Source organism: Oncorhynchus mykiss, chromosome 5, assembly GCF_057628025.1.
Source record: "Oncorhynchus mykiss isolate SJ-2025 chromosome 5, ASM5762802v1, whole genome shotgun sequence".
NCBI classification, from domain to species: Eukaryota; Metazoa; Chordata; class Actinopteri; order Salmoniformes; family Salmonidae; genus Oncorhynchus; species Oncorhynchus mykiss.
The window spans coordinates 34,499,232-34,643,410 of record NC_143026.1 but is presented as its reverse complement, the minus strand read 5'-3'; the positions used below and the strand labels follow the sequence as shown (position 1 = coordinate 34,643,410).

The window sequence follows — 144,179 nt, the reverse complement described above, 5'->3', positions numbered from 1 at the left end:
GGTCCTTAGCTTCTCAAGGACCAGGTTGAGGTAGAACTGTCTGGAACATCTATAACGAGTTTGCAGCAAGCATGTAAAGTTCAAACTCTCTAATCACAGATAACTTTACTCAAGTGTAACCCATGTCCACCCTATTACAGTAAGCACCTCTTACTAGCCCAATAGCTGTAGTGAACACTTTCTGCAGTGTCTATTCTATTTCTCACAATGAAGATGTGTTCTGTAGATTGTTTTCCTTGGAGCAAGAGAGAGAGGGCGGAGTAGAGTGTAGGTCAGGGTGTGGGGTCAGGTCAACCTGTTCTGTTTGTGTTGCATTGTGCTCTGTGCTATCAACGTGATTACAGTACCTTACTTGTCGACACAGATTCCCTTCAACAGCAGCAAGGTCAGGCTCCAACCAGCCAATCAAGGGCTGAGAAATCAATGCCGGCATCCCGTTGCATCGTGTTTCTTGCTGTGTGTCTGACTCTGAATCACCCTGGGATGTGTGCTATGCTTCTCTCCTCAGATAGGCAGGATGTCAGCGCTACCAGGAGGAGACTTCCCCAGGGAGTCGTGTAGCCACTGCAACACCCAAAAAATCTCCCAGATGTGGGTCAGACTGATCTCAAGGGCCAGGGGCTCCACTGACATTCCCAGTCAGTCTGTAGATTGAGACTTGGCTGTCAGGCACAAACACATGCAGAGGACCACATAAAGGCAGTAGGGAAAAACAGGGATTAGAGCATTGGTCACAAGGACTGTTGGTATGTAGAGTGCAGGAACTGGGTCAGGACAGAGCCTACGGGTGCTAATCAAAGCATGTGAGCGGAGTTGAGCAGTTGGAAATCCCTCTCATCGCTCACAGGAAGAAAAAAAAACTCCCGCTCTAAATTCACTCCATTCATTAAAATCACAATTCAACCAACACCCATCTATTTTTGTGACTACCTGAACCTACCAATTGGTTTTTAAGTATTGAAACTGAAGCATATGGACTTGAATGAAAACTATTTGAATAAACATGAAAAGGTGAATGTAAGAAGCGAACATAATTTCAAATAGGCTACACGTCATATTAAACTGCATATAAACACTCTAAATAGGTCAGGAGCCAGACAGCGAGCCTAAAATGAATTATTCAGGCTATATTATTTCAATTGTTTCAAAGCTATAGCCTACAAAGATATACATTGTGAAGCATTTGCAAGTGCGAGACAATAGGCTGGTAGGAACATAAAGCGCTCGTGCTCACCATTTAAACAACATTTTGTTGTATTAAATCATTAGTCTGTAAATTGCGCATATAGGCTGTGACTCACTTAGAATTAAATACATTAAATGAAAAATGACGTATTAGTGCCTTCGAATTCATTTTTAGAAACACACATTTGTAAAAAATAAAAAAAATAATTCTAGAGGTTTTTAGATAAAATAACCCAATCAAAACAGAAAGCTCCTTGAATGTGGGAATATAACAGGCCTATTGGGCCAAAATCAATTATGGTCTATTGTATAGATAATAGAACGAAGATGAACAAAATGTTTTCATAGACCAGATATTTTGTTTATAAACACTTTGCTACAATGACACAGTTATCTTCTCAGCTCGTTCCTTTCTTTTAGCATGTGCATGTAGTAAGTACACCATCATGCTTTTGGGATACGTGTCTTTTCAGATTCCACAATGGTTATTTAGTTGTGAACACTACATCACCTCTCTTGGTTCTCATCTTTGTAAGTCACCTGGATTTAGCACCTGTGTGTTTTATCAGTTTCTTAATGAGAATATTTAACGAACTCCATGACCGTCGCTAGAGCAAGTGACTATAGCAGCACACAAGTAGACTACAAATGCATCCTGGGGCGGGCATGCCCTGAGCTCGTGAAGTGAGCACTACAGAAGGCTGATGCTCCAGCCTTTGGGAATCTCGCTCCATCGCTCAAATTGGGCACTCTCCTGGCTCCAGCTCCACTCACATACCCTGGTGCTGATATTATGACAGCCATTATTATTGTTATTATTATTTTGAAATGATTTATTTGTCATTTAGCAGACACTTATCCAGAGCAACTAGGGTCTAAGTGCCTTGACAGATTTTTCACATAGCCAGCTAGGGGATTCAAACTAGCGACCTTTTGGTTCCTGGCCCAACGTGCTTAACTGCTAGGCTACCTGCCTCCCCCATCAACCAACAACTGCCATGTCTCCACGCAAGGCTCCTTCACCAGCAATCAGTGCTACATAAAACTAAAACTAATGTGAATGCTTTGTTTTATTCACACTGCCATTGGAAAACCAAGGCGTAAGCAAACTGCACACAGAGTAATGCACAGAGTAAGACACATTTCCACAAATGAGCCAGGCAGTAAGAGATATATGACCTTAGGTCATCAATGTTTACTCTGATTGGCTCATGACAGCAATGTACAGTCAAAGCCATTTACTGAACAGTATACAGTGGGGAGAACAAGTATTTGATACACTGACGATTTTGCAGGTTTTCCTACTTACAAAGCATGTAGAGGTCTGTAATTTTTATCATAGGTAGTTTTTATTTAAGAAGCCCACCTGTTCTCCATCCATTACCTGTATTAACTGCACCTGTTTGTACTCGTTACCTGTATAAAAGACACCTGTCCACACACTCATATGTCACAGACTCCAACCTCTCCACAATGGCCAAGACCAGAGAGCTTATCCCTGACATCAGGGATACATTTGTAGACCTGCACAAGGCTGGGATGGGCTACATGACAATAGGTAAGCAGCTTGGTGAGAAGGCAACAACTGTTGGCACAATTATAAGAAAATGGAAGAAGTTCAAGATGACGTTTGCCAATGTCCATCTGGATGATCCAGAGGAGGATTGGGAGAAGGTCATGTGGTCTGATGAGACAAAAATAGAGCTTTTTGGTCTAAACTCCACTCGCCGTGTTTGGAGGAAGAAGAAGGATGAGTACAACCCCAAGAACACCATCCCAACCATGAAGCATGGAGGTGGAAACATCATTCTTTGGGGATGCTTTTTTGCAAATGGGACAGGACGACTGCACCGCATTGAGGGGAGGATCTTGGCCAACAATCTCCTTCCCTCAGGAAGAGCATTGAAGATGGGTTGTGGCTGGGTCTTCCAGCATGACAACGACCCTAAACACACAGCCAGGGCAACTAAGGAGTAAGAAGCATCTCAAGGTCCTGGAGTGGCCTAGCCAGTCTCCAGACCTGAACCCAATAGAAAATCTTTGGAGAGCTTAAAGGCCGTATTCCCCAGCGACAGCCCCGAAACCTGAAGGATCTGGAGAAGGTCTGTATGGAGGAGGTGGCCAAAATCCCTGCTGCAGTGTGTGCAAACCTGGTCAAGAACTACAGGAAATGTATGATCTCTGTAATTGCAAACAAAGGTTTCTGTACCAAATATTAAGTTCTGGTTTTCTGATGTATCAAATACTTATGTCATGCAATACAATGCAAATTAATTACTTAAAAATCATACAATGTGATTTTCTGGATTTTTGTTTTAGATTCCGTCTCACAGTTGAAGTGTCCCTATGATAAAAAATTACAGACCTCTACATGCTTTGTAAGTAGGAATACCTGCAAAATCGGTCAAATACTTGTTCTCCCCACTGTAGTTAAAAGTGCTCTCCAACCAACACTATCTGATGATTGTCCCAACACAAAGATTGAAACCTCTGACCATGGCTTGACCAAGAGGGTTTATTACATTTTTTTTTTCAATTGCTAACATGCATTGGTCAAAACTGAAGTCACACTGTCAAAACTCTTCACACAGTCAGCGAAACAGAAGTGAATGTGAACCAAACTGTGAATAATTTTTCATTGTTTTCACACAAAATTCATTCAATGACCACATTCTCGGAAATCCATCAACTCTTTTCTCATTCATACTTCACCATCTGCAAACTATATATTTGCAGCACATTTTCAAATGCTAACACACTGTTTCCAAAACTGTTAAAAACACATTCAAAACAGAATGATGGCAAATGTCGTGCATTTCTGCAGTAACCAGATTGAAACATATAGAAAATCTCAACTGAATATTTTATAATTCCAAACACAGCTGATTGCAATTTCAGTTGAAAGCCTACCCACGTGTCCTGTTTTTAATCTCGTTACCAAACAGACAAAAGAGGACGGCTTTGGAATGATTTCGTTTGGAAACATGGATCAAGGAAGACAGGTTGGTGGGGAAAGAAGAGTGACAGAGAGAGGGAGAATGCATGGAGGACAAAGGAGAGGAAGACCATGACGAGATAAGGGCCACAATTATTGACCATGTTGTAAACCATGGTCTCTCTGAGAGAGGCTGGTTTAAGGTGCAACCAAATCTGCAGCATTTAACAGTTGCATCAATTGTACAATTTTTCCGTCAAAACAACAGGTGAGATGTGCATCCTTCAATGATAATTTAACTACATATTACAGTACAATACAGTTTGTTCACATTTTTACATGTACTGACATTTTGAAAAATATTGATTGTTTTGTGTTTTTCAGTAGGATCCAAATGTTGCCTCCCACAGGAGGGAGAGGCAGAATATTATCAGATGCGCAGGATATTGCCATTGTTGACATTGTAATTGGCAACAATGCAATAAAACTGCGAGAAATTTGGGACAGAGTGCTGGCAGACAATATCACTTTTGGGAATGTGAATACGGTCAGCACAACGATTTCCAGAGTCCTAGAGAAACATAAAATAAGGATGAAGCAGTTGTACACTGCACCCTTTGCGAGAAACGAAAGAACTCCGAAAGAACTCCGGTATCAATATGTCCAGGTAAGATGTCTGTTCAACCAAACAGGGTACATACACCGCTATGCATAATGCAACCAACTGCACTGTTGGTTAAGGGCTTGTAAGTAAGCATTTCATGGTAAAGTCTACACTTGTTGTATTCGGCGCATGTGACAAATAAAGTTTGCTTTGATTTGTAAAGTACTGTAAAACTGTGGATTTACTGTAATTTAGAGAGTAATGGAGATGGAAACCAGGCAAACTGCACATACATTCATCTTGTGGATGGAACTGGATTCAACATGGCAAAAACAATCCCCAGGGGAAGAAATGTGATTGGACAGAGAGCAACCGTGGAGGTCCCGGTCCAGAGAGGAGCTAACATCACAATGTGTGCAGCACTGTCCAATGATGGTGTGCTGTTACACAAACCACTCATTGGCCCCTACAATACAGAGAGGCAAATTTATTTTCTGGATGACCTGCACAATCGACTTGTGCCAGCAGAGAAGAGAGGGGCAAGAAACTCTCCTACCTTCGTTGTTGTGTGGGATAATGTGATATTCCACCACTCTGCTGCTGGTTTGCTGCACATCCCAGGATGTCAGTACTATTCCTGTCTCCATACTCCCCCTTCCTAAACCCCATAGAGGAGTTTTTCTCAGCATGGAGGTGGAAGGTTTATGACCACCATCCACATGACCAGATGTCCTTACTGGATGCCATGAATGTTGGGGTGTGGAGACACTTCTTCTGAAGACTGCCAGGGTGTGGAGACACTTCTCCTGAAGACTGCCAGGGTTGGATTAGACATTCCAGAAGACAATTTCCAAGCTGCATCGCCAGAAAAGACGCAATATGTGATGTTGATGAGAACTTGTGGCCAAATGCAGGAGAGAGGGAGAACTAGAACCTTCACAGTACTGTACAGTATGAGTGATTATATTATACAATTTGATGAGAACTAGAACCCTCACAGTACTGTACAGTATGAGCGTCATACTATACATGTTGATGAGAACTAGAATCCTCAAAGTACTGTACAGTATGAGTGATTATACTATACATGTTGATGAGAACTAGAACCCTCACAGTACTGTACAGTATGAGTGATTATATTACACATGTTGTTGATGTTTTTGTTGTAAATATTATTGCAGCCCTGGAATTTCAGGAATTTTTGTTTCAATTTTTATTTTTCACAAGTAAATTACTATATGCAAAGATATAGTAAATTGCTGCATTTCTGATTAATTCTTGTTACATATACAGTGAGGGAAAAAAGTATTTGATCCCCTGCTGATTTTGTACATTTGCCCACTGACAAAGAAATTATCATTTAATATAATTAATTTTAGAATTTTTATTTTAAAAAATCCAGGAAAACGCATGTCAAAAATGTTATAAATTGATTAGCATTTTATTGAGGGAAATAAGTATTTGACCACCTCTCAATCAAAAATATTTCTGTCTCCCAGGTGTCTTTTATACAGGTAAAACGAGCTGAGATCTGGAGCACACTCTTAAAGGGAGTGCTCCTAATCTCAGTTTGTTACCTGTATAAAAGACACCTGTCCACAGAAGCAATCCATCAATCAGATTCCAAACTCTCCACTATGGCCAAGACCAAAGAGATCTCCAGGGACGTCAGGGACAAGATTGTAGACCTACACAAGGCTGGAATGGGCTACAAGACCATCGCCAGGCAGCTTGGAGAGAAGGTGACAACAGTTCAGAAAATGGGTCGTGGAAGGGTATTCCAGCATGACAATGACCCAAAACACATGGCCAAGGCAACAAAGGAGTGGCTCAAGAAGAAGCACATTAAGGTACTAGCCAGTCTCCAGACCTTAATCCCATAGAAAATCTGTGGAGGGAGCTGAAGGTCCGAGTTGCCAAACGTCAGCCTCGAAACCTTAATGACTTCAAATCAAATCAAATCAAATTTATTTATATAGCCCTTCATACATCAGCTGATATCTCAAAGTGCTGTACAGAAACCCAGCCTAAAATCCCAAACAGCAAGCAATGCAGGTGTAGAAGCACGGTGGCTAGGAAAAACTCCCTAGAAAGGCCAAAACCTAGGAAGAAACCTAGAGAGGAACCAGGCTATGTGGGGTGGCCAGTCCTCTTCTGGCTGTGCAGGGTGGAGATTATAACAGAACATGGCCAAGATGTTCAAATGTTCATAAATGACCAGCATGGTCGAATAATATAATAAGGCAGAACAGTTGAAACTGGAGCAGCAGCACGGTCAGGTGGACTGGGGACAGCAAGGAGTCATCATGTCAGGTATTCCTGGGGCATGGTCCTAGGGCTCAGGTCCTCCGAGAGAGAGAAAGAAAGAGAGAATTAGAGAGAGCATATGTGGGATGGCCAGTCCTCTTCTGGCTGTGCCGGGTGGAGATTATAACAGAACATGGCCAAGATGTTCAAATGTTCATAAATGACCAGCATGGTCGAATAATAATAAGGCAGAACAGTTTAAACTGGAGCAGCAGCACGGTCAGGTGGACTGGGGACAGCAAGGAGTCATCATGTCAGGTATTCCTGGGGCATGGTCCTATGGCTCAGGTCCTCCGAGAGAGAGAAAGAAAGAGAGAATTAGAGAGAGCATATGTGGGATGGCCAGTCCTCTTTTGGCTGTGCCGGGAGGAGATTATAACAGAACATGGCCAAGATGTTCAAATGTTCATAAATGACCAGCATGGTCGAATAATAATAAGGCAGAACAGTTGAAACTGGAGCAGCAGCACGGCCAGGTGGACTGGGGACAGCAAGTAGTCATCGTGTCAGGTAGTCCTGGGGCATGGTCCTAGGGCTCAGGTCCTCCGAGAGAGAGAAAGAAAGAGAGAAGGAGAGAATTAGAGGGATATCTTCAACCACCAACTTAACATCCTGAGACAAGGCTGAGTATAGCCCACAAAGACCTCCGCCACGGCACAACCCAAGGGGGGGGGGGGGGGGGGGGGGCGCCAACCCAGACAGGATGACCACATCAGTGAATCAACCCATTCAGGTGACGCACCCCCTCCAGGGACGGCATGAGAGAGCCCCAGTAAGCCAGTGACTCAGCCCCTGTAATAGGGTTAGAGGCAGAGAATCCCAGTGGAAAGAGGGGAACCGGCCAGGCAGAGACAGCAAGGGCGGTTCGTTGCTCCAGAGCCATTCCGTTCACCTTCCCACTCCTGGGCCAGACTACACTCAATCATATGACCCACTGAAGAGATCAGTAGAGACTTAAAGGTTGAGACCGAGTTTGCGTCTCTGACATGGGTAGGCAGACCGTTCCATAAAAATGGATCTCTATAGGAGAAAGCCCTGCCTCCAGCTGTTTGCTTAGAAATTCTAGGGACAATTAGGAAGCCTGCGTCTTGTGACCGTAGCGTACGTGTAGGTATGTACGGCAGGACCAAATCAGAGAGATAGGTAGGAGCAAGCCCATGTAATGCTTTGTAGGTTAGCCGTAAAACTTTTAAATCAGCCCTTGCTTTGACAGGAAGCCAGTGTAGAGAGGCTAGCACTGGAGTAATATGATCAAATTTGTTGGTTCTAGTCAGGATTCTTGCAGCCGTATTTAGCACTAACTGAAGTTTATTTAGTGCTTTATCCGGGTAGCCAGAAAGTAGAGCATTGCAGTAGTCTAACCTAGAAGTGACAAAAGCATGGATACATTTTTCTGCATCATTTTTGGACAGTTTTTAGTTTTTAGGGGTGCAACTGCATCTAGGGTATTGTGCAAGTTTAAATTGAATTCCTCAGTTAGGTGGTTAACTGATTTTTGTCCTCTGGCGTCCTTGGGTAGACAGAGGGAATCTGGAAGGACATCAAGGAATCTTTGTGTTGTCTGTGAATTTATAGCATGACTTTTGATGATCCTTGGTTGGGGTCTGAGCAGATTATTTGTTGCAATTGTAAACGTAATAAAATGGTGGTCCGATAGTCCAGGATTATGAGGAAAAACATTAACATCCACAACATTTATTCCATGGGACAAAACTAGGTCCAGCGTATGACTGTGACAGTGAGTGGGTCCAGAGACATGTTGGACAAAACCCACTGAGTCGATGATGGCTCCGAAAGCCTTTTGGAGTGGGTCTGTGGACTTTTCCATGTGAATTTTAAAGTCACCAAAGATTAGAATATTATCTGCTATGACTACAAGGTCCGATAGGAATTCAGGGAACTCAGTGAGGAACGCTGTATATGGCCCAGGAGACCTGTAAACAGTAGCTATAAAAAGTGATTGAGTAGGCTGCATAGATTTCATGACTAGAAGCTCAAAAGACGAAAACGTCATTTTTTTTTTGTAAATTGAAATTTGCTATCGTAAATGTTAGCAACACCTCCGCCTTTGCGGTATGCACGGGGGATATGGTCACTAGTGTAGCCAGGAGGTGAGGCCTCATTTAACACAGTAAATTCATCAGGCTTAAGCCATGTTTCAGTCAGGCCAATCACATCAAGATTATGATCAGTGATTAGTTAATTGACTATAATTGCCTTTGAAGTAAGGGATCTAACATTAAGTAGCCCTATTTTGAGATGTGAGGTATCATGATCTCTTTCAATAATGACAGGAATGGAGGTGGTCTTTATCCTAGTGAGATTGCTAAGGTGAACACCGCCATGTTTAGTTTTGCCCAACCTAGGTTGAGGCACAGACACGGTCTCAATGGTGATAGCTGAGCTGACTACACTGACTGTGCTAGTGGCAGACTCCACTATGCTGGCAGGCTGGCTAACAGCCTGCTGCCTGGCCTGCACCCTATTTCATTGTGGAGCTAGAGGAGTTAGAGCCCTGTCTATGTTGGTAGATAAAATGAGAGCACCCCTCCAGCTAGGATGGAGTCCGTCACTCCTCAGCAGGTCAGGCTTGGTCCTGTTTGTGGGTGAGTCCCAGAAAGAGGGCCAATTATCTACAAATTCTATATTTTGGGAGGGGCAGAAAACAGTTTTCAACCAGCGATTGAGTTGTGAGACTCTGCTGTAGAGCTCATCACTCCCCCTAACTGGGAGAAGATCTGCAAAGAGGAGTGGGACAAAATCCCTCCTGAGATGTGTGCAAACCTGGTGGCCAACTACAAGAAACGTCTGACCTCTGTGATTGCCAACAAGGGTTTTGCCACCAAGTACTAAGTCATGTTTTGCAGAGGGGTCAAATACTTATTTCCCTCATTAAAATGCAAATCAATTTATAACATTTTTGACATGTGTTTTTCTGGATTTTTTTGTTGTTATTCTGTCTCTCACTGTTCAAATAAACCTACCATTAAAATTATAGACTGATCATTTCTTTGTCAGTGGGCAAACGTACAAAATCAGCAGGGGATCAAAAACGTTTTTCCTTCACTGTACATTAGTACAGTTCAAATGAAAAGGTTTTATTCTTATTCTATAATAAAATACTGATTTACGTGAAGAATCATTCAAACGTCAAAGATAAAATGTTCATAATTTATGTAATGCTACCTGTTAGTGTTTTTTAGGTCAGTGTGTTATGAGTGACAACGTATGCTTTCTGAGTGAGAATTGTTGCCAGTGTTATGGTCAAACAAGCTTATTTTGAGACATGCACAAATAGTTTTGGTGGTTTGAGTTTTGTAGGTGAGATTAACTGTTTGGCCAAGATTCATGTTGGTAATGCAGACTGTGTGAAGAGTTTTGAAAAAGTGGCATCAGTATTGATCAATGCTTGTTAGCAATTGAAAAATAACTAATGCCAAGAAGGCCAATAGATTCCATTTCATCCTGTGTCATTATTCTCGTTTTGTATGCATCTCCTCTCCCTCGAGTATTCCTGGCGACATTGTGTCGTACATTAAGAGCACAGCAGCAGTTAGGTCTGCTTTGTTTTGCTTCTCGATGATCAGAGAGAACCATGTTCTCAAGGAGACAAGAGAGATGTGTTGAATGGAATTACAGCGCATTCGCCTCCTTCATTCTTCACTAATTCATGCTTGCTCTCTTAATGTACTGACATGTCATGGGGAGAGGTGCATTATGTTTACATGGCCTTGTATAAACTCAGCAAAAAAAAGAAACGTCCCTTTTTCAGGATGCTGTCTTTCAAAGATAATTCATAAAAATCCAAATAACTTCACACATCTTCATTGTAAAGGGCTTAAACACCGTTTCCCATGCTTGTTCAATGAACCATAAACAATTAATGAATATGCACCTGTGGAACGGTCATTAAGACACTAACAGCTTACAGACGGTAGGCAATTTAGGTCACAGTTATGAGAACTTAGGAAACTAAAGAGGCCTTTCGACTGACTGTGAACAACACCAAAATAACGATGCACAGGGTTCCTGCTCATCTGCGTGAACGTGTCTTAGGTATGCTGCAAGGAGGCATGAGGACTGCAGATATGGCCAGGGCAATAAATTGCAATGTCATTACTGTGAGACGCCTAAGACAGCGCTACAGGGAGACAGGACGGACAGCTGATCATCCTTGCAGTGACAGGCCACGTGTAACAACACCTGCACAGGATTAGTACATCCGAACATCACACCTGCGGGACAGGTACAGGATGGCAACAACAACTGCCCGAGTTACACCGGGAACGCACAATCCCTCCATCAGTGCTCAGACGGTCCACAATAGGCTGAGAGAGGCTGGACTGAGAGCTTGTAGGCTTGTTGTAAGGCAGGTCCACACTAAACATCACTGGCAACAACGTTGCCTATGGGCACAAATCCACCGTCGCTGGACCAGACAGGACTGGCCAAAAGTGCTCTTCAATGACGAGTCACGATTATGTCTCACCAGGGGTGATGGCCGGATTTGTGTTTATCGTCGAAGGAATGAGCGTTACACCGAGCCCTGTATTCTGGAGTGGGATCGATTTGGAGGTGCAGGGTCCGTCATTGTCTGGGGCGGTGTGTCACAGCATCATCGGACTGAGCTTGTTGTCATTGCAGGCAATCTCAACGCTGTGCGTTACAGGGAAGACATCCTCCTCCCTCATGTGGTACACTTCCTGCAGGCTCATCCTGACATGACCCTCCAGCATGACAATGCCACCAGCCATACTGCTCGTTCTGTGCATGATTTCCTGCAAAACAGGAATGTCAGTGTTCTGCCATGGCCAGCGAAGAGCTCGGATCTCAATCCCATTGAGCATGTCTGGGACCTGTTGGATCGGAGGGTGAGGGCTAGGGCCATTCCCCCAAGAAATGTCCAGGAACTTGCAGGAGCCTTGGTGGACGAGTGGGGTAACATCTCACAGCAAAAACTGGCAAATCTGGTGCAGTACTTAATGCAGCTGGTGGGTACACCAGATACTGACTGTTACTTTTGATTTTAACCCCCCTTTGTTCAGGGACACATTATTAAATTTCTGTTAGTCACATGTCTGTGGAACTTGTTCAGTTTGTCTCAGTTGTTGAATCTTGTTATGTTGATACAAATATTTACACATGGTAAGTTTGCTGAAAATAAATGCAGTTGACAATGAGATTACTTTTTTTTTTTACTGAGTTTAGTAGAGAGGAGAGAGAATCAGGGCCGTACACAACAGAAGACATTGTTAAAGGCCCAAAGCAGCCATTTAAAAAAAATATCAAATCATTTCTGGGTAAGAATTAAGTACCTTACTACAGTGGCTTGCGAAAGTATTCACCCCCTTGGCATTTCTTCTATTTTGTTGCTTTACAACCTGGATTTTAAAATTATTTTATTGGGGGGTTGTATCATTTGATTTACACAACATGCACAACATGAAAACTTGAGCATGCTTAACTATTCATCCCCCCCCCCCCCCCCCCCCCCCTCCGAAGCCAATACTTTGTAGAGCCACCTTTTGCAGCAATTACAGCTGCAAGTCTATTGGGGTATATCTCTATAAGCTTGGCACATCTAGCCACTGGGATGTTTGCCCATTCTTCAAGGCAAAACAGCTCCAGCTCCTTCAATCTTTATGTCATACCACAGATTCTCAATTGGATTGAGGTCTGGGCTTTGACTAGGCCATTCCAACACATTTAAACGATTCCCCTTAAACCACTCAAGTGTTGCTTTATCAGTATGCTTAGGGTCATTGTCCTACTGGAAGGTGAACCTCTGTCCCAGTCTGAAATCTCTGGAAGACTGAAACAGGTTTCCCTCAAGAATTTCCCCGTGTTTAGCACCATCCATCATTCCTTCAATTCTGACCAGTTTCTCAGTCCTTGCCGTTGAAAAACATCACCACAGCATGATGCTGCCATCACTGTGGGGATGGTGTTCTCGGGGTGATGAGGTGTTGGGTTTGCACGAGACATAACGTTTTCCTTGATGGCCAAAAAGCTACATTTTAGTTTCATCTGACCAGAGTACCTTCTTCCATATGTTTGGGGAGTCTCCCACATGCTTTTTGGCAAACACCAAACGTATTTGCTTATTTGAATCTTTAAGCAATTACTTTTATCTGACCAATCTTCCATAAAGCCCAGCTCTGTGAAGGGTTGGCTTAAAGTGGTCCTATGGACAGATACTCCAATCTGCACTGTGGAGCTTTGCAGCTCCTTCAGCGTGATCTTTGGTCTCTTTGTTGCCTCTCTGATTAATGCCCTCCTTGCCTGGTCATTGTGTTTTGGTGGGCGGCCCACTCTTGGCAGGTTTGTTGTAGTGTCATATTCTTTCCATTTTTAAATAATGGATTTAATGGTGCTCTGTGGGATGTTCAAAGTGTCAGATATTTTTTTATAACGCAACCCTGATCTGTACTTCTCCACAACTTTGTCCCTGACCTGTTTGGAGAGCTCCTTGATCTTCATGGTGTCGCTTGCTTGGTGGTGCCCCTTGCTTAGTGGTGTTGTGGACTCTGGGGCCTTTTTTTTTAAACAAGTATTTTTTTCATTTCACTTAATCGATTTTGGACTATTTTGTGTATGTCTACTACATGAAATGCAAATAAAATCTATTTAAATTACAGGTTCTAATGCAACAAAAACAGGAAAAATGCCAAGGGGGATGAATACTTTTGCATTAAAACTCTCATTTAATATACCATTGTATTCACTGTAGTGTTTTTGTGGACTTTGCTGTAGTATTCACTGTGTCCGCAAAAACACTACAGTAAATACTGTACTAGTAGTTAGTTAACTATAGTTTAAATACTATAGTAAAATAACTGTACTATACACCGTTTATATATAGTAATTCATGTAGTGTTTTTGCAGACTGCCATATGCAGGTATATAATCTAGTGTTTTTGTTTTATTATCTTTGACATAGAAGTGGCTTTCTCCTTGATCAAACAAACTGCAGTGAGGTTTGGAACTCTTTGTTATTGGTATATTAACCAATTTACAGTCTTGTGATGCCACCATGCAAACAAGCTGATTAGAAGGTTAGCAGGCTCTGTTGGCAAGTGTCTTCACTGACATTTTCAACCTCGCAAATGTAACCTGTCTAAATGACTATCACGCACAGTTGTAGACATGGAATGCTTTGAAAGGCTGGTCATGGATCACAACAACACCTTCATCCCAGACACAATGCACCCACAGCTGACGCAATCTCTAACGGGATCTCTATTGCACTCCACACTGCCCTCTCCCACCTGGACAAGAGGAACATCTATGTGAGAATGCTGTTCATTGATTACAACTCAGCGTTTAACACCATAGTGCCCTCAAAGCTCATCACTAAGCTAAGGACCATGGGACTAAACACCACCCTTGGCAACTGGATCCTGGACATCCTGACGGTCCGCCTCAGGTGTTGATGTTAGGCAACAACACATCAACCATGTTGACCCTCAACACTGGGGCTCCTCAAGGGTTCGTTCTTAGTCCCCTCCTGTACTCCCTGTTCACCCACGTCTGCATGGCCGTGCACATCTCCAACACCATCATTAAGTTTGCTGACGACACACCAATGGTAGGCCTGTTCACCGACAACAATGAGACAGCCTATATGGAGGAGGTCAGAGATCTGGCAGTGTGGTGCTAGGACAACAACCTATCCGTCAATGTCAGTAAGACAAAGGAACTGATCGTGGACAAAAAAAAACAGATGGCCGAGCATGCCCCATTCACATCGGTAGCCTTTAGTGGAACGGGTTGAGGCTTCAAATTCCTCGTGTCCACATCACTAAGGATAATGGGGCCACACACTCCAACACAGTCGTGAATAGGGCACGACAACACCTCTTCCTCCTCAGGAGGCTGAAAAGATTTGGCATGGGCCCTCAGATCCTAAAAAGTTATACAGCTGCACCATTGAGTGCATCTTGACTGGCTACATCACCGCTTGGTATGCCAACTGCTTGGCTTCTGATCGTAAGGCGCTACAGAGGGTAGTGCATACCGCCCAGTACATCACTGGAGCTGAGCTCCTCCCTGAAATCCAGGACTTCTATACCAGGCAGTGTCAGAGGAAGGCCTTAAAAACTCCAACCACGCAAGTCATGGACTGTTCCCTCAGCGACCGCACGGCAGGCGTTACAGATGCACTGCTAAATAGTTACTTGAATAGTTAACCAAATAGCTACCTGCATTGATCCTTTTTGAACTTACTTTTTTGACTCATCACATACGCTGCTGCTGCTGTTTATTATCTAACCTGTTGTCTCGTCACTTTATTCCTAGTTATATGTACTTATCTACTTCAATTACCTCGTACCCCTGCACATCGACTCGGTAGTGGTTACCCATGTATATGCCACGTTATCGTTTATTGTGTATTTATTATTACTTCTATCATTACGCGTTTTACTCTTCTATTTGTTCTCTATTCTTTCTCTCTGCATTGTTGGGAAGGGCCAGTAAGTAAGCACTTCACTGTTAGTCTACACCTGTTGTTTACGAAGCATGTGATGTATAACATTTGATTTGATTTGAACTCCATCTTAGATCATGTGCTACTCTGCGTTGGTGACCACTGTGGGGAACAATAAAGAGGTAGGCTGGCTGACTGCATATGAATATTTATGTTGCAAAAAGTAAAGTAATTTCCTGTGTTTTATATATATTTCCACACTGTGGTTGGAATAATAGTGTGAAATTGTGAATATTATGATAATGCACTTTTAGTGTAAGAGCTGTTTGAAAAGACCACCTGAAATTTTGGCCTGTTTTGGTGGGATGGAGTTTTGGCCTGCCTCCTGACAACACCAGGTGGTTAATTAAAAGACCAATAAGAAAGAGTTCCAAACACAGAAGGTTAGTGGCACCTTAATTGGGGAGAACAGGCTCATGGTAATGACTGGAGCGGAATTGGTGGAATGGTATCAAATACATCAAACGTGGTTTCCAGGTGTTTGATGCCATTCCATTTGCTCTGTTCAGGCCATGAGCCGTTCTCCACCCAGCAGCCTCCACTGGTTCCAAACATCTCTGCCAATAACAGCTAGTTTCAGTTATCCCCTCCCCACTTAGACCACTCACAGACAGCCCTAGCAAAATTCATGTTTGAGAAATTGCTCTTTGCTAAGAAGCAATTTGTTTCTTTTTGAGCATTTTAATTGAAAACAATCACAGTAAGGTGCTTCTTTGTTACCCAGAAGTGATTTGATATTAAGATTTTTAAAAAGGCCGCATTGGACCTTTAATCGACCAACAAGAAAGAGACTTCCAAACCTCTCTGCCAATAACAGCTACTTTTCAGTTTTCCCCTCACCACTCAGACCACTCCCAGACAGTCCTAGAAAAAATTATTGCTTGACAAATTGGTCTTTGGTAAGATGGGGGGGGGGGGCAATTTTAATTGAAAACAATCACAGTAAGGTTCTCAATTGTTACCCAGAAATTATTTGACATTGAGATAAAATGGCTGCATTGGGCATTTAAGTTTCTAAATGTAATAAAAAATCAATTACAGGTTTATGGGTAGTGTGAACTCTTATCTATCATTGATTTAACTGCAGCGTTCATAATTTCTAAATCCCAAAATCTACAGCACAGAGAAGTGGGCTAATGGAAGAGTTCATAAAGTCAAGACATCCAAATTCCATTTCCTTAGATTCTAGTGAGACAGACATGCACACACAAACAACTCCAGCACCACCTCAGACATGTTCCGCCCAAGTCCTCCCGCTGGAATCGCCCATATCCGAACCTATAGGCCACACATACAGTATATGACGGTCATACACCACACACTCATTCATAAGCGCAGGGATACAAGCAGGTACACACATGCACATTTTCTAACCTTCCATGTCAGTTGTTTCTAGCTGTGAATGGTGAACGTCTATGCTTTGATGTGCGTTATGCATTGCATCTCTTTCTCTTTCATGCTGAAATATGACACTAAGATGAAGAGTGGCAGTGAGCTGCCTGTTTCAGCAAACCTGCTTAAAACAAAGCCTTGAGCTAAAAATGCTCAATAAATGATAGAATATGCTCATAATGAGAAACAACCCCAATGGGTATAGATGTCGTCTAGTTTTGATTTACATTTGGTTGTTGTCAACTAATGTGAAATCAAGAAAAAAAAAATCACCATGTCATTGGATTTAGCTTAAAAGTTGAGTGAAAAAAAGAGACAATTTCCTTACGTTGATGAAATAAAAAATCAAAAAGTGTTACATTGCCTGCATTCCAAACATGTAAAAGACACACCCTCTGCCCTCAAGTTAAGAGGACACTTCGGATGACGTATCATGACGTATGATGAGTTGACACTTGCAGGGCATGGGAACGAATTCATTCTAAATGGACCGCCCTTGCCTGGAAATGTGTCACTTGTTCATCCCACGGTTGTGTTTTCAGTCATCATAGAACCACCAGTAGCTGTTGTGTGTTCTTTTTCTTTTTTTCTTGACTAAAAGACAACGCATCCGCAGACATCCGACTATATCTGGTAAATCTAAAATTACAATGTATAAGTGTATTGTCAGGGAAAGTTGTATGTGCTAGCTAATGTTTCCAAAAGCTAACTAAACAAAAACATAATTACTTTTAGGATATGTGTTTGTGCCGTCATGTGCATTAGTAGCACAATTTCTAACTTATTTACATTAGTTTTTACTTACAAGTATGTTGACTCATCCATATTGATGTTGGTTTTACGTTTTGGCTGACTTTTCTTAGCGGATGTACAATTATCGCAAATTGAATTATGGGGCGTTTCATGCCCCGGAGAGAACAGAATTGTACACTCGCAACCTCGATCACAAAAGAGGGTTGAGGGGCTTACGTTGCCAACTTCCCTTGCTTGGCTAATTGTTTGGACCGACGGCAAAGATGGCCGCGGGGATTCCCCTAGGGCATATGGCAGGGTAAGTAGAGGACCGTGTGTACTTCTATGTGTTTGAAACGCAGCCATTGATTCAACGTCACATTATTATGCATTTTTTAATACATGGAAACAACGTTGATTCAAACTATTTTTTGCCCGGTGGGGAAGGCCATTGTATTAGACTTCAGTTCCGATGGCTATGGCCACTCTGAAGGAAATGGTTGGTGATGATAACAATTGCTAATTATGGTAATATGACCTTTTTATGCTTGAATGATCCTTGCTCATGTTAAGAGTGTCAGAGACGTGCCCATAGATTTTCTTATGTCATATGTGTTGACACTTTACATTTAACCTCACAAGTCAACCCTCGGGCATTGAAAAAAAGAAACCAACAGTAAAAATTCTGATAGAGCTCCCTATTTGCAGTCGGACTTGTATGTGATGTATGATGTAACCATGGCCTTGAGATGATTTAGAGATACTTCAATCAAGGTGGTGGTGTCTGTTAATGTCACCTGTTCATGTGCATGATTGGTTGAATGAGATGGTGGTGGCTAATTAACTAGGAAACTAACACCTAGGGGGTTATTGTACATTAATAAATGTCTAATGTAAAAGCTCAGTCATATATAGAACTCTGTGTTCCGCAAATGAGTTCTCCTCCTAACTTTTTCAACTTGAGTTTATAAAATCTATGACATGCCCACAGATCACAGGAACAGCTTGAAAATAAGCCAATTGTCTGACCAGCAGATGAATTCGAATGATTTGTCCCTTAATACTTGTCAAACAGCGTGTTTTTTCCTGTTCAGATCTGACTCGCAGGTCTACCCTTTTCCTCCCCTGTAATTGCCCAATATGAGTTATAGGGATGACCCATCATAAAATGATCACCTTCATGTGAATAATATTGATGACTCATATACACACACAAATAATAACCCTTTCTCAAGCCTCTATAGAGCGCTTTCAGTTGCGTCACAAATCACCATGTTGGAAGACCAAACTCTGTTGAGTCTGTTGAGTCTGTTGAAAGTCCTCCAATCGTCCACATGACTGGCTGCATTTTGTTACCACCAGAAACTTCGGGAAGAAGTTTAGTTTTTCCAAGGACCCAGAAAATGGAGCCAGTGGGTGAACCTATTCAAGTGAGTAAATATGTTGAAAGTGATTAAACAATGTATTATTAACTAGCTTGACACAGAAACTTAGTGTGAAGGCTAACCTAAATTTGAGCTGCTAATGTAATGTTAGCTAACTTTACATTCTGTATAGCTAGCTAGCTACATTAATTAAATAGCTTCATGTTAGCTATCTTGATTCATTTGTAGCTAGGTAGGTATCTTGCTAACAGCCATGGAAGAGGATGAAAGGATTAGCTAGCGCTGACAGAGGGAGAGTAGGCTACTCTGAATAGGGCAGGTAACTTTGTGGGAGGACATTATGAAACTATTCTCCAGTTTCAGTCCCTGGTGAGAAACTGAGGACAGAGAGAGATTTAGCAACATACTAGTCAGGGCTGTCTAACTTGATTAGAATGCAGCCGGTTTCTTGGTGATGTTTTCTGTCCTCATATACAGAGAGCTGCTAAACCCTGTCTGCAGATGAAGAGGTCCCAATGAATGTCTCAAGAGAATAGGGTCATCCTTATATACAATGGATTACTGTATATGTTAGCAAATTTTGTGAACAAAAATACAGTTCAAGGTCACACATTGTATAAACAGATTACAACGGTAGCAGGCCAACCCTGCTGCAGTAGAGGCTGCTGAGGGGAGAACGGCTCATAATAATGTCCGGAGAGAGCAAATGGAATGGCATCAAACACCTGGAAACCATGAATGATACCAGTCCACCACTCCAGTCATTACCACGAGCCCGTTCTCCCCAATTAAGGTGACACCAACCTCTTGTGGTGTGCACGCTTCTGTTCCAGCCCAGTACTAACACACCTGATTCAATGTATCAAACCTAATTAGTTTATAATCAAGTGTGTTATCGCTGGGCTGCAACAGAAGTCTGCTCACCTAGTAGATCAGGGATCAGTGGAGTGACGTTGGCCACCTCTGGTATTTCATTTTATTTTTAGCTGAAATTGTGTTTTAGTAATAATAGCCTACTTGTTACTGAACTGTTGAACCTTTACATACGAGTTCACTTACTTGTACACTTTAAAATTATATGGAAGTGTTGATTGAAGGTAAGTGTTTTAATGTGTTAACTTAACTATTATTCAAGATGAACTAGTGTTGATGTTGATTAATCACAGATCACAATCCAGCAACAAAATGAGGGAAGGGAATCTGTCTCTGATTTCTCTGTTGTATTCTCAAATGAACATGACCTTTTTGTTCAGTCATAAGCTCTCCAATTAGTTTTTTGATTGTCACAATTTTGTTTATCTGCCATGTGAACCCATTTCACAACTGATAATGGCATGCAATGCCAATGCAGCCATAGGCCTACAGCAGTGGTTCCCAACTCCAGCCCTTGAGTACCCCGAACACACTTGTTGTAGCCCCGGAAAAACATACTTGATTCAATAAATTGAGGGCCTGATGATTAGTTGCCAAGTTTAATCAGGTGTGTTTGTCTGTGGCTACAATAAAACTGCATTGTTCTGGGTCCATGAGGACTGGAGTTGAGAACCACTGACCTACAGTATTATGACAGAGCCAATTCATGCTTGACCCGAAAACGTGGTAGGAGGCGCCGTATGGGTGGTGTGACACAATTGCAGAGGCCAAATTGAGCTTTGTTCCGCAACGCCGTGTGCCTCTCAAATTTTGTAACAATGGGAAGGCCTCCATGTAGCTCTGCATTGACATGATTGGTTGACAGTAGTTGGGGGCGAGAGTTCCTTTATAAAACAAACTCACTTCCGTCACAACAGCTCTGTGCTTCTCCTGTGACGCGCAAGAATTAGGAGTGCCCTGGCTTCTGCAGAGGCCGTATCATGTAAATGCTGCATGGCCAATGCAGACGCAGGATTAACCATGCAGCGCCTTTAAGCCTTATGTGCATTTGCAATGCATCCCTTGACATTGTGCATCTGAAGCAGAGAACAGCTTAACTCACACACTGCTCAGCTATATGTTCTCAAATTAAAAACGATACCAGTAGATAATGGATATGAGGCTAATCATTATGCTAGATTTTGTGCATGCCTTGTTCTAATGTTACATTTGTTGGCGTAAATCCAACCCTTGTAATCTAGGTGGTGAAATGTATGGAAGCAGGAGATGGGATCGTTAGTGTCACACCCTGACCATAGTTTGCTTTGTATGTTCTATGTTTTGTTTGTTCAGGGTGTGATCTGAGTGGGCATTCTATGTTGGATGTCTTGTTTGTCTGTTTCTGTGTTTGGGCCTGATATGGATCTCAATCAGAGGCAGGTGTTACCATATTTAGGTAGCCTGTTTTGTGTTGGGTTTTGTGGGTGATTGTTCCTGTCTTTGTGTTTGTTGCACCAGATAGGGCTGTTTCGGTTTTTCACGTTTCTTATTTTGTATTATACATTGTTCAAGTTATCACCTTTATTAAAGATGTATAAAAATAACCACGCTGCGTTTTGGTCCGCCTCTCCTTCCCAGGAAGAACCGCGTTACAGTTAGCTTAAAACACACACAACTGCTACCACCAAGTTCACTGCCAGATACTTTTTGCCAAAAAGGTCTGAGTGACACTTGTAGGTGCCACTGTGGTAATGGAGATGGTTTGCCAAAGACTACCACAGTTACATTGTCTGTTAAATGTATTTAAAATTGTAAATAAAATAAATTGTTGGACGATAACAACGATGTTTCATTCAATGGGGCTAGGCAAAGCAGAGATGACAAAATACTTTTAATTTCACCCATACAACAATATAACCCATTAGAAAAGTACAACATGTTTACAATATCATAAACAATAGTATTGTATACGTTCCAAATTACATTTTATATATTCATACTGTGTAATGCTCCGGGTGTCGTGGGTGTGGAGTCAGACGCAGGAGACAGAGAGTGCAATGCTGTGCTCTTTAAAGCACCAACGCACCACAGGGTGCTCACAATAATAACGGCCCCAAACGCGGGGAATGAAAATGTACAACTGAAATACACGACCAGGAACAAACACGTTCCTCTACTACAGAGCCGAAGGTTACACTAATTAATCCCGCACAACAAACATGCGGGCCGGCTGTCTAATAAAGACAAACTAATCATTCACAAACAGGTGCTACCAATAAACATACAAGGAGGGGAAGGAAAGACAATCAGTGGCAGCTAATAGGCCGGTGACGACGACCGCCGAGCGCCACCCGACCGGGAAGGGAAGCCACCCTCGGTCGGACTCGTGACAGTAACCGCGCGCCGAAACCGGCCTCGAGGTCACCCCGGAGGACGAGGTGCAGGGCGATCCGGATGGAGGCGATGGAAATCCCTCAACATGGATGGATCCAAGATGTCCCCCACCGGTACCCAGCACCTCTCCTCCGGACTGTACCCCTCCCAGTCCACGAGGTACTGCAAGCCCCTCACCCGGCGTCTTGAGTCCAGAATGGCCCGGATCGTATACGCCGGGGACCCCTCGATGTCCAGAGGGGGGAGGGACCTCCGGCACCTCACTGTCCTGCAGGGGACCAGCTACCACCGGCCTGAGGAGAGACACATGAAAGTCTCCTCAGGACTTTAAAGGGCCCTACACACTGCGGACCCAGCTTCCGGCAGGGCAAGCGAAGGGGTAGGTTTGGGTCGAGAGCCAGACCCTGTCCCCCGGTACAAACACGGGGGCCTCACTGCGGTGGCGGTCAGCACTCCTCTTCTGCCGTCCACTCGCTTGTTGTAGAGATTCCTGGGCGGCCCTCCAGGTCTCCTTGGAGCGCTGTACCCATTTCTCCACCGCAGGAGCTTCGGTCTGGCTCGGATGCCATGGTGCCAGGACCGGCTGGTACCCCAACACACACTGAAAAGCGGACACGTTAGTAGATGAGTGGCGTAGTGAGTTCTGGGCCATTTCAGCCCGGGGAATGTATCGTGCCCACTCCTGGCAATACGACCGCAGAAACCTACCCACCTCCTGGTTCACTCTCTCCACCTGCCCATTACTCTCGGGGTGATAACCGGAGGTCAGGCTGACAGAGACCCCCAAACGTTCCATGAAGGCCCTCCATACCCGGGACGTGAATTGGGGGCCCCGATCAGAAACGATGTCCTCTGGCACCCCGTAGTGCCGAAAGACATGGGTGAATAATGCCTCCGCAGTCTGTAGGGCTGTAGGGATACCGGGCAACGGGAGGAGACGGCAGGACTTAGAGAACCGATCCACAATCACTAGAACCGTGGTGTTCCCCTGAGACGGCGGAAGATCGGTCAGGAAATCTACGGATAGATGTGACCATGGCCGTTGTGGAACGGGGAGGGGTTGTAACTTCCCTCTAGGAAGGTGCCTAGGAGCCTTACTCTGGGTGCACACCGAACAAGAGGAGACATAACCCTTAACGTCCTTAGCCAAAGTAGGCCACCAATACCTCCCCCGAAGGCTCCCCACTGTCCTCGTCACCCCAGGGTGACCCGAGGAGGGTAGGACGTGAGCCCACCGAATCAGTTTGTCCCGAACACCAAACGGCACGTACTTACGCCCCGCCGGACACTGAGGAGGCGCGGGTTCAGCCCGTAACGCCTGCTCGATGTCCGAGTCCAACTCCCATACCACTGGTGCTACCAGCTTTGAGGCGAGAAGGATGGGAGTAGGTTCGGTGAACCCATCCTCCATGTCGTAAAGGCGGAACAGTGCGTCAGCCTTTATGTTCTGGGAGCCCGGTCTATACGACACTGTAAACCGGAACCGGGTGAAGAATATGGCCCACCTTGCCTGACGTAGGTTAAGTCTCCTAGCTGCCCGAATATACTCCAGATTCTGGTGGTTGGTCCAGATGAGAAAGGGGTGCCTAGCCCCCTCAAGCCAGTGTCTCCACACCTTCAGAGCTCTAACCACCACTAGCAACTCCCGGTCCCCCACATCATAGTTACGCTCCGCTGGGCTGAGCTTCCTTGAGAAAAAAGTGCAGGGGCGGAGTTTTGCGCTGTGATAGCACGGCACCCACCTCAGCCTCGGAAGCGTCCACCTCCACTATGAATGCTAGAGAGGGGTCCGGATGCGCCAACACGGGCGCATCAGTGAACAGCGCCTTCAACTTGTTGAAAGCTCCGTCCGCCTCTGCTGACCACTGCAACCGCACCGGGCCCCCCTTCGGCAGTGAGGTATTGGGAGCCGCTATCTGGCCAAAACCCCAGATAAACCTCCGGTAATAGTTGGCAAAACCCAAAAACCGCTGCAGCTCCTTTACCGTGGTCGGAGTCGGCCAATTACGCACGGCTCTAATGCGGTCGCCCTCCATCACCACCCCCGAGGTGGAAATGCGAAAACCCAGAAAGGAGACGGCTCGTTTAGAGAACACGCATTTCTCAGCCTTTACGTATAGGTCATGCTCCAGCAGTCTACCAAGCACCTTGCGTACCAGAGACACATGTGCGGTGTCAGTGGCCGAGTAGATCAGAATGTCATCGATATAAACAACCACTCCCTGCCTGCACAGGTCCCTGAGAATCTCATCTACAAAGGATTGGAAGACGGCTGGAGCATTCTTTAACCCATACGGCATGACAAGGTACTCATAGTGGCCTGATGTGGTACTAAATGCGGTTTTCCACTCGTCTCCCTTCCGAATACGCACCAGACTATACGCTCTCCCTATGATTCCCCTGCGTCACCATGTCCAGTGGAACCGTGGTCTCCCTGACCATCCCTGACCCTAATGGCCGGCTATCTAGGGAGTGCACAGGAAAAGGAGAATCTATCGGTATCAGCGGAACCCCTAACTTAAGGGCGAGTCCGCGATCCATAAAGTTCCCAGCTGCGCCTGAATCGACTAGCGCCCTATGCTGGGAAGAGGGAAAAAAGTGAATGAAAAAGGTTAAGACAAACAAGTGGCCAACAAGGGGTTCTGGGTGAGTTTGATGCTGACTCACCTGGGGTGATTGAGAAGCGTTCCGCCTGCCATCTCTACTCCCAGACGGACCCCCCAGCACTGATCGGCCATGTGTCCTCTCCGACCACAGTTGGTGCAGGGAAGGCCTCCTCCTCGGGTACCCCTCGGCACAGCCCCTCCCAACTCCATCGGAATGGGAGCGGAGGGGCTGGGTGGTGGAACGCACAGGACCCTCTCCGAACGCCCGTGGGCAGCCAGCAGATTGTCCAGTCGAATGGACATGTCAATCATGTATCTTTAGTCAAAGTTTATGATGAGTATTTCTGTTATCTGGCGTAGCTTTCTATAATTTCTCCGGACATTTTGGAAAATTTTCTGAACATGGTGTCAATGTAAACCGAGATTTATGGATATAAAATGCATATTATCGAACAAAACATAAATGTACTGTGTAACATGTCATATTACTGTCATCTGATGAAGATTTTCAAAAGGTTAGTGAATGATTTTTCTTTTAATCCTGCTTTTGTGATTGTATCTTTTGTTCTACAAAATGGCTGCATATTGTCTGTGTTTTTGTGGTGGACTAACATAAATATGTGCTATGTTTTGTGTTTCCAGATCCATAATTTGTTGGGAAGGGAGGGGGCGATGACGTCAAAGTTGCCCCAACTTTCAGGATCCCAAAACTAGTTTGGAAGATTGCCTGCCCTGTGAGTTCTGTTATACTCACAGACATAATTCAAACGGCTTTAGAAGCTTCAGAGTGTTTTCTATCCAATAACAATAATAATAATATGCATATATTAGCAATTTAGGTCAGATTTTTATGCAGTTCACTATGGGCACGCAATTCATCCAAAGGGGAAATACCGCCCCCTATCCTTAACAAGTTAATGGTTTGGTTGTATTTAATTCAGGTGTTTTATTGTCATAAAAAGATTACATCTATTTTTGGGCTTGAATAACCAATAGTCAACACAGCAGGTTGTCCTATGCCATTGAGGCCTTTGTCCTATGCTGTATTGTCCATACATTTCCCCCCCCCCCCCCCGCTTATGAATAAAGTTCGTAACAAATTATCATTGGGTTGTCATATGATCATCAAATCAAATTTATTTATATAGCCCTTCGTACATCAGCTGATATCTCAAAGTGCTGTACAGAAACCCAGCCTTAATCCCAAAACAGCAAGCAATGCAGGTGTAGGAGCACGGTGGCTAGGAATAACTCCCTAGAAAGGCCAAAACCTAGGAAGAAACCTAGAGAGGAACCAGGCTATGTGGGGTGGCCAGTCCTCTTCTGGCTGTGCCAGGTGGAGATTATAACAGAACATGGCCAAGATGTTCAAATGTTCATAAATGACCAGCATGGTCAAATAATAATAATCACAGTAGTTGTCGAGTGTGCAGCAAGTCAGCACCTCAGGAGTAAATGTCAGTTGGCTTTTCACAGCTGATGATTAAGAGTATCTCTACCACCCCTGCTGTCTCTAGAGAGTTGAAAACAGCAGGTCTGGGACAGGTAGCACTTCAGGTGAACAGGTCAGGATTCCATAGCCGCAGGCAGAACAGTTGAAACTGGAGCAGCAGCACGGCCAGGTGGACTGGAGTTATCATGCCAGGTAGTCCTGAGGCATGGTCCTAGGGCTCAGGTCCTCCGAGAGAAAGAGAGAATTAGAGAGAGCATACTTCAATTCACACAGGACACCGGATAAGACAGAAGTACTCCAGATATAACAAACTGACCCTAGCCCCCCGACACATAAACTACTGCAGCATAAATACTGGAGGCTGAGACAGGAGGGGTCAGGAGACACTGTTGCCTCATCCGATGATACCCCCAGACAGGGCCAAACAGGAAGGATATAACCCCATCCACTTTGCCAAAGCAAAGCCCCCACACCACTAGGGGGATATCTTCAACCACCAACTTACCATCCTGAGACAAGGCCGAGTATAGCCCACAAAGATCTCCGCCACGGCACAACCCAAGGGGGTGCGCCAACCCAGACAGGAAGATCACGTCAGTGACTCAACCCACTCAAGTGACGCACCCCTCCTAGGGATGGCATGAAAGAGCACCAGTAAGCCAGTGACTCAACCCCCGTAATAGGGTTAGAGGCAGAGAATCCCAGTGGAGAGAGGGGAACCGGCCAGACAGAGACAGCAAGGGTGGTTCGTTGCTCTAGAGCCTTTACGTTCACCTTCACACTCCTGGGCCAGACTACACTCAATCATATGACCCACTGAAGAGATGAGTCTTCAGTAAAGACTTAAAGGTTGAGACCGAGTCTGCGTCTCTCACATGGGTAGACAGACCATTCCATAAAAATAGAGCTCTATAGGAGAAAGCCCTGCCTCCAGCTGTTTGCTTAGAAATTCTAGGGACAATTATGAGGAATGCGTCTTGTGAAAGATAGGTAGGAGCAAGCCCATGTAATGCTTTGTAGGTTAGCAGTAAAACCTTGAAATCAGCCCTTGCCTTAACAGGAAGCCAGTGTAGGGAGGCTTGCACTGGAGTAATATGATCAATTTTTTTGGTTCTAGTCAGGATTCTAGCAGCCGTATTTAGCACTAACTGAAGTTTATTTAGTGCTTTATCCGGGTAGCTGGAAAGTAGAGCATTGGAGTAGTCTAATCTAGAAGTAACAAAAGCATGGATTAATTTTTCTGCATCATTTTTGGACAGAAAGTTTTTGATTTTGGCAATGTTACATAGATGGAAAAAAGCTGTCCTTGAAACAGTCATGATATGTTCATCAAAAGAGAGATCAGGGTCCAGAGTAACACCGAGGTCCTTCACAGTTTTATTTGAGACGACTGTACAACCATCAAGATTAATTGTCAGGTTCAACAGAAGATCTCTTTGTTTCTTGGGACATAGAACAAACATCTCTGTTTTGTCCGAGTTTAAAAGTAGAAAGTTTGCAGCCATCCACTTCCTTATGTCTGAAACACGGGCTTCTAGCGAGGGCAATTTTGGGGCTTCACCATGTTTCATTGAAATGTACTGTTGTGTGACAACCACTGGAGTTTCTTTGCACAATAATGTCCTCCTGGCTATATGTCACGCCCTGGCCATAGAGAGTATTTTTATTCTCTATTTTGTTTAGTGCAGGGTGTGGCTAGGGTGGGCATTCTATGTCCTTTTTTCTATGTTTTGTATTTCTATGTCTTGGCCTGGTATGGTTCTCAATCAGGGACAGCTGTCTATCATTGTCTCTGATTGAGAACCATGCGAACTTCCCACTACCAATGGACCAAGCAGTATGGTAAGGTGGACTCCTGGACATGGGAGGACGTTCTGGACGGCAAGGGAATCTACACATAGGAGGAGATCCTGGCGGGAAGGGATCGCCTTCCATGGGAACAGGTGGAGGCAGCTAGGAGAGCAGAGGCAGCCGGAGAAAGGAACCAGCGATATGTGGGAACACGGCTGGAAAGGAAGCCCGGGGAGTGTGGCAGAGTCAGGAAGCAGACCTGAGCCAACTCCCCGTGCTTACCGTGGAGAGCATGGGACTGGTCAGGCCCCGTGCTATGGGGTGATGCTTACGGTGTCAAGGCAGACCATTCACGGGTCGGTGTGCTCGGTCCCGCATTTGCCGGGTGGAAGCTGGCATCCAGCCAGAACGGGTGGGGCCAGCTCTGCGCTGGAGACCACCAGTGCGCCTCCACGGCCCAGTGTATCCGATGCCTCGGCCAAGGAAGAGGCCTCCTGGATGTCTCCCCAGCCCGGTGATTCCTGTGCGTGCTCCCAGAGCCAGGTCTCCTGTGTGTCTCCCCAGCCCGGTGAGTCCTGAGCCTCCCTCCTGTCCGGAGCTGCCAGAGCCTCCCTCCTGTCCGGAGCTGCCATAGCCCGCCTCCTGTCCGGAGCTGCCAGAGCCGCCCTCCTGTCCGGAGCTGCCACAGCCACCCTCCTGTCCGGAGCTGCCAGAGCCGCCCTCCTGTCCGGAGCTGCCAGAGCCACAGCTGGGGCGGGGCAGGGTAGCCTAGTGGTTAGAGTGGTGGACTAGTACCCGGAAGTTGAAACCCCTGTGCTGACAAGGTACTATTCTGTCATTCTGCCCCTGAACAGGCAGTTCAGGGGCACTGTTCCTAGGCCGTCATTGAAAATAAGAATTGGTTCTTAACTAACTTGCCTAGTTAAATAAAGGTAAATGGCCATGAAAAGGGGACAATTTGTACAATTTGACAGCCATATAGTGTCACGGCTGGCTGAAGGACTGGATTTTCTTTTTATTAAAAATGACTCAAACAAAGAACAAAACCAAACCGTGAAGCTTTGGGCTATGTGCCCTGAACGAAGCCAAAGTTAACTTCCCACAAAACAGGTGGGGGAAAAGGGTACCTAAGTATGGTTCTCAATCAGAGACAATGATAGACATCTGTCCCTGATTGAGAACCATTCTAGCCATGGCTAGAATGGATTCAGCTTTTATCAAATCAACGTCAAATTTGACATTAGGTAGCAAATTAGGAGAATTTAGGCAAAATGTTAGGAGAATTAGGTTAGGGTTAGCTAAGATGCAAAAAATATACAGTTGAAGTCGGAAGTTTACATTAACCTTAGCCAAATACATTTAAACTCACAATTCCTGACATTTAATCGAAGTAAAAATTCCCTGTCTTAGGTCAGTTAGGATCACCACTTTATTTTAAGAATATGAAATGTCAGAATAATCGTGGTGAGTTATTTATTTCAGCTTTGTCATTATGAAGTATTGTGTGTAAAATGATGAGGAAAACAATTATTGAATAGATTTTTGAATAAGGGGTCTGACTACTTTCCGAATGCACTGTACATGATGACTAATGGAAATACACACAGGACGATTTAATTCCACTAAATTATGCAAATTAACCCATAGACGGATAAGCATGAAGGTCAAATGTATTTACTATTTACATTGAATGGTATTTCCATCGATGAATAAAAAGCATTATTTTGCAATTAGATTTTTTTTCTCAGTCATTTTTTCTGCTTTTCGTTTTTATTCGTGGTTGGGGGTAAGCCAGCAATTTCCAGCTAACTTAAACCTTGATCTGTGCATGCGGACTAGGCTTAGTGATGTCCTTGTCAGTTTGAGAAGAAGAGCGGGAAAATGAGGAGGACTGGAGGTAAGCTTGCTACTGCTATAATTGATTTTAATAAAAACAATATGTTTTGTTGCCCATAATGAAGCTATTTATCAGAGTTATTTACCTTACAATATGCCATATTTTAGTAATTTACATAACTTATATTACTATGAATTGGCACCCGCAGAGCTGGACAGCGCATGGGTGCTGAAAGTAGGCTAATTTGAGGAGCCATAATTAATTTAAACAGTTTTCATTTAAATTTGATTTTAGGCTACTAACAACAAGAGTGCTTTGTGTTGGAGCCTATGTCTTCCTATTCAGTAAATAAGAGGTAGACCTATCTGTTTGACAGATAACATTTTGTCTACTATCCATAGATTCTGTCAGACAATTCCTTCAGTCATCATGCACTCCTTAAATAGCTCAGTGTCAGTGAAGAGCTTGGTGTGTTAAGTTAAACCAGGGCTCAAATTGAGTGGGTATGTGAGGGTATTGTGTCTTTTGTTAAAGACAATGGCTAAAAGCACAGGCCTACCCCTTGCAAGCTTAAAATGAAATATTATATATAAAATATATATATATATGTGGACCTGGTTATATAAATGACCTATAACAACGCTTTAGTCCGCAGTGCATTTTATGCTAGAACCAAGCTGTAAAAGACCTGACCGATGCATATGTGATATCTTTGGTTTGTCTTTGACAATTAGCCCAGGACACAAAACATTTACTTTGCTAGGGAAGTAATGTGTGATTTTGTCACGATCAATTGACGTTTCAGATTTCAACAGGCTATTAACCACATACTAACTCTAAATCAGTCAGGAGCAAGCCAGGTAACCCAAGAAGGAACAAAAACCAGCATGCCTATTCCCGCTCTCCCTATCCGGCGCTCAATGGCATGGGGTCTACTAACCACCGGTTCTGGCAACCCACATTACGCACACCTGGCAACCATTTATTATGGACACTTGCTCCCCATCGTTATGCACACTTGGACTTCATTAATACCTTCATTACTTCCCCTTTATTTAGTCCTCAGTAGCCTCAATCTTCGGGCAGTATTGGTTTTGTTTACGTTCAGTACGTTACTCCTGTTTTGATTATCTTCATGTTTCTTGTTATTAAACTCACCTTCTGCAACATACAAATCTGACCATAATTATATCCTCCTGATTCCTGCTTACAAGCAAAAACTAAAGCAGGAAGTACCAGTGACTCGCTCAATACGGAAGTGGTCAGATTGAATCGCATCGTACTACACCGGCTCTGACGCTCGTCGGATGTCGCAGGGCCTGCAAACTATTATGGACTACAAAGGGAAATCCAGCCACAAGCTGCCCAGTGACGTGAGCCTACCAGATAAGCTAAATGCCTTTTACGCTCGCTTTGAGGCAAGCAACACTGATGCATGCGTGAGAGTGCCAGCTGTACAGTCGTGCTCTCCGTAGCCGATGTGAGCAAGAACTTGAAACAGGTCTACATTCACACGGGCCAGACAGAGTACCAGGACGTGTACTCAGAGCATGCGTGAACCAACTGGCAAGTGTCTTCACTGACATTTTCAACCTCTCCCTGACAGAGTCTGTAATACCTACATGTTTCAAGCAAACCACCATAGTCCTGTGCCCAAGAAAGCGAAGGTAACCTGCCTAAATGACTGCTGCCCCGTAACACTCATGCGGGTAGCCAGGACAATAACCTCTCCCTCAATGTCAGCAAGACAAAGGAGCTGATCATGGACTACAGGAAAAGGAGGGCTTCACATCATCAACAAACTATCATAGTCCAAACACACCAAGACAGTTGTGAAGAGGGCATGACAACACCTTTCCCCCTCAGGAGACTGAAAAGATTTGGCATGGGTCCCCATATTCTCAAAGAATTCTACATCTGCACCATCGAGAGCATCCTGACCGGTTGCATCACCACCTGGTATGGCAACTGCTCAACATCCGACAGTAAGGTGCTATAGACTGTAGTGCGTATGGCCCAGTACATCACTGGGGCCACGTTTTCTGGCATCCAGGTCCTATATACTAGAAGGTGTCAGAGGAAGGCCCCAAAAACTGTCAAAGACTTCCGTCACCCAATTCTAAACTGTTCTCTCTGCTACCGCTCGACAAGCGGTACCGGAGCGCCAAGTCTAGATTCTACTCTCAAGCCATGAGATTGCAATTCATGAAACCCCCCCCCCCCCCCTTTACACTGCTGTTACTCGCTGATTATTATCTATGCATCGTCACTTTACACCCACCTACAGTACATGTACACATTTTCTCAACAAACCTGTACCCCCGCACATTGACTCGGTACCAATATCTGCATATGGCCTCGTCATTGTTATTTTATTGTGCTACTTTTTAATAAAAAAAATTTACTTTACTTTATTTTGTATTATTTATTTTCTTAACTCTATTTCTTGAACATAATTGTTGGTTAAGGACTCGTAAGTAAGCATTTCACAGTTGTATTTGGCAAAGGTGACAAATACAATTTGATTCGATATCTCACAGATGGTCGACAAACTGGACACGGACTCCGTCAACATCATGACCAGCTGGCTCAACTGGGTACGGTAATGGATTAGATGTGGGGGCCACAGAAATTGTATGTGGTATACTACTCAACAAAACAGTCTCCTGCAGAGAAGAACTGTGTAGTTGGCATTAGAGGAGCGGGGCAACAGTTGGGTGCCAAGGACACATTTTTCATTCTCACCAACCAAACGGAACCTGGAGTACATACAGACTGCGAGGCGGCTGAACCCACGCCAAGCAAATTCTTCATTAGATTCAACTTCACCTTGTCATATCGCCCAGGTTCAAAGAACATCAAAGCCTGTCATCAAAACATCCTGTCTCTACAATTTGGGAGGGGTTATTTTCCTGAGTGCACCCATCATTCCTCCCTCCCAAGTCGTTGGTGTGTAGATGTGGGCATTCGCCAGGCTCTGGAGAGGGAACCCGTGCCTACTACCTGTCCTTCAGAGAGCCCCTACGTTCCCACTGGTATAAGTGATCGGCTGTTGACCTGGGCCCACACATCTCTTGTCGCTGGACACCAAGGTATCATCCGCACTATTCAATCTATCTCCGGAATGTACTGGTGGCCAACCTTGGAGCAGGACATTGCTCACTATGTCAACTCCTGCTCAGTATATGCCCAGACTAAATATAATAATATAATATAATAATGTATCCCTCTCTCTCTGGTCCCCCTACCGTTCTCCAGGGCATTGAGGCACTGTTCCAGCAGGTCTTTCGGCACTATGGCCTTCCGGAGGAAATCGTCTCCCACCGTGGCCCCCAATTCACGTCATGGTTATGGAGAGCCTTCATGGAGAAGCTGGGTTTCACGGTCAGCCTCACAACCAGGTACCGCCCTCAGTCCAACGGGCAGGTGGAAAGGATGAAGCAGGAGCTGGGGAGGTTCCTTAGGAGTCACTGCCAGGATCTTCATGTTTCTTATTATTAAACTCACCTTCTGCACCTGATTTAATTATTTAGGCTAAATTATTATTATTTCAATGCTATAGCCTGCCATTTTAAGAAATCAATTATGAAGGGTTTGTGACATACTACAGGCTGTCACGAGTGCTCAGCATTTCAACAACACATCAACAACAGCACATACATTTCGCATTTAGCTTGTTTAAAATTAAAATGTTTTTATTTTATTTTTTGTTAAAAAATATTGACATGAAAAATGCCTTATTTGGCTATTCAGTAATTCTACAGTGTCTTTGAATTCACATTTAGAAACAAGTTTGGCCAGTCTTTAGTTTGAGGATCATGCAGTGATCTAAACATGCCTACACTTTAGTTTGTCAATTTAGCCCAGCAGATGCTTTTATATTCCCATGCCCTAATCACAGTCAACACAAATCTATGTTCTAACAAAAATATCATGGAATAAAACAGAATAAATTCAAAATGATAGTTTCCCAAAATAAAAAAGTTACCAGTGCATATAGGCCTACCTGATGATAGGCGGCTGCTGTGTTAAACAACAACGGGCTTTTTCTTGAATTCATATATGATCAGTGTCATGTCTTTGGCATCATTAAACTGAAGATTAATCTTTATCAAATAACTCTCTGTAATTATTATTAAGCGATTAAACTGATTTATCATGTAACTGTAATTAACTAGGAATCGGAGCACCAAGGAAAATATTCAGATTATAAAGTTATAATTTTCCCAATATAACTTTCAGATATTTTCATATCTGATTAATAGTCTTCTGATTAAGGAATTCTTCTTTACCTCATGTTCGTCTCATTCTGCACGAACCCAGTCTCCCCTATGAGTCATCCATACATCAATTGTCTTAAATCATTTATTTACTAACTAAGTAACTCACAGAAATGCATAAACAAACAGTAGATAGTTACAAGGAAATGATAACGGAGTTTCCCTAGTGGGATACACCGGCATCGCGGCTTGGTGTACAAAAGGGAAGTGGGGGTCGACGCAGGGTAGCCAAGTGGTTAGAGCGTTGGACTAGTAACTGGAAGGTTGCAAGTTCAAACCCCTGAGCTGACAAGGTACAAATCTGTCATTCTGCCCTTGAACAGGCAGTTAACCCACTGTTCCTAGGCCATCATTGAAAATAAGAATTTGTTCTTAACTGACTTGCCTAGTTAAAGATAAAATCAAAAGGTAAGACAACACACAGTTGATAATTATAACAATTGAAATGCTAATCCTTTGCACATGAACGCTCACTCATTCGGGAACAATTGCAATCAATGTATATATTTATGCTCAGTGTGTCGTCGGGATCTCTGTTGAAAAGTTTGTTTCTGTTGGAGAGTTTGTCCGCCCTCTCTGTCGTGGTTAGAATGGATAGTTCAGAGTGACATTAATTAATGTCGTTATAGAATAAATGTTTTGGCGGTTGTCGGTCTTCGCGTTCAATGACACCGAATTCCTAGCTGCAGACTAGTAATTAATATCAAAGACTTGTTCTTATTCTGTCGGTATCGATAGTCTAAGAGTTTAACCACGTGGGATGGTTAAAAGATTCAGCAGTCTGGTCTCAAACCTTGGCCCTCTCATTATCGAGGTAAGCTGGTCTGCAACCTTTGTCCTCTCGTAATTGAGAGCAACATGGTCTGTTGAGAAATTCTCAAGGTGGGGGTTTTATTCAGGAGAGCAGAAAAAGGCTGTCTCATGATGCCAGGTGCTAACTGTGCCCATGGGTGGTCCTCTGATTTAGTTCAACTCAAAAGAGAATTGGAGTTAACCTTCATTAAACAGTCCAAAATCACATTACACAATTTTACAAACAGTATCATCCTCGCTCATTCATATTATACAACAATTAGATGTAAACCTCATATCTGAGGCTATTATATAAACAGTGTTATGGTAATGTGGCAGTATTGTCTCCCATGAGTTTCACAAAATTGCACCAAACGGACCAGTTCGTAGCTGGATTATTTACCGATCTTTTATACCTTCTCCAGAACATAAATGTTGTTCGGACCTCAAGTTCTGTGAGGTAGAAGAAATTCCTTTGTTCTCTTCTATGAAAACTCTACTCTCTCTCTATACTGTGGCCATGAGGAGATAATCTCCTCCAGGAATTTATGACCGCTCTCTGACCACAGCAGCCTGGGTGTAGGAGACAGGGGGATGGGGCTTGCTGTACCCAAAGAGGGCAACGTCATGACATCAGATACTTCAGTTGTAACTGGTTCTGTTGCGCTACATTTTTACAGTTGATAGAGAACTTTAGCATTGTTCCAAACTTAGACTACCGATGTCCTCTTTTTTTAACAATAGCCTGTATAGAAATCAAAAAGTCTAGAGTGCTGAATGCTTTGTTGTGGTATTAAAAAATGTTCTGCTTGTCTTCAGTCATGTAACTTGACATAAAATTGCATGAAATTAGTTAATAAAAGGCTATTTTTTCCTGGACCGAAAATAAGGTGATAGATTCATGCAGAACTTTTATTATATTGGATATCTTTTCACCCCTACCCTTGTCCACGGTGGTCTGTGAATCCACAACCTTCTGGCTACTTTCGCAATGTAATGCATACAAAAACAAGAACAGTTTCTAAAATGGCATATCTAAGGCTCTCAAATGGGTTTCCCAAAAGTATTGTAGCACTAAGATAATCTTCTGTCCATTTAGTGTCAATAGAATTAAGATGATCTTAGTGCTAAGATGCTTTTGGTAAACCCAGTAGTGGTAGCTGGGGATTTTAACAAGGCTAATCTGAAAACAAGACAATTTTATCAGCATATCGATTGCGCAACCAGGGGTGGAAAGACCTTGGATCATTGTTACTCTAACTTCCGCGACGCATATAAGGCCCTGCCCCGCCCCCCTTTCGGAAAAGCTTCCATGGATCCATTTTGTTGATCCCTGCCTACAGACAGAAACTAAAACAAGAGGCTCCCACGCTGAGGTCTGTCCAACGCTGGTCCGACCAAGCTGACTCCACACTCCAAGACTGCTTCCATCACGTGGACTGGGACATGTTTCGTATTGCGTCAGACAACAACATTGACGAATACGCTGATTCGGTGTGCGAGTTCATTAGAACGTAACGTGCGTTGAAGATGTCGTTCCCATAGCAACGATTAAAACATTCCCTAACCAGAAACCGTGGATTGATGGCAGCATTCGCATGAAACTGAAAGCGCGAACCACTGCTTTTAATCAGGGCAAGGTGTCTGGTAACATGACCGAATACAAACAGTGCAGCTATTCCCTCCGCAAGGCTATCAAACAAGCTAAGCGTCAGTACAGAGACAAAGTAGAATCTCAATTCAACGGCTCAGACACAAGAGGCATGTGGCAGGGTCTACAGTCAATCACGGACTACAGGAAGAAATCCAGCCCAGTCACGGACCAGGATGTCCTGCTCCCAGGCAGACTAAATAACTTTATTGCCCGCTTTGAGGACAATACAGTGCCACTGACACGGCCAGCAACGAAAACTTGCGGTCTCTCCTTCACTGCAGCCGAGGTGAGTAAGACATTTAAACGTGTTAACCCTCGCAAGGCTGCAGGCCCAGACGGCATCCCCAGCCGCGCCCTCAGAGCATGCGCAGACCAGCTGGCCGGTGTGTTTACGGACATATTCAATCAATCCCTATACCAGTCTGCTGTTCCCACATGCTTCAAGAGGGCCACCATTGTTCCTGTTCCCAAGAAAGCTAAGGTAACTGAGCTAAACGACTACCGCCCCGTAGCACTCACTTCCGTCATCATGAAGTGCTTTGAGAGACTAGTCAAGGACCATATCACCTCCACCCTACCTGACACCCTAGACCCACTCCAATTTGCTTACCGCCCAAATAGGTCCACAGACGATGCAATCTCAACCACACTGCACACTGCCCTAACCCATCTGGACAAGAGGAATACCTATGTGAGAATGCTGTTAATTGACTACAGCTCGGCATTCAACACCATAGTACCCTCCAAGCTCGTCATCAAGCTCGAGACCCTGGGTCTCGACCCCGCCCTGTGCAACTGGGTACTGGACTTCCTGACGGGCCGCCCCCAGGTGGTGAGGGTAGGCAACAACATCTCCTCCCCGCTGATCCTCAACACTGGGGCCCCACAAGGGTGCGTTCTGAGCCCTCTCCTGTACTCCCTGTTCACCCACGACTGCGTGGCCACGCACGCCTCCAACTCAATCATCAAGTTTGCGGACGACACAACAGCTTGATTACCAACAACGACGAGACGGCCTACAGGGAGGAGGTGCGGGTCCTCGGAGTGTGGTGTCAGGAAAATAACCTCACACTCAACGTCAACAAAACTAAGGAGATGATTGTGGACTTCAGGAAACAGCAGAGGGAACACCCCCCTATCCACATCGATGGAACAGTAGTGGAGAGGGTAGTAAGTTTTAAGTTCCTCGGCATACACATCACAGACAAACTGAATTGGTCCAGTCACACAGACAGCATTGTGAAGAAGGCGCAGCAGCGCCTCTTCAACCTCAGGAGGCTGAAGAAATTCGGCTTGTCACCAAAAGCACTCACAAACTTCTACAGATGCACAATCGAGAGCATCCTGGCGGGCTGTATCACCGCCTGGTACGGCAACTGCTCCGCCCTCAACCGTAAGGCTCTCCAGAGGGTAGTGAGGTCTGCACAACGCATCACCGGGGGCAAACTACCTGCCCTCCAGGACACCTACACCACCCGATGTCACAGGAAGGCCATAAAGATCATCAAGGACATCAACCACCCGAGCCACTGCCTGTTCACCCCGCTATCATCCAGAAGGCGAGGTCAGTACAGGTGCATCAAAGCTGGGACCGAGAGACTGAAAAACAGCTTCTATCTCAAGGCCATCAGACTGTTAAACAGCCACCACTAACATTGAGTGGCTGCTGCCAACACACTGACACTGACTCAACTCCAGCCACTTTAATAATGGGAATTGATGGGAAATGATGTAAATATATCACTAGCCACTTTAAACAATGCTACCTTATATAATGTTACTTACCCTACATTATTCATCTCATATGCATATGTATATACTGTACTCTATACCATCGACTGTATCCTTATGTAATACATGTATCACTAGCCACTTTAACTATGCCACTTTGTTTACATACTCATCTCATATGTATATACTGTACTCGATACCATCTACTGTATCTTGCCTATGCTGCTCTGTACCATCACTCATTCATATATCCTTATGTACATATTCTTTATCCCCTTACACTGTGTACAAGACAGTAGTTTTGGAATTGTTAGTTAGATTACTTGTTGGTTATTACTGCATTGTCGGAACTAGAAGCACAAGCATTTCGCTACACTCGCATTAACATCTGCTAACCATGTGTATGTGACAAATAAAATTTCATTTGATTTGATTTGATTTGATTTGGTCTGTCCTATGAGTGAGGGTACTCAGTGTTGGAAAAAATACTCAATTTTCATACTTGAGAAAATGAATCAAGTAAAAGTGAAAGTCACCTAGTAAAATACTACTTGAGTAAAAGTATAAAAGTATTTGGTTTTAAATATACTTAAGTATCAAAAGTAAAAGTTGAAATCCTTTCAAAGCAAACCAGAGGGCAAAATGTGCTGTTTTATTGCTAGATAGCCAGGCACACTCCAACACTCAGACATAATTTACAAACAAAGCATTTGTGTTTAGTGAGTCTGCCAGATCAGAGGCAGTAGGGATGACCAGGGATGTTCTTGTGATAAGTGTGTGAATTGGACCATTTTCTGTCAAAATGTAACAAGTACTTTTGGGTAAAGTAAATATACCCCCAAAAACGAATTAAGTAGTACTTTAAAGTATTTTTACTGGAGTACTTTACACCACTGGGTAACCTGTAGGCATGTTATCTGCTATCCACTTTATGTTTTAATTATTATTTTGAGTATAGGGGAGGTTCACTTGTTGTTGTTTTTTAAGTGTTCAGGGAGGGTCAGGTAAAAATATATTTTAATGAAGAGAGGGCCACCATTTTAATTTCAGAGAGGTCCGATTTTCTCCCGGTATCCCTCATTATAAAGCCAGTTCCTTCCTGTGTACAGTAGCCCTCAGTATTCCTCAATGTTAGCACAACATTTGTGAATTTACCTTCTGAATCGAGTGCGTAGGCGATACAGGGTTAGCATAATAGTGTTGTGGGAAGACGATCGAGGTAGAAAGAAAATGGGTGTATTAAACATCCATCTGAGCCCATAAACCAGTAGGGCAGTCATTTTACAGAGCCACCTGCAGACTAAACTGTTGTTTCCATTGCTGCAGCTCTGCCTGACACACACAAGCACACGCACTTACACACGCACGCTCAGGCGCGCGCGCATGACGGGCGCACGCTCGCATCAGACTGCACACTGTAATGACAGCCCGGATTCCTCTGGTCTCCCTCAGAATACGACGCTTCCTCTTGATGTTTGTGGCAAGACAGCTATGAGGGCATCTTGAAAGGCGGTCTTTCTTTTTGTAGCAACATGTAGAGTTTATTTAACTTTTCATCCTGCCTTTAGCGTTTTCGTTATTTGGTGTATTGCTGTTGTGGATAAAACCATAGCACAAAAATATGAGTTTTGTGCGTGGGGTATTTTTTCCTTACGACAAAAATAGCCTACATTCATCCGTAACTTAAACGCAATTCTGAATATAACTACAAAAGTTAACTAATCGTGGATGTAGTCATGGGGGTAAACTTGAATTTGCGATATCTAAACCATTAACGTTTGGATGAATTGTTTAGCATGAGAGCAGGTGAGTCAGTCTTCGTGTTTGTCTAGTGAGGCGACGCGCGCATTGCCCACGGATAGAACGAAGCCAAGTGTTGGAGAACGGTGGAGAACGGCGCAGTGATCAGCGGTGATCTGTGCTGGGGATTACGCCTCCGAACACTGGGGAAAAGCCAGGCACGCCGATATGGGTGAGTAGAGACTACTTTTCATTTTGATAAATGAATAGACAACTACACACAAAAAATGGTCGGTTGTTTGGTTGACCCAACTACTGGGTTGCAGGCGTTGGGTCACTTAGTTGGGTTGCTTTCTTTAAAAAGAGCACGGTTGGGTTGTTGATGTTGGGTTATAGTGATATGACACATCAGGTCAGATCAGAAAGCTGGCAGTGTAGTTTAGTAGGGGCGTGGCTTTCACATAGTTATTTTTAGCCACCCGTGAGAGTAAATGTAATTCCTGTTCATCAGTTTGTTGTATAGTTATCACACGTTAAGGTTGAATGTTGACATTGTTGTATCTTCAATGAGGCTTACAGAAGTTTGAGTTCTCTTAAACCTCATTGTTGGGATACAACCTTATTATGCATTAAAGGTAGCATACCTTATTATAATATGTCATAAATAATCATAATTTTCTCAAGGAATATGGCAAATGCAACAACAAAAGTGAACAATTTACATGTGCAGTATCCAAACATATGATGATGAACAGGAATTACATTTACTCTCATGGGTGTCCAATAAGATCGAACTGAAAGCCACGCCCCTAATAAGCCATGCATCCTGGAAATAACCTAATGAGATCATAAAAAAAGACCCAGCTGTTAGATCCATCCAGCATGAATGTAAAAAATATTGTTCTCTTTGGCACATGGCAAAATGTGTAGAATTGCAGGAAGTTAGGAGGGGGGCATGTTTGGACCTTGTGGGGGGCACCTCACCAAACTGCGCTATGCCACTGGGTAACAGCACACTGAGTGGTGTGAGATTACTATATCATTATCAACATTTGTAGCATAATGGACAAAATATTATGCACCTTATATACCACTGCTTTTAAGATATGAATGTGTTTCTCCTGGTTTTAATTGGAAGGCTATATGTGTGATGCACTTGTTTACAGATCATTGGCTGTTGCTAGTAGATGAACTTAAATGATGTACTTACTTATGCATGGGTTATGCACTAGTGCATTATGAACAGTTGTTGAGAAATTCTCATTTTAGAAAACTGTAGGTTTTTCTAATCGCACCAATGTGCTGCTCTGCTCTGCCCTGCTCTGCATGAGGATTCCACTGGTGAGATGCTGGTATGGTCTCATTAAATTAAACTGAAAATTGAATAGTTTTTTTGCCCTCTGCCCCCTATAGTCTTCCAATGTTGACCTAATCTGATGAGCTGTTCCTGCCAGTCTGCAGTGAGGCAGGACCCCGGCAGGTTAAACCCAATTACTGCTTCAAATATCGACTCCTTTAATCAGTGACTAGATATAGATTTCTCAACTGCTGCAGGCCACATCACTGACCACTCAGTTGAGTATAGCTCCTCAGTATGGATAACAATGGAGACGGAGTCAGACAGTGGCTTCAAGGCCCTGAATTCATACCAATACTATGGCTAGCTTCTCTGATAGGATATTTCATTCCTACTGATACCTGTTCGTCAAAATGTAAGCTCCGGTCATCTGACATTAAGGGCAGAACAATATCTGTCACCTCTGTCACTTTTGGAGATTCAGAGTGTGTCCTTTTCACCCAGTCCCATGACACTTGTTCCCGTTATCTAAATGTTATGCACGTGCTACACAAAAAAAACTTTGTCACTGATATTCACACGTGAAACCTTTACTCTTCAGTTAACACACACACACACTCTCTCTGTCGCCATCATAAATACCACTCTCTCTCTCCGACAAACATACACACTGCTTCCAACTGTAATATGTTAGGCACCAAACAGAATGTAAGAAGCACCAGAAAGAGAGGATTTTGATATAGTTAGGCCTATGTGAATCCTACCTTTGAAACACATCTCATGAGTAGCAGACCCTTTTCCTTTCTTCCTGCGCCAATCAAATATGCCTAAAACCTATTGTCAAGTTACCAGGTTGTGAGCTAGCTAGGTAACATGACTGAACAACATTGTTTGTTATCAAAACAATAACAAACGGCGGGGGTTAGTTCAAAACGGCCCTCTACATGTTTTGTGAAATTACATCAAATGCGCACGAAGTCGCGCAGTAAGAAAAAAAGGTAGCTCTGGTAATATGAGTCATGCTCTTTTTACCGTTTGATCTACAGACAAGCTGTTTTCTTTGATGTAAAGCTGCAAGCATGACTGTCATGAAGTGGTTTTTCCTCTCTGGCACTACTGGGTGAACGTAAACTGGCAAAGCCTATCTGACTGGCTGGTGCTCTTGGTTAATATACCAGGGAAATTATATGCACTCAGTGGTGTAAAGTACTTTAAGTAAAACGTTCTTTGGAATATCTGTACTTTACTATTTATATTTTGGCAACATTTACTTCACTGTATTCCTAAAGAAAATATTGTAATTTTTACTCCATACATTTTCCATGACACCCAAAAGTACTTGTTACATTTTGACTGGTCCAATTCACATCAAGAGTACATCCCTGGTCATCCCTACTGCCTCTGATCTGGCGGACTCACCAAACACAAATGATTTGTTTGTTAATTATGTCTGAGTGTTGGAGTGTGCCCGTGGCTATCCATCAATAAAAAAAAACAATCAAATCATCTGGTTTGCTTAATATAAGGAATTTGAAATTGTTTCAACTTTTACTTTTGATACTTAAGTACATTTTTGCAATTCCATTTACTTTTGATACTTAAGTATATTTTAAACCAAATACTTTTAGACTTTTACTCAAGGATTATGTTACTGGATGACTTTCACTTTTACTTGAGTCATTTTCTATTAAGTTATCTTTACTTTTACTCAAGTATGAAAATGTAGTACTTTTTCCACCACTGTATACACTGTATCAACTTTGCTCGCTCTGCATGCTGCTCCAATGTATTGAATGTACAGTACAAATGTAACAACAGAAGACTCATCATGGTCTGCATCCCCTCTTGCCATCACGCCTAAATTATATTTTAAAAACTGATGAAGGAATAGATGTTTAGGAAGAGTGGACGGAGAGAAGCAGGTGAGTGATGGCTGGAAGGAAATGCGGCTGGCATATTACACCTGCCACACGTTTGAAAGTGAAGTGGATATTGGACCGGCGCGTACAAGTGACTAGTTAGTGGCTGTTGCTTAAATTTGTAAATGAAACTGACTTTATAAACATTTTATAACAGGCGCCAGCGGCTTCTTTAGATCGGTAGGGCACCAAAAATGTGGTAGTATCATATGAAATGGTACTAGGTATCCTAAAATGTTTTATTATGAGGTTTTGGTACCATAATAGCACCGTGGTACTGGTATACTGTGAAAAACGACATGGGAGTACTGTAGGTTAGTGGGTATCCTAGAAATAAGGAGTTAATACTCTTTAACAATGGTGGCATTTGATTCGCCTCATGTGTCAGAGCTTTTTGGTAGAAAGGACAGTTGGACTAAAATCCAACAAATAATCCAACTAATTGATTTTATATACAGTTGAAGTTGGAAGTTTACATACACCTTAGCCAAATACATTTAAACTCAGTTTTTCACAATTCCTTAATTTAATCCAAGTAAAAATTCCCTGTCTTAAGTCAGTTAGGATCACCACTTTATATTAAAAATGTGAAATGTCAGAATAATAGTAGAGAGAATGATTTATTTCAGCTTTTCTTTCATCACATTCCCAGTGGGTCAGGGGTTACCATGCACTCAATTAGTATTTGGTAGTATTGCCTTTAAATTGATTAACTTGGGTCAAACGTTTTGGGTAGCCTTCCAAAAGCTTCCCACAATAAGTTGGGTGAATTTTGGCCCATTCCTCTTGACAGAGCTGGTGTAACTGAGTCAGGTTTGTAGGCCTCCTTGCTCGCACACACTTTTTCAGTTCTGCCCACACATTTTATGTAGGATTGAGGTCAGGGTTTTGTGATGGCCACTCCAATACCTTGACTTTTTTGTCCTTAAGCCATTTTGCCACAACTTTGGAAGTATGCTTGGGGTCATTGTCCATTTGGAAGACCCATTTGCGACCAAGCTTTAAATTCTTGACTGATGTCTTGAGATGTTGCTGCAGTATATCCACATATTTTCCCTTGCTCATGATGCCGTCTATTTTGTGAAGTGCACCAGTCCCTCCTGCAGCAAAGCACCCCCACAACATTATGCTGCCACCTACGTGCTTCACGGTTGGGATGGTGTTCTTCAGCTTGCAAGCATCCCCATTTTTACTCCAAACATAACAATGGTCATTATGGCCAAACAGTTCTATTGTTGTTTCATCAGACCAGAGGACAAAAGCACGATCTTTGTCCCAATGTGCAGTTGCAAACCGTAGTTTGACTTTTCTTTATGGCGGTTTTGGAGCAGTGGCTTCTTCCTTGCTGAGCGGCCTTTCAGGTTATGTCAATATGGGACCTGTTTTACTGTGGATATAGATACTATTGTACCTGTTTCCTCCAGCTTCTTCACAAGAAGAGGGATTGATTTGCACTTTTCACACCAAAGTATGTTAATGACTAGGAGATAGAACGCATCTCCTTCCTGAGGGGTATGACGGCTGCGTGGTCCCATGGTGTTTATACTTGCGTACTATTGCTTGTACTGATGAACGTGGTACCTTCAGGCGTTTAAAAACTGCCCCCAATGATGAACCAGACTTGTGGAGGCCTACTTTTTTTTCTGAGGTCATAGCTGATTTCTTTGGAATTTTCCATGATGTCAAGCAAAGAGGCACTGAGTTTGAAGGTTGTCCTTGAAATACATCCACAGGTACATCTCTAATTAACTCAAATGATGTCAATTAGCCTATCAGAACCTTCTAAAGCCATGACATAATTTTCTGGAATTTTCCAAGCTGTTTAATGGCACAGTCAACTTAGTGTATGTAAACTTCTGACCCACTGGAATTGTGATACAGTGAAATAATCTGTCTGTAAACAATTGTTGTGAAAATTACGTGTGTCATGAACAAAGTAGATGTCCTAACCAACTGGCCAAAACTATAGTTTGTTTCTAAGAAATTTGTGGAGTGGTTGAAAAAACGAGTTCCAATGACTCCAACCTATGTGTATTTAAACTTCCGACTTCAACTGTAGCTAGTAGCACTGAAAAACGTTCATAAATGTGCTTGCTTTGCTTTGTATAAATTCTGAATGCTGCGTAGATATAGGATCATGAATCATAATGAGATAAATCAGTTCATGAGTTACAGTTGTTTTTGTTTAACCTTTATTTTACCCTTGAGATGAATAATATTTTTCAATTGAGACTATATAAAGCCCCTTCCTTTAAATGTAACTGTGATGGAACAAAGTAAAACAGTTTTACTACCTTCCACTTTAAATCCCATCCCTTACCTAATTAATGTCAGACTTTGAAATGCACAGATCCGTAGATGCAGGCACTGGCATGGTTTTGCCTCTCAAGGGCCTCTTTAGATTTTGTGGGGTGGGACATTAACATTTAAGAACAATTAGCATTTTATTGGTGGCTTTTAGATACAAATGATGACAGATAGGTGATAGAGATCATTGGGGAGCTATAAGATGACATGGTCTAATCACCAGCTTTCTTTGATGTAGAATGGTTTGTCTGTGGCTGTGTCTGTCGGCTGCCATGCTCATTTATTTGTTGCTTGCTCATTGTGCTTGTTAATCGGCCAGACATGAGTGCTTGTAAGACAGAGTAGATCCATGCTAAATCCCCTTTGCCTTGCATGTTTACTAAAACAAGACGTAGAAGAACTGCTCTCAGCTTCATCGAGACCTGGGATCACATCTGGCTTAATGTAGCCACTTAATCTCCAACCTGGATAAAGATATGTAAAGTTACTTTATTTTATGAAAATATGTAACACTTTTTGGTTGGGATTTCAAAGCAACAATGGAGAGGACTGTTTTCGGTTAGTTTAAATGGTTTAGGGTGGCAGGTTGCTTAGCGGTTAACAGTGTTGGGCCACTAACTGAAAGATCACTCTTTTGAATCCCTGAGCTGGCTAGGTGAAAAATCTGTCGATGTGCCCTTGAGCAAGGCACTTAACCATAATTGCGCCTGTAAGTCGCTCTGTATAAGAGTGTCTACTAAAATGTAAACATGTATTCCTTATTATTTATATTTCAAAAGCGTGGTTGAAAAACGTCAATATGACTAACCAGGCTATCAAACAGAGTTACTTCCATGGTTAGGCCTTATTTACAGGCTGCACCAGAGACAGTCGCTGTCCAGTGGTGCTGAACATCAGAATTATGTCAGTAGTTTCAATGGTGCTGAATCTCCTATCCCTACTATTACAGCTTGTTTCCTGTGACAAAGATACCACACACTTAAAGCAAACAGGTATACAATGCCTTCGCAAAGTCTTCAGACCCCTTGACTTTTTCCACATTTTGTTAGGTTACAGCCTTATTCTAAAATTGATTCAATATATTTTTTCCTTATCAATTTACACACAATACCTCATAGTGACAAAGCAATAGCAGGTTTTTAGATTTCTTTGCTAATTTATTATTATATATATGTTTAAATATCAAATTTACGTAAGTATTCAGACCCTTTACTCAGTACTTTGTTCAAGCACCTTTAGCAGCGATTAGAGCCTTGAGTCTGACGTTACAAGCTTGGCACACCTGTTTTTGGGGACCCTCTCCCAATCTTCTCTGCAGATCCTCTCAAGCTCTGTCAGGTTGGATGGGGAGTGCTGCTCCACATCTATTTTCAGGTCTCTCCAGAGATGTTGGATCGGGTTCAAGTCAGGGCTCTGACTGGGCCACTCAAGGACATTCAGAGACTTGTCCCTAAGCCACTCCTGCGTTGTCTTGGTTGTGTGCTTAGGGTCGTTGTCCTGTTGGAAGGTGAACCTTCACCCAGTCCCTGCCACTGAAAAATATCCCTGCAGCATGATGCTGCCACCACCATGCTTCTCCATAGGTATGGTGCCACGTTTCCTCGAGATATGACGCTTGACATTCAGGCCAAAGCGTTCAATCTTCCTGACGGGCCGCCCCTATGTGGTAATGGTAGGCAACAACACATCTGCCACGCTAATCCTCAACATTGTGGCCCCTCAGGGGTGCGTGCTTAGTCCCCTCCGGTACTCCCTGTTCACTCACGACTGCGTGGCCAAGTTTGACTCCAACACCATCATTAAGTTTGCTGACGACACAACAGTGGTAGGTAGACCTGATCATCGAAAACTATGAGACAGCCTATAGTGAGGAGATCAGAGATCTGACAGTGTTGTGCCCGGACAACAACCTCTCCCTCAACCTGATCAAGACATAGGAGCTGATCATGGACTACAGGAAAAGGAGTGCCGAACACGCCCCCATTCACATCGTCAGGGCTGTTGTGGAGCGGGTCCAGAGTTTAAAGTTCCTTGGTGTCCACATCACCAACAAACTATCATGGTCCAAACACACCAAGACAGTCATGAAGAGGGCACAACAACACCTTTTCCCCCTCAGGAGACTGAAAAGATTTGGCCTGGGTCCCCAGATCCTGACCCCAGATCACGGTAAGATCTGATACCAACAGGCTCAGAGACAGTTTCTATTTGAAAAGCCATCAGACGGCAGAACACTTGAACTGGACTGACCACCTGCTCTGATTCGTATACACGACTAATAAAACTTGAAACTTGAACTTTAAAAAAGTTGTTGGCTCAACTGCAAGTCTGTTCATCGATAATAAGCGATGAAATCCTAGAATTATCTACAATCCTTTAATCGGAAGATTATATTTGCTAATCAGCACTTAATGCCCATAATTGTGCAGTTTAATCTTGACATTATCTCTTAACGCTTGAGTTATCTACTCTGTATGAAATACTGGAAAATATTGCTTTCCTTATTTAAAATAAATCATTTAGAAAAATAGACCCAAAACTATACCGTTATATAATATGCACAGGAAAACACTAATCAGCACAGTTGAGACATAGGAAAAGACAAAGTAAAATGCATACTAGTCTCCCCCCCAAAATGTTCTTGAAGAGAGCACATAAGACAGCTCTTGCTCTTCTCTTGAGCCTTCCCTGATATATTTTTTCTCAAATAATTTAATATGCTTTGTTAATCCATTCCCCAGCCTCCCACTATGATCCCAGGGATGTGTGTGGGTTGGTCTCTCTCCCTCAGTTCTGCATCAGAGACGTACCAAATCTACCTCATTCCAGCCATAGAGATGAACACAGAGTAATTGAGGTTAAGGATGTTTGTCCTCATTTCATTTAAGGCTCTAATTTATGTACTGTAATCCAGGATGAATTTCTGTCACAATTACTGTCTCTCTGATAACGATTAGCAGCAGCATCCTGTTGCCACCAGTAACCAGCTCCTTTATTGTACATCTATAGCTGTTGCTGTGCTATAGCTTTATCTACTCTACCTCTGCCTCCACTTCCACTGCCTTTGCTGCTACACTTCTGCTAGCTCTACCTATAAAATAAGCTTTTATCATAAATCAGTCGATTTTATACTGCACCCTGCTTTCACTGTGAACTTTACAGCTCTCTCCCATTTCTAAATAAATGTGTGTAAAATAATGGGTTTTAAGTGTGTAAGGCGTACTTCATTTCAATATTGCAATTTCAGTGTGACCAATTAATCTGTGTTGCATGATGGCAGTCCTGCATCGGTAATATGTCACGAACTTCTATGGCTTGAAAGTCTTTTTAATTGTATGTGTCTTAAATCTGAGTGAACACACTCAATATTGCAGTATATCATGTATAGTGCTACTAAGCCAGAGCTTGGCACAGCACTAATACATACAGTGCCTTCGGAAAGTATTCAGGCACCTTGACTTTTTCCAAATTTTGTTACGTTACAGCCTTATTCTAAAATGTATTAAATTGTTTTTTTTTCCCATCATCAATCTACACACAATACCCAATAATGACAAAGCAAAAACAGGTTTGTAGATGGGGAGTGTTGCTGCACAGCTATTTTCAGGTCTCTCCAGAGATGTTTGATCAGCTTCAAGTCTGGGCTCTGGCTGGGCCAATCCATTTCTGAAGCCACTCCTGCGTTGTCTTGGCTGTTTGCTTAGGGTCGTTGTCCTGTTGGAAGGTGAACCTTCACTCAGTCCAAATAGTTCAATCTTGGTTTCATCAGACCAGAGAATCTTGTTTCTTATGGTCTGAGAGTCTGTTGGCAAACTCCAAGCTGGCTGTCATGTGTCTTTTACTGAGTGGCTTCCGTCTGGCCACTCTACCATAAAGGCCTGATTGGTGGAGTGCTGCAAAGCAGTTTGTCCTTCTGGAAGGTTCTCCCATCTCCACAGAGGAACTCTAGAGCTCTGTCAGAGGGACCATCAGGTTCTTGGTCACCTCCCCGACCAAGGCCCTTCTCCACAGATTGCTCAGTTTGTCTTAGTGTTAGTGTTTCCAAACTTCTTCCATTTAAGAATGATGGAGGCCACTTTGTTCTCGTGGTCCTTCAATGTTGTAGACATTTTTTGGTACCCTTCCCCAGATCTGTGACTCGACACAATCCTGTCTCGGAGCTCTAAGGACAATTCCTTTGACCTCATGGCTTGGTAATTTGCTCTGACATGCACGGTCAACTGTGGGACCTTATATAGACAGGTGTGTGCCTTTCCTGGATCATGTCCAAACAATTGAATTTACCGCAGGTGGACTCCAATCAAGAAATGTATAGAAACATCTCAAGGATGATCAATGGAAACAGGATGCACCTGAGCTCAATTTGAAGTCTCATAGCAAAGGGCCTGAATACCTATGTAAACAAGCAATTTCATATTTTTTGCACATTTATAATAATAAAATAATTAAAAACCTGTATGCTGAGGAAAATGTTTTATTTAATACGTTTTAGAATAAGGCTGTAACATAACAAAATGTGGAAAAGTCAAGGGGTCTGAATACTTTCCGAAGGCAATGTACTATAAGCCCTCTGCTCCTGTGTCCACGGAGACACTATCAATGTTGAAAGAATAAGTCTAGACTATGGATTCTCTTGCATCTATTCCTTATCCACTTGTTGAGTTAGCAAAATGTACTATAAAGGATGTGTTTGATCTTGGCGTTTTACCTTTACAAGGAGAGGTTAATTCCTCCATTTTGTTTGTCTTTGAAGCCCCTAACTCCCATGTCCCTTGGTAACCCCACCTCTAGTTATTACCTACTATAGAGGAGAGCATGTTTCCATGTAGGCAGAAGCTCAGGGTAGAATACCAAAGATGACGTTGAAGACATACAATTTGAGTATCTTATTCTTAATTTCAAAGACACATTAGAATAGAACATCTTGAGCCATGTTATCTTGATATTGCACTACTAGCAATGGGGAAAGAAAATATAATGTCCTTATGGATTTCCCCATTGCTAGTAGTGCAATATCCTTATGGATTTCTACTTATTAAGGAAACCTATTACTGAGAGTGATTGAATAGGGAGGGCCCTATGTATTTTGCACATTCCATAGCATACCGTACCTGACCCATGCTCTATGCTGAGGGCTTAGGCTATATGTCATATTTTTTGGTTCTCTGAAGTGCTTCACGGTGCAGCTCTCCTGGGGCTGGCCACTCGGCTCACATGGGCACTCTGGGTAATAGCCTTTGCGTCAGCCCACCACAAGAGCACTGTGCATTCAAATGAAATATCAACTTGTCGCTCCGCCAAGGAAGACGACAGCTGACTCTGCCATGGCTGCCAGAATCCAACCCAGTCTTATGAAAGGGCCAGCCTCTTAGACGATTTTAAATGAGTTGCTTTTAAATGAACTAACCTTGGAGGAGCTCGATGCCATCAATGTATTTTAGCAACAGAGAGAAGCGGGTGGAATTTGGATAGATTTTTATCTGCAGTGCAACCCTGAGGTGGTAGCTATGCTTACACCAGAACCTTGTTTCATGCCTTCGACTTTGTAAAGAAGGTTCTGTGGAATATACTACCATTATGCAACGGCCTTGAAATAGAACATTGTTGTTAAAAATGACATTAGAATAAGTTGAGCTGTCAGTGTTCATCATTTGATGATATTCTCCTCTCAATGATGTTTGTAGCAGAATTAGAGCATTGGGAGGCACATGCTCAAATGGTTCATTCTGAAATCAGATTGAAAAGTAACTTTAGTCTATAATGGTAGCATTACAACATTGGATAGAGAGGGTACCAGATAAAACCTTAGGCTGGGGGTATTTCATGTAATGCTAATGTTAGCTAAGCATTGTAATGAATCTCAAATAAGTTTGTGTGTGTGTGCTCCTGTGTGTCTGTGTGTGTGCTCGTGTGTGTCTAAGTAATTCTAGTCCTTTGTCATTGCACCTCTCATGTTCTTTTTTAATTCCCCTTGGTATGCCTACAGAGGCAGGCAATGGCATAGCAATTTGTTTACTCTATTTATCTCACAGGCTTGTTGATTCATCTCTGTTTAAGTGATTTCTAGAGAGTATTGGCACCTCGTTGGGAAGGGGGACTCCTGGCAGGCCCTATATTATGTCAGATCTATGTGAGGGAGGAAATCTGGTTACGTCTGAACAGTACGCCATGTTTAATGACCAGTAATGGCCACGTCTCTGCCTGGAACTCTTTAAAAGCCCCCGAAGGAGCACAATAAAGACACTTCCACTAGGTGTTATCGCTCCGTGTCCGTTCGGAGATCTATGTTGAGCCGATGTGTGCTAATTAGCGTAGCCGACTTGCGAAGTCATCAATGAGCCCGAAGCACGAGAGACTGGTCCGACCCCAGATAATGTTACACCTGGAGATTTTAGCTCGTGGTTTAAATATGTCCAGATGTGTCTCTCTATTGATTTCCCCCCTTATAGCATAGGTCTTTATTGAGAGGCACGTGTGCTAATGCAAGCCACCAAATCATCTGTAAGTTATTTCATTTAAGAGAGGGTTCTCTGTAGGCTCATTGAGGGATGTGCTAACTGTTCCAGTGGGATTACCATTTAGGGAAAAGTGATGAGTCTGTAAATTGCAATGGATGCTTGGCCGGCTCTGTCGGTGTACTCTTAATAAAGGTGAGGGCGCTGGCCTTGCATACTGTATCACTTTGAGGACCTCTGAGCTTAATTTACACACAATAGCTTGAATCATAACTTCATAAACTGGAAATATTGCAGGCTGGATGATTTTTTCTCACAGAGGTGTTTTTTCTACTAAGCCAGAGACTTATGGGAATTATCTCCTGTAATGGGTTTAATTTTGGTAACTCATCTTTGAAAGCCAGCCTCAAAATATCAGGGTGATTCTGGGCCCAAATGGGTCACTGATCAATTACAGCCTTGAAATGGATGCTGATCATTTTCTGACCATACTTGTTATGAGTGTGACGTTTAAACTTTTACATGGATTTGTGATCGTTAACGTTTACAAAAAATCCCAAAATATTTTTTCACAGAATTTAAATCACAGTGCAGTTATCACAAAACTGCCACTAACAGGTCTTAATCATCATCATAAAGGCAACATTTTTTTTACAAATACCTAATGCAAAAATACTATAGGCCTAGTAGGAGGAGTAATGAATCTTTCAAATGATCAATTATTCATCATCATTAACAGTTGGAAAAATGGCAGAGAGTAAGACAGGGAAGTCACAGCAGTGAAATCCTCTATGGTAATACTTTGAGAAGTTAAATGAGAAAGTGATGAAATGAGTTGGAATTGAGCTAGTGTGGCAGCAGGCTACAGGTGCAACGTTGAAAGGGAGGCAACGTGAGACCCAAATTGTTGCTGGCAGCAGTGTGATAAGGGACAGAGTGAGAAAATCACAGTGCTGATTGCAGTTGATATGCAGCCATTGTCAATGGTAGAGGATGTCAGCTTCAATACCCTAATGGTATATAGACTGCAAGATGCCATGTAAAAACAACGTGATGGCCTGGATGGAGAAATTGTACAATGATTGCTCTGCAAACACCATACGAGCTCTCAAACACCATACGAGCTCTCAAACACCATACGAGCTCTCAAACACCATACGTGGCATTAACAACAGATGGACATCTACAAACACATCATCATACATCACTGCAACAAGCCATAACCTTGATGAGAAGTGGGACTGAAGTCCCATGTACTGATAACGTGGAGGAGAGGAACACAACAGAGAACCTAAAACGGCATTAATTATATTGTTGCTGATTAGGTGGAGTGCAGCAGTAAGGTGAGCGCCGTCTGGTAGGTAGCCTGGACTGCGGTAGATTTGAACTGCATCACCCTTAGCGGTCATACGCAGGACTATATCTGAATTGTGAATTCACATAATTTTATGATGGTAGTTGAAATGGTAAGGCATTTTTTGTTTTTACATTTGTCACAACCCTAATACTTGTTTGTCAGAGTTTAAACATGTTTTACATGGATGAATGGCAACTGAAATCCAGAAGCAAAGGACTGTGAGATGAAAGATACAACAAGGCCAGAGTTTTTTTCTAGATCAAAAAGGGATTAGTTAGTGGGTGTGGCAATGGGCACGGTCAGCCCGTCGGTGAGGCAGGATTTGAGAGAGAATTTTTGAGATCCCCATTTTGGCGGTGTAGACAATGTTTTTTTATTTTTTATTGTAGACCATGTTATTTTTTTATTTTTGCCAATTTTCAGAAATGTTCTACATTTCTCCATGGATCTGAGATACATTTTTGACGTTTTAAAACTAATTTCCTGTAATTCTACACATTTTGCCATCGAGCTGAGAGAAAATGTTGCAGTTTTATTCAAGCTAATTTCCTGCGATTCTATCCCTTTTGCCATGGCGAATGCTCTGTTATTTTGCTCAAACGTAATAACATACTTCTAAATTTGTAATTATCTCTAACTGTCTAGCTTTTATTTTAGTGATTGTTAGTTCTCAAAGATGATATATATTTTTTTATATTTAGGTCCTGTAGTCGTTTAAGTTTACACTAAAAGTTTTTCCGTCCCGAAAATGTATTTCTAAAGTATGTATACACTGAACAAAAATAGAAATGCAACATGTAAAGTGCAGATTCTATTTTCATGAGCTGACATAAAAATGTTGTGCACAAATTTCTATACATCCCTGTTAGTGAGCATTTCTCCTTTGCCAAGGTAATCCATTTGACCTGTGGCAAATCAAGAAACTGATTATACAACATGATCATTACACAGGTGCACCTTGTGCTGGGGACAAGAAAAGGTCACTCTAAAATTTGTCACACCACACAATGCCAGAGATGCCTCAAGTTGTGAGGGAGCATGCAAGTGTCATGCTAACTGTGTGAATGTCCACCAGAGCTGTTGCCAGACAATTTAATGTTAATTTCTCGACCATAAGCCGCCTCCAACGTCATTTTAGAGAATTTGGCAGTACGTCCAACCGGCCTCACAACCGCAGACCACGAGTACCCACGCCAGCCCAGGACCTTCAGATCTGGCTCCTTCAACTGCGGCATCGTCTGAGACTAGCCACCTGGATAAAACTGTGGGTTTGCACAACCAAAGAATTTCTGCACAAACTGTCAGAAACCTTCTCAGGGAAGCTCATCCTCACTAGGATCTTGACTTGACTGCAATTCGGCATTGTTACCAAGGGCAATTTGAATGAACAGAAATACCATGACGAGATACTCAGGCCCGTTGTTGTGCCATTCATCCACCACATGTTTCAGCATGATAATGCACAGCCCCATGCCGCAAGGATATGTACAGTCGTGTCCAAACGTGACACAAATATTAATTTCCACAACATTTGCTGCTTCAGTGTCTTTCGAATTTTTGTCAGATGTTACTATGGAATACTGAAGAATAATTGAATGCATTTCATACGTGTCAAGGCTTTTATTGTCAAGGCGTGTCAAGGCTTTTATTGACAATTACATGAAGTTGATGCAAATAGTCAATATTTGCAGAGTTAACCCTTCTTTTTAAGACCTCTGCAATCTGCCCTGGCATGCTGTCAGTTACCTTCTGGGCCACATCCTGACTGATGGCAAACCATTCTTGCATAATCAATGCTTGAAGTTTGTCAGAATTTGTGGGTTTTTGGTTGTCCACCCGCCTCTTGAGGATTGACCACGAGTTTCCTGGCCATGGACCCAAAATATTGATGTTTTGTTCCCCGAGCAACTTAGTTATCACTTTTGCCTTATGGCAAGGTGCTCCATGATGCTGGAAAAGTCATTGTTCATCACCAAACTGTTCCTGGATGGTTGGGAGAAGTTGCTCTAGGAGGATGTATTGGTACCATTCTTTATTCATGGCTGTGTTCTTAGGCAAAATTGTGAGTGAGCCCACTCCTTTGGCTGAGAAGCAACCCCACACATGAATGATCTCAGGATGCTTTACTGTTGGCATGACACAGGACTGATGGTAGCGCTCACCTTGTCTTCTCCGGTGTAGTATCCTTAATGGCTTCTTAGAGTTATGAGACTTAAGTACGGTTTAGTATTTCATTGTAACTTCTCCAATGCACCTGGCTTAAGCTACCTGAAGCGTTCTTAATCATAGTTATATAGGCAGACATAGGAAATAACTATGGTTAGCGGGAAGCAAGCCCCCGTCTTGAGTCAATACTGCCATCTATTGGTTAACATAAATATACCAGGTAACTACATCCGGACAAGCTTTTTTCTGGATGCCCCAAACAATCGGAAAGGGGATTCATCAGAGAAAAGGACTTTACCCCAGTCCTCAGCAGTCCAATCCCTGTACCTTTTGCAGAATATCAGTCTGTCCCTGATGTTTTTCCTGGAGAGAAGTGGCTTCTTTGCTGCCCTTCTTGACACCAGGCCATCCTCCAAAGTCTTCTCCTCACTGTGCGTGCAGATGCACTCACACCTGCCTGTTGCCATTCCAGAGCAGGCTCTGTACTGGTGGTGCCCCGATCCCGCAGCTGAATCAACTTTAGGAGACGGTCCTGGCGCTTGCTGGACTTTCTTGGGCGCCCTGAAGCCTTCTTCACAACAATTGAACCGCTCTCCTTGAAGTTCTGGATGATCTGATAAATGGTTGATTTAGGTGCAATCTTACTGGCAGCAATATCCTTGCCTGTGAAGCCCTTTTTATGCAAAGCAATGATGACAGCATGTGTTTCCTTGCCGGTAACCCTGACAGATATAAAACAATGATTCCAAGCACCACGCTCCTTTTGAAGCTTCCAGTCTGTTATTCAAACTCAATCAGCATGACAGAGTGATCTCCAGCCTTGTCCTCGTCAACACTCACACCTGTGTTAACGAGAGAATCACTGACATGATGTCAGCTGGTCCTTTTTTGGCAGGGCTGAAATGCAGTGGAAATATTTTTGGGGGATTCAGTTCATTTGCATGGCAAAGAGGGTCTTTCAATTGATATATGAAAATTGCCATCATACAAACTGAGGCAGCAAGCTTTGTGAAAATTAATATTTGTGTCATTCTCAAAACCTTTGGCCACGACTGTACATAATTCCTGGAAGCTGAAAATGTCCCAGTTCTGCCATGGCCTGCATACTCGCCAGACGTCACCCATTGAGCATGTTTGGGATGCTCTGGATCGACGTGTACGACAGCGTGTTCCAGTTCCCGCCATTATCCAGCAACTTCGCACAGCCATTGAAGAAGAGTGGGACAATATTCCACAGGCCACAATCAACAGCCTGATCAACTCTATGTGAAAGAGATGTGTCCCTCTGCATGAGGTGAATATCTGTTTTCCCAGTCATGTGAAATTCATAGATTAGGAGCTAATGAGTTTATTTCAATTTACTGATTTCCTGTAACTCAGTAAAAAAATTCAATTGTTGTGTGTTGAATTTATATTTTTTGTAAAGTGTCTATATAAACTCTGTTGCCAGTTTATTAGGTATTAGTAACATCTAGTACCAGGTCAGATCCCCCTTTGCGTCCAGAACAGCCTGAATTCTTCAGGGCATGGAAACATTGCTCAATTGGTATCAAGGGAAATATTCCCCACACCATTACACCACCACCAGCAGCCTGTACCATTGACACCAGGCAGGATTGGGCCATGGACTCATGCTGCTTTTGCCAGATCCTGACTCTGCCATCAGCATGACACAACAGGAACTGGGATTCGTCAGACCTGGTGATGTTTTTCCACTCCTCATTTGTCCAGTGTTGGTGAACACGTGCCCGCTGAAGCTGCTGCTCCTTGTTTTTAACTGATAGGAATGGAACCCAGTGTGGTCGTCCTCTGCAATAGCCCATCTGTGACAAATACCAACGAGTTGTGCGTTCAGAGATGCCGTTCTGCACGCTTCTCAAACCACTGTTGTAGAGGTCGACCGATTATGATTTTTCAACACAGATACCGATTTATTGGAGGACCAAAAAAAAGCCGATACCGATTAATGGGCCAATTTTTATATATATATATTTGTAATGATGACAATTATAACAGTACTGAATGAACACTTTTATTTTAACTTAATATAATACATCAATCAAATCAATTTAGTCTCAAATAAATAATGAAACATGTTCAATTTGGTTTAAATAATGCAAAAACAAAGTGTTGGAGAAGAAAGTTGTCATGCCCTGGTCTTAGTATTTTGTGTTTTCTTTATTATTTTGATCAGGCCAGGGTGTGACATGGGTTATTTTATGTGGTGTGTTTTGTCTAGGGGTTTGTTGTAGGTTATGGGATAGTGGTTAGTGGGGTTGTCTAGAATAGTCTATGGCTGCCTGGAGTGGTTCTCAATCAGAGGCAGGTGTTTATCATTGTCTCTGATTGGGAAGCATATTTAGGCAGCCATATTCTTTGACTGTTTCTGGGGTGATTGTTCCTGTCTCTGTTTGCACCAGATAGGCTGTTTAGGTTTTTTCACGGTTATTGTTTTTTGTATACTGTTTGTGTTTTCAGCTTTATTAAAGACGTATACATATAACCACGCTGCATTTTGGTCCTCCTCTCCTTCGACGAAAGAAAACTGTAACAAAAGTAAAAGTGCAATATTTGCCATGTAAAAAAGTTCCTTGCTCAGAACATGAGAGCATATGAAAGCTGGTAGTTCCTTTTAACATGAGTCTTCAATATTCCCAGGTAGGAAGTTTTAGGTTGTAGTTATTCTAGGAATTATAGGACTGTTTCTCTCTATACCATTTGTATTTCATAAACCTTTGATTATGGGATGTTCTTATAGGCACTATAGTATTGCCAGCCTAATCTCGGGAGTTGGCAGGCTTGAAGTCATAAACTTGCTTGAAGCACATGCTTGGAGCACAGCGAAGCGCTGCTGGCAAATGCAGGAGTGCTTTTGAATGAATGCTTACGAGCCTGCTGCTGCCTACCACCGCTCAGTCAGACTGCTCTATCAAATCAGACTTAATTATAAAATAATAACACACAGAAATACGAGCCTTGGGTCATTAATATGGTCAAACCTGGAAACTATAATTTCGAATACAAAAAGTTTATTCTTTCAGTAAAATACGGAACTGTTCCGTATTTTATCTAACGGGTGGCATCCATAAGTCTAAATATTGCTGTTACATTTCACAACCTTCAATGTTATGTCATAATTATGTACAATTCTGGCAAATTAATTAGTCTTTGTTAGGAAGAAATGGTCTTCAGACAGTTCGCAACGAGCCATGCAGCCCAAACTACTGCATATACCCTGACTTTGCTTGCACTGAACGCAAGAGAAGTGACACAATTTCCCTAGTTAAAAGAAATGCATGTTAGCAGGCAATATTAACTAAATATGCAGGTTTAAAAATATATACTTGTGTATTGATTTTAAGAAAGGCTTTGATGTTTATGGTTAGGTACACATTAGTTCAACGACAGTGCTTTTTTTCGCGAATGCGCTTGTTAAATGATCACCCGTTTGGCGAAGTAGGTTGTGATTTGATGATAAATGAACAGGCACCGCATTGATTATAGGCAACGCAGGACAAGCTAGATAAACTAGTAATATTATCAACCATGTGTAGTTAACTAGTGATTGTGTTAAAATTGTTTTTTATAAGATAAGTTTAATGCTAGCTAGCAACTTACCTTGGCTCCTTGCTGCACTCGAGTAACAGGTAGTCAGCCTGCCACCCAGTCTCCTCATGGGGTGCAATATAATCGGTGTCCAAAAATGCAGATTACCAATTGTTATGAAAGCTTGAAATCGTCCCTAATTAATCGGCCATTCCGATTAATCGGTCGACCTCTACACTGTTGTACTGCACCATTATTTTCCTGTTTGTGGCCCGCCTGTTAGCTAGCATGATTCTTGCCTTTCTCCTTTGACCTCTCATCAACGAGCTGTTTTCCCCCACAAGACTGCCGCTGACTGGATGTTTTTTGTTTGCCTTACCATTCTCTGTGAACCCTACACCCAGTCGTATGTGAAAGGCCCAGGAGGCCGAAAGTTTCGGAGATACTGGAACCGGCGCGCTAGGCCCCAACGATCATACCACACTCAAAGTCGCATAGGTCACTCATTTTGCCAATTCTAATGTTCACTCGAACAGTAACTGAATGCCTTGATCAAATCAAATGTATTTATATAGCCCTTCTTACATCAGCTGATATATCAAAGTGCTGTACAGTAACCCAGATTAAAACCCCAAACAGCAAGCAATGCAGGTGGAGAAGCACAGTGGCTAGGAAAAACTCCCAGGCCAAAAAACTTCCTAGGCCAAAATCTAGGAAGAAACCTAGAGAGGAACCAGGCTATGAGGGGTGGCCAGTCCTCTTCTGGCTGTGCCGGGTGGAGATTATAATAGAACATGGCCAAGATGTTCATAACTGACCAGCATGGTCAAATACTAATAATCACAGTAGTTATTGAGGGTGCAACAAGTCAGCACCTCAGGAGTCAACCCAGACAGGAACCCCAGACAGGAACCACGTCAGCAACTCAACCCACACAAGTGACGCACTCCTCCTAGGGACAGCATAGAAGAGCACCAGTAAGCCAGTGACTCAGCCCCTGTAATAGGGTTAGAGGCAGAGAATCCCAGTGGAGAGAGAGGAATCGGCCAGGCAGAGACAGCAAGGGCGGTTCGTTTGCTTCCAGAGATTTTCCGTTCACCTTCACACTCCTGGGCCAGACTACACTCAATCATATGACGTACTGAAGAGATGAGTCTTCAGTAAAGACTTAAAGGTTGAGACCGAGTCTGCGTCTCTCACATGGGTAGGCAGACCATTCCATAAAAATTGAGCTCTATAGGAGACTGTCCTGCCTCCAGCTGTTTTCTTAGAAATTCTAAGGACAATTTTATTTTTTAACTAGGCAAATCAGTTAAGAAGAAATTCTTATTTTCAATGATGGCCTAGGAACAGTGGGTAACATTGCAAAAATCAGAAACTTTCTTTCCAAAAATGATGCAGAAAAATGTATCCATGCTTTTGTTACTTATAGGTTAGACTACTGCAATGCTCTACTTTCCTGCTACCCAGATAAAGCACTAAATCAACTTTGGTTAGTGCTAAATACGGTTAGCAGTAAAACCTTGAAATCACCTTGTTCAGGGGCAGAACAACAGATTTGTACCTTGTCAGCTCGGGGGTTTGAACTTGCAACCTTCCGGTTACTAGTCCAACACTCTAACCACTAGGCTACCCTGTGTTGTGACCGCAGAGTACGTGTAGGTATGTACGGCAGGACCAATTCGGAAAGATAGGTAGGAGCAAGCCCATGTAATGCTTTGTAGGTTAGCAGTAAAACCTTGAAATCAGCCCTTGCCTTAACAGGAAGCCAGTGTAGGGAGGCTATCACTGGAGAAATATGATAATTGTTTTGGGTTCTAGTCAGGATTCTAGCAGCCGTATTTAGCACTAACCGAAGTTTATTTAGTGCTTTATCTGAGTAGCCAGAAAGTAGAGCATTGCAGTAGTCTAACCTATAAGTAACAAAAGCATGGATACATTTTTCTGCATCATTTTTGGAAAGAAAATTTCTGATTTTTGCAATGTTACATAGATGGAAAAAAGCTGTCCTTGAAGCAGCCCGTTTGCCTGCTTTATATAGAAAGCCACGGCCACGAGACTCACTATCTACCTAATAAACTGTCCACTGAGTGCCTTCAGAAAGTATTCATACCCCTTGACTTATTCCACATTTTGTTGTGTTACAGCCTGAATGTAAAATGTATTCAATTATTGTTTTTTCTTCACCCATATACACACAATACCCCATAATGACAAAGTGAAAACATGTTTTTTAAGATTTTAGAAAGTTTATACAGAAATATATCATTCACATAAGTAATTCTACCCTTGAGTCAGTGCTTTGTAGAAGTACCTTTGGCAGCGATTACAGCTGTGAGTCTTTCTGGGTAAGTCTCTAAGAGATTTCCACACCTGGATTGTGTGACATTTGCCCATTATTCTTTTCAAAATTCTTTAAGCTCTTTCAAATTGGTTGTTGATAATTGCTAGACAACCATTTTCAGGTCTTGACATAGATTGTCAAGTAGATATAAGTCAAAACTGTTACTCTGTCACGCAGGAACATTCACTGTCTTCTTGGTAAGCAACTCCAGTGTAAATATGGCCTTGTGTTTTCGGCTATTGTCCTACTGAAAAGTGAATTAATCTCCCAATGTTTCATGGAAAGCAGACAAGCAGATTTTCCTCAAGGATTTTGCCTGTGCTTAGCTCCATTCTGTTTCTTTTTTTATACTGAAACTCTCCAGTCCTTAACGATTACAAGTATAGCCAAAACATCAAACAGCCACCACTATGCTTGAAAATATGGAGAGTGGTACTCAGTTATGTGTTGTTTTGGATGTCATGTGTTGGATTGGATTTGCCCCAAACATAACATTTTGTGTTCAGGACAAGTGAATTGCTTTGCCTCATTTTTTTCAGTACTACTTTAATGCTTTGTTGCAAACAAGATGCATGTTTTGGAATATTTGTACTCTGTACAGTAATGTAGAGTAACTAGAATGTTGTTGATCCATCCTCATTTTTCTCCTGCTACAGCCAATAAACTCTGTAACTGTTATAAAGTCCTTCCTCTCCGGCATATGAGCTAGGAAGGACGCCTGTATCTTTGTAGTGACTGGGTGTATTGACACACCATCCAAAGTGTAATAATAACTTCACCAACTTCCATGTCTGCTTCCCCCCCCCATCTACCAATCAGTGCCCTTCTTTGCGAGGCATTGAAAAACCACCCTGGTCTTTGTGGTACAGTATGTGTGGGGTACATTGATCAGGTAATAATTTAAAAAGCATATTAAACACTATTATTGCACACAGTGTGTCCATGCAACTTGTTAAGTAACTTGTTAAGCACATTTTTACTCCTGAACCTATTTTAGCATGCCATAACAAAGGAGTTGAATACTTATTGACTCAAGACATTTCATCTTTACATTTTTTATTAACTTGTAAAAATTTGAAAAACATAATTCCACTTTGACATGATGGGGAATTTTGTGTAGGCCAGTGACAAAACAAATCTAACTTGAATCCATTTTGCTGTAGGCACAACCCCCACCTGTGGACGTCGGGCCCTCATACCACCCTCATGGAGTCTGTTTCTGACCGTTTGAGCAGACACATGCACATTTGTGGCCTGCTGGAGGTCATTTTGCAGGGCTCTGGCAGTGCTCCTCCTGCTCCTCCTTGCACAAAGGTGGAGGTAGCGGTCCTGCTGCTGGGTTGTTGCCCTCCTACGGCCTCCTCCACGTCTCCTGATGTACTGGCCTGTCTCCTGGTAGCGCCTCCATGCTCTGGACACTACGCTGACAGACACAGCAAACCTTCTTGCCACATCTCGCATTGATGTGCCATCCTGGATTAGCTGCACTACCTGAGCCACTTGTGTGGGTTGTAGACTCTGTCTCATGCTACTACTAGAGTGAAAGCACCGCCAGCATTCAAAAGTGACCAAAACATCAGCCAGGAAGCATAGCAACTGAGAAGTGGTCTGTGGTCCCCACCTGCAGAACCACTCCTTTATTGGGGGTGTCTTGCTTAATGCCTATAATTTCCACCTGTTGTCTATTCCATTTGCACAACAGCATGTGAAATGTATTGTCAATCAGTGTTGCTTCCTAAGTGGACAGTTTGATTTCACAGAAGTGTGATTGACTTGGAATTACATTGTGTTGTTTAAGTGTTCCCTTTATTTTTTTGAGCAGTGTATATACACTGTATATTTGTACACTTTTTTGGACTAATTTCAATGGCAGAAAACTCACTGAAGATATCGGCATCGGAGTTGTAAAATAAATAAGCCTGTTTCTTCATGTCCAGTGTGTGTCCAGTGCTGTTATTAAAAAGACACTAAAGCCAATGTAAGGCAATAGTGTGGGCAATGGGCACTCAAACCACCAAGGTCAGAACATTAGGAAATACTGAGGGGGCACAGAATGTAAATGCAATTCAAGGCCCAGACAAGTACAACATTTACATACCATTATGAATTCATGAAAACCATACCTCTTTTCATGAGTGAGCTGTAGCATCACCATATACAGTGCCTTTGGAAAGTATTCAGACCCCTTGACTTTTTCCACATTTTGTTACGTTGCAGCCTTATTCTAAAATGGATTAAAGAAAAACATCCTCAGCAATCTACACACAATAATCCATAATGACAAAGCGAAAACAAGCGTGTAGAAATGTTTGCAAATGTATTAAAAATTAAAAACTGAAACGTTATTTAGGTATATATACTGTATTCAGACCCTGTATAGGTATTCAGACCCTTTGCTATGCGATTCCAAATCAAGGTCAGGTACATTCTGTTTCCATTGATCATCCTTGAGATGTTTCTACAACTTGATTGGAATCCACCTGTGGTAAACCCAATTTAGAGACATGATTTGGAAAGGCACACACCTGTTTATATAAGCTCCCACAGCTTACAGTGCATGTCAGAGCAAAAACCAAGCCATGATATCGAATAAATTCTCTGTAGAGCTCCGAGACAGGATTGTGTCGAAGCACAGATCTGGGGAAGGATACCAAAAACATTTCTGCAGCATTGAAGGTCCCCAAGAACACAGTGGCCACCACTATTCTTAAATGGAAGAAGATTATTTCTCTCACCAAGACTCTTGGCCAAACCGCCCGGCCAAACAGAGCAATCTGGAAAGGGAGGTGACCAAGAACCCGATGGTCACTCTGACAGAGCTCCGGAGTTCCTCTGTGGAGAACCTTTCAGAAGGACAACCATCTCTGCAGCACTCCACCAATTAGGCCTTTATGGTAGTGTCCAGATTGAAGCCACTCCTCAGTAAAAGGCACATGTAGCCTGCTTGGAGTTTGCCAAAAGGCACCTAAAGACTCCCAAACCATGAGAAACAAGATTCTTTGTTCTGATGAAACCAAGACTGAACTCTGATGAAACCAAGACTGATGCGTCACGTCTGGAGGAAACCTTGCACCATCCCTACGGTGAAGCATGGTAGTGGCAACATCATGTTGTGGGCGTGTTCTTCAGCGGCAGGGACTGGGAGACTAGTCGAGGGAAAGATTAACAGAGCAAAGTACAGAGAGATCCTTGATGAACACCTGCTCCAGAGCACTCCGCCCCAGTCTGGGGTCATAAGGTTCCCCTTCCAACAGGACAACGACCCTAAGCACAGAGCCAAGACAACGCAGGAGTGGCTTCGGAAATGGATTCTCAATGTCCTTGAGTGGCCCAGCCAGAGCCCAGACTTGAACTCGATCAAACATCTCCGGAGAGACCTGAAAATAGCTATGCAGCGACACTCCCCATCCAACCTGACAGCGCTTGAGTGGATCTGCAGAGAAGAATGGGAGAAACTCCCAAAATACAGGCGTGCCAAGCTTGGAGTGACATACCCAAGAAGTCTCGAGACTTTAATTGCTGCCAAAGATGCTGCAACAAAGTACAGAGTACTTATGACAATGTGATACTTCTGTTTTAATTTTTTTTATAAATTAGCAAACAATTCAAAAATCCTGTTTTTGCTTTGTCATTATGGGTTATTGTGTGTATATTGGTGAGGGGAAAAAATATTTATTCAATTTTAGAATAAGGCTTTAACCCGGGGGTACTCATTCCGCGAGCCCTTAATTTGCAGCTTGCAGTGATTTTCCTGTTTTACATTCATAATACATAACAATGATACAATTTCAATTCAATGTGTTTAAGGCAGGTCTGAATCACTTCATTGAATATATCTATTGTTCTCTGGATGGCAGATAGATGGCAGTATAGCGCAGCTGTTTAACAGCTGAAATAGAACACAACTGCTCAGCTACAGCGACCGACACATCAGTTTGCTACTAGCTAATTTTGCAGTCTGATCGACATGGATCGATTTATTGTAGACAATAAACGTAAATCTCTTGACAATGAACATGAGGTGGAAGAGCTGGAGAACATGACAGCTATGAACGAACAACCACCGGAGAACCAGGAAAATCAGGAAGATGGCGGCGGGGAAATGCAGCTAGCTAACGTAGCTAAAGTAGCTAACATGGCTAACATAGCTAACGTAGCTAACATGGCTCCGGTGGCAAAGAGAAGGATTCGGTCAATTCAAGAAAAACACAGAACGTTCCAAGAGAAATGGACATACCAGTATTTTTTTGTACTGCATGATGGGAGTTGCTCAATTTGCCAGAAAGCAGTCAATTGTTTTAAACAAGCAAATTTAGAGTGACATTTACAGTCACATCATGCCCACTTTGACAAAACATATCTGCCACAAAGCAACCACAGAAACCGCAAAATAGCACAACTAAAAGGACAGCTCAAAGAACAACAACAGATGATGGACAGATCTAGCACTGTTGCAGAGAAAACAACAGAGGCAACATATGAGATTGCTTGGGTACTCCGAGAAACAAGAAGGCCTTCACAGATGTGGAGATTGTCAAATAATATTTTTTGGCTGAAAGTGACCGATGTGCTGATTTCACAAACTAAGGGACTGCAACTCTGACTCGACCATAACAAGACACATAGAAGACATCGGCGAGGACATCGGTAAGCAACTGATTACTGACATATCCGTGGTGCCGTGTTTTAGAATTGCGTTTGACAAAAGCACTGATGTAAGTGACATTGCCCATTTATGTGTTTGGGTCTGCTTCCCTCAAAAATGTTTACTGCCCATGTTACATTTTTTGCTGATAATAATATTGACTGGTCAAATCTGGCATCTGTGTGCACTGACGGCACCCCAAACATGCGACGTAAGGAGAAGGGATTCATAGGCCTGGTGAGAAAGAGAGAGGATTTCCCCCAATTTGTTACATTTCATTGTACAGTATCATTCATCAGGAAGCACTTGTGGCTAAACTCAAAGAATGCGATGCAACAAGTCATGCACGTGGTGAACATTTATTATTGCGAGGGCACTGAGTTGCTGGAGGAATACCAGACGGAATACGGCGAATTGATATTTCACAGCGAGGTGAGTTGGCTGTTTTGTGGCAGTTTGGAAAGATTTCTCTTTCTCCTCCCTCAAATTCATGAATGTGTTGCAATCAAAGGGAGAGAGGAGCCAGAGCTGGATGATCCATAGTGGATATTAATTCTGGCTTTTTAACTGACATCACATGCTACCTGAACATGGTGAATCTCCAGCTCCAAGGAAAGATACAACTGGGCAAAATGCTGCGTGTGGTCACAGCATTTCAAAATTAAATCACCATACTGTTCATATTTCCCAAAACTCAGGGCAGTCGCCACATCCAACCTAGCATACTGCAACATTTTTTGCTGTGATGCATTTTTGTGTGTTGGAAGAGTTTAAGTAGTTTGAGTCAAGATTCAAGGATATCATGGAATACAAGGAGTTTATCAACGTCAGTGAGAACCCCTTTCATGTTCTAGTGTCATCTTTAACCCCAGTCATCACAGCCCTCTGTCCTGACCGTGCTGGAATAAAGAGTGAGATAGTGGAGCTGCAGGCAAATTATACATTGTAAGGTGAACTAAGATTTCTTCATTTCTGGAGCCTTGTGTCAGACACAGAGTATCCACTTCTGAAGCAGTGCGTGCAAAAGGTGACAATTTTTGTCAACACTTATTCATGTGAAGAAACGTTTTCAACAATGAATATTGTGAAACAAAAACAGAAACAGACTGACCAATGCACACCTGGATTGCCTCACAAGGATAGCACCAACAGACTATACATGTAGAATGAATTCAGTCAAGGAGCAGAAGGCACATTTTCGCTCATCGAACTACTGAGGTAACCCTTAATATGGGTCTTGCACACATCGAATAGGCTACATAACATGTGTGTGTGTATATATTTGTGATGTGCTGTACAACAAATAAATTGCATGTGCTCTATTGCTCTGAATTTTCTCTCAATTGATAATGTCGGAAGAAAAAGTACAAATTAAACATCTGTGTGGCCCTCTGAATGATTGTCTCAACCCAAAGTGGCCCCCTTACAAAAAATAGTGAGTAACACTGCAGTAACATAACAAAATGTGGAAAAAGTCAAGGGGTCTGAATACTCTGCAAAGGCACTGCAGGTTAGGACATTCTGAATGAGAGATTGATAAAAGCCTGCACTTACTTTTTTTTCTCAAACAGCAGCAAAGGTTGGTATTTAATCTCACTAAGGAAAAAAACCACTTGCCTTTATGAACTATACTCCCTCGTCTTTTCTTACTAGCACCAATTTGTTGATAGCTACATTATTAAGGGAAAAAACGACTTACTATAATCACGTTTCCTTCAACAGTTTTTATGCGAGTACTGTATAAAAGAAAGTCTCGACAGGTACGGTATGATGGAAACAGTAAGTTTCGGTCCAATTTTACAAATGCTGACTTTGTAACGGTCTTCTTGTGGTGAAGTAGAGGCGGACCAAAATGCAGCGTGGTTTCTTTGATTCATGTTTAATAACAAAAAGATAAACACGAACACTACAAAACAATAAACGTGGAAAACCAAAAACAGCCCTATCTGGTGCAAAACACAGAGACAGGAACAATCACCCACAAACACACAGTGAAACCCAGGCTTCCTAAGTATGATTCTCAATCAGAGACAACTAATAGAAACAGAAATACCCCAAAAACATAGAAAAACAAACAGACTGCCCACCCAACTCACGCCCTGACCATACTAAATAAATACAAAACAAAGGAAATACAGGTCAGAACGTGACAGTACCCCCCCCCCCCCGAAGGTGCGGACTCCGGCTGCAAAACCTTAACCTATAGGGGAGGGTCTGGGTGGGCGTCTGTCCGCGGTGGCGGCTCTGGTGCTGGACGTGGCCCCCACTTCACCATTGTCTTAGTCCGCTTTATTGTCTGCTTCCGTGGCCTCCTAACCACGGCGACCCTTCTCAATGGACAGAGGGGCAGCTCGGGACAGAGGGGCGGCAGCTCGGGACAGAGGGGCGGCAGCTCGGGACAGAGGGGCGGCAGCTCGGGACAGGAGCGGCAGCTCGGGACAGGAGCGGCAGCTCGGGACAGAGGGGCGGCAGCTCGGGACAGTGGGGCGGCAGCTCGGGACAGAGGGGCTCCGGCGCCGCTGGGCTGAGGGGCTCCGGCGCTGCTGGGCTGAGGGGCTCTGGCAAATCCTGGCTGGCTGGCAGTTCTGGCAGATCCTGGCTGACTGGCAGATCCTGGCTGAATAGTGGATCCTGGCTGACTAGCGGATCTGGAAGATCCTGGCTGACTAGCAGCTCTGGCTGCTCCTTGCTGACTGGCTGCTCTGGCTGCTCCATGCTGACTGGCTGCTCTGGCTGCTCCATGCTGACTGGCTGCTCTGGCTGCTCCATGCTGACTGGCTGCTCTGGCTGCTCCATGCTGACTGGCTGCTCTGGCTGCTCCATGCTGACTGGCTGCTCCATGCTGACTGGCTGCTCCATGCTGACTGGCGGCTCTGGCTGCTCCATGCTGACACACACATACAAAACATACAAAACAAAGGAAATACAGGTCAGAACGTGACAGACAGATAATTTGTTCGTTTGACATGGTGGGATCTTTTTGTGTCTGTAAGATTAATTATGCGAGAAATTGCGGTGGAAATGCCTTTATGTGTAAATATTGATATAATAACCATCATATTGAAGAAACTTGGAGTCACAGATGAAATAAGTTATGATGAAATTCACACGGTGTTGAAAGTGCATGGTGATGAGATTGATGCTACAGTTGAAGTCGGAAGTTTACATACACCTTAGACAAATATATTTAAACTCAGTTTTTCACAATTCCTGACATTTAATCTAGTAAAAAAATCCCTGTTTTAGGTCAGTTAGGATCACCACTTTATTTTAAGAATGTGAAATGTCAGAATAATAGCAGCGATAATTATTTATTTCAGCTTTTATTTATTTCATCATATTCCCACTGGGTCAGAAGTTTACATACACTCAATTAGTAGTTTGTAGCATTGCATTTAAATTGTTTAACTTGGGTTAAATGTTTCGGGTAGCCTTCCACAAGCTTCCCACAAGAAGTTGGGTGAATTTTGGCCCATTCCTCCTGACAGAGCTAGAGTAACTGAGTCAGGTTTGTGGGCCTCCTTGTTCCCACATGCTTTTTCAGTTCTGCCCACACAGCTTCTATAGGATTGAGGTCAGGGCTTTGTGATGGCCACTCCAATACCTTGACTTTGTTGTCCTTAAGCCTTTTTGCCACAACTTAGGAAGTATGCTTGAGGTCATTGTCCATTTGGAAGACCCATTTGCAACCATGCTTTAACTTCCTGACTGATGTCTTGAGATGTTACTTCAATATATCCACATAATTTCCCTCCCTCATGATGCTATCTATTTTGTGAAGTGCACCAGCCCCTCCTGCAGCAAAGCACCCTCACAACATGATGCTGCCACCCCCGTGCTTCACGGTTGGGATGGTGTTCTTCGGCTTGCAAGCCTCCCTCTTTTTCCTCCAAACATAACGATGGTCATCATTAGTTTTGGAGCAGTGGCTTCTTCCTTGCTGAACGGCCTTTCAGGTTATGTCAATATAGAACTTGTTTTACTGTGGATATAGATACTTTTGTACCTGTTTCCTCCAGCTTCTTCACAAGGTCCTTTGCTGTTGTTCTGGGATTGATTTACACTTTTCACACCAAGGTACGTTCATCTCTAGGAGACGGAATGAGTCTCCTTCCTGAGCGGTATGACGACTGCGTGGTCCCATGGTGTTTATACTTGCGTACTATTGATGAACGTGGTACCTTCAGGTGTTTGGAAATTGGTCCCAAGGATGAACCAGACAAATTTTTTTCTGAGGTCATAGCTGATTTCTTTTGATTTTCCCATGTCAAGCAAAGAGGCACTGAGTTTGAAGGTAGGCCTTGAAATACATCCACAGGTACACCTCCAATTCACTCAAATGATGTCAATTAGCCTATCAGAAGCTTCTAAAGCCATTATATAATTTTCTGGAATTCATGAGGTGGTTGAAAAATTTGTTTTAATGACTCCAACCTAAGTTTATGTAAACTTCCGACTTCAACTGTACATTCAAATAAATATCAAGGGTCTTTTTCTGGTGACGTGATGATCGATGCTTGACTGCCATTTGACAAATACAAATATCGCTCTTATCAATAATAATTTCATAATGTAAGTAGCCTCCCCACTCAGCCTATCCGCACTGTGTCTGTGAGCTGTTGGCTAGTAGAGTGCATGTGCCAAGACCAGAGTCGGCACTTTTGATATTTAACGCAACAGATTTTGTGACAAAACTATTGGTAGAGTTGAAAATGCAATGGAAACATATTGAACTTTAGATTTTTATTCAGTACATGAACATTTAAGCGAAGGACATTTTGTGTGCACTACGACATCACGCACTGATTTTTATCTGCAACAAGTCAGTATGGTGGAAACACACCACTGGTGGGAAAATGTGCACATTTTCTTTCTGCAGATTTTTGAATATTCACATGAAAATCTGTCGCCAATTTGATGAAAACCTAGCATCTGACTTTGATATGTGGTTTGCTCACATAGCTACCTTAATATGAATGCAACAACCGTGTCGCTCTGCATAAGAGTGTCTGCTAAATTACTTAGAACATACATTTACATTTCATATATCCGCTTCAATATTCAATTGTTTCATTGAGGGCGTGATATCTAGCATTCATCAGTGGCATGGTGTGCAAGTTATGTCATTTCAGTAAATAGGGAATTTCTTCACATTTTTGTCCTCACGGATATCAAACAGGGAACACTGCCCTAGAGAATGGGTTGCTTTGATCAGGGGCCCCATGTCAATGTACTGTACGGAGCCTCTGATCACACATACATAGTCATCCATCCATAACCTAGAGACCTCCTCGATTACATTGAAGTAACATTCCAGCTGAAGGTGCCACTTCATGGACACATCAGTTCTCAAGGGAATTCAATTTTGCTAACTGTCACGTCACACTGTCTGTCTTTATGCGCAAAGGGAAGACTTCACACAGCAGGCAGCAATGTGCCTCAATTAGAGCTAAATCTACAGGTGTTCTTGTTTCCTAACAAATGGTTTAAAATGGGGACAAGATGTTATTATCTGCTGCACAAAGAGAACAAAGCAGAGAAGAATAGGATCAAAGCGTTGAATCACAGAGGGGGTGAGAGGAGTGTTATGTGTCAAGACAAGTAGGGTCTTGTCTCCTGACTAGTTTATCAGGGCATAAGCCTGTAGTCTGTGTGCTGTCGACTGCAGCATTAGAAATGCAAAGAGCTGTAACACAAGACTATGAGCCTTGCACAGATTCACCGGGGTGAAAAGAGAGCACAATTACCCAATACAAACATTGTGTGTGCGCACTTAGACATATTTGCAATGTCAATCAACAGACCTTGAAAGCGTAATATTCATAATGCACTAACTGTTGTACACCAATTTCATATTGATTGCAACGAGAATATGAAAACATGATGTATAGGTGTTATATGTATTAATTTAAAATCAAATATTTTTCAGAATATCCTTTTACAATGTACGGAACATCCTTGAATGTGGCAATGATGAACGTACTCTAATTGAACTATAAAATCATTAATATTTATAATTTTATGGGTATTTCTGTCTATGTGGATTAGTAAGAATTCCTTTCTAACATGCCTGCTTCTTCTCTCCCTTTCTGTCTCTCTATCCGTAGGTTCTAAGCTGTGTGATGGACGACTGGCGCACCTCCCACTCCTCCTGCTCCTCGTCCTCCAGGCCCTGCTGCTGCTCTGCTCTGGTGAACGCACCTGCCCCCACAGCTGCCGTTGTGAGGGGAAAATCGTCCATTGCGAGTCAGCTGGCTTCTCAGATGTCCCTGAGAACATCTCAGTGGGCTGCCAAGGCCTCTCTCTCCGCTACAATGACCTGCACACACTGCTCCCCTACCAGTTTGCCCACCTCAACCAAATCCTCTGGCTCTACCTGGACCACAACCAGATCTCTGCTCTAGATAGCCGGGCCTTCCAGGGGGTCCGCAGGCTTAAAGAGCTGATCCTCAGCTCCAACAAGATCTCTCAGCTCCACAATGCCACCTTCCACGGAGTGCCCAACCTCCGCAGCCTGGACCTGTCCTACAACAAGCTGCAGATGCTGCAGCCGGGGCAGTTCCACGGCCTGAGGAAGCTGCAGAACCTCCACCTCCGCTCAAACGGCCTCACCAACATCCCCATCCGGGCCTTCCTGGAATGTCGCAGCCTGGAGTTTCTGGACCTGGGCTACAACCGTCTCCGGGCCCTCACCAGGACCACTTTCCTGGGGCTGCAGAGGCTCATGGAGCTGCACCTGGAGCACAACCAGTTCTCCCGGATCAACTTCTTTCTGTTTCCACGTCTTGCTAACCTGCGGGGGCTCTATCTGCAGTGGAACCGCATCCGAGCAGTCAACCAGGGCCTGCCCTGGAGCTGGCACACGCTGCAGAAACTGGACTTGTCTGGCAACGAGATCCAGACCCTGGACCCAGCCGTATTCCACTGCCTGCCCAACCTACAGATCCTCAATCTGGAGTCCAACAAACTGTCCAACGTGTCCCAGGAGGCAGTGTCTGCCTGGATATCCCTGACCTCCATCAGCCTGGCGGGTAACGTGTGGGAATGTGGGACAGGCATCTGCCCACTGGTGGCTTGGCTGAGAAACTTTCGAGGCGCTAAAGACACCACCATGATATGCAGCAGCCCAAAGCATCTCCAGGGAGACAAGATCATGGAGGCTACGAGGAACAATGGAATTTGTGAGGAAACAGACTACTTCCAGACAGAAACTCCTTCCCCGACACCAGATTTCATTGAGACAACACCCGACCCAACCCCTGCTCCCACCAGCCCCCCTCCACCCCTGCCTCCACCTACCACCCTGGCCCCCCTGCCCCCACCTCGGCCTCAGCCCCTTCCCCGCCCGACCTTCCCAAGCCGGGTAGGAATTGATCCCAGAGACTCCCCTCCCCAGGCTCCACCCTCCCTCCGCAGCCTGGTGGTGACTCAGCCCCCAGAGCTGGAGCTCATGTCCTTCCACAAGGTAGTGGTGGGCAGTGTGGCGCTCTTCTTCTCCATGTCGCTCATCCTGACCGTCATCTATGTGTCGTGGAGGCGCTACCCGAACGCTGCACGACTCCTGCAGCAGAGCTCCGTGGTGGGCCGCAAGCGACGGAAAAAGAGCCCCGAGCCAGAGCAGAACCTGAGCTCCCAGCTGCAGGAATATTACATGAGCTACAACCCGGCTGCCACCCCGGAGGGTTTGGAGGTGCTCGGCAACGGGACTGGGTCCTGCACCTGCATCTCTGGCTCCAGGGAATGCGAGGTATGACCCGTCACATCAGCCTTTAAAAACAAAACCCCAAAAGCAAAAACACAAAGGCTCAAGAAAGAGAGGTAAATCCTTTATCAGGCATAGACTGTTAAACCCCCATGCAGCTTTTGTAATTGTATTTTTAAATCGTCACTGTATGTCTAATACATCACTGTGTGTGTTTTATTTAATGAAAATAACTTCAAAATATATTTTTTATCATTTATTTCCCTTTGTCCTTTCAAATGCTCAGTCTGATTGTGTGGGCGTTAGGAAACAAATGTGAAGATATTTACATGCACAGCCCTGATTGGCTGATGGTCTAGAGCCCACCCCCTTACCCAGATGAACAGTCATTGGTCTATTATAATCAGATTGCAATGTGATATCACGTGGGCCAAAAGTTCCATCCCACCTTAACAGGCTGAAATTGCAGGCGTTGTTTTCAAACCGCTCTTACACGAAAACTGCATTTTCACAATATCAAAGTGTTATTTTGACCACATAGTGCAAAAAAAGTAATATATAATGGGGTAAGCACCCTTGAATCTTGGTTCATAATACAGTCGACTTAGAACCTTGACGGTTTCCAATTATTTCTGCGGTTTTGATTCATAAATCGAACCAGACACTGGAAACGTACATTTTTTATTTAGAACCAGGAGGCAATGGCAACCTAGCTCGTGTTCAGGGAGCTGCATTATTACACTGCCACGTGTCATGTTCGGCTCTCTGGCTTTAATGCACTTTGTTTAGTTTTTGGTTTGTATAGTTTATTCACCAATCAGCTTATTTTCGTACAGTGTTGTGCTTCAGTAGCATTTTGAGGCACAATATTTAATCATGCACATGATGAAAAGCAAAAACATTTTGCATGGCTCCAGTGACACATCCTATATACACTGTTCCTGCTTTAAGGTCTCACATAAGTCATTGATACGGCATCATGGCTTGGCTCCTTGGATGGTTAGATATACTGTAGATTAGTCACAACATCATGTTTGTTATGTTTACTACACTCATAATATGTGTGTGTGTTTAATCTATAGGGGTATTTCTTTAAAGGCCAAAATGAAAGACAATGCAGGAATTATTTTAGGGCCACTAGCTAGTTTACAGTACATAACCCTCTTGTCTTGACCTAACTGAAAAGTGAAGCTCTCCAACTCATAAGATTCCAAAAAACATATTATTCAAGTCTATTCAAGCCAAGTCACAACATGGATTAATGAGGTATTGATCAGCATTAGTAGGATCCCCCATAATAGAGCGACTGGACCTGCCCTGGCTGCCTGTCTTCTAATGTGGCAGAAAAAGGAGAGGTGGGGATCAACATGCTCCCAGTCTCCATGGCTGGATGCCTATTACTGGTGGCTTATTTAATGGACCAATCTGCAGTTGCTACATCAAATGATGGACTTCTACATTAATGATATGTACCGATTGATTCTTGAAGATTATAACATATAGATGCCTCAAGAGCTTAGTTCAACTGTCGTACCCCATCGGAACCTAAAATATCAGCTTGTTTTAGTCCAATGTTTGTAAACAAAGTAAATGTAAATAAATACTGAAAAGCCTCGAACCATGGTTAAAACTATAGTGTAGATATCATGAATGGTCAATCCTTGCATCCATCTATGAATTTGAGAGTGGTTATATTTCTCCAGGCCCATCCCTGAGCTTTTTACCTAAACAGGGCCGGGGACTATTCGAACTGCTGACTGCCGCTTTAACTGCCTCGGTGGTCCTATACGAGCCGCATGTGGGTGGAATTGCAATCTACTGTAGAGATAGCCTGCACAGTTCTGTCATACTATCCAGGTCTATGCCCAAACAGTTTCTACTTCTAAAGATCTTCTACTTTTTTCTATGAGCTTCTACTTTTAAAGATCCAACTCTCCAGAAATAAGTCCCTCACTGTTGCCGCTTGTTATAGACCCCCCTCAGCTCCCAGCTGTGCCCTGGTCACCATATGTGAATTGATTGCCCCCCATCTATCGTAAGAGTTCGTACTGTTAGGTGACCTAAATTGGGATATACTTAACACCCCGGCCGTCCTACAATCTAAGCTAGATGCCCTCAATCTCACACAAATTATCAAGGAACCTACCTGGTACAACCCCAAATCCGTAAACATGGGCACTCTCATTGATATCATCCTGACCAACTTGCCCTCTAAATACACTTCTGCTGTTTTCAACCAGGATCTCAGCGATCACTGCCTCATTGCCTGCGTCCGTTATTGGTCCGCGGTCAAACGACCACCTCTCATCACAGTTAAACATTGTCAGAAATAGCAATTCAATTAATCACTAACCTTTGATGATCTTCATCAGATGGCACTCATAGGACTTCATGTTACACAATACATGTATGTTTTGTTCGATAAAGTTCATATTTATATCCAAAGATCTCAGTTTACATTGGCGCGTTATGTTCAGAAATGCGTTGTCTCAAACAAACATCCGGTGAAAGTGCAGAGAGCCACAAATTACAGAAATACTCATGATAAAACATTGATAAACGATACAAGTGTTAAACATACGGATAAAGATAAACTTCTCCTTAATGCATTAAAAGGAATCACTTACCTTTGATGATCTTCACCTGGTGGCACTCCCAGGTCTCCATGTTAGACAATAAATGTTTGTTTTGTCCGATAATGTCCCTCTGTATGACCAAAAACCTTATTTTTGTTTGCGTGTTTTGTCCAGTAATCCGAATGCTTAAATCGCGTGCAATAAGTCCAGATGAAAAGTTTTTTAAAAGTACAATAAAAGTTAGTAGAAACATGCCAAACGATGTTTAAAATCAATCCTCCGGGTGTGTTTGTCATAAATAATCAATAATATTTCAACCAGACAAAAGCTTCGTCAATAGGAAAGGAGAAAAAAGACAGGCGTGTTCCCGATCAGGCGCATGGCTGATGTCTGGAAATCCACTGGCCTCTTATTGAAAGTGCTGTATCTCCCTCATTTTTTCAGAGTAAAAGACTGAAACAATGCCTAAAGAATGGCCACATGTAGAGGAAGCAACAGAGCTCACGAACTGGGTCCTAAGTCTTTGTATGTTGGATAGGCTTTCAATGGAAAAACAGCCTTTCAAAATAATAGTACTTCCTGGTTGAATTTTCGTTGGATTTTCGCCTGCCATATCAGTTCTGTTAGACTCACATACATCATTTTAACAATTTTGGAAACTTTAGAGTCTTGTCTATCCAAATCTAGTAATTATATGCATATCCTATCTTCTGGGCCTGAGTAGCAGGCAGTTTAATTTGGGCACGCTTTTCATCCAAAATTCCGAATGCTGCCCCCTATCCTAGTGAAGTTAACAAACCTCCAAACAAGCTTCAACGCCATACAACACTCATTCCGATGGCCTCCAACTGCTCTTAAATGCTAGTAAAACAAAATGCATGCTCTTCAACCGATCGCTGCCCGCACCTGCCCGCCTGACTAGCATCACTACTCTGGACGGTTCTGACTTAGAATATGTGGACAACTCGGTGTCTGGATAGACTGTAAACTCTCCTTCCAGTCTCACATTAAGCATCTCCAATCCAAAGTTAAATCTAGAATCAGCTTCCTATTTCGCAACAAATCCTCCTTCACTCATGCTGCCAAACATATCCTCGTAAAACTGACTATCCAACCGATCCTTGACTTCAGCGATGTCATTTACAAAATAGCCTCCAACACTGTACTCAGCAAATTGGATGCAGTCTATCACAGTGCCATCCATTTTGTCACCAAAGCCCCATATACTAACCTCCACTGTGACCTGTATGCTCTCTTTGGCTGGTCCTCGCTACATATTCGTCGCCAAACCCACTGGTTCCAGGTCATCTATAAGTCTTTGCTAGGTAAAGCTCTGCCTTATCTCTGCTCACTGGTCACCATAGCAACACCCCCCCGTAGCACGCGCTCCAGCAGGTATATTGCACTGGTCATCCCCAAAGCCAACACATCCTTTGGCTGCCTTTCCTTCCATTTCTCTGCTGCCTATGACTGGAACGAATTGCAAAAATCACTGAAGTTGGAAACTTATATCTCCCTCACTAACTTTAAGCGTCAGCTGTCAGAGCAGCTTACCGATCGCTGCAGCTGTACACAGCCCATCTGTAAATAGCCCATACAATCAACTACCTACCTCATCCCCATATTTGTTTTAGTTTTTTTGCTCTTTTGCACACCAGTATTTCTACTTGCACATCCTCATCTGCACATATCTCTCCAGTGTAAATTGCTAAATCGTAATTACCACTATTGCCACTATTGACCTATGTATTGCCTTACCTCCTTACATTTGCACACACTGTATACATATTTTTCTATTGTGTTATTAACTGTACGTTTGTTTGCCCCACGTGTAACTCTGTGTTGTTTTTGTTGCACTGCTTTTGCTTTATCTTGGCCAGGTCGCAGTTGTAAATGAGACCTTGTTCTCAACTGGCCTACCTGGTTAAATAAAGGTGAAATAAAATAAAACATTTGTTCCCCTGCCTGCCAGACTGCAGTAGCTACGGCCTTCTTCAGCCTAGTCTCTCCAGCCGCTTAACTCAGCAGTGTGTTTAGTAAAATAGTAGAGGGCATAGTGGAAGGGGCATTCGGTTAGCTCCCGCCTGTTTTGGGAAGATTTATGGTAATCATAAAAGAGCCTTAGCAATACGGGTAATCCGAAAGCTTATGATAGGGCTGTTTAATGCAGATGGATGCCCCAGGCCTGCCAGGATGAGGCACTTATTTATACCCAATACCAGGGTAATTACAATCACCAGCCACCAGCACCACGTCTACGTTTGATCTCAGGAAGCATGTTTCCCTGTACAGATGCACTGTTTTATCAATGGATACGCACCTGAAGTGATTTAGTAAAATGGGATTATTTATGCTCCGAGAGGTATCGTTTTGGAAGGAGGAGAGAAAAAAAGTGACAAGTAATGTTTATTAAACTCAACTGGAAGGAACCAAAGATCACAGTAAGCAAAAACTAAAACCTTGTAAATGTTTGGTTTGTATAATGAGTAAATTAATCTACAAACTTGTGTGTTTACAGGTTGAATGAATGATGCTACTATAGTGCGGCAATGTTATCCATATGAATGATCACTTTCTGATCAACATTGTTTACCCTTACTGCTCACTGCAGTTTGCTAATTGTTTTATCAGTTTTGATTTTTGCCTTGTTGTCTATGCAGCTAAGTAAGCCTCCAGCGTCATTCATTGTAATAAAAGTATAAGGCATTTATTTGATTTCACAACACCCATGGCACCGACGTCAAATTTTCATTCTGCACAAAACCTTTTCTAATTATTTTTAAACGCCTCACCTTTTGTGAGTTATTTGAGAAATATTTCATTTAGCACCTATAGGCACCAAGCCATTCATTAAAATTCCTCTTAATGGCTAAGCTCCTCTATGACAAGGAGAGCTGTTGCGTGGCTAATTCTTTTGCACTCTGTCAACATGTTGTGCCCTTAATCCATGGAGATACAGAGACCTCGTATTACCTGCAAAGTGATTAACTCATCTTTAAAGGCTGGCATATTATTTCTGATTGGAACTTCATTTAATTCAATCTGAGTTTTCTCTCAGACAATGCATGGATTTTCCCGGAAGGGGATCCCAAGGCTTGTACTTTCTTGTTTTCATGGAAACATGCCAGTGAAATGTAGCCTTAGTACAAATGTGTTTCTCCCCATTACAGTGACAAAGTGAATCTCATCATCTCAAACATACACAGACACTTTTCTCTCTGTCCTCTGCAAAGTACTAAAGGGGGTCTACAGCAGGGTTTTTTTCCATGGTATGTTGTTGCTCATTTCGGGGAATGTTTAATAATTGAGCAGCAGGCGTCAGCTCGGTTTAGCTTGATAAAAGAGCCATATTGCCGACCAGCACAGCCTTTCATTATGGCTCAGTGCAGTGCAGGCAGTCCCAACGGAAAGCGGTGAGAAAGACTGTAAGTTGCGGCCCGTTCTCAAGAGGAGGACGAGAGAGGAATGCTGCATGCTGGGTCAAAGCCCAATTAAAACACAAGGGAGAAAGGATCAGAGATAGTGTGATTTTTCCTCTGAGACTGTTTCAGTTTGGTCATCAAAGGTGTTTGGACTCACAAAAACGTAAATTGTTAGTTATGATGTCAAGTCTGGTTTACTGTGCAAGTGTCAATAATATGATTATAACTGGTGAACACAAAACTGGGTAGTTTACAGAGAGGTAGTTTACACAGAGGTAGTTTACACAGAGGTAGTTTACACAGAGGTAGTTCGTACAGAGGTATATTTCTCGCCTATAAATCAAAAATATAATCATTGAGAGGAAGTCTATGCTTTATGTCCTAAAAGCTCAATGCTATGCTTTATGCTCTGAAAGCTCAATTGGAACAGATTTACATTCAGACAGCTCCAAAACACTTACATTTGTGTTCAATTTTGTGTACACTACAATGCCCCCCCTCTGATATTTCCTTTCAAATAGAGAGAACGAGTGTTTTCTTGCCAAAGGTAATGGAAAATAGCACTGAGACACAAACTGAGAGCATAGTCACAATAAATACATTTTCATATGGTAGAAGTCACAACAGAGATGTTACACATATTTGAGTTTGTTGGCTGAAACAATGAACCCCTCAGGAAATAATAGCCATGATTTGATGATATAAACCGCGGTTAGGTGCAATTAATGGAATACTTTTACCTTGAAGAGTGCTCATCAGGATAAGCATTCAATCAGAATGACAGTTTGAGTATTACTATGGTGCATAGCTTCAATTGAGTTAGGACACTTTTCCCCATCAGGCAATTATGAGCTACACTGCTTACCGCTACTGGAGAGAACTATTTCAATCAGCTGTTAAATGACAGAACATTGTCTGCTTCCTCCATGATTATGGTCAAGATAGGACATTTAAAGTGATGCTCAAAGTTTTTTTTTTAAATAATTTCATAGTTTTTAAAAAACTTTTATGATAGATCTCTGTCATCAGCAACCATCCATCGTTTGCTCAGGTATATTAGCAGAAACATCAAGTCAAACATAAAGAAAAGGGATGAGCAGTTTTATGTCCCTTTTATTCTGAAACCTAAGTTGAAATGGCCAACATTAAATACAGTGCATTCGGAAAGTATTCAGACCCCTTGTTCTAAAATTGATTAAATATTTTTTCCCTCAATTTACACACAATACCCCATAATGACAAAGCAACATTTTTTAAATTTTATTTATAAAAACAAAAAACAGAAGAAACTTATTCACATAAGTATTCAGACACTTTGCTATGAGACTCGAAATTGAGCTCAAGTGCATCCTGTTTCCATTATTATTATTGAGATGTTTCAACAACTTGATTGGAGTCCACCTGTGGTAAATTCAATTGACTGGACATGATTTGGAAAGGCACACAACTGTCTAGAAAAAGGTCCCACAGTTGACAATGCATGTCATAGCAACAACCAAGCCATGAGGTCAAAGGAATGTTCCATAGAGCTCTGAGACAGGATTGTGACAAGGCACAGATCTGGGGAAGGGTGCTAAAACATTTATGCAGCATAGAAGGTCCCCAAAAACACAGTGGCTGCCATCATTCTTAAATGGAAGAAGTTTGGAACCAACAAGAGTCTTTCTAGAGCTGGCCGCCCGGCCAAACTGAGCAATCGGTGGAGGGTCACTCTGATAGAGCTCCAGGGTTCCTCTGTGGAGAACCTTCCAGAAGGACAACCATCTCTGCAGCACTCCACCTATCAGTCCTTTATGGAAAAGTGGCCAAACGGAAGCAACTCCACAGTAAAAGGCACATGACAGCCTGCTTGGAGTTTGCCAAAAGACACCTAAAGGACTTTCAGAACATGAGAAACAAGATTCTCTGGTCTGATGAAACCAAGATTGAACTCTTTGGACTGATTGCCAAGCGGAGGAAAACTTACACCATCCCTATGGTGAAGCATGGTGGTGGCAGCATCATGCTGTGGGGATGTTTTTCAGCGGCAGGGACTGGGAGACTAGTCAGGATCGAGGGAAAGATGAACGGAGGAAAGTACAGAGAGATCCTTGATGAACACCTGCTCCAGTTCACTCAGGACCTCAGACTGGGGTGAAGGTTCACCTTCCAACAGGACAACGACCCTAAGCACACAGCCAAGACAACGCTGGAGTGGCTTTGGGACAAATCTCTGAATGGCCCAGCCAGAGCCCGGACATAAACCCGATTGAACATCTCTGGAGAGACCTGAAAATAGCTGTGCAGCGACGCTCCCCATCCAACCTGATAGTTTGAGAGGATCTGCAGAGAAGAATGGGACAAACACCCCAAATACAGGTGTGCCAAGCTTGTAGTGTCATACCCAAGATGACCCAAGGCTGTAATCGCTGCCCAAGGTACTGCAACAAAGTACTGAGTAATGGGTCTGAACACTTGTAAAAATGTGATATTTAACTTTTATTTTATAAATTAGCAAAAAATTCTAAAAACCTGATTTTGCTTTATCATTATAGGGTATTGTGTCGATTGATCAGAAAATAATAACAATTGAATCAATTTTAGAATAAGGCTGTCAGCCTCCCGAGTGGTGTGGAGGTCTAAGGCACTGCATCGCAGTGATCCTAGAGATCCTGGTTCGAGTCCAGGGTCTGTCGCAGCCGGCCGCGAATGGGAGACCAATGGGGCAGTGCACAATTTGGTCCAGCATTGTCCGGGTTTGGCCGGCAGGGATGTCCTTGTCCCATCGTGCTCTAGCGACTCCTGTGGCGGGCCGGGCGCATGCACGCTGACACAGTCGCCAGGTGCACAGTGTTTCCTCTGACACATTGGAGCGGCTGGCTTCCGGGTTAAGCAGGCATTGTGTCTAGAAGCAGTGCGGCTTGGTTGGGTCGTGTTTCGAGCTTTGCCTCCCGAGTCCATACAGGAGTTGCAGCGATGAGACAAGACTGTAACTACCAATTTGGATACCATGAAATTGAGGAGAAAAAGGGGCAAAAAAATTAAATAGAAAGAATAACGTAACAAATGTGACAAGGGGTCTGAATACTTTCCAAATGCACTGTATGCACTATAAGGCTATTCTATATAGCTACAGTTGAAGTCGGAAGTTTACATACACCCTAGACAAATCATTTAGATTTCACAATTCCTGACATTTAATCCTAGTAAAAATTCCCTGTCTTAGGTCAGTTAGGATCACCACTTTATTTTAAGAATGTGAAATGTCAGAATAGTAGTAGAAATAATTATTTATTTCAGCTTTTATTACTTTCATCACATTCCCAGTGGGTCAGAAGTTGACATACACTCAATTAGTATTTGGTAGCATTGCCTTTAAATTGTTTAACTTGTGTCAAACGTTTCAGGTAGCCTTCCACATGCTTCCCACAATAAGTTGGGTGAATTTTGTCCCATTCCTCCTGACAGAGCTGGTGTAACTGAGTCAGGTTTTGTAGGCCTCCTTGCTTGCTAACGCTTTTTCAGTTCTTCCCACAAATGTTCTATATGATTGAGGCCAGGGCGTTGTAATGGCCACTCCAATACCTTGACTTTGTTGTCCTTAAGCCATTTTGCTTAGGAAGTATTATTGGGGTCATTGTCCATTTGGAAAACCCATTTGCAACCAAGCTTTAACTTCCTGTCTTGAGATGTTGCTTCAATATATCCACATAATTTCCCTCCCTCATGATGCCATCTATTTTGTGAAGTGCACCAGTCCCTCCTGCAGCAAGCACCCCCACAACATGATGTTGCCACCCCCGTGGGATGGTGTTCTTCGGCCTACAATGAAGATAGGCCTTGAAGTACATCCACAGGTACACCTCCAATTGACTCAAATGATGTCAATTAGCCTATCAGAAGCTTCTAAAGCCATGACATCATTTTCTGGACTTTTCCAAGCTGTTTAAAGGCACAGTCAACTTAGCGTATGTCAACTTCTGACACAGGAATTGTGATGCAGTGAATTATAATTGAAATAATCTGTCTGTAAACAATTGTTGGAGAAATTACTTGTTTTATGCACTAAGTAGATGTCCTAACCGACTTGCCAAAACTAGAGTTTGTTAACAAGAAATTTGTGGAGTGGTTGAAAAATGAGTTTTAACGACTCCGACCTAATTGTATGTAAACTTCCGACTTCAACTGTATATATGTTTATTATTGTGATATCTTGTTTGTTATCATCATGAGCATCTTGCTACAGCTAGCGATAGAAACAGGTTACTGTTTATCTCAAAGGCTGTGAAAAGTCAAACTGAAAACCAAGTGTACAGTATTAAGATTTTGTGTAAGATATTTCCATGTCAAAAGATTTCATGTCAGGTATTACTGCCTTTTTGATCTCCTTCTCCTACTCAAAAAGAGCTGCCCCTTTTTCAAAGTTCGCTATATACGTAAGAAGCTGAAATGTTCTTTGATTTCAAGTAAACGATAATCTGGTTTCATGTCCTGAATATTCTCTAGATTCTAGATATCACTGGTGACGTGATCTTATACAGTTCATCAGAATCATCGGATTGTGCTCCGTGTTCCAATATAATATCATCAGGCAGAGGCATGAATAAAAATCAGTGTCAAATCAGTGCCACGAGTTGAGGTATTGTTCAGACCGACACAGCCCACTGTTTGCATGTCCCATGGCTAATTTACCCTCCAGTACGTTTCACTTGACAAGTGTCCCTCTAAAAAACATTTACTGCAGGGATGGGCAACTCCAGTCCTTGCGGGCCAGAGTGGTGTCACATTTTTTCCCTATCAAACACAGCTGATTAAACTAATTTAATTTTAAACTAAGATCATGATTAGTTGATTATTGGAGTCAGCTGTGTTAGCTGGGCCTGGGGCAAAAGTGAGACACCAATCAGGCCCCCGAGGACTGGAGTTGCCCATCCCTGATTTATAGAACACTTTCATTAAACACTGCCATTCTGTTTCTCTCTATCTCTCTCTCGCGCTCTCTCTCGCTCTCTCTTCGGCTTTAAGTAGCCATTAAGTGCTCAAATCACGCATTCCACTGAGGCTTGTTAATGAATATGCAATAGCTTCTGGTTTGATATTTTGTCCCCATTTTTCAAATCCGGTCTCATCCCCGCTAACGGGATCTATGGTCTGCTAGAGAGCTGCTTAATGTGTTGGTCATCCGATTTTTTTCACTATTATTTTATTATTAATTAACTGATTTGTTAATCGATTCAGTGAGCAGATCACAATTGTCTATGTAAAGAATGGAGGTGTGGGGTAGTCTCATGGTTGAGTGGAGGGTTTAGGTGGTGAATGATGAACTAGTCCCTGAACACTCTCTCCATTGTCTAGCTCCACTACATCACACTCCCATTGACTCTCTAAAGGAGAGGCAAAATCTGTCTATAAAAAAGGCAGTGACTGACGGAAACGAGACTAAACAGCACTGAGCCCAGTGAGGCAAACAAATGATGCCCCTGATCGTTCTTACATGTTGATATCCTGAGCTTGAACTCCTCAACTGTGTCTCACTAGCAGGATTTTGTTCCTGCCTAGATTGCAGGCATGACCTCAAATTGGTACCGATGTGCAGTAGTTTCCCGGACGCCTTGTGTGAAAACTGTGGATGCATGGATAGGATACCCCAGGCTCGTGCAGACTATTCCCTCATCCCAATCCCCCAACACTACAATCCCTACTGAAGTGTTTATTAATAGCTACAGCTGGCACCACGGTGGGTCCTGAAGCTAAGACAAATAGGGAGAGCCAGAGTCTGCCTGTTTTACAGCAGATCTGAGACTGACAGTGAGGGGAGAGATTCTATGGCTGATCTGTTGCTGTGACACTGGAAGGAAACAAACGCAGTGGCAGTGTGAAACCTCATGTCAAAGACCTACCCCCTCCATTGCCTTAAATTGAATTTTGTAATCTTCTACCTGCTCCTGTTTCATTTTGCCACCGGCGCTGGCAGACACTTTGTACTGTGTCCACAGATAACAGTAACTCCTACCCACCTTCCAGTTCACCCACACACACTGCTGTAGCCTACATACTGCTACGCAGACACACATACACTGGCTACACACACAATATGTCGAATCACACACAGCCGGTGATTGGGAGTGTGTTATTATTTAGAACAGACAAAGGCTAATTTACAGTGTCCTCCAAGTACCCCCGCGCAGGTCTTCAGTGTCAAGCCATTTGTCTTATTAGAAACCTCAACCCCCTTGTGCTGCCCTTCCCTCCCCACTTCCTGGTATCACTGTGGTCCATAAGTAAGAAGAGGTCAATTAAGTGGGCTGAGGGACAGAGAGAAAAAAGCCTCCAGGGATTCAACTGCAATTGAAAGAAAAGAATGAGCTGCTCCTGCACTCCTGTTTCTATTTATATCAAGAGGAGGGATCAAGGAAACATGGATCCATCCCCTGAGATATGCTTAAGACAGTCCTACAGCTCTGTCTGTCCCTCTACTAGTGATGAGTCGTTCACGAACGAACGGTTCTTTTTTGACATAACTTTTTGGTGAACTCCAAGAACCTAACCGCATCTGTTCATGTGTTTTTTTTTTATTTGCATACTGTTACTGCAAGCGTTCTCATTTTGCAGTACTGAACGAAGAGCCATTTGGGAGCCAAATGAACGTACAGTTACGAATATAACTACTGTCCCCTGGGGGCAACGAGGTATAACATACTATGGAGAGGCAACGACCAATCATGTTCACCTGAAATCACGTCCAGCAGGTCAATGGATGCCAAGCCCGCCCTCAGAAGCCCCACCTTTCTGGCTTTTATACCGGGGCTCGCATTAATTTCCTCAAATCAAATGTATTTATATAGCCCTTTGTACATCAGCTGATATCTCAAAGTGCTGTACAGAAACCCAGCCTAAAACCCAAAACAGCAAGCGATGCAGGTGTAGAAGCACGGTGACTAGGAAAAACTCCCTAGAAAGGCCAAAACCTAGGAAGAAACCTAGAGAGGAACCAGGCAATGAGGGGTGGCCAGTCCTCTTCTGGCTGTGCCTGGTGGAGATTTAAACATAACATGGCCAAGATGTTCAAATGTTCATAAATGACCAGCATGGTCAAATAATAATAATCACAGTAGTTGTCGAGGGTGCAGCAAGTCAGCACCTCAGGCGTAAATGTCAGTTGGCTTTTCATAGCCGATCATTAAGAGTATCTCTACCACTCCTGCTGTCTCTAGAGAGTTAAACAGCAGGTCTGGGACAGGTAGCACGTCCGGTGAACAGGTCAGGATTCCATAGCCGCAGGCAGAACAGTTGAAACTGGAGCAGCAGCACGGCCAGGTGGACTGGGGACAGCGAGGGGTCATCATGCCAGGTAGTCCTGAGGCATGGTCCTAGGGCTCAGGTCCTCCGAGAGAGAGAAAGAAAGAGAGAAATAAAGAATTAGAGAGAGCATACTTAAATTCACACAGGACACCGGATAAGACAGGAGAAGTACTCTAGATATAACTAACTGACCCTAGCCCCCCGACACATGAACTACTGCAGCATAAATAATGAAGGCTAAGACAGAAGGGGTCAGGAGACACTGTGGCCCCATCCGATGATACCCCCGGACAGGGCCAAACAGGAAGCATATAACTCCACCCACTTTGCCAAAGCACAGCCCCCACACCACTAGAGGGATATCTTCAACCAAGGCCGAGTACAGTGCCTTGCGAAAGTATTCGGCCCCTTTGAACTTTGCGACCTTTTGCCACATTTCAGGCTTCAAACATAAAGATATAAAACTGTATTTTTTTTGTGAAGAATCAACAACAAGTGGGACACAATCATGAAGTGGAACGACATTTATTGGATATTTAAAACTTTTTTAACAAATCAAAAACTGAAAAATTGGGCGTGCAAAATTATTCAGCCCCTTTACTTTCAGTGCAGCAAACTCTCTCCAGAAGTTCAGTGAGGATCTCTGAATGATCCAATGTTGACCTAAATGACTAATGATGATAAATACAATCCACCTGTGTGTAATCAAGTTTCCGTATAAATGCACCTGCACTGTGATAGTCTCAGAGGTCCGTTAAAAGCGCAGAGAGCATCATGAAGAACAAGGAACACACCAGGCAGGTCCGAGATACTGTTGTGAAGAAGTTTAAAGCCGGATTTGGATACAAAAAGATTTCCCAAGCTTTAAACATCCCAAGGAGCACTGTGCAAGCGATAATATTGAAATGGAAGGAGTATCAGACCACTGCAAATCTACCAAGACCTGGCCGTCCCTCTAAACTTTCAGCTCATACAAGGAGAAGACTGATCAGAGATGCAGCCAAGAGGCCCATGATCACTCTGGATGAACTGCAGAGATCTACAGCTGAGGTGGGAGACTCTGTCCATAGGACAACAATCAGTCGTATATTGCACAAATCTGGCCTTTATGGAAGAGTGGCAAGAAGAAAGCAATTTCTTAAAGAAATCCATAAAAAGTGTCGTTTAAAGTTTTCCACAAGCCACCTGGGAGACACACCAAACATGTGGAAGAAGGTGCTCTGGTCAGATGAAACCAAAATTGAACTTTTTGGCAACAATGCAAAACGTTATGTTTGGCGTAAAAGCAACACACCATCCCCACTGTCAAACATGGTGGTGGCAGCATCATGGTTTGGGCCTGCTTTTCTTCAGCAGGGACAGGGTAGATGGTTAAAATTGATGGGAAGATGGATGGAGCCAAATACAGGACCATTCTGGAAGAAAACCTGATGGAGTCTGTAAAGACCTGAGACTGGGACGGAGATTTGTCTTCCAACAAGACAATGATCCAAAACATAAAGCAAAATCTACAATGGAATGGTTCAAAAATAAACATATCCAGGTGTTAGAATGGCCAAGTCAAAGTCCAGACCTGAATCCAATCGAGAATCTGTGGAAAGAAGTGAAAACTGCTGTTCACAAATGCTCTCCATCCAACCTCACTGAGCTCGAGCTGTTTTGCAAGGAGGAATGGGAAAAAATTTCAGTCTCTCGATGTGCAAAACTGATAGAGACATACCCCAAGCGACTTACAGCTGTAATCGCAGCAAAAGGTGGCGCTACAAAGTATTAACTTAAGGGGGCTGAATAATTTTGCACGCCCAGTTTTTCAGTTTTTGATTTGTTAAAAAAGTTTGAAATATCCAATAAATGTCGTTCCACTTCATGATTGTGTCCCACTTTTTGTTGATTCTTCACAAAAAAATACACTTTTATATCTTTATGTTTGAAGCCTGAAATGTGGCAAAAGGTTGCAAAGTTCAAGGGGGCCGAATACTTTCGCAAGGCACTGTATATCCCACAAAGATCTCCATCACGGCACAACCCAAGGGGGGGAGCGCCAACCCAGACAGGAATTCAGTACCGCTCTTCAACGATCCCAAACTACATAATGGTGCAGGGGCAAAATATATTATACCTCGTTCCCTCCTTCAAGGAACAGTAGTTATGTTCATAACTGTACGTTCCCTTTCATTATGTCACTCTGTATAACATGGGACAAACAAGCCGGCTCGGAGTGTACCAAACTAGGAGGCCCACGGCAGCCCAAGCACACAAGGGTTCCACCAGCCTCAAAAAGGGGTTTCAGAAGCCTAATACTTACCAGATACCGGAATTGTCAGAGCCTCATGAGGCCTGAACTTTGAGAGCCCCATATAGGGAACCAGATCCTGCTGCCACTTGGATATGCATACTGACATGCTTCCACTGCAGTCCAGACCCCACAGTTTCAAGAACAATACCTACCTTGTGAGCCTGAAATGTCAGAACTCACACAAGGAACCAAAACACTTATCGTTTCTTGGTAAAGCGCACATACATGCTGCATACAATCAAACAGAGTCAATGAATCATGGCAGCCCGGGGCTCAAACCCACAGCAAACCTGCAGTAACCTGAAAATTGTGTACTCGCACGCTGCCACGGCAGCCCAAGCCTTAAACCCACAGGAAACTGTGGTAACCCTGATGAATGCGCAATTTACGCGCTGCTGCACCCCAAGGCAGCCCAAGGCTTAAACCCACAGGGAACTGTGGTAACCCTGAAGAATGCGCAATTTATGCGCTGCTGCATCCCAAGGCAGCCCAAGGCTTAAACCCACAGGGAACTGTGGTAACCCAGATAAATGCGCAACCTGCACACTGCCTAACACCCTCTCCCGGACCCAGCCATAACAACACTATGAGCCACACTGGGAACAGTTACATCCAAGCAATAAAACTTCACAATGGTATGTTGGGAACCTACCCCGAGTTGTATTAGCGAAACAGACAATAAGCTGGTCACAAACCCTGGTTCTTCCTTTAAAAGTTTTGAGCTTATGTCGCGAACGTTTGTGGTAGTTGGTGGCAGATTGTGGTAAATTACTCCGTTCTGGCAACAATGGCTGACACTTAAATAACGTGCCATAGAATTCTGCGGCACCCCGTAAGCTGTGCTGCAACTTTTAAAGGAAGAACCACTGTATCCTTGGTCCTACCCATATACGTGCGTAAAGTGTGCACCGGACACAGGCCATGGCACCTCTGTTGTTCACCGGAAGCAAACGGAGGAGGTGAGAAAGGGAACAGCTTGAAGGAAAAGCAAGTGACCTGTTAGACATGGGCATAACCTTGGGAGCAAAAGCTGCATTAGGATGTAACATCACTTTGGAGTCGCCAGGCCCACAATCCAAATAGGAAGGGTGTACTGATCCCCAACGCTCTTGGCCAACGCCAAAGCCATGAGCAGGCAGTCTTGTAGGAAAGGACACTCTGAATGTTTCTATGGGAGACTCACACAGAGCATCAAGGACCAAAGCCAGGTCCCATGTCGGTGCCATAGGCTTAGACACTGGCCTTTCGGGAACCTCACCATCAGAGGAAGAGACCACTGGGTAGAGCCATCAATCCCTACATGACACGCCGAGATGACTGTCATATAAACCTTCAATGTGGAAAAAGAAAGGCCCTGCTGAAAAAGCTCTTGCAAGAACATCAAAATGTCCAACAAAGAGATCCGAAAAGGAGAAACTCATTTAACCCGAAACCAATCCTGAAATGCGAGCCACTTATATGTATACAACCCTCTTGTAATCACGGTCGAGGGTAAACTCCTAGCCGTCAAATTCAATCTTTCAGGAGCCATACCCACAGATCACATATCTGCGGTTGGGGTTGACAAATTGTCCCTTGTGCCTGGGACAATACATCCTGACGACACGGAATCCTCAACAGGTCCCCGCCTAACAGGCGGATGATTTTCGGGAACCAGGGTAGTCTGGGCCAATAGGTGCCACCAGAATCAGACCCTCCTGCCAGACCCTCTCGACAGTGGCCTGAATCAGGTCCACCGGAGGAAATGCATAGAACAGGGTTCGAGGCCACTGATACACAAAATCATCCATTCCCAATGGAGCACCCAGATCCCTCATTGAGAAGAAAAGATGATAATGTGTGTTTTCTTGAAATGCGTAAAGATGTACGCGCCAAAACCGGTCACATATCTGGTCCATATCTGGGTAACCACTGAGGGGTGCAGTCTACACTCCATAGAGATGGGACCCCCTCTGGAAAGTAGATCTGCACACACGTTGAGGGATCCGGCAAGATACGTCGCACTGAGTGACAGGAAATGTGTACTGCTCCATACGAGCGGCTAACGGGCCAGGTTTAGGAGATAGAGATACCCCCCCACCATTTGATCTACGCCACCACCGTCCTGTAGTTGGACCTTACCAACACATGCTGGCCCTCTAACATCGGAAGGAAACCCCTTAGCGCTACCAAAACAGTATCTCTAGCTAATTGTTATGCATCGCCCATTGCACTGTTGATCAAAACCCTCTTTCCGAATAGCCCACACACAGTTCTCCCCAACCCAGTAAGGATGTGTCTGTTGTGATCAGCCTGCAGGACACTACCCATCCCATGGGTCTCTCCAAAGAGTCAACGACCTTAGGCATGACGAGGATACCTTGAGCAACTGCTGGCGGTGATGAGATGAGTCCAGACGCGTAGCAATCACCTAGCACTGAAATAGACGCATCAACAGAAGTCCCAGAGGCACCACAGCTATCATAGAGAAAATCAGACCCAATAACTGCAGGCACAAGTGAAAAGGCACAGAGTGCCCCAACGGAAACCATGCCAGACAGCCGGAATGCGACCTTACTCTATTGGGACAAAAATGCATGATTCAGAACTGAGTACAGAAGCAGACCCAGAAACTGAATGCGCTGAGCCAGAGTCAAAAGGATTTCTTGTGATTCCCTATGAACCCCAGAGACTGAATTTGGGAAGCCAGTGTAGCAGTGTGGAGCTCAACAAGTTCCCTCGACTCCGCTACGACTAGCCAATTGTCCAGATAGGCCAATACTCTGATCCCCTGGCATCACACCATTGCCAAAGCCATCGCCATCACCGTAAAAAAGGTTTGGGGCGATAGGGAGAGCCGAACGACAGCACCAGAAACTCATAGGTCACATCCTTGAAATTAAACCTCAGAAATTTTCTGTGGGAAAGATGTACAACTACATGAAAGTACGCATTGTTCAGATCTACGGACATGAACCAATCGATGGGACACACCGACTGCAATAGCCAGTGAAGTGTGAGCATTTTGAACTTTGCAAACCTTCAGGTGCTTGTTTAAAACACTCAAGTCCAGGATGGAAATCTCCTCTCTCAAGACAGGTGCTAGGACTTCTAGGACCATTGACTTAATGATGAAAAGGAGGAGGACACACAGAAAACTACCCCCTTGTCACCGTCCTCATCACCATCCTCATCACTCATGGTGAAACTGCGCATGCCAGCCACTGAATGGAGCATGCTGCCAGTCTCCCATACATTATCTCCTTAAGGGACAGAGGGAAACCCTGAGGACTGGGACAACTTATCCACCGCTCTTGACAATTAATTGTGTGTCAGAATGTGGGGAAGAAACTGTGCTTATTATGCCCACAGCTGGACGATGCCGCACTCTCGATACCCCTGAACACGAGGAACCTTGGGTAGAAACAATGTGCTTTCGTGGTACCGTCATTCTGATATCCATCCCACACCATGTTCAGGTACTTTGGCAACCAGTAATTTGCTCCCATTGACCGAGCCACTTGTTGCCACAGTAAACGCTTGGCCCTGGCCCAAGGCAAATCGTCTCTGCCCTACAAGTTTTGAACTTCTATTTGCTATTTATGGCCTTTAGGCCTCATTGACCTGAGCTCATACAACTCGTTTTTGAGTTTTAAAAAAGCATAATGTATGGATTATTTTAACGATAACAAATACTCAGATGAAATATATTGTGCTATTTATCACAGACTACTTTGTGTCAAAGTTTAGCAAGGACATTTGTTTTGAAACAATTTCAATTTTTTAAATTGTGGCACAAAATAATATCTGTGTTCCTGGTCAAAACTGACCGGAATGATTTTATTAGTAAAGAAAGGACATGAAAACTTTACCATATTACACAATTAATGTCTGAACACATTAAAGAACAACAGTAACAATAACAGTATTACTAACAATAACAAAAACATTAAAATGTTCACAATCTGTCAATCAATGGTGGTTCCATTTTGTGTGTTCTCACACACGTTGGACATTACGTGGTGGTTGCTGCATGTGCCTTGCAAATAAATGCACTGCATTTATGGTACATAATGCTCGTTTTGACATCACTTGGTGAACACAGATTGCACCTCCTCTTTTGGTCTCTTCTGTCTCTGGCGGCCGTAGATCTTTCTTCTGGCCCTCTCTCACCAATCCAGCAGAGGATGGTGTTAGAGGAAGGTGTTGGCACCTTTTGAATTAGGGATGCCACCATGGCTTTCCCCAACTGTTCTAGGAATAGTCTCCTTTTGAAGAATGTCCCCTGCTCCCAGCCTGGATTCACCACAAACGCGTTGTAGGCCGACACATCTAGGATGTTGAAGAACACCACCATGGCCAACGTACGGTCATCCTCTTACAAGTGTATGTGCCAGAAACCTGCAAAAATGCAACAATCATAAAATAAAGTAATGAGTACACACAAGTGATACTTCATGTCTTGCATAGTAATGTGATAAACTGCATCAAAGAGTTGTTTTAATTTATCACATCTAAAACATATTTACATATTCAAATGAATAGAAATGACTCCGTATTGTTCACAAATTCAATGTGCATTTCACTTAACAACAACATTTTTATGGTGGATATAAAACAATCTGGTAGTAGGAAAAAAAAAGTACATGAGACTGGAAAGATAAAAAGTGACTCCCCCTTTGTTCCTGTTGTAATCCAGGACAGTACAGCGTTGGGCTTCTTGTCCTCCCTGGTACTCACAGCGGCAACCTTGTGCAGAGTTGTCATCAGGAGCACATTCTTCATTTTCTCTGGGCAGCAGGACAGAAGAGTGTGTTTATCAGTGAAGGCACATTGAGAAGAAAAACATTCCCTGTCCTTGGTAGTGAGTAAGGCAGGAGGCAACTCAGGATCGTTCCTTCTGACCATCCCCACCATGGTCATTTTTTGGGGAGCTGCTCCTGACTAAGTGCATATGAGGAGAAGAAATTGTCACATATGTTATGTTGTGCCCCTGGAGTCCTGCAGTCATTTCTAGGCTTCCTAGGGCAGGCTTAGCATCCATTGGCCCATGGGCATGATTTCAGTTTTCTTCAGGTGAATATGATTGGTCGTTGACTATACCGAGAGGCCGACTGAAAGTGAATGGAGCCAGAAGATCCTTCTCACCGAGAAGTACTCAGAATGCCCGTCACTACCCTCTACTGAAGGGTCAAAGGGGAGATATGGATCTGTATCTAGGCACGCCTGGTCTACAGGACCGTGAACCTGACCAGTTAACACTGGGAACCACAGTGTACTTTCATCTGACCAACACATACAACTGTTTCTATTTTACTTGCTGAATAGAGTTATGTCACATACCATTTGCCAGTTTCTATAACATGATTTTGCAGTCGAAGTAAAGTCCATTCACATACCAAATTTCCTTTCAGACTATTGTCTGAGTAGTCACATTTTGGCTTCTTGACATATTCAAACTACTCCATGACTCATGAGTGTTCCTTAGTCTGGTTCTTTAATTGTAAGTCCCAAGGCTGCACTGTTGAGACCTTGCACTCTAAACTGTACATCACATGCTTTGACTGTACCATTCCTAGGGTTGCTTAAGTGGAGGCAGTTTCAATGTTAGATCAATGGAATAAACAATGCCCTGTGTCACCTTTGTGTCCCCTCCTCCTGAATAGACATCATGAAAGATTGTCAAACTAAACAAGACCAAATTCACCAGCAGGCTTCCACACTATTATCTCCTGCTTGGAAAGGAAAACGGGGACACATTTTTTTGCCGGTAAAGTTTTTTGAGAACATATTTGCCTCTTTTCTCTTGTCACATTAATTTTAATTCACAAAGACTCTGGCTCTCTTTCTCAGCAAATGTTTGAATTATTAAAGGGTGGTTTTCAGAGGGGAACGGAGACATTTGTCGAGATGTGCGTTCACTTGGTGCCAGTGTTAGACTGCAGTCACTGTGACCGTAGGAATATAACACACAATTCCTGTGTTCTCTTCTGCCCGGTTGAAAAGAAAAACAGGAAAAACTCAAATCTACTTATTTTCCTAATTTCTCTAATTGTATTAGAATACGGTAATTACAATACGATCCTTCTTTGTGTACATATTAATGAGGCCTCTTAAAGAATAATGGTGAGTGGAGATAGCCTTTCTCTAAACTTAACTACTGAATTAAATCTGAAGAAGGCACATTTCTTTGTTAGATATTCGAGGTGGAGAGCTCATCCCTGTTTAGAGTATTATAAACCATGAATAAATAGATACATATGGGAAACATTTTAACATTGTTATATTATTTTAATATCCTGGGTTCGTTGAATTCGAGAGTTTGTTGGATTGTTGATGATGTTTGTGTGTGAGAGAGAGGAATAGAGTGAGATTATGTTGGAAGGAAGCTGCCGCTCCTAATGTGGTCGTCCATCACTAGCATAAATCATATTCATAAATCACAACACACACACATACGCAGGCGTGCACCCCGCACACTCACACACACACGCACGCACAATTTCATCGGGACATCCTTGGTTGGATCCTCTCTACAAGTCATTGCGACACATTTCCTCTGAGAGATCCTTGAGCCAACACCATTCCTCAAGCTTTGTGTCTTTTTTCTGCTCTGCATTGCATGTACATACACAATCATTATCCAGCCCCCCAAAATCTTAATCACTATTCTATAACATACTTAGTCACTGCAGCAGTCCATAGCTACCTCCTATACAGTCAGATGTGTTGGCTGGCTGCCTGCCTGCCTTCCCTTTGTTAGGCTCCTGGAGATTTGTGCACCCTGTCACGTTGAAGTTTGCATTGCAGTTTGAGTCATGATATGTGTCCCCGGGCAAAATATTACTGTTGCTGTCAAGATTTATATATTCATGCATTCATGCTTTCAGCACTACCGTTAATATGTGCTTTTATTATTTTCTTCTTAAAGAAGGGGGGAAAGGATGGGGGTAAATTGTATACTTTCAAATTAAGATGGTAAGTATACAGTCTATGTTCAGAGAGAGAAACTGTTCTCATGTTGTAGCATTGTCCTGTAATAGCACAGTATCCTGGTAGGTAGAGACCTCTGTGAGAATGACCCTGATGAAATGTGTTCCAGTAGACCTCAGACTTGCCTACAGTATAGTTCCAGATGATTGCTACTCCACCCAGCTTTGTTTTTAGATCTATCTACCCTCTCACTTTCATGACAAGATTTGTTCATTTCTGGTAGTGTTGCACAATACGTTGGTCAATGTATGACAATTTGAAAAGCAATAACTGAAATGTAAACGTGTAGTTCCACTCTACATGTTCTGATAGATTTGAGATTTTTGTTAAGATTTTCCCCTGCAAAATGCAAGCAGATTGCAGTCAAATTACTGAATGTGCAGGCCTACGTCTCCCTGCAGGCTTCGTGACAGATGACGAGCAATTGGTTTTAGCCCCTCTGTTTTTGCCTTGTGTTGATCACACTGTTTATTTGGAAGTTAGTAATCAGCTAACATAAAACATTGCAGCCAGAACGTTGTTCCCCGTCATACACAACACGTCTTCATGAATGTCACCAACATTCTGTGAAATGTTTTCTAAGGATGATACAGCAGGATATGTACTGTGTTTATGTGGCTGGGAACTAACTTGTCTAGCTATTGGCATGTGAAGACATACAAAGTCAACACAATTATGTCAAAGTCCTTTATATATTTGATATTTCCAAAATGCTCATTTGAAAGGTGTAAACACAGAGAGAGAGAGAGTTTAAAAAATATCTATTTCATGAGGTTTGTAATAGCTCCAACGTCAGAGCTGTACTGTATATTAATATATCACCAGTAAGATGCAACATTAACAAAGTGCCTACGCTCTACACAGACAGGCAGACAGACAGGCAGACAGACAGACAGGGAGGGAGGGAGAGAGAGAGAGAGAGGGAGGGGGGGAGAGAGGGAGGGAGAGAGAGAGAGGGGGAGAGAGAGAGAGAGGGTGGGGGAGAGAGAGGGAGAGAGAGGGGGAGAGAGGGAGGGAGAGAGAGAGCGATATATAGAGAGAGAGAGAGAGAGAGAGAGAGATGGGGAGAGAGAGAGAGAGATTTGATTTGAGAGAGAACCTCAGCTTTGCTCTCATTTCATCCCTCTCTCTTTTGTCCTTTTCCGGTGAGAAGACTAGAGCTGCTACACGTCCATCATTATCTCATTTGTTGGCGGGTGTGAATCACACAGTCCCCAGTGTGCTTCCTCACTTTCACCTCCTCCCCAGTCCTAGCCGACCTTGTTAATCACATGCTCTACAAAGACCTAGCGTGGGCCGTGTTCCTCCACAGCCACACTAACCCGCTCCACGGTGCATGCACAGGTCACTGAAGCATAATTTAGCTCAAGAAAAAGACAGAGAATTCCAGTGATTTCCCTTTTTTTCGAACACCGGAGCATCTCTAATTGCATCTGCTTGCTGCTTCTTCTCATAATGGCGTATAGGAGGGGAGTGAAAGCTTCTATAAAAGAAATACAATAAATTGGTGGGGAGACTTTTGGCTAATTGGAGCCCTGAGTGGATGGAGAGAGCGGGAGAGAGGAGCCTGTGCTCCCAGAGAGAGTGGCTGGCATATGTCTGTGTTAGCTCCCGCTCCCCTGACAAAGAGCAAACTAATTACCTCATGTTTATATCATCCTAATTAGTGCACACTATAACAGGCTAATTACAAGCACATCGCAAACTGACGGAGAGGAGGAAAGAGGGGTCAGACGCCCTCTCCGTTTTTTCCAGAAAAGGAGAGAAGAATCTCTGTACAGTACTTTGTTTGAGATGCCAGTATAGGTGTTCACCTTTTGGAGAGAGGAATCTCTAGACCAGGGGTCAGCAAAATAATTTAAGTTTTTACTCAAAAAATTGAAAATGTCACTTACTCTTTGGAAAAGTAGGGATAGAGTGAAACAATAGAGAGATTTATGTGCAACTCAATACAGTGCCTGTGTTCAATTCTTGTCTGCTAAGCAAGTGCAGGTAGTATCCAGGGGTCTTACATTACCTGAGCCTGTGTGCATTCACTAGTAGAAAGGGTATTTTACATTTTTGCTTCCATGTATTCATTTGTTAGTGTCCGGAGGTAAAGGTTTTCTCTGTGAATGACTGTAGTCAAGGTCTGTGTGTGTGTGTGTGTGTGTGTGTGTGTGTGGCTGTGTGTGTGTGTGGCTGTTTGAGCTATGTTAAAGTTGCACTTGCATGAAGCTTGAAGATGAACTCAGTGTCCAATTTAGCTCCCCCAACTGAGAGACTCCGAAGCTCCATTTATACCTGGTTCTAACATGCGTCTGTTGTCCTGATCTTGTGCACACTCTGGTTGTGCCCACATTTGTCGATGTGTAGACAATCAAAATACGCATTGTGATCTGATTGTGATTATATCTTTCTGACCACCTTCGGAGGTAGTCAAAGACGTATTTTGTACGGATGTCCTTGAAGTGTAATTTCTAAAATTATCAGACAAAATTGTTGCAACCCCTACTACTAGCCTGTTCAATCTCTCTTTCGTATCGTCTGAGATCCCCAAAGATTGGAAAGCTGCTGCGGTCATCCCCCGCTTCAAAGGGAGAGACACTCTAGACCCAAACTGCTACAGACCTATATCTATCCTACCCTGCCTTTCTAAGGTCTTCGAAAGCCAAGTTAACTCACAGACCATTTCGAATCCCACCGTACCTTCCCCGCTATGCAGTCTCGTTTCCGAGCCGGTCATGGGTGCACCTCAGCCACGCTCAAGGGCCTAAACGATATCATAACCGCCATCGGTTATGGTTAAGAGAAAATACAGTGTAGCTGTATTCATCGACCTAGCCAAGGCTTTCAACTCTGTCAATCACCACATTCTTATCGACAGACTCAACAGCCTTGGTGTCTTAGATGACTGCCTCGCCTGGTTCACCAACTACTTCTCTGTTCAGTTCAGTGTGTCAAATCGGAGGGCCTGTTGTCCGGACATCTGGCAGTCTCTATGGGTGTGCCACAGGGTTAAATTCTCTGGCCGACTCTCTTCTCTGTATACATCAATAATGTCGCTCTTGCTGCTGGTGATTCTCTGATCCACCTCTACTCAGAGGACACCATTCTGTATACTTCTGGCCATTCTTTGGACACTGTGTTAACTAACCTCCAGACAAGCTTCAATACCATACAACACTCATTCTGTGGCCTCCAACTGCTCTTAAATGCAAGTAAAACTAAATGCATGCTCTTCAACCGATCGCTGCCCGCACCTGCTCGCCCGTCCAGCATCACTACTCTGGACGGTTCTGACTTAGAACATGTGGACAACTACAAATACCTAGGTGTCTGGTTAGATTGTAAACTCTCCTTCCAGACTCACATTAAGCATCTCCAATCAAAAACTAAATCTAGAATCAGCTTCCTATTTCGCAACAAAGCATCCTTCACTCATACTGCCAAACATACCCTTGTAAAACTGACTATCCTGCTGATCCTTGACTTCGGCAATGTCATTTTCAAAATAGCCTCCAACACTCTACTCAGCAAATTGGATGCAGTCTATCACAGTGCCATCCGTTTTGTCACCAAAGCCCCATATACTACCCACCGCTGCAATCTGTATGCTCTCGTTGGCTGGCCCTCGCTTCACAGTCCTTGCCAAACACACTGGCTCCAGGTCATCTATAAGTCTTTGCTAGGTAAAGTCCCGCCTTATCTCAGCGCACTGGTCACCATAGTTGCACCCACCCGTAGCACGCTCTCCAGCAGGTATATTTCATTGGTCACCCCCAAAGCCAATTCCTCGTTTGGCCGCCTTCCGGTTCTCTGCTGCTAATGACTGGAACGAATTGCAAAAATCATTGAAGCTGGAGACCCATCTCCCTCACTAACTTTAAGCACCAGCTATCAGAGCAGCTCACAGATCACTGCACCTGTACATAGTTCATCTGTAAATATTCCATCCAACTACCTCATCCCCATACTGTTATTTATTATTTATTTATTTTGCTCCTTTGCACCCCAGTATCTCTACTTGCACATTCATCTTTTGCACATCTATCACTCCACTGTTTAATTGCTAAATTGTTATTATTTTGCCACTATGTCCTATTTATTGCCTACCTCCCCTATCTTATCTCATTTGCACACACTGTATATATGCTTTTTCTCTATTGTGTTATTGACTGTATGTTTTTTTTATTCCATGTGTAACTCTGTGTTGTTGTTTGTGTCGCACTGCTTTGCTTTATCTTGGCCAGGTCGCAGTTGTAATTTAGATCTTGTTCTCAACTAGCCTGGTTAAATTAAGGTGAAAATATATATTTTTAAAATGTAAGTAATCAAATCCAGACAACGAAAGCATTCTACATTTGGCAATAAAAAAATAACACCAGCCAGTTGAATTAAGATCTTGGTCTTCGTTAGAAACCAAGTGCCTGTGCACTGTGTTCGGAATCCACAGTCCAATGGCGCATACAGCTAAAATTGGCAGATAGAAATAAAGATATATATATATATATATATAAAAAAAATATATTGTTCTGGATGAGAGAGAGAACTGGTTCTCCTGTTCCCACATCCAATCCCAGCGCAAAATCAAACATTTGAAAACATTGTACAGAAAGACCAAGGACTGTAATATCAGAATTTCAACTGAACTACAAATGTATTGGGGATGCATGGGACAGACTATGATGGAGTCACAGCAGAAGGGTGCAATGCATGACAAGTGTATGGCTAGGTGTAGTATGTAGGCCTAATTTCATAGCTATTGCCACATTCAAAACAACCGGGAACTGTGAAATCATGACGTAACTCGGAGCTCTGGAATGAGGCCTGAATTCCCAAGTTGGAATTGGATGACCGTTCAAATACATTTTCCCAGTGGGAGCTTGTTTTTTTTCAGAGTTCCCAGTTGTTTTGAACACAATGAGGTTGGAAGTCTGAGATTTCCGAGTTCTGAGCTCCCAGTTGTGTTGAACACGGCATCAATCTAAAAAAGATGCCCGAGTGTCCGACTTAGAATTCCGAGTTGGATGACCGTAAAAAATAATAATATCCCAGTCGGATTTGTAGCCTACTCTGTAACTTAAGTGTGCTCTTTATTTATACTGTGCATTAATTGTACTTTGTACACACATCCAGATATTCAGCTCGTTTGTTTGGTGTCTTTTTTAGCGATCAGAGAGTTTCCCTGAACACTCATTGTCAGACTCATTGTCTCTCAAATACATTGTTACATTTGTTGGTTAGCTAGCTAGCATTTTTTTTTTTGCCAAATTAGCATTGACATGAAATCAGTCAAAACACCTCAAAACAAGACATGGTATCAACAAGATACAACAACTGTTAACAAGATACAATGAGCTGTAATGAGCCACCTACGATTCCTCACATGGCAGCTTCTTGTCATTGTTGCTACTATCTGACTGTTCAGAAGCATAACAACGTGTGGCTTAGGGCAACATTGATGCACACACATCATTTTCGTGACATTATCAGCCCACCCGTCTATAGGGACTGTAGCCTATTAAGCCCATTCTTAAAACGTTGGATAACAAAAGTAGGCTGAAATTATGAGAGTATAAAACTATTGACTATAGAAGTGTGGTGTTTTCTATCGATTTATACAGCTTCCCACTGGCACAGACATGAGTTCAATGTCTATTCCACATTGGTTCAGTGTACTTTCATTGAAATGGCGTGGAAACAACGTTGATTCAACCAGTGTGTGCCCAGTGGTTGTGTCATATAAGGCATGTTAGATTAATTTGCATACAGGGAATCTGGTCACAATATGGACAATGTGAGCAGATAAGAGACAGATTGTATTTCCATGTGTAGACACAACAAATTTCGATCAGATAATGTTTAGAGAGAGATGAGTGAGTTGTGTCTGCATGTTTGATAGCAGGCTGAATCCAAATTAGTCTCAGGGCATCCTACTGTATATGTAGCTTTACAGCCCGTCAGAGGAAGAGGGCATCTGTCACTGACACATAGTTATCTAAGCTGTGGCAGCAGAAAGCCTCACATTTATAATTCCAGGCGGATTCTGAGAACTCCAGAAATAGCTTAGGATGGCAAAATCCAAAGCATCTCGGTTATTAAGATTGGATTTACCTCGAGCCAAGCCCCAAAATAGGCTTCTTAAAAGGTTAATGCCAAGAGGCAACCTTGGTAAGGCAGAGACTGAGTCTCCTCCTGTCGTTATTCGGGTTTAAGATTCATACACAGCTTGTGACTCTGGAGTTAAAGTGTGAAGATTCTAACAAGCTGGTGTGGAGCTTGTTTTTTTTTTTTGTTTTTTTTTAACCAGGTTAATGGACTTTTAACCCAAGTGCTGTGGAGGAGCAACATGGGTTAATGCATTCCCATATCTGCAGAGAGGAAAACTGCTAGCCCCGATTTGTCATGTAATTACTGAGGTTTTTCAAAGAGGGAAACATAATGTAGCCTAATAGGTCTGCACCACAGAGATTCTTTAGATTAAGGCCTTTGTCCAACTAGAGGGTAATTGAGATAACGATCGTTGCGCACAATACACATTACCATTAGTATTCAGACAGGATGTTTTAATTTGTTTAAGATAAAGTGTTAATGTAAGCAAGGTCAATTGAACACAATGGAACAATTTGATTTAATTGGCAAAACTTTAATTAACATTTCTGAAAATGAACATGGATGACGAGTCACTATTTTAATTTTGTGGAGTCTCTTCGCTCTGTCTCTATCATTAGGCGAAGCCACTCCATTTCAAACCTCTAAACCGTCAAAGCGGTGGCATTTCATTGTCTGCTTAATTGCTTACCCTAATTTGCTTTGCTTGCATTGTCATGGCTCCATTGTGCCATGATCAGATTAATCAGGAACTGTAATTACTTTGTTGTAACCACCACCAATGTACCACACTCACCGCTTGTTTTAACTTTGTCATCTTTATTTTCCCCTCAGAATGAATACACGTGTCCCCGACCATTGCCTGGAGCTTGGCTTGGAGACGTTCCCACCATTCACTAGAAGATGCATGTTTAACCAGCCCATTGCGAACTAGCAGAGGAATCAGGCCCTACAACACTACAGCTTCTCCATTACTGTCTGTTCTGATCCTACAGTGGCACTCTCTAAATGTCTACAGTATGCCTCCACGAGCCCATTGACAATCTAATATAGGAGCAAGAATGACTTTCATGATTTCTATCCCACTGAATATTTATGTTTTCTTTTCTTTTAAAAGGTCTCTATACTCTTTCTGACTGGTTCTCAGCTGCCCTGGGACAGTGTTCATCCAGCTATGACCTAGGTTGCTGTTAACGCACCGGCCACTTTAACCCTTTGATTAGCCAATTGTGCTAGTCCAGATTGAGGGGGGTTGAAACACTTCGCGTCTACAGCACCCCTCTGACCGTTGCCACGGAAACTTGGGACTCTGACTTGGCGTGTGACACAATGAGCAGTGGAACCCTGTCACTCTGCTGGAGGCTGGCGATGTGGAAATGGGCTGTGGAGCTTACGGAACATTACATCTAATGAAGGTGACAAGTGGACAGGGCTGTGACCGCCCAGACATTTCACAGTGAAGTTTCAGCCCAGCCATTTCCATGATTTTTCTTTGCTGTTGAACAACCCATTATTTGCAGCTGTGGTTTCAAAAAATATGAACAATTTCTATTCCGTCGAGACAGCTACAAAATAAGCTATCCGCTGATTTGCGGCTCAGAAGTATTTATGTGTATTTTGTTTGCTTTATAAGTTTACAGTGTGCACCTGTCTGTTGAGTAATATTTGAGTTAAGCTGTCATTGTTCATCTAGTCCCCTGGGGAGCTGGAGGTCGTTTTCTAAAAGGTCTGAGGATCTACTCTGGAGAACAACTGGTCCTCTTGCCAATCACACCTGGTGGAGGACTCAGTCTATTCCCAGACACACAGACAACTGTAATTACACACCGTGGCCCATAATCAGGCCAGGAAATAAAATAAAAAGGTAAACCTGAGTCTCAAACTTCTCAACTGGAGTATATGTCTATTTCAAGAACAAAAAATCTGCCGTCTCTCTCCGACAACAAAAGCCTTTAGGGGTGGGTGTTTTGAGTGTCTCTGGGCTCTATTCAGTCAGAGTGATTTTAAATTTAAAGGCAATGTTCCCACGTTAGTTTAGACTGCATTCACGGTAAACACTGCATATGTCGACTCAATCCTAAATTACCTTTACATTGTCATTGTGCAATCTGTAACGCTTCAGCAATACAGATTGAATCCAGCCCTCTGTCTCGTGGGGACTGGGGAGGACTCTCTCTGTGGTTGTTCTGTCACATTAAGCGAGGACCAGACGATTTCACAGTGAAACCATTTCAAAGCAGAGTTCCCTCTGGGATAATACTCACTGATATGAGACTATTGCCATAGGGTCAGAGCACTAGAGGGACAGATGTGCTATATCCAATCAGCTCTTTTGTTTGTGTGTGTGTGTGTGCGTGCGTGTGTGTGCGTTCATTCGTTGGAATGATGAACGTTCCACAGAGGATTCCTTGGATTCCTCTGTAATCTTTGAAGATGGACGAAGCATCAACTCTCTCCTGTTCTTATAGTACTACAGTGCTCTTCTGCCAAATCAACGTGCGTGTCTGTGTGGGTGGGTGGGTGTGTGTGTGTGTGTATCTGTCGCGTGTCTTCATGCATGAGTGTGTTTGCATTTCTTGATAGTGTGTTTGAGCAAGATACAGTATTATGTACGTGTGCCACAAATACAGTTCATGCCACTTCTAACAACTTATGAGTAACGCTGAATACGTGACATCAAAATCTCCTTAAAAGGTTATGTCAAATCCCATTTAACACTAGAACCGCTGAGCATCTCAGCGTACAAGTACACTCTTTAAAAAAAAGAAAGTGCTATCTAGAACCTAAAACGGTTGTTCGGCTGTCCCCATAGGAGAACCCTTTGAAGAACCCTTTTTGGTTCCAGGTTGAACCCTTTTGGGTTCCATGTAAAACCATTTCCACATGGAACTCAAAAGAGTTCTACCAGGACAAAAAGGGTTTTCCTAAGGGCACAGCTGAAGAAGACTTTTAAGTGTACCCGCTAGAGAACGGTGACCCGCTAGAGAACGGTGACCCGCTAGAGAACGGTGACCCGCTAGAGAACGGTGACCCGCTAGAGAACGGTGACCCTCTAGAGAACGGTGACCCTCTAGAGAACGGTGACCCTCTAGAGAACGGTGACCCTCTAGAGAACGGTGACCCTCTAGAGAACGGTGACCCGCTAGAGAACGGTGACCCTCTAGAGAACGGTGACCCGCTAGAGAACGGTGACCCTCTAGAGAACGGTGACCCTCTAGAGAACGGTGACCCTCTAGAGAACGGTGACCCTCTAGAGAACGGTGACCCTCTAGAGAACGGTGACCCTTTGAGATTCATCTACTGTTATGTTATCAACCTAAATACCTGTAAATACCAACATAAAACCTACTTCAACATGTATTTTAAATACATTTTATCAATTAGATTAGTAGTAAGTAATAGAATCCATGATCAGATTATTTTTTACAAAGGACATTTAAAACATTCTGACAGCTGAGCAATGTAAAATACAAATATGAAGGGAAAGTCCGCGAAGAAGCAGGATGTTGCTTTATTTTAATTACAAAATCAAATGGCAGTGGGCGTTGCCCTTTGGCAGTTCCAGTGTTCAAAGGATGTCTTACATTTGAGTGTGCTTGTGTGTACAGAGCGATTGAGAGGGATGGGGGTGTCATTAGTTTCACCTGTTTTGTTCTTCGTATGTGTTCAAAATGGGGTTGAGCTTGGAGGTGTTTTCCTCGCCAAAAGAGTATTAATGGATTTCTACACTGAAAAGATAGCTATTTTGTACTGTATATTTCTGCTTTCTCCCCCCGAACATTTTATAATTAACTGTACTATTTGTTCACTGAAAACTGTTCTGTTTTATAAGAAAATGATGTCTGAGTCAATGGTGAGCAATATAAATTGATAAAATGGAAATGTCATTGATCCTTTTTTTCTACCATACTGTAATGGAAACCATATACATTTGTTACGGAGCTGTTCTCCAGCATATGGATTTTCAGGGTGTACATTAAATAATAAAACTGAAGGAAACGTGAGCATGAGCACACCAACTAGAGAAAGTGTGAGTAGTCTTTGGATGAGCTTGTGTGTCTGTATGGTGTGTGTATGCGTGCGTCTGCCTGTGTATGTCCATACGCAGTTATTACAGATGTATGAAGTTGTACGATGAACTCGATGCACCTGCTAACTAGCAAAAGACCAAGACATCAGCACTCTTCACAAGACATGAGCGTTACTGATCGTACAAATGACTGGCTGCCGCACAGTATGCTTATTTGTAAGTTTGGTCTGAGTTTATGCTTGATAGAGTCCATTCTATTCCACACACATCTCTCCTGTCACATCACCATTAGCTTAATTAATTTTGGAGCATTGACTTCTGTTCGACCGTATACTGTGACACACCATGTGCACCGCTTCGCTGCACCAACCGCTTTACGCTCCATGTACCATAGCATAGCTTTTCTCAAGAGGGGGCCAAGTTTGTGAATTTGCTCCCGCGTTTAGCTGCTCTTGAAACGTGTGTCAAGCTGTCACCTCAGAGGTCCAGATGGCAAATCTGCCTGGTGTTCCCTGTGGCATTTCTTCCTCCACTCACTCTCCCCCCCCCCCCCCCCCCCCTTGCTCTGCGGTGATAGTGACACAGACAGAGCGCTGTGTTGGAGAGACCACGCCAATTGAATAATGCATGAGGCTGTATAGTGTTGACCAGGGTCCAGACCAGACAGTTGGCAGTCCATAACATTTCCTCCTCCGGAAGGCCCCCGAGTGAAGATGTTCAACTGTAGGGTATACCAGTGGAGGCTCCTCAGAGGAAAAATCTAAATAGTGAAACATTAAAAGAGTTATCCTTTTTAGATAAAAACTAAATATATTCAGGTCAGCAAATAATTGATTAAAACACTGTTTTTCAATGAAGGTCTACAGCAGCCTCAACAGCACTCTGTAGGGTAGCACCATGGTGTAGCCGGAGGACAGTTGGTTTCCACCCTCTTCTGGGTACATTGACTTCAAATACAAAACCTTGGAGGCTCATGGTTCTCACCCCCTTCCATAGGCTTGCATAGTAATTATGACGACATCCGGGGGACAACCTCCAACCTACCAGAGCTCTTTCAGTATGAACTGACATGTTGCCATTCCAATCAAAGGATCAGAGAATGAATCTAGTACTGATAGCATAAGCTACAGTGAGCTAGCACTACAGTGCATGCATTGTGGTGATTAATTGACTCAGAGAAAGACAATAGTTGAACAGTTTTTAACAAATACATTCTTAAAAAATTAAGGAGAAGCAGCCGAGAGAGCTAGCTATATTTCAGTGTATTTGTTTCTTCTTCTTAGTTTACATTTCACTTACTTAGATAATGCAGCTAATTTAGCCTACTCAACAACATGACTCAAACAGAGAGGAATGTTATTTATGTGGCTAGCTGGCTAAGGCTATAGAACACTGCAACTCTTCCAAGTCAAAGTAAGCTTTCAGTTTTATTAATTTGAAAGGTGAGAGGAGTGATTATGCTGTATGTGGCTGCTATGAAAATGAACTGTGTGTCCGGTTGATCAGGGATGTATTCATTCCACCGATTCTGTTGCAAAATGTTTCTTAAACGGAAGAAAACGAAAGGATGAGTGATCTACCTGAATTTGTCCAATAGAAACCCTTGTTTGTTTGGACTAATGATTACACCCCAGATTAGCTAGATGCAGGCAAGATTCTGTCACCTTGATTACTACAATGTGTCTCTCGACCTGTGCACCTACGTTATAAACTTTCTGTCGTAGGCTAGGTTGTAGCAACCTCATGAGTATAGGGAAAATGCAAGTATAATGTAGTAGCCCATACCTGTCGATGTTACATTGAGCTGGGTGAATGGAATATGAATGACATTCATCCAATGTGCTGTAATAGAAATGAGGCCAAGCTCTAATAATCATCCTCCCTAATCTTAAATGGCACGGACCACCACTGCATTGCATGCAATCCAGCTTGACACTGTGAAGGTACTACATTTCTCTCCCATGTGGATGCAATTTGGATTACATACAGAATAGTTGAAACAGGCAGAGAAAAAACGTAGTGCAATTCAGCCCAATCTGGATTTTTCTCCAATTTTGCACTGGCAAAGACCACCCCCTCAGTCCTTAGACACAAAAAGAAACAAGCAGGGGCCACTATTGACCGAAAATAGACCCAGGAAGTGTATCTACTTATGCAATGTGTCTACGCCAGTTAGACTCCACTTGCATGGACCATTTTCCCATGGTGAAAAAAATCCCATTTAAGTGTGACGTAATTTGAGTACTACACTTATGAAACACCTAGCACTGTTTTTTTCTGTCCTACTTGAATACAGTCTTTTAAATGTTGCAGTCGAGATGAATACACTTTCCAATTTACAGATTCTCCTCACAACATTTCTCACGTACAATTATTCTTTCATCAAAGATAACACACGAGACTCAATTTTACAGAACCGGTCGGATAAAAACATCTCTTCCTTCTCACGCTCTTCAAGTTATGTTGAAATAACAGGTCTGTAATTGGTGATGGAGGAATTGCTGTTCCCACTTCCCTTTCCTCACTGCCATGGCCATGTCTGCTCTGTTCACTCTGTCTTCCACCTCAATGCCCATAGCAACCTGCTGAGGCTGTGATTGTTGCTCTCGCCACAGAGAGTGAGAGGAGAGAGAAAAGAGTGATGGAGGGAATTGTGAAATTAGCCGTCTTCAGTCACAACAGTCCCAAGAGGATTGACTCGTAACAATAAATGAATGACGCTCCCTTCCTTATTCATTCTGCAGTGTGCAGGTCCGTGTCATCTGTTTACCTGGACATTAAAAGCATAGGTTGTGCTTCATGGCCGAATGCATCTCCCTGGCTAGCCATGCATAGGGGCATAGATCAACCAATTTAAGCTAGCTAGCTATGCCTCTGACTTCTCTTAAGGTAGTGGGAGGACAGAGATTGAAAGCTTGTGTCGATACCTGCATGGCCTCCATCCCACACTCCTCTCCCACTCATCCATACCCAGGCATTTACACCGGTGCATGGGCTGTCTCTAAGAAATGTTGCACTATCATAGTCTCACATTCAATTCAAAGAGATTCCTGACGTAGTCAAGCTAAGTGCTCATTTGAATCCATCTCACTTTACTTTTCATTGTGCAGTGTAGAAAAATTGCAATTTCTTGGATGACATAAGTCAGCATGGGTTACACCGTAGCCTACTAATCATCCTTCAATAAAATGCAGTAAGGCCATTCAGAGGTTGCAGTCTTGATAATGTAGCTAAAGAGAAAGAGAAAAACACTTCAGATAAGGCACGGGTTATGTTGAGTATGTTTACTTCCCCTAAAACTAATTGGAAGAAAGTCCTTTGATTAAAAAAAGTCCTTAGAGCTCCTTATCATCACTATGTTTCAAGGTTTATTTCTACAATTTCATTGCACATTTAGCATTCCTGTATCTCCTTTAGACAGTATTAATGCTGATAGTTATGGTTCCACAATTTAATTACTATAATGCAGCTATGTCCCCCAAGCAAACTGTAATGCTCTTGTGACTTTCTGAAAACACAGCATATATTTAGCTTTTAGCAGACCTTGCAATGACAATATTGTAAGTAGATGTTTAAAAACGTTACACATTGCTTTTCATAGACTCAGGCAAGACCACCATTCATTTTCGAAGCACAGACTTTAATACCCTGAGCCTTAGCATTACAGTTCATCAGACAGACACAGACAGGACCTGACAGAAAGATCTTAGCTCCCTTTTCCGGTCCACCTTTTTTACATTAAAAGCTGTATGGGACTGCCAGTTCCTCACCCAGAACAGAGTCAACTCATCCCTTCGTGTTAAATGACCCCAGAAAAAACAGCTAACATGGCATGTTGCCAAACCCCCAGATGGCACATGCATGACTTAAGCTGCCGATGACATACTATGTACACAGTGAGAAGGAACTACCCATATTCACCTACCATAGCATCTGTTTTCTAAGCTCTCCCTGTGTGTGTGTTGGTATTATATCAGGTGAGATACTATACTATGCCAACAAATGGACATTGAATTGATGTGCGGTTAGGAATTTTGAACCACCAGGGACCATTTGTCCTGTGACCCATTCGGGGGCCCACAAATGGACACATACAAAGAGTTGTGATGCTGCTGGCCTTGATTTAATCTGGGCTGGTTGAAACAAAACCAGTGATAGTGAAGACAAATAACATGTCATGGCACCGACTGAGATCCAGTACCAACGTCCAATGACCGCTGGGTGTGAGAGCTACCCCTAGCAGGGAGCCTGTGTCTGACAAAAAGCTTTCAACTGTGCAATTGAGCGATAGCGATTAAATCACTTACACTGGGAAGTTATCGTTGTATGACTGGCTCATCCATCACACACTCATCTAAGTGCAAGTGTGTCTGTGGATGTATGCATGTGTCTGTGGAAGGGTGCATGTATGTGTTTGAAAGAGTGAGTGCGTAAGCACTGCCTGGCGATATCACAAAGCTGCGCTAGCAGGCTTTCCCTGGTCTTTGGGAAAAACACAGCATATCATAAATGTACTTTCCAAACCTAGTCAAGATCAGTTTTCAAACACACCTAATTTAATTCAAACCAAACCTACATTGTTGGCTACTTGCTGTGTGACCATGAAGAAATGTGGAATATCCGTAGGAAAATACTATATATTGTACTCTTCTCTATTCACCATGGCACTGGTGTACCGTCCATGTCATTTTAGAGTTAAATGCATGTCAATTTGATTTAACACACTACTTGTTAGCCTATTTCAATTTCTGTATTCTTCTCTAATGGAATAGCTCAGAAGCTGATAACTGTATAATATTATTTATTTGACAAGCATAGAGCTAATGTGAAATAATTTGATATGCAGTACCTTCAGAAAGTTTTCACACCCGTTTACTTTTTTCAAATTTTGTTGTGTTACAGCCTGCATTAAAAATGGATCAAATGTTGAATGTTGCATTTGTTATTTTATTTTTACCCCATAATGTCAAAGTGGAATTATGTTTTTGGATAATTCTTTTAAACAAATGAATTACTGAGTACTGCCCTCCATATTTTCAAGCCAATACAACACATTACTGAGTACCACTCTTTATATTTCAAGTATAGTGGTGACTGCATTATGTTTTGGGTATGCTTGTAGTTGTTAAGGATAAAAAAATTAACGCAAGAGGCTAAATCTTAGAGGGAAACTTGGTTCAGTCTGCTTTCGACCAGACACTGGGAGATTAATTCCCCTTTCAGCAGGACAATAACCTAAAACACAAAGCCAAATCTACACTGGAGTTGTATACCAAGAAGACAGTGAATGTTCCAGAGTGGCAGAGTTAGAGTTTTGACTTAAATCTACTTGAAAATCTATGGCCAGATGTAAAATTGTCTAGCAATGGTCAAGCCAATGTGACAGAGCTTGAAGAATTTGAAGAATAATGGACAAATATTTACCCAGATAGACTCACAGCTTTAATCACAGTCAAAGGAGATTCTAACATGTATTGACATTGGGGGTTGAATACTTATGTAATCAAGATACAGTGGGGCAAAAAAATATTTAGTCAGCCACCAATTGTGCAAGTTCTCCCACTTATAAAGATGAGAGAGGCCTGTAATTTTCATCATAGGTACACATCAACTATGACAGACAAAATGAGAAAAAAAATGCAGAAAATCATATTGTAGGATTTTTTATGAATTTATTTGCAAATGATGGTGGAAAATAAGTATTTGGTCAATAACAAAAGTTTATCTCAATACTTTGTTATATACCCTTTGTTGGCAATGACAGAGGTCAAACGTTTTCTGTAAGTCTTCACAAGGTTTTCACACTCTGTTGCCGGTATTTTGGCCCATTCCTCCATGCAGATCTCCTCTAGAGCAGTGATGTTTTGTGGCTGTTGCTGGGCAACACGGACTTTCAACTCCCTCCAAAGATGTTATATGGGGTTGAGATCTGGAGACTGGCTTGGCCACTCCAGGACCTTGAAATGCTTCTTACGAAGCCACTCCTTCGTTGCCCGGGCGGTGTGTTTGGGATCATTGTCATGCTGAAAGACCCAGCCACATTTCATCTTCAATGCCCTTGCTGAGGTTTTCACTCAAAATCTCACGATACATGGCCCCATTCATTCTTTCCTTTACACGGATCAGTCGTCCTGGTCCCTTTGCAGAAAAACAGCCCCAAAGCATGATGTTTCCACCCCCATGCTTCACAGTAGGTAGGGTGTTCTTTGGATGCAACTCAGCATTCTTTGTCCTCCAAACACAACGAGTTGAGTTTTTACCAAAAAGTTATATTTTGGTTTCATCTGACCATATGAGATTCTCCCAATCTTCTTCTGGATCATCCAAATGCTCTCTAGCAAACTTGAGACGGGCCTGGACATGTACTGGCACTGCAGGATTTGAGTCCCTGGCGGCGTAGTGTGTTACTGATGGTAGGCTTTGTTACTTTGGTCCCAGCTCTCTGCAGGTCATTCACTAGGTCCCCCCGTGTGGTTCTGGGATTTTTGCTCACTGTTCTTGTGATCATTTTGACCCCACGGGGTGAGATCTTGCGTGGAGCCCCAGATCGAGGTAGATTATCAGTGGTCGTGTATGTCTTCCATTTCCTAATAATTGCTCCCACAGTTGATTTCTTCAAACCAAGCTGCTTACCTATTGCAGATTCAGTCTTCCCAGCCTGGTGCAGGTCTACAATTTTGTTTCTGGTGTCCTTTGACAGCTCTTTGGTCTTGGCCATAGTGGAGTTTGGAGTGTGACTGTTTGAGGTTGTGGACAGGTGTCTTTTATACTGATAACAAGTGCAAACAGGTGCCATTAATACAGGTAACGAGTGGAGGACAGAGGAGCCTCTTAAAGAAGAAGTTACAGGTCTGTGAGAGTCAGAAATCTTGCTTGTTTGTAGGTGACCAAATACTTATTTTCCACCATAATTCGCAAATAAAATCATTAAAAATCCTACAATGTGATTTTCTGTATTTTGTTTCTCATTTTGTCTGTCATAGTTGAAGTGTACCTATGATGAATATTACAGGCCTCTCTCATCTTTTTAAGTGGGAGAACTTGCACAATTGGTGGCTGACTAAATACTTTTTTGCCCCACTGTATATGTGTTTTATTTTCATACACCTTTTTACATTTTAGCATTTTTCTTCTACTTTGACATTAGAGTATTTTGTGTCGATCGTTGACAAAAAAATACAATTAAATCCATTTTAATCCAACTTTGTAACAGAACGAAATGCGGAAAAAATCAAGGCTGTGAATACTTTCTGACGGCACTGTATGACTTAATACGACTGTAGGGAATGTTCACATATAAAACCCTTTACATATAATTGAATTGACTTACAGTACAATGCAGTCCAAAGTAAACATTTTTTTTTTCTGTATAGTCTCACCCCCACCCACCACCACATTACAATGTACAAGCATTACATTTCTTTAAATGAAAAATGTCCACCAGGCAAACAGTGTTAACCATACTGTATGTCACAGATAATTCAATCGTATTTAACATCTTTAGATATCTGTGAGCGGAGGCATTTCCCTGTCAAGTGGATGTTTTTCCAACACAACAGCATATTTTATTACCACAAAGCAAACCTTCGTAGCACTACCTGCCGAGCCTGTCCAATCCAGTCTCGGCAGAGCTGTGGCTGAGCCAATAGTACAGCAGTGGCCATGATGAGCGTGGTGAGGATCAGAGCCCTGCGGAGATGGGATGTGGAAGGTATGTGTTGGCATGGTCCAGACTCGTGGTTCTGGTTCTGGGCAGCCTGCACAGCCTCCTGCTCCTCCTGGGTCAGGGTGAAAGGGCACAGCCTGGCTAGGACTTCTAGGGCTGCCCTCTGACCTGACTGAATTGCCCCATCCATATAGCCACACCACTGGGTGGCCGTCTCCGTGCCGGCCCAGTGGATCCTGGGAAGGAGAGTTCATTTTATTTGTTTATTGACTTTTGCAGGAGCAGCAGCTATTCTTCCTGGGATCCACAAAAAAACACAAAACTTGACAAGTAACAAAACACTGATACACTGATAGAAGGACAGTCACATACAAATTTAAATACGAAATACGAATATACGAACAATACAACAGAAAAATGTAACAATAATACAAACACTACAACCCCCCCAATATAATGTGTGTGTTAGTGTGTATCATGCGATACACAACCCAACCAAGCCGCACTGCTTCTTAACACAGCGCCATCCAACCCGGAAGCCAGCCGCACCAATGTGTCGGAGGAAACACCATGCACCTGGCAACCTTGGTTAGCGCGCACTGCGCCCGGCCCGCCACAGGAGTTGCTGGTGCTCGATGAGACAAGGATATCCCTACCGGCCAAAGCCTCCCTAACCCGGACGACGCTAGGCCGATTGTGCGTCGCCCCACGGACCTCCCGGTCGCGGCCGGTTACGACAGAGCCTGGGCGCAAACCCAGAGTCTCTGGTGGCGCAGCTGGCACTGCAGTACAGCGCCCTTAACCACTGTGCCACAGCGTTCCATGACATTTTGTTTAATCTTTTTGGTTGTTGCATGAGTAATTGGAGCTGTAAGGGAGTTCCATGCGATCACGGCTCTATATAATACTGTGCGTTGCCGTGAATCTTCGACTTGGGGACTGTGAAGAGACCCCTGGTGGCATGTCTTGGGCGTACAGTATGTATGGGTGTCTGAGATTATTGTTATTTGATTATGCAGACAATCTGGAATTTTCATCACAGTAATATTTATCATAAAAACTAGAAGAGAAGCAGTTAATCTCTCGTCAACCCTCAATCAGGAAATACTGGCATGCATGTTGTTGACCTTAGTTCTGTATGCGCAGTTAAAGCCATGTTGCTCTCTTTTGAGCCAGATTCAGCTTTTCTTGGTATTTATTTGCTGCACCAGACCATATTACTGGACAGTAGTCAAGATGGGACAAGACCAGAGCCTGAAAAACTAGTATAGTTGATTTTTGTGTCACAAATATATATATTTTTTATAACAGAAATACCCCTCCCCATCTTCACAACAACATTGTCAATATGAGTTGAACATGATAATTGACCACCAAATGTTATACATAAGAGTTTAACCTGTCTACGATACTGGTTCCCAATTGGGGATCAACCCTCCCACGTTCAGCTGAAACGGTGGCGCATGGAACGCAAAAATATTCTTAAAAATATTTAACCTCCACACATTAACAAGTCCAATAGCTCAAATGAAAGATAAACACCTTGTTCATCTAGCCAGCAAGTCAGATTTCTAAAATGTTTTACGGCGAAAACATAGCACATATATATGTAAAACCACCACCAGACACAGCTCATTTCAATAGCCAAAACATGCAATCAACAAACGCAGGATTAAAAAATAAATCGCTCACTAACCTTTTGAAAATCTTCATCAGATGACAGTAATATGACATATTACACAGTACATATTTTTTTTTTTCAATAATATGCCATTTATATCCATAAATGTCCATTTACAGTGAGTTCACCTTCAGAAATTACTCAAAAATGCCCGCAGGAAATCTATGTAGCGCGGCAAGATAACGTAAATAGACATCATAAACTTTGACTAAATATACATGTTCTACATATAGTTAGAAAGATACACTGCTTCTTTATGCAACCGCTGTGTTAGATTTATTTTTAACGTTACAGAAATCGCACACTATTCCATATGCTGAGACAGCGCTCAGTTCCAAGCTACATTTCCACGTAATGTTGGAGTCAACAGAAACACAGATTTAAGCATAAATATTCCCTTACCTTCGATGGTCTTCGTTCAGAATGTTCTGGAAGGCTTCATACTTACCCAATACATCGTTTGGTTTCAAGTCTTGCGTCTTTGTATTAGCTACTGCTAATAACATCAGCTGAAATGCACCCAAAACGTCCTCTGGTCCGGAAAAGTTGCGCATCAAAACTTCAAAATTACACATTATATGTCGACTAAACAGGTCAAACTAAGTGCAGAAGCAAGCTTTATGATGTTTTAGACACGCAAAACAAACTTCAATTCAATCGGCCATCGTCTGCCCTTCTCTTGAGTGCTGGAACAAAGGAATGGCTGGGACCAATTCGCGCCCATACGCACAGCCTATTCTCTCGTGGCACGCACTAATTTCACTCCCATAGGGTCAATTCTCGCGGGATTTGAACGATTCAAAGCTCTAATGAAAGAGGACATCTAGCAGAAGAGATAGAAAGTGTCCCCAGAATCATAGCTGGTTGGGAAGGGTGGGGGCCATGACGTCAAAGTTGCTCCAACTTTCATGGCCACAAAAACTAGTTTGGAAGAATGCCTGCCCTGTGAGTTCTGCTATACTTACAGACATAATTCCAACGGTTTTAGAATCTTTAGTGTTTTCTATCCAATAATAATTTTTATTTGCATATATTAGCAATTTTTGACAGATTTTTTTTCCAGTTTACTAGGGGTACCCAATCTCTCCAAAGGGGGCGTATGTCTGCCATATCCTTAACAGGTTTTAACGTCCTCAACTTTCTCAATGGTCACACCCTTTATGCACAACTCCAGTTAAGGCTGAGGTTTTAGAGAATGTCTTGAACCAAATACACTACATTATCAAAAGTATGTGGACACCTGCTCGTCAAACATCTCATTCCAAAATCATAGGCATTAATATGGAGTTGGGTCCCCCTTTGCTGCTATAACAGAATCCACTCTTCTGGGAAGACTTTCCACTAGATGTTGGAACATTGCTGTGGGAACTTGCTTCCTTTCAGCCACAAGAGCATTAGGGAGGTCGGCACTGATGTTGGCCAATTAGGCCTGGCTCGCAGTCGGCATTCCAATTCCTCCCAAAGGTGTTTGATGGGGTTAAGGTCAGGGCTCTGTGCAGGCAAGTGAAGTTCTGCCACACCGATCTCGACAAACCATTTCTGTATGGAACTCACTTTGTGCACGAGGGCATTGTCATGCTGAAACAGCATAGGGCCTTCCCCAATCTGTTGCCACAAAGTTGGAGGCACAGAATGGCTAAGAATGTAATTGTATGCTGTAGCGTTAAGATCTCTCTTCACTGGAACTAAGGGGCCTAGCCCGAACCATGAAAAACAGCCCCAGACCATTATTCCTCCTCCACCAAACTTTACAGTTGGCACTATGCATTGGGGCAGGTAGCATTCTCCTGGCATTCACCAAACCCAGATTCGTCCGTCGGACTGCCTGATGGTGAAGCGTGATTCATCACTCCAGCGTCGAATGGAGCTTTATACCACTCCAGCAGATGCTTGCATTGTGCATGGTGATCTTAGGCTTGTGTGCAGATGTTCGGCCATGGAAACCCATTTCATGAAGCTCCCGACTTACAGTTATCGTGCTGATGTTGCTTCCAGAGGCAGTTTGGAACTCGGTAGTGAATGTTGCAACAGAGGACAGACTAATTTTTACGCACAACGCGCTTCAGCACTTGCCGGAACCCGTTCTGTGAGCTTGTGTGGCCTAAAACTTTGCAGCTGAGCCGTTGTTGCTCCTAGACGTTTCCACTTCACAATAACAGCACTTACAGTTGACAGGGACAGCTCTAGCAGGGCAGAAATTTGACACACTGACTTGTTGGAAAGGTAGCATCCTTTGACGGTGCCACGTTAAAATTCACTGATCACTTCAGTAAGGCTATTCTACTGCCAATGTTTGTCTATGGAGATTGCATGACTGTGTGCTCAATTTCATACACCAGCCAGCAACAGGTGTGGCTGAATTTGCCAAATCCACTAATTTGAAGGGGTGTCCACATACGTTTGTATATATAGTGTAGCTACAATGCTTTTAGTTATAGATGTATTTAAGACCAGTTTATTATTAATCCCCCATTCTGATAGACTGTAATTCATTATTTAGAATTTCAGTGAGCACACTGGCTTTGGATGTAGAGTATGGAATCATCTGCATTCACAGTTATCACTCCCTGCCAGCTGTCTTCACACTGAAATGTTTACCATGCTTATTTCATTGCTTGCCAATGCTAAATAGGAACAGATTTCAACGATGAGAGTACAATCCTGAAACAAGCGGGGGTGATTATCTGTGACATCAGAGTGAAAGTTAATGAGAAATGACACCTGCACTTAGAATATGCTTCAAACAGGACAACGTGTTATTTACTTCTGCTTGAGATGATTTGCTAATAGAGAGCCTGTAGCAGAAAGCCTGTTGTAGAACAATCTGATCTAAAATGTGAATAGATACTATTACATGACTCTGAAGAGAAAACAAAAAAAATGACTCTCAACATCTATGAATAAAAACACTATCCAGATGTTCCAGCATGTTCTAGCAGATACATGTTTACTCTGCATGCATTATGGATGTGCAGGCTTACTTATGCCTGAACACCTGGGTCACTTTAACCACAGTGCCTTTCACCAACTGAATGGGTCTCTCTCTCTTCCTATATAAATATAGATATATATACAGATCACTTACATGTGAGCGGAGGATGTTTGTGTGTTGGGCTGTTCATCCTCAGCAGACACAGAGTTATAATGAAGGGTAGAACAAGAGTTTGTCCAGCACAATAACAAACAGTGAACATCCTCTGGTTAGAGCTTCCATTCATTGGGGAGCTCTTTAAAGTCATTACAGTTTCTTACATAATTTAACATCTCCTCTAATTATTTATCCAGGTAAGTTGACTGAGCACCCATTCTTATTTACAGCAACGACCTGGGGAATAGACAGCCCCCTACACAGGGCAATGTCCCAAATCACTGCCCTGGGGCATTTTTTAGATCAGAGTAAAGAATGCCTCCTACTGGAACTCCAACAGCTTCTGGTCTCCCATCTAGGGACTGACCAGGCCCAACCCTGCTTTGCTTCAGAAGCAAGCCAGCAGAAGGATGCAGGGTGGTATGCTGCTGGTGATCCTGCAGTGATCTTAAAGCACCTCGTGGGTCTGGATGAGAGATATGGGAGGTTTGGGTAATCCACTGGTTCTGTTGTGTTCTATATGGGTATTGCTGCTTGCATGTAGTGCATTCGGAAAATATTCAGACCCCTTGACTTTTTTCACATTTTGATATGTTACAGCCTTATTCTAAAATTGATTAAAAATTAAAAATCCGAATCAATCTACACACAATACCCCATAATGACAAAGTGAAAACAGGTTTTTAGAAATGTTTGCAAATGTATTAAAAATAAAAAGAATAAACAGAAATAAGTATTCAGACCCTTTGCTTTTTGACTCAAAGCTCAGGTCCATCCTGTTTCCAATGAGATGTTTCTACAACATGATTGGAGTCCACCTGTGGTAAATTCAATTGATTGGACATGATTTGGAAAGGAACACACCTGTTAATATAAGGTCCCAGAGTTGACAGTGCATGTCAGAGCAAAAACCAAGCCGAGCTCCAAGACAGGATTGTGTCGAGGCACAGATCTGGGGAAGGGTACCAAAAACTGGCTGCAGCATTGATGGTCCCCAAGAACACAGTGGCCTCCATCAAAAGTTTGGAACCATCAAGACTCTTTCACCCGGCAAAACTGAGCAGTCGGGGGAGAAGGGCCTTGGGTCAAGCTTGTAGCGTCATACCCAAGAAGAATCAAGGCCGTAATCGCTGCCAAAGGTGCTTCAACAAAGTACTAAGTAACGGGTCATTATACTTATGTAAATGTGATTTTACAGTTTGACATTTTTTATGAATTTGCAAACATTTCTAAAAACATGTTTTTGCTTTGTCATTATTGGTTTTGTGTGTATATTGATGAGGGGAAAATAAGGATAAGGCTGTAGCGTAACAAACTGTGGACAAAGTCAAGAGTCTGAAAACTTTCGGAATGGACTGTATGTAAATTGTATACCGTAGTATTTAATATAGGTAAAAAAGTGTTGTGTTTTTGCGGACTGTAGTGTTTTTTTGCAGATAATATTGTAGTATTTAGTGTTGTATACTACAACATTCTATAATAAGTACTACACACGATCGAGGGATATTACAGTGTGTAGTATAATATTCTACAGTATACTACAGTTTACTATAGAATTCTAAAGTAAATACTGTACTATTCTAGAGTAAAACGGTAGTCTTTTTTCATGTGTGCTCTTTCTCTCTACATCTATCTTTCCCTCTCTCTCCATCCCTCTTTCACTATCTCCCTAACTCTTTCCCTCTCTCTCCATCCTTCTTTCACTATCTCCCTAACTCTTTCCCCCTCTCTTCCCCTCTTTCCGTCCTTTTCTCTCTCCATCTCTCTTGTCCATGGATGAGCATCCGTTCAGCTGTGTGCGTCTCCTAACAAGCCATTGCAAATTCATTATGTGACCGTCTTCCCAAGAAAGCGATATCCCCTCCGACCCCACATCCATTTTCCTTGGGCCTCGATGAATGTCTCATAGTGAAGAAGTAATCACTCATATTGTTCTCCTTTATGTTAGTTCAGGTCGTTGCTCAGGGGTTAGCTGGTGCTGGTGCGTGTTTGTTATGGGGCCATACGGTGGTTACAGAGGCTGATTGTGTGTGTGTGTGAGTGTGTTATAGTGGAAGGAAAGAGCATAGACAAGATGTGGGTGGTGAAAGAGCGGGGTACAATAGCGGTCATTGGTAAATATAGACAGGGTAGATATGTCAGTGGCGTTACGTGCAGGTAGGATACTGCCGATGAAGAGGAGGGATGGAGGGGACTAGAGGGGAGCTTTAGAACAGTAGCAGCTTAGCAGGGTTTATTACCTGCCACAGGGCGTGCGGAGGCTGGGGTGGTAATATGTCAGCAGACCTGGTGCCATGACATTAACAGGACAACCCCCGCTGTACTCCTCCAAGGCCCAGTCCTGACAACACAGAGCAGAGCACATCTGGAAAACACAGTCCTGCAACACAACGACCAGCGGAGCACATCTGGAACACACAGTCCTGCAACACAACGACCAGCGGAGTACATCTGGAACACACAGTCCTGCAACATAACACACAGCAGAGCACATCTAGAACACACAGTCCTGCAACACAGTGACCAGCGGAGCACATCTGGAACACACAGTCCTGCAACACAACGACCAGCGGAGCACATCTGGAACACACAGTCCTGCAACACAACGACCAGCGGAGCACATCTGGAACACACAGTCCTGCAACACAACAACCAGCGGAGCACATCTGGAACACACAGTCCTGCAACACAACACACAGCAGAGCACATCTAGAACATAGAGTACAGTCCTAGAGACAACAACACGTCTCTATTTACCACAACAACACACAAACACAGGCTTCTCTGTTCACTACATACAACACAACAGTTTTTTGTTAATGTGTTTAATGTGCTCGCATGTTGAAATTAATAAATTACTGAAAACCAGAGATAAGGTAACAAGGTTTGTGTTTTCTCTGTAAAATTACACAGCTTTTTCTCTGTAAAATGATGTCTCAACGCACCACACCTCTTCTAGGTTACCCAGGTATGTCATATTCCCCAGTACTTCATTTGTAAAGCGGGAGGTCCTAGAACCCATAGTGAGATGGGGGTTATCTGGAGCCAACAGCCTACTATCTATGGGTGTGAAACAGACAGCTGATTAATTCAAAGCAATTTCCACGTCACTGCAGAACACCCGCCATGGTAGGCTATACTCTATAGTATGCCCACGTACTCCAGTAAAGCTATGGTGCATACACAAGTCAGAATTTCTGATAAGCCACATTTTCAAGACATTAATGTACAGCAACATACATCAGAACACCTGCCATATGCATATGCACACATACTCAGCTGTAGGGCTTACAAGACTTGAATTTCATATCATTTTCCAGACATCAATGTAGCGGTAGAACAAATATCACAATATCTGAATAGAACTTCAACTAAAATAAATCAATGTAGACGACAGCAGAACACACATACTGTATGAGAATATATACGCCTCCAGCCTGTGTGACAATATCCATATTAATTTCACAGTACAGAATAAGTTTGTAAAGGAAAAAGATGTTCCTACCTTAGTTTTTAAAACCTCCCACAATGACTCTCCCCATGTCAAGTCCATTTAACTCCTAACAGTCGATTTCCTCCGTTAGCGGGCCTGTCGCTGTACAGCCCTGCTTTGAATTTTGCATGAGTGGAGGCGCCGGTGGTGATTCGTTTTATTTGTCTTTCCCACATTTCAAATTCAGTAGTGAGATGACTAGCCTAGCTACGTGACATGATTACGTAGGGACCTCTTCATTAGCTGACCATCACTACCAAGACAAGACCTGTGCCAGTATCAGTTACTTACCCCACCGGCCTTCCCCATAAACTCTATGTCTACAAATAAGAGAGCAGGTCTGGAATCAGTGTGGCAGGATAGGATGATTACACAGAAGGATTCCCATGCTTTCACATGGTGGTCTTTCTGGGGGGCGGGAGAAATAACAAGGAGGCAACTTGATTTCATCCGGATCGCTTCATGCCGCTCAATATCTACAGTGCGAACAGTGAAATAATTAATAAATCATGCTGCGGAAGATACTGGATCCGGGGCAAATAGGTGCCGGAACAAACTAAGTCAAATCTGAGAGGTGCCGGATCCTTTTCCAACAGGATCCGGCTCAAATGAAGCACTAATAGTCCCCTTGTGTTGTGTGTGAATCCATCTGTCCACTCACTTCCTCTCTCAGTCTTCACTGTATCTCCTACTTGTTGATATCCATCTCTCTATATTGTTTCTCCCTCCAGAGTCTCGTAACTAGTCAAGCAGGGAAAATCATCACCCCCCATGCCCTCCCTCGCCCTGGATTCCTCAGAGGCAATTCTTCCTCGCCACTCAAAGCTTAAGCGCATGAAAAGCCGCCCAGGGAGCAGAATGCTAACATATTGTAACAGACAACATCTGTCAGGCCAATGTGCTCGTTTGTCAATCTTGGTAGTGTGTTGTGTCACGGCGACAAGCGATCTGTGTGTTTTCTACTTCCCTACAAGACTGACTAGTCCCAGGGAAGCAATTGACCCTTGCACTTCATGCTGCTCAAATGTTCTTGCTGGAGAGATATTATGAGAAAAACCAGTGTGCAGTTGTTGAGGCAGTTACTAGCCAGGGACCATGATAGCAGACGGAACAGCGGGTTTAGTGGAGAGGCTCCAGTCTACTGCTCATCCAACACAGTCCCAAGGTTTCCCAGTGTCTTTAAACCAAAGCTATTTCTAACTATATAAAGAATATTATACTAGGCATATTATTAAATACAAAGAGGTTTAGGGGGTTATGCAGCCACTAAGACCCAACGTTCAAGTATGACTGTCCTATTCAGGCTTGACATTCTATGACATTTATATCTAGGCCAATTAGACACTTACTTTCTCCTCATAGTGGATGTAGCTAGCAGCCTCCTCTCCCAGGTATTTCACCAGGCTGAGAATGACAGCATCCCTCCTCTCGCTCAGCTGAACAGGAGGAGAAATGAGAGACTTAATCCTGAAGCTTTGAATTCACATTCTCTCATCATGCACAGAAATATGCTTGGCCTGTTAAAATATGAATGCAGTTCCAAGAAGCCCCTTCAAGCTGAGGTCCGCTGGTGGACTATCGATGTGAATGCCTCATGTCTCTGGTTGAGTTATAGTAGGAGAGACGGGGTGTGGAGACCAGAGGGCCACAAGTCCACGTTCAACACAGCACAGAGGGACAGACGTTGCCAGATTATAGTATTCCTCTAAAACTCCATTTCATGACATACGGTATAACGTATCATTATATAGGTTTAAACTGAGGGTTACTTCAGACAGTTAACATGTCTCCTCTGCTTCTTAACCCTGATTCGTGTTTTTTTTATGACTATACACTTTAGGAGCAACAGGTCATGAATAGGTCAGTGTCCATAATGAATTAACTAGCCTTCTACTACGGTATGAATGTTCACTATCTAAGAAATGAAAGATCAAGGCTCAAGTCCAACATTTCCATGCTGAAATCTTAGCGACTTCAACGCATGCCTCAGAGCTCCAGTATCAAACGTAACATCAGCCCTGATCTGTTTCACCTGTTTACGTGCTGCTGTGCGTTTTGTTGCAAACCTTACTTTGCTACCTGCCAACTTCACGGTTTTTACTTTTTAATTACCATTAATATTTTTAGTTTTAGTTTTTCCCTCACTCAACTTTTTTCATTCAACTTTTTCACTCCGGATGCTTTATCTGGATGTGGTATGTCAGGACCTCCACCAGCTGAAGCTAAGTAGTAACATTAACATGATGCCTTCTAATTGCAGTCACTGTACTCATAATATACAGGAGAACGATTGCCTTACGACGAGGATAACTGTGCTGCAAGCCCAGCTTCAGACGCAATCGTTAGGCAAGGGTAATTTAAGTGTAGGAAAGGATGAAACAGCGTCTGTGCCACCAGTAAGTAAAGATAGTAGTATAAATCCCCTGGCACAGTCCCCGCAGCTTGACAATTTTCTCATGGCTTCTGGAAGGAAATGTTGTAGGAAAGCTCCACCGGTGTCGCTTATTCAGCCAACAGAAACTTTCAACCGGTTCTCCCCATTAAGCAGTGAGTCGGAGTCAGAGGCCGAGCCTTCTCTGGTGTCTACTCCTCCCGTTACGGGGTCTGAGACGCCGAAGCCTCCAACCATTAGCTCTGACAAATTGAAAACCCTAGTCATTGGCAACTCCATTACCCGCAGTGTTAGACTTAAAACGAATCATCCTGCGATCATACACTGTTTACCAGGGGTAGGGCTAACGACGTAAAGGCTAAACTGAAGATGGTGCTGGCTAAAGCTAAAACTGCCGAGTGTAGAGAGTATAGGGTTATTGTTAGCGACGTCGGCACCAACAATGTTAGGATGAAACAGTCAGAGGTCACCAAGCGCAACATAGCTTCAGCTAGAAAGATGTGTCGGCATCAAGTAATTGTCTCTGGCCCCCTCCCAGTTAGGGGGAGTGATGAGCTCTACAGCAGAGTCTCACAACTCAATCACTGGTTGAAAACTGTTTTCTGCCCCTCCCAAAAGATAGAATTTGTAGATAATTGGCCCTCTTTCTAGGACTCACCCACAAACAGGACCAAGCCTGGCCTGTTGAGGAGTGACAGACTCCATCCTAGCTGGAGGGGTGTACTCATCTTATCTATGAACATAGACAGGGCTCTAACTCCCCTAGCTCAACAATGAGATAGGGTGCAGGCCAGGCAGCAGGCTGTTAGCCAGCCTGCCAGCTTAGTGAAGTCTGCCACTAGCACAGTCAGTGTAGTCAGCTCAGCTATTCCCATTGAGACTGTGTCTGTGCCTCGACCTAGGTTGGGCAAAACTAAACATGGCGGTGTTCACCTTAACAATCTCACTGGAAGAAAGACCTCCTTGTTTCCTGCCATTATTGAAAGAGATTGTGATACATCACATCTCAAAATAGGGCTACTTATTAATGTTAGATCCCTCACTTCCAAGGCAGTTATAGTCAATTAACTAATCACTGATCATAATCTTGATGTGATTGGCCTCACCTCCTGGTTACACTAGTGACCATATCCCACGCGCATGCTGCAAAGGCAGAGGTGTTGCTAACATTTATGATAGCAAATGTCAATTTACCAACAAACAAAAAAAGTTTTAGTCTTTTGAGCTTCTAGTCAGGAAATCTATGCAACCTACTCAATCACTTTTCATAGCTGTTTACTGTTTACAAGCCTCCTGGGCCATATACAACGTTCCTCACTGAGTTCCCTGAATTCCTATCGGACCTTGTAGTCATGGAAGATAATATTCACATTTTTGGTGACTTTAATATTCACATGGAAAAGTTCACAGACCCACTCCAAAAGGCTTTCGGAGCCATCATCGACTCAGTGGGTTTTGTCCAACATGTCTCCGGACCTATTCACTGCCACAGTCATACTCTGGACCTGGTTTTGTCCAGTGGAATAAATGTTGTGGATCTTAATGTTCTTCCTCATAATCCTGGACTATCGAACCCACATTTATTATGTTTGCAATCGCAACAAATAATCTGCTCAGACCCCAAGGATCATCAAAAGTCGTGCAATAAATTCTAGGACAACCCAAAGATTCCTAGATGCCCTTACAGACTCCCTCCACCTACCAACGGACATCAGAGTACAAAAATCGGTTAACCACCTAACTGAGGAACTCAATTTAATCTTGCCCTAGATGCTGTCGCAACCCTAAAAACTAAAAACATTTCTCATAAGAAACTAGCTCCCTGGTATACAGAAAATACCCGAGCTCTGAAGCAAGCTTCCAGAAAATTGGAAAGGAAATGGCGCTACCCCAAACTGGAAGTCTTCCAACTAGCTTGGAAAGACAGTACCATGCAGTATTGAAGAGCCATCACTGCTGCTCGATCATCCTATTTTTACAACTTAATTGAGGACCATAAGAACAATCCAAAATGTATTTTTGATACTGTCGCGAAGATAACTAAAAAGCAGCATTCCCTAAGAGAGGATGGCTTTCACTTCAGCAGTGATAGTTTCATTAACTTCTTTGAGGAAAAGATCATGATCATTAGAAAGCAAATTACGGACTCCTCTTTAAATCTGAGTATTCCTCCAAAGCTCAGTTGTCCTGAGTCTGCACAACTCTGCCAGGACCTAGGATCAAGGGAGACACTCAAATTTTTTAGTACTATATCTCTTGACACATTGATGAAAATCATCATGGCCTCTAAACCTTCAATCTACATACTGGACCCTATTCCAACTAAACTACTGAAAGAGCTGCTTCCTGTGCTTGGCCCTCCTATGTTGAACATAATAAACGGTTCTCTATCCACCGGATGTGTACCAAACTCACTAAAAGTGGGAGTAATAAAGCCTCTCTTTAAAAAGCCAAACCTTGACCCAGAAAATATAAAAAACTATCGGCCTATATCGAATCTCCCATTCCTCTCCCACAGCTCATTGCCTTCCTGAAGACAAACAATGTATACGAAATGCTTCAGTCTGGTTTTAGACTCCATCATAGCACTGAGACTGCACTTGTGAAGGTGGCAAATTATATTTTAATGGCGTCAGACCGAGGCTCTGCATCTGTCCTAGTGCTCCTAGACCCTAGTGCTGCTTTTGATACCATCGATCACCACATTCTTTTGGAGGGATTGGAAACCCAAATTGGTCTACACGGACAAGTTCTGGCCTGGTTTAGATCTTATCTGTCGGAAAGATATCTGTTTGTCTCTGTGGATGGTTTGTCCTCTGACAAATCAACTGTACATTTCAGTGTTCCTCAAGGCTCTGTTTTAGGACCACTATTGTTTTCACTATATATTTTACCTCTTGGGGATGTCATTCGGAAACATAATGTTATCTTTCACTGCTATGCGGACGACACACAGTTGTACATTTCGATGAAACATGGTGAAGCCCCAAAATTGCCCTGCCTGGAAGCCTGTGATTCAGACATAAGGAAGTGGTTGGTGGCAAATATTCTACTTTTAAACTCAGACAAAAGATATGCTTGTTCTAGGTCCCAAGATACAAAGAGATCTTCTGTTGAATCCGACAATTAAATTTGATGGTTGTACAGTCGTCTCAAATCAAACTTTAAGGACCTTGGCGTTACTCTGGACCCTGATCTCTCTTTTGACGAACATATCAAGAATGTTTCAAGGACAGCTTTTGTCCATATACGTAACATTGCAAAAATCTGAAAAATTCTGTCCAAAAATGATGCAGAAAAAGTAATCCATGCTTTTGTCACTTCTAGGTTAGACTACTGTAATGCTCTACTTTCCAGCAACCCGGATAAAGCACTAAATAAACTTCAGGTAGCGCAAAACACGGCTGTTAGAATCTTGACTAGAACCCAAAAATGTATCATATTACTACAGTGCTAGCCTATCTACACAGGCTTCCTGTTAAGGCAAGGGTTGATTTCAAGGTTTTACTGCTAACCTACAAAGCATTACATGGGCTTGCTCCTACCTATCTTTCAGATTTGGTCCTGCTGTACATACCTACATGTACGCTACGGTCACAAGACGAAGCTTCCTTACTGTCCCTAGAATTTCTAAGCAAATAGCTGGAGGTAGGGTTTTCTCCTATAGAGCTCAGTTTTTATGGAATGGTCTGCCTATCCATGTGAGAGACGCAGACGCAGACTCGGCCTCAACCTTTAAGTATTTATTGAAGACTCATCTCTTCAGTAGGTCAAATGTTTGAGTGTAGTCTGGCCCAGGAGTGTGAAGGTGAACGGAAAGGCACTGGAACAACGAACCGGCCTTGCTGTCTCTGCCTAGCAGGTTCCCCTCTCTCCACTGGGATTCTCTGACTCTAACCCTATTACAGGGGCTGAGTCACTGGCTTACTGGTGCTCTTCCATGCCGTCCCTAGGATGTGTGCGTCACTTGAGTGGGTTGAGTCACTGACGTGATCTTCCTGTCCGGGTTGGTGCCCCATCCTTGTTTTATGCCGTGGCGGAGATCTTTGTGGGCCATACTCGGCCTTGTCTCAGGATGGTAAGTTGGTGGTTGAAGATATCCCTCTAGTGGTGTGGGGGCTGTGTTTTGGAAAAGTGGGTGGGGTTATATGCTTCCTGTTTGGCCCTGTCCGGGTGTATCGTCGGATGGGGCCACAGTGTCCCCCGACCCCTCCTGTCTCAGCCTCCAGTACTTATGCTGCAGTAGTTTATGTGTCGGGGGCTAGGGTCAGTCTGTTTAATTTGGAGTATTTCTCCTGTCTTATCTGGTGTCCTGTGTGAATTTAAGTATGCTCTCTCTAATTATCTCTCTCTCTCTCTCTCTCTCTCTCTCTCTCTCTCTCTGAGGAGCTGAGCCCTAGGACCATGCCTCAGGGCTACCTGGCCTTGTGACTCCTTGCTGTCCACAGTCCACCTGGCCGTGCTGCTGCTTCAGTTTCAACTGTTCTGCCTGTGGCTATGGAACCCTGACCTGTTCACCGGACGTGCTACCTGTCCCAGACCTGCTGTTTTCAACTCTCTAGAGACAGCAGAAGCAGTAGAGATACTCTGAATGATCAGCTATGAAAAGCCAACTGACATTTACTCCTGAGGTGCTGACCTGTTGCACCCTCTACAACCACTGTGATTATTATTATTTGACCATGCTGGTCTTCTATGAACATTTGAACATCTTGGCCATGTTCTGTTATAATCTCCACCCAGCACAGCCAAAAGAGGACTGGCCACCCCTCATAGCCTGGTTCCTCTCTACAGTGCCTTGCGAAAGTATTCGGCCCCCTTGAACTTTGCGACCTTTTGCCACATTTCAGGCTTTGTTTTGGATCATTGTCTTGTTGGAAGACAAATCTCCGTCCCAGTCTCAGGTCTTTTGCAGACTCCATCAGGTTTTCTTCCAGAATGATCCTGTATTTCATGGCTCCATCCATCTATCTTCCCATCAATTTTAACCATCTTCCCTGTCCCTGCTGAAGAAAAGCAGGCCCAAACCATGATGCTGCCACCACCATGTTTGACAGTGGGGATTGTGTGTTCAGCTGTGTTGCTTTTACGCCAAACATAACGTTTTGCATTGTTGCCAAAAAGTTCACTTTTGCTTTCATCTGACCAGAGAACCTTCTTCCACATGTTTGGTGTGTCTCCCAGGTGGCTTGTGGCAAACTTTAAACGACACTTTTTATGGATATCTTTAAGAAATGGCTTTCTTCTTGCCACTCTTCCATAAAGGCCAGATTTGTGCAATATACGACTGATTGTTGTCCTATGGACAGAGTCTCCCACCTCAGCTGTAGATCTCTGCAGTTCATCCAGAGTGATCATGGGCCTCTTGGCTGCATCTCTGATCAGTCTTCTCCTTGTATGAGCTGAAAGTTTAGAGGGACGGCCAGGTCTTGGTAGATTTGTAGTGGTCTGATACTCCTTCCATTTCAATATTATCGCTTGCACAGTGCTCCTTGGGATGTTTAAAGCTTGGGAAATATTTTTGTATCCAAATCCGGCTTTAAACTTCTTCACAACAGTATATTCGGACCTGCCTGGTGTGTTCCTTGTTCTTCATGATGCTCTCTGCGCTTTTAACGGACCTCTGAGACTATCACAGTGCAGGTGCATTTATACGGAGACTTGATTACACACGGGTGGATTGTATTTATCATCATTAGTCATTTAGGTCAATATTGGATCATTCAGAGATCCTCACTGAACTTCTGGAGAGAGTTTGCTGCACTGAAAGTAAAGGGGCTGAATAATTTTGCACGCCCAATTTTTCAGTTTTTGATTTGTTAAAAAAGTTTGAAATATCCAATAAATGTCGTTCCACTTCATGATTGTGTCCCACTTGTTGTTGATTCTTCACAAAAAAATACAGTTTTATATATTTATGTTTGAAGCCTGAAATGTGGCAAAAGGTCGCAAAGTTCAAGGGGGCTGAATACTTTCGCAAGGCACTGTAGGTTTCTTCCTAGGTTCTGGCCTTTCTAGGGAGTTTTTCTACCCACCATGCTTCTGCATTGCTTGTTGTTTGGGGTTTTAGGCTGGGTTTCTGTACAGCACTTTGGGTTTCTGTACAGCAATTTGTGACATCAGCTGACGTAAGAAGGGCTTTACAAATACATTTGATTGAGCAGATTTTAAGTTGAGAAAACATGATTAATCACATGGGAACCTATTTTTTCTTGGACTGATTCTATTTGATTTGTAGAATCCCACTGATATGCAGTTTTGTTTATTCTTCGGCTTATCATCACAGATGGACTGGCATGCAATCTGTTTTGTATTTTCTCTTTTCATAATACGTCTTTGAAATAATACCCATTTGAGTGTTTTGTGTGCTCTTTGTTTTAGGGCTCAAGGATGACACAACAAGAAATAGATTGAACCTTGCCATTTGATAGTTCACTTGAGAGCAGAGATGCAGCCAGGTGTACCACTTCAAATATCAGGGCTGAAAATAGGTAGCAGCTTGTATTTAGCCCAAAAGTTGAAGTGAACACTTCAACACTACTGACATTTTTTAAATGGATATGGAGCCACTCATGTTGGCCCATATACTGTAAAAGGGTGACAACACCATTTACCACACTCTGCCAGTAAGCACCCTTCCCAATACTCTTCAGCCAAATGATACCCATTTACACCTTCTCTATTTCCCCACGTTCTTTCTCTCTTTCCCTCTCCACATGTCTCTCACCTGCTGCCATATGAAGCTGATAACACAGGACTGTGTGAAAGGGATCACTTTATCTGTCGATTTGCTTTTTCTATCACAAACAGTGTGAAAATATCTCACACACATTTACCAGTGGAGTGGAACTGTTTTTTTTCTCTCATTCTCGATCATCTATCTGGTATGTATTTGGTGACAGGTAGTCTACAGTAAGGTGATGTGTGTCCCTGTTTTACTGTATCTCTGTACTGTATCTCTGTAGCTGTAGGTGGTGTTATGTAACGAGACGGATGTTTAATAAAATAATGAAGCCGTCGGGTAATGATCCAATAGATGCCTCTGGGTTCAAACAGGGTGAAAACATGGGCCTTGTTTGCTAGGTTATTCACAGTTGAACAATATCCATTCTTTAATAACATGATCTACGCTTCATAGAAACTCTGACCCCCGGGGCCATGTTCAGGGAGAGTGTACTCCACATATTGTCTATGCTGTCTTCCCTGTGTCTCCGTCATATGCCTCGTATCACTCCATCCATCCATCTATCTCTCCATCCGGGTTACCTCTCTGGAGCTCCAATCGTAGGCCTGCATGCCAGAGATGAAGCCCACAAGAGCAGCACTCCCACTGGGACTGGTGCCGTCGAAGGTGATACTCAAGGGACAATCCGCAGAGGGTCGTGCCACTATCTCTCCCGAGAAACCCTTCTCACGCCAGAACGCCTGCAGCAGAGAGAGAAGAGGAGAGCGAGCGAGAGCGAGAGAGAGAGGGAATGACAGCTGGATGAGCTAGATGCACTTACCACACACAGATCGCCCCCGATGCACTAGCTAATAGTACACTTGAGGTCTACGGTTTCCAAAATTAGTGGATTGTAAATGTGTTATGCTTGTTGGGATGAACTTCCATCTATTCAGAAGAGATTGTTCTGTTTTAAATGACTGTGTAAAACCACACTAATGATCATAGCAAAGTTCACACTTTATGACATCTTAGCGCAAAACACATCAAAAATGTAACAGATGCAGCACTGAATCTAATATTCAAAATTCAAGTCAATCTCTATCCTTACTTTGGATGTTCAAATCCTGTCAGAGTGTTTTACCTTCAGCGTGGTTCTTTTTCCACATTTGTTATGTTATAGCATGAATTTAAAATTATTTAAATTGAGATTTTGTTTTACACTGACCTACACACAAATACCCACAATATAAAAGTTGAATTATGTTTTTCAAAATTGTTACACAGCACAGGAAAAATCCTAGAGGAAAAGTTGGTTCAGTCTGCTTTCCAACAGAGGCTCGGAGATAAATTCACCTTTCAGTAAGACAATAACCTAAAACACAAGGCCAAATATACATTGGAGTTGCATACCAAGACAACATTGAATGTTCCCGAGTGGCCTAGTTACAGTTTTGTCTCAAATTGGCTTGAAAATCTATGGCAAGACTTGAAAATGGCTGTCTAGCAATGATCAACAAACAACTTGACAGAGCTTGAAGATTTGTTAAAGAATACAGTTTTCACATTACAAAGAATTTTGTGTAGACCGTTGACAAAAAGTGACAATTAAATCCATTTCAATCTCACTTTGAAAAACAACAAAATGTGGAAAAAAGTAAAGGGGTGTGAATACTTTCTGAAGGCACTGTAAAATGGATATTGACAATATACAGTGGGGAGAACAAGTATTTGATACACTGCTGATTTTGCAGGTTTTCCTACTTACAAAGCATGTAGAGGTCTGTAATTTTTATCATAGGTACACTTCAACTGTGAGAGACGGAATCTAAAACAAAAATCCAGAAAATTACATTGTATGATTTTTAAGTAATTAATTTGCGTTTTATTGCATGACATAAGTATTTGATCACCTACCAACCAGTAAGAATTCCGGCTCTCACAGACCTGTTAGTTTTTCTTTAAGAATCCCTCCTGTTCTCCACTCATTACCTGTATTAACTCTTTGAACTTGTTACCTGTATAAAAGACACCTGTCCACACACTCAATCAAACAGACTCCAAGAAGTTCAAGATGACGGTCAATCACCCTCGGTCTGGGGCTCCATGCAAGATCTCACCTTGTGGGGCATCAATGATCATGAGGAAGGTGAGGGATCAGCCCAGAACTACACAGCAGGACCTGGTCAATGACCTGAAGATAGCTGGGACCACAGTCTCAACGAAAACCATTAGTAACACACTACGCCGTCATGGATTAAAATCCTGCAGCGCACGCAAGGTCTCCCTGCTCAAGCCTGCGCATGTCCAGGCCCGTCTGAAGTTTGCCAATGACCATCTGGATGATCCAGAGGAGGAATGGGAGAAGGTCATGTGGTCTGATGAGACAAAAATAGAGCTTTTTGGTCTAAACTCCACTCGCTGTGTTTGGAGGAAGAAGAAGGATGAGTACAACCCCAAGAACACCATCCCAACCGTGAAGCATGGGGGTGGAAACATCATTCTTTGGGGATGCTTTTCTGCAAAGGGGACAGAATGACTGCACCGTATTGAGGGGAGGATGGATGGGGCCATGTATCGCGAGATCTTGGCAAACATCCTCCTTCCCTCAGTAAGAGCATTGAAGATGGGTTGTGGCTGGGTCTTCCAGCATGACAACGACCCGAAACACACAGCCAGGGCAACTGGGGGCAACTGGCTGTGTGTTTGTGTAAGAAGCATCTCAATGTCCTGGAGTGGCCTAGCCAGTCTCCAGACCTGAACCCAATAGAAAATCTTTGGAGGGAGCTGAAAGTCCGTATTGCCCAGCGACAGCCCCGAAAACTGAAGGATCTGGAGAAGGTCTGTATGGAGGAGTGGGCCAAAATCCCTGCTGCAGTGTGTGCAAACCTGGTCAAGAACTACAGGAAACGTATGATCTCTGTAATTGCAAACAAAGGTTTCTGTACCAAATATTAAGTTCTGGTTTTTTGATGTATCAAATACTTAAGTCATGCAATAAAATGCAAATTAATTACTTAAAAATCATACATGTGATTTTCTGGATTTTTGTTTTAGATACCGTTTCTCACAGTTGAAGTGTAACTATGATACAAATTACACACCTCTACATGCTTTGTAAGTAGGAAAACCTGCAAAATCGGCAGTGTATCAAATACTTGTTCTCCCCACTGTAGTTATGTGCTGACCTTATTGTTGATATTCCCTCTATGTTTACAGGTGCCGAAGAGATCCCACTGTGTATATTATTATTATATTTTACAACGGGTGGTTCTAATCCTGAATGCCGATTGGTTAAAACCGCATTCCAGCTGGTGTCTATCCCACAAGTTATAACCTGCTAAATATATTATGTTAAAATGCTATTTACACAGTTCCATCTGATTGTGCAATCTACTGTCGTATCATTCCAGCCAGGCAATTTATAAACTTGATCTCCACTATAAAAAGCATCTAGAGATTATCTCACATTTATTTTAGACTAACATTTTGTTTTTAACAAATCATGTTCATATACAGTACACACTGAGGATATATTTTGAACATTATATGAGAAAAGCCTTAGTGTTACTATCAATGTGTGTCAAGTTTCTTATGAGCCAAAGGTGTTAGTAAATGGTGTTATTGACTGTGTGTGTGTGTGTGTGTGTGTGTGTGTGTGTGTGTGTGTGTGTGTGTGTGTGTGTGTGTGTGTGTGTGTGTGTGTGTGTGTGTGTGTGTGTGTGCGTGTGCGCGTGCGCGTGTGTGTTACTGACCATCTGGTAGGTGATGACAAACTTCATCAAGTGCCCAACAGGCATGTTCTGTGTGAGGTGTTCTCTCTGAATGGGTAGAGCAGGTTGGTAGTGGATCTTAGCTGGGGAGACAGAGAAATATATGGAGATTGGGTTCTCAGGAGAAAGGTGATGACTTGTCACTATGCTATAATTGACGTCAGAGGGGAGAGAAAATATGCTGAATCGAGAGGTTGTGCCTCTCTGGGTTTTGGAAATCCTAATTCCGGTGGACAACATAGAAACAGTGGAGAGAAATGGACAATGGGACCAGCGAGAGAGAATAAGATAGTGACTGAAAATAGAGGTGTAGAGAATTAAGGGACAAAGATAGAACGAGCGATACAAAAGGAAAAGAGAATACGAGAGTGAGAGCGAGAGGAGGAGAGGAATAGATAACACGCATCACTTTGGTTAACCCCTGTATTGATCAGAATGGGCTTTAGTTTTTGAATCATCGACCAGCACTCAGGTAAATTGGATACAATACCCCAGTGACTGCCTGCATGGCTATCTCAGAAATGGCCCTGCACAGATAATTCCTGCGATTAAACACTGCTGGGCTGTCGGTTTGCCATAAAACTGTGGTTGCAGTAACCAGTAACGTTATTTACATTTCAAGATCCAACTTGTAGTGTTCCTTTGTAAAGACAGATTGAATAACTTCATCAGTATTGTACTGTCAAAGCTAGGAATATGGAATGTCTCAAACACACTGAGGAGAAGGCAGACAACATTGTCTGCGGTGTCACAAAAGCTTGTGTAAGATGGGAACTACTGTTCTTGAGCTGTCGATGTCTGTCAGAAACTATAAATGAAGGCCCTTTCTGCTAACAAAACAAAATAATAAAACACAAGATTGAAAAGTGGGTTACACCTCTGACATGAAAATGACAAGGAAATCAATATTTTCGTAAGGTTTTGTTACATTACAGCCACATTTTGTTACATAACATCCTACATACCCCATTATGACAATTCGGGGAGAAAAAAAGTTTTCAACATTTTTGCAAATGATTATACATTACCGTTCAAAAGATAGGGGTCACTTAGAAATGTCCTTGTTTTTGAAAGAAAAGCCAATTTTTTGTACATTTAAATGACATCAAATTGATCAGAAATAAAGTGTTGACATTGTTAATGTTGTAAATGACTATTGTAGCTGGAATATTTTTTATATTTTTTAGAAAACCCTATTGCAATTATGTTAGCACAGCTGAAAACTGTTGTTCTGATTAAAGAAGCAATACAACTGGCTTTCTTTAGACTAGTTGAGTATCTGGAGCGTCAGCATTTGTGGGTTCAATTACAGGCTCAAAATGGCCCGAAACAAAGAACTTTCTTCTGAAACTCGTCAGTCTATTCTTGTTCTGAGAAATGAAGGCTATTCCATGCATGAAATTAGCAAGAAACTGAAGATCTTGTACAACGCTGTGTACTACTCCCTTCACAGTACAGCACAAACTGTCTCTAACCAGAATAGAAAGAGGAGTGGGAGGCCCTGGTGCACAGCTGCGCAAGAGGACAAGTATATCAGAGTATCTAGTTTGAGAAACAGACGCCTCACAAGTCCTCAACTGCCAGCTTTATTAAATGGTACCCGCAAAACACCAGTCTCAACGTCAACAGTGAAGAGGCGACTCTGGGAGGCTGGCCTTCACCAACTTCTAAGACACCCTGACGTCATCAGATACGCGACACCGGGACAACTTCCATGGGCTCTATTCGTATCGTATCTAACACAGTCTGTTTGTACAGTAAAATGTTTTTACAATTAATATATATACTTAATTCAATCATGAAGACCTCATTCTATCTTAGACTCCTCACAAGGGGCACCATAATGTTGTGTCTGTGACTATCATTAAATGTGAAGACTGTCATTTTCTCTATGTGTAATTATCACTATGTGATTAAACTAGTCATGTAAACTTTAAATAACTAGGAAGTTGGGTCACCATGGGAAAATGTTTATAGAGTCTCTATTTCCCGAATCAACTCTTCCGATATTTTCATATCTTATTGATTAGTCTTCTATTAATGTATGATTACTACCTCATCAGTTCTCATTACTGAACGTCGCTTGGATATCTGCACAAACCCTAGCCTAAATGATGAATCAGCAACATACAAACTACATAACAAACTAACAGTAGATATTGGTTACTAACACAATGCATTGATAAGTCCCTAGTGGGCTAAACCAGTATGATGGCTTAGTAGACAAAGAAAAGGGGGTGTGGGATGCTCAAGAGCGGGAAACTTATAGCTAATAACAACACTCATAGAAATTACTAATACTTTACATGAACAACCGCTCATTCAAAAAAAATTAGCAATTTACATATTTACGAGTGTATGTCTTGTTGTCTCTCCCTGTGGTCGCCCGTCCGTCTGCTGAAGAGTCAATCGACAGAAAGCCTCTGGTTGTGTTCATAATGGATACGTAAGGCATACAGATGGTTGTTGCATAGAATAGATGCCGGTATTGCCGGTATTCTCCTACTACACTTACGTAATTTCCAGCTGCAGACTAGTAATTCTACATCTAGGGTTTACTCTTATTCTGCAGTGATCGATAGTCTCAGAGTTTAACCATTTCAAGCCGTGTAGCCAAAACTACAGCTGTCTGGTCTCCGTGGTCTATAGAGTTGTAGTTCTTAACCATGTCAACATGTAGCGTCAGCTCCATATTTTCTGGTCTAATGGTCTATTGAATTGTAGCCAATCCAATGTGGGGACTCCGTCCCGGCGTTCTCTGATACTCCGTGGGAAAAGGCGGTCCATGATGCCAACGTAATGTCTATGCTCATGTGGGCGTGGCCAATGATTTGTTTAACTTTATATGAAAACCCATATTTCCTCATTTAGAAGGTTAACATCACATTACATCTTTTCACAAGTTGTTTCATGTTTAATCACATACGTTTCACAATATTTAGATGTAAACCTGACAGCTGGATAATGTACACTTTAAGAGATACAGTTATATGTGTTTCCTGTCCTTCATGAGATCACCAAATGAAACACACTTGTCATGACTGCCCCTTAAGTGTCCACAGCCCCCTCCCACATTCTCAAAAATATTAATATTGTTGAATTATTAAAACTTTTGATGTCCAAGTGTCTCTCTGTGTTCCACAGTTTACATTCCAATCTTGACCACTACAGAGACTAGGGACAGCGTATTTTATGACCGACCATAAAACAGCCGACTTCCCGCTCTCCCTCTCTGCTCTACAGAGCAGACCCACTGTAACCTGATCCTTCAGATCGTCACAGGAGAGTTATGACACAACTGTACTAGTTGTTCAGGCTCTGGTCTTGTCCCATCTTGATTACTGTCTGGTAAAACGGTCAAGTGCAGCAAAGAAACACTTAGCAAAGCTGCAGCTGGCTCAAAACAGAGCAACATGCCTATTACTGCACATACAGTATTTCCTGATTGAGTGTTTGAGATTGAGAGAGATTAAATGCTTCTCTTCTAGTTTTTATGAGAAATAATAATGCCATGAAAATTCCAGATTGTCTGCATAATGAGATGTTCGACAAGTATGTGTCCACATACTTTTGGTCATGTAGTGTATATCTATGTCCCAAATGGCACTCTATCCCATATTTAGTGCACTACTTTTGACCAGAGCCCATAGGGCCCACTATATAGTGAATAGGGTGCAATTTAGGATGTAGGCTATGAATAAAATTGTCCTTCAATATAGAATGGTTATTAATGCTTTTCCATGTCATAGTCTACAGAGACATTTCAATGTGTGAAGTGTGATGTGACAGCCAAACACACTATAAATACAGTTTCCATTTAAATTCAGCGTGAGTGAATGTGTGACACTTTCTAAATGTCTACTTTTTTTCTAAACTCTACTTTTTGAACGAGCTGATTAACTTATTCAACAAGGTTATTCCAAAGGTATTGTATTCATGATGCATTTATGTATTTATGACTCACAAGTCCATGCTTCATTGGCAGATGGTGTAAAGACTGATAACTGGGGGATGAATGTACCTTTGTAGCACCATGGTAATAACAATGATTTCATGAGTAAAGTGAGAATGGGCACAGAATGGGCTGATTACACATGCTACATACTGGCACAATTGCTTTCGATCAGTCATTCGTCTCCTGATTCATTCCTTCCTTGATGGCTACCTCATTGAAATTGCAATAAGCTTTTTAAATTCTCTATTCAGTATTCTACTTGTCTTAAGAACACAGATACACTGTTGTGATCTGGTCAATTGTTATGGTGTGAAAATTACAGTGCTGTGTAGTAAGACAAAGCAAAATTATTAGTTAGTTACTATCCCCACTGCAATATTGTATTGTAAACGCAATGAACCCACTTCTTATACTCAATTACATTCACAACCACGTCCATTGCCACAGACCAACCAACAATCCAATGTCACTCAGAGGGTAGAGGATTACGCATCAGGGGACAGGAAATGGGTCCAGTGTTTACAATAAAGTATTGCAGTGGGGCTTTATAGGTCAAGTCTGGGCCTGTGATCATGTGACTGCAGGTTTACAACTACATTCAGGTATTGGAGGTGCTTTAGTCTTGGTCTTATTACACAGCACTGTAATGTTCAAACCATGGCTGGCACACCAGAGAGCTGGAGAGGAGAGTGGACGGACAGGTTTTAGTTCCAATCAGACACTTAAAGGCATGATTTAACTAATCATCTTGCCACCTAAACTCAAGGGCGGACACTATAAAATAGGACAATAAAGAGTTTGATTAGTTCAACCGGGTGTTTTAATGCCTGGCCGGGGGAGAGGACTGCAGGAGCTATGAGCTACTGTACAGTCGTGGCCAAAAGTTTTGAGAATGACACAAATATTAATTTCCACAAAGTTTTCCGCTTCAGTGTCTTTAGATATTTTTATCAGATGTTACTATGGAATACTGAAGTATAATTACAAGCATTTCATAAGCGTCAAAGGCTTTTATTGACAATTACATGAAGTTGATGCCAAGAGTCAATATTTGCAGAGTTGACCCTTATTTTTCAAGACCTCAGCAATCCGCCCTGGCATGCTGTCAATCCACATCCTGACTGATGGCAGCCCATTCTTGCATAATCAATGCTTGGAGTTTGTCAGAATGTTGTGGGTTTTTGTTTGTCCACCCGCCTCTTGGGGATTGACCACAAGTTCCCAATGGGATTAAGGTCTGGGGAGTTTCATGGCCATGGACCCAAAATATCAAGGTTTTGTTCCCCGAGCCACTTAGTTATCACGCTCTCTCACTTTTGCCTTATGGCAAGGTGCTCCATCATGCTGGAATAGGCATTGTTCGTCACCAAACTGTTCCTGGATGGTTGGGAGAAGTTGCTCTCTGAGGATGTGTTGGTACCATTCTTTATTCATGCCTGTGTTCTTAGGCAAAATTGTGAGTGAGCCCACTCCCTTGGCTGAGAAGCAACCCCACACATGAATGGTCTCAGGATGCTTTACTGTTAGCATGACACAGGGCTGATGGTAGCGCTCACCTTGTCTTCTCTGGACAAGCTTTTTTCTGGATGCCCCAAACAATCGTAAAGGGGATTCATCAGAGAAAATGACTTTACCCCAGTCCTCAGCAGTCCAGTCCCTGTACCTTTTGAAGAATATCAGTCTATCCCTGATGTTTTACCTGGAGAGAAGTGGCTTCTTTGCTGCTTTTCTTGACACCAGGCCATCCTCCAAAAGTCTTCGCCTCACTGTGCGTGCAGATGCACTCACACCTGCCTGCTGCCATTCCTGAGCAAACTCTGTAGTGGTGGGGCCCCGATCCCGCAGCTGAATCAACTTTAGGAGACGGTCCTGGCGATTGCTGGACTTTCTTGGGCGCTCTGAAGCCTTCTTCACAACAATTGAACCGCTCTCCTTGAAGTTCTTGATGAACTGATAAATGGTTGATTTTGGTGCAATCTTACTGGCAGCAATATCCTTGCCTGTGAAGCCCTTTTTGTGCAAAGCAATGATGACGGCACGTGTTTCCTTGCCGGTAACCATGGTTGACAGAGGAAGAACAATGATTCCAAGCACCACCTTCCTTTTGAAACTTGCAGTCTGCTATTCAAACTCAATCAGCATGACAGAGTGATCTCCAGCCTTGTCCTCGTCAACACTCACACCTGTGTTAACAAGAGAATCACTGACATGATGTCAGCTGGTCCTTTTGTGGCAGGGCTGAAATGCAGTGGAAATGTTTTTTAGGTATTCAGTTCATTTGCATGGCAAATAGGGACTTTCAATTAATTGCAATTCATCTGATCACTCTTCATAACACTCTGGAGTATATGCAAATTGCCATCATACAAACTGAGGCAGCAGACTTGAAAATTAATATTTGTGTCATTCTCAAAACTATTGGCCACGACTGTACAGCCCTGGAGACAAGGGATGTCTGTGTCTCTCTGGGCTTACCACACAGATCCAAGAGATTACTTCTAAAATGGGTGACAGAATTTTCCTTGGGGTACATTTTGCTCGGATCGGTAGAGGCCTATCACTCTAATCCAACAGTGACAGTCGATCATTGCTGACTGTCGTTCCAGTAATACTGTCTGCCAGTCTAGACACACACCTCATCTTTAGAAGGTAGTCTTCTGCTCCACTGGCTCCCTAAACCTGACTCATTGTGACTCCGTTTTCCCTCAGCTAATATTCACTGCAGTCTGTTATCACTCTGTCTCTAGCCTGTCTCTCATTCTCTCTCTCTCTCTCCTCTCCCTTATTCTCTCTCGCTCTCTCACTAATTAATTATCTCCTTAATGTTTTTCTATCCTGATCACTGGCACATCGGTCTCTCCAGTTCCTCTTTTGACAGTGACCTGTGAAACAGAACTGCGATCTAACCGTAGCCTCCGGCAAGGGTGCTCTAGGATTTTATACTGCTCCTTTTCTATCTCCAACTTTGTTGCTACATTCTCTCAGGGTCCAGAAGAAAAGCGATAAGAAACTGGAGACAAATACAGCACAAATGCAGTCAAGTACCAGTATGTCCTTTTCTTAAAAACAAGTATATGCAATGTAATAAACTGATAACCAAATTCGATTTCAAAGGTTTAATCTTCCGGAGAGATTAATATCTACTGTATATTTTTTTCAATCAATTCAACGCAATAACTCCTACTTTCAGTGCAATACCAAATAAGTCATGATTTAGTCTTATACACACCGTGTCTGAAAGCCTTTCAGCCTGCTGGATGAGGCTTGGGTCATAGTGGGCAAATCAATGCTAATGCATTTCTTACCTATTTTCCTACAGTGTAAACAAGCCATATGAATTAACTATGAGTGGCAGATCTGTCGGGTCCTGTGCCATTGCCCTAGCCTGCTGTCATTAGAAAAGCTCCTCTTGGAGAGGGGAGAAGATAGATGGCAATATCAGGCGCTGTGCCGCTTGGCTGCCAGTCAAGTCCAATTGCATCCATTTGAAATTCCAGTTTAGTCAGGTAGAACTATACTTAGAGGAAGATGACTATTGCCTAGAACCTAATTTCACCCATGTAGAGTGCACCTTAATTCACCCACATCCACAACAGAAAATAAACACACATACACACACAAAGGAGCGCACGTACACACATACAAACAAATGTAGACACACACAAACACACATGCAGGCATGAAGACACATGGCCAGGTGCACACATGCACACACACTAAAGCACGCACATACTGTACACATACACACATGCACACACACACAAACAGCTGCCATGCTCAAAGCGACTTAGCTACTTCTCAAACACATAATCACACACACACACACACACACACACACACACACACACACACATACACACACACACACACACACACACACACACACACACACACACACTCAAGTATATATTCAAACAAAATGCTAATTTAGGACATGGACAGCTGTGTGTATTGTAGAGTAGAACAGTTCTAGAAATGAAGATCAAATTAACTCTATTGAGTCATACTGCAGGCATTTTCTAAGAGTGATGGCAAGAGAGTAGTTTTGAGGTTGACAACAACAAAACAACGACTTGGCATGTATAATACACTTTGAAGCAAATAAAACATTTAGAGTATGAAAATGAATATGTAGCAATGTTCTGAAAAGCCAAGACACAGCCAAAACTCTCCTATCCTGGCTCCACAATCTTCCGCAGAGTGAAATAATACGCAGTCAAGCCCAACAGTTCATAAATCATTGAGATGGCTGAGAAACAGGCAAAAAGGACAACTCCACTCATTATAAAAGATAGATGGATGGCGGAATAAATCGTACAGCCGCCAAGACATGACAGACCAGAGAACACACAACTCTAAGACAGAGTGCCAGAGAAGGGCTGACTGTGTGTGTGTGTGTGTGTGTGTGTGTGTGTGTGTGTGTTTGTATGTCTGACTTTATTTGAGGGTTATGTACTATTCATCGTGGCTGTATAGACAGATACAAGGCCTGTGTGTGAATGTGTGTGGGTGAGCGTGTGAGTCGGCCTTGCACAACATCAAATCAAATCAAAATGTATTTGTCACATGCGCCAAATACAACAGGTGTAGTAGACGTTACAGTGAAATGAGTACTTAGAAGCCCTTAACCAACAATGCAGTTTGAAGAAAATACCTAAAAAAATGCAAATAGTCTGGGTAGCCATTTGTTTAGGTGTTCAGGAGTCTTATGGCTTGGGGGTAGAAGCTGTTTAGAAGCCTCTTGGACCTAGACTTGGCGGTCCGGTACCGTTTGCCATGCGGTAGCAGAGAGAACAGTCTGTGACTAGGGTGGCTGCAGTCTTTGACAATTGTTAGGGCCTTCCTCTGACACCGCCTGGTATAGGTCCTGGATGGCAGGAAGCTTGGCCCCAGTGATGTAC

At 42.9% G+C, this 144,179-nt stretch overlaps 2 protein-coding genes across 4 annotated transcripts in view; one reads left to right on the top strand and one right to left on the bottom strand.

Annotated features, from left to right (window-relative positions):
* The first annotated feature begins 39,742 nt into the window (after positions 1–39,742).
* Positions 39,743–106,555, top strand: lrrtm4l1 (leucine rich repeat transmembrane neuronal 4 like 1). 2 transcript variants are annotated; one of them, XM_021602546.3, is made up of 3 exons: positions 39,743–40,390; positions 72,302–73,941; positions 103,371–106,555. In XM_021602546.3, exons 1-3 carry the CDS (start codon positions 40,387–40,389, stop codon positions 103,434–103,436), a joined length of 1,710 nt encoding a protein of 569 aa, XP_021458221.2. In that variant the 5' UTR covers positions 39,743–40,386; the 3' UTR covers positions 103,437–106,555. The 2 variants fall into 2 exon arrangements, 1 of the variants encoding a protein (XP_021458221.2); XR_002473471.3 differs by having other exon boundaries at positions 39,756–40,390; positions 72,302–74,012.
* Positions 106,556–111,985: 5,430 nt separating this feature from the next.
* Positions 111,986–144,179, bottom strand: part of si:ch211-127i16.2 (putative flavin-containing monoamine oxidase A) — a 42,517-nt gene continuing 10,323 nt past the window's right edge. Inside the window, exons 8-12 of one of the 2 annotated variants that reach the window (XM_036977324.2) lie at positions 135,306–135,406; positions 132,153–132,311; positions 123,844–123,930; positions 121,242–121,342; positions 111,986–114,468 (exon numbers count right to left, since the gene is read on the bottom strand). In XM_036977324.2, the coding sequence (XP_036833219.1) occupies positions 114,135–114,468; positions 121,242–121,342; positions 123,844–123,930; positions 132,153–132,311; positions 135,306–135,406 (782 nt within the window). In that variant the 3' untranslated portion in view covers positions 111,986–114,134. The remainder of the gene's footprint in view (positions 114,469–121,241; positions 121,343–123,843; positions 123,931–132,152; positions 132,312–135,305; positions 135,407–144,179) is intronic. The other variant, XM_036977325.2, reaches the window with a different exon arrangement.

Bases quoted from the DNA above. Each gene is read 5' to 3' on its own strand.
- lrrtm4l1 (XM_021602546.3), top strand. The intron at 73,942-103,370 runs GTATGACCCGTC...TTTTCCCCTCAG, and splicing joins CTGGCTCCAGGGAATGCGAG to AATGAATACACGTGTCCCCG.